This window comes from Eschrichtius robustus, chromosome 11, assembly GCF_028021215.1.
Source record: "Eschrichtius robustus isolate mEscRob2 chromosome 11, mEscRob2.pri, whole genome shotgun sequence".
NCBI lineage: Eukaryota > Metazoa > Chordata > Mammalia > Artiodactyla > Eschrichtiidae > Eschrichtius > Eschrichtius robustus.
The window spans coordinates 64326932-64469716 of NC_090834.1; the positions used below are offsets into that span (position 1 = coordinate 64326932).

General features: G+C 44.6%; 9 protein-coding genes across 15 annotated transcripts; 7 read left to right on the forward strand and 2 right to left on the reverse strand.

Annotated features, from left to right (window-relative positions):
• Positions 1–3303: 3303 nt before the first annotated feature.
• Positions 3304–4310, forward strand: LOC137772338 (olfactory receptor 52B6-like). The gene is given in 2 exon segments (XM_068556196.1): positions 3304–3601; positions 3604–4310. Coding segments are annotated over 2 exon segments (1005 nt in total).
• A 12889-nt stretch (positions 4311–17199) lies between these two features.
• Positions 17200–33547, forward strand: LOC137771425 (tripartite motif-containing protein 6-like). 2 transcript variants are annotated; one of them, XM_068554763.1, is made up of 8 exons: positions 17200–17258; positions 25262–25751; positions 26594–26689; positions 27363–27593; positions 30418–30440; positions 32153–32253; positions 32539–32565; positions 32779–33547. In XM_068554763.1, the coding sequence occupies exons 2-8, from the start codon at positions 25329–25331 to the stop codon at positions 33339–33341; spliced, it is 1464 nt and encodes a 487-aa protein (XP_068410864.1). In that variant the 5' UTR covers positions 17200–17258; positions 25262–25328; the 3' UTR covers positions 33342–33547. The 2 variants fall into 2 exon arrangements, with proteins under 2 accessions (XP_068410864.1, XP_068410863.1); XM_068554762.1 differs by lacking the exon at positions 17200–17258 and adding an exon at positions 22210–22356.
• Positions 33548–35289: 1742 nt separating this feature from the next.
• OR52E5 (olfactory receptor family 52 subfamily E member 5) lies at positions 35290–36860 on the forward strand. Its single transcript, XM_068556093.1, is given in 3 exon segments — positions 35290–35302; positions 36245–36811; positions 36814–36860. Coding segments are annotated over 3 exon segments (627 nt in total).
• Positions 36861–55994: 19134 nt separating this feature from the next.
• On the reverse strand, positions 55995–56955 carry LOC137772219 (olfactory receptor 56A1-like). Its single transcript, XM_068556094.1, is given in 2 exon segments — positions 55995–56397; positions 56399–56955. Coding segments are annotated over 2 exon segments (960 nt in total).
• A 9982-nt stretch (positions 56956–66937) lies between these two features.
• On the forward strand, positions 66938–67911 carry OR52W1 (olfactory receptor family 52 subfamily W member 1). The gene is given in 2 exon segments (XM_068556506.1): positions 66938–67618; positions 67621–67911. Coding segments are annotated over 2 exon segments (960 nt in total). The 5' UTR covers positions 66938–66949.
• Positions 67912–69596: 1685 nt separating this feature from the next.
• On the reverse strand, positions 69597–100026 carry FHIP1B (FHF complex subunit HOOK interacting protein 1B). Of its 5 annotated transcripts, none has more exons than XM_068554755.1 (13): positions 99927–100026; positions 92145–92473; positions 91377–92015; positions 90851–91009; positions 90571–90657; positions 90197–90364; positions 85570–85649; positions 85153–85358; positions 83985–84764; positions 81329–81507; positions 81007–81169; positions 78290–78478; positions 69597–71989 (listed from the first exon to the last, which is right to left on the reverse strand). In XM_068554755.1, exons 2-13 carry the CDS (start codon positions 92280–92282, stop codon positions 71925–71927), a joined length of 2853 nt encoding a protein of 950 aa, XP_068410856.1. In that variant the 5' UTR covers positions 92283–92473; positions 99927–100026; the 3' UTR covers positions 69597–71924. The 5 variants fall into 5 exon arrangements, with proteins under 5 accessions (XP_068410856.1, XP_068410854.1, XP_068410855.1 ...); XM_068554753.1 differs by lacking the exon at positions 69597–71989 and adding an exon at positions 95645–95807 and having other exon boundaries at positions 77956–78478; XM_068554754.1 differs by lacking the exon at positions 69597–71989 and having other exon boundaries at positions 77956–78478; positions 85195–85358.
• C11H11orf42 (chromosome 11 C11orf42 homolog) lies at positions 72927–77632 on the forward strand. Its single transcript, XM_068554757.1, has 3 exons — positions 72927–72998; positions 76437–77235; positions 77502–77632. Exons 1-3 carry the CDS (start codon positions 72927–72929, stop codon positions 77630–77632), a joined length of 1002 nt encoding a protein of 333 aa, XP_068410858.1.
• Positions 100027–104066: 4040 nt separating the features above from the next.
• CNGA4 (cyclic nucleotide gated channel subunit alpha 4) lies at positions 104067–108949 on the forward strand. The gene is made up of 6 exons (XM_068556479.1): positions 104067–104128; positions 104264–104365; positions 104566–104672; positions 104974–105619; positions 106396–106745; positions 108489–108949. The coding sequence occupies exons 1-6, from the start codon at positions 104067–104069 to the stop codon at positions 108947–108949; spliced, it is 1728 nt and encodes a 575-aa protein (XP_068412580.1).
• Positions 108950–123160: 14211 nt separating this feature from the next.
• CCKBR (cholecystokinin B receptor) lies at positions 123161–133606 on the forward strand. 2 transcript variants are annotated; one of them, XM_068555841.1, is made up of 5 exons: positions 123161–123311; positions 131758–132009; positions 132164–132413; positions 132722–132879; positions 133068–133606. In XM_068555841.1, the coding sequence occupies exons 1-5, from the start codon at positions 123161–123163 to the stop codon at positions 133604–133606; spliced, it is 1350 nt and encodes a 449-aa protein (XP_068411942.1). The 2 variants fall into 2 exon arrangements, with proteins under 2 accessions (XP_068411942.1, XP_068411943.1); XM_068555842.1 differs by lacking the exon at positions 131758–132009.
• The last annotated feature ends 9179 nt before the right edge of the window (positions 133607–142785 follow it).

Sequence of the window (142785 nt, forward strand, 5' to 3'; positions counted from 1 at the left end):
GGAGGTCTTTGGATAAGTAGATCTGGAGCCTGAAAAGCATTATAAATGGCAACTATAGATTTGGAAGGTCTCAGCACAAGCACGCTAAATGAAACCAAAGCAGGTGACAAGATGGGCCGGGTAGAGTGAAGAGTGAGGGCAGCATAGAGACCCCAATAGAAAATACCAACAGTAAACCTTCCTTCAGGGACAGATGAACCCTTTATGAGGCCTAAAAAGGAAGGTCAGGGACAAGAGAAGAACCAGTGGATGGTAAACAAATCAAAGCCAAAAGAAGTATCTAATGAAAGGTATGATTTTGAAGGAAGAAGTGAGACAGGCAAGGTGAATAGAATATTTGTATTGTGGTTGTTAAATTTTTGTTTTTTATTTTATTTATTTTATTTAATTTTTGGCTGCGTTCGGTCTTCGCTGCTGTGCATGGGCTTTTCTCTAGTTGTGGTGAGCGGGGGCTACTCTTCGTTGCGGTGTGCAGGCTTCTCATTGCAGTGGCTTCTCCTGTTGCAGAGCACGGGCTCAGTAGTTGTGGCGCATGGGCTTAGTTCCTCCACGACACGTGGGATCTTCCTGGACCAGGGTTTGAACCCGTATCCCCTGCACTGGCAGGCAGATTCTTAACCACTGCGCCACCAGGGAAGCCCCTTGATTGCTTTTAAGATTAAAAATATTTGAATTTTCATAAGTAAAGATTCAGGAAATTAGGAGTAACTGCTGGTAAATAAGAGGGGGGATAACTGATGGAACAAAGTCCCTGATGAGGTAGGAAAGAAAGTAAATTCAGAGAATAAGTGGTAAAATTATTCTTGAAAATATACATACATACGTATGTATATACATGTGCATGTTTATAAACATATGCATGCATGCAAGTATCTATATATGTACATTTGTGGGGTTTTTGTGGTTTTTTGTGTGTGTGTGTCTGTATATCCAGGTTGTTTTAAAAATAATTTAAGTCCACAAAAATAAAATGACAACTGTGTGAGGTAAAGGAAGTGTTAATTAACCTGATTGTGGTAATCATTTCACAATGTATACATATATTATCATGTTGTGCACTTAATTATATACAGTTTTTATTTGTCAATTATACCTCAATAAAGCTGGAAAAATTAAACTTTAAAACTACATATTTGTTTTGAGAAAATTGATATTTTAACAATCCATCAGGACTTCTGATCTGTGTACATGGTGTACTTCTCCATTTATTTACATTAAAAAAAAAATCTCTTCTGGCAATATTTTGTAATTCTTTGTGTAGAGGCTTTGACAATTTGAGTTAAATATAAAAAGAAAATGTTCAATTTAATTTTATGGTTGTTCGCTGCTAGTATAAAAAATATAATTGATTTATATTGTCTTTGTACTCTCTAAATAAATAAACAAATAAACAAATACATAAACTACTTAAGGGGGCTTTCTCGTGCCTAGGTAAAGTAAAATATATTACAGCCCTAAGGTAGGAAACATCGAAATGCAGGAGAGACATCAACACTATTTCCTCTGAGAGTGAAGGACAAGAGAAGAGGTTGCTTTCAGCGATAAGATCAATTTACAGGAGTGGAATAAAAAGACAAGGCGTTGCCTTCTGACAGTCTCGAAATCTCAGGTAAGTAGGAGGGAACGTAGGGAGGAACAAGAACCTGGGCAGTGGTAAAAGTTGTATGGTCGTTGTGAGAATAATTTAATAGGACTGAGGAGGGGTAAAGTAGCCTAACATGTAATAAAGGCTATTGGTATGATTATGTCATTTTCTTCACATCCTGACTATGTGAGCTGAGGAAAGCACTGGTTAGATTTAGCTGAAGCCTGAGCATTTTCACAGAGAATGCAGCAGAAACTAATTGGGACTGAGAAGTTATCGGTCCTGTGAGATAGACATCTAGACCAGATAGGGAAGAAAGTAAAGACGTTCTTACATCAGTGGTTCACAAACTTTCACATGAATCAGAATCACCTGGTGATCTCGCTTAAACAGAGATTGTTGCTCTGACCTCAGAGTTTCTGTTTCATTAGGCGTGTGGTAGCGTCCAAGAACTTGCAAGTTCCCTGGTGACGCTGTTGATGGTGGTCTGGGGACCGCACTTTGAAAAGCATTGTTCCACACCTTCCTTCGTGTTCTGGGTGATAGCACCACACTTCAGCGCCACATAGGTGACTCAGGAAGCACCACACAATTTAATAAGGCTTCCACAGACAAAATTTAATTTAACACACCAATAGAGAAACAATTATGTTATTTTCAAGGTCAGAAAATTGTTTCTCAGAAGAGAAAGACAAATACCATATGATATCACTTACATGTGAAATCTAAAATATGACACAAATGAACTTCTCTACAAAACAGAAACAGATTCACAAACATAGAGAACAGACTTGTGGTTGCCAAGGGGGAGGGGGTTGGACCGGGAGTTTGGTGTTAGTAGATGCAAATTATTACATATAGAATGGATAAACAACAAGGTCCTACTGTATAGCACAGGGAGCTATATTCAATATCCTGGGATAAACCATAATGGAAAAGAATATGAAAAATAACTTACATATATGTATAACTGAATCACTTTGCTGTACAGCAGAAATTAACACAACATTGTAAATCAACTATACTTCAATTAAAAAATAAATTTTAAAAATCTTTTTAAAAATTAAAAAAAAGAAAATTGTTTCTCAGAAAAGACAGCGACTTGTCCAAAATCACACAGTCTAATTGACAGAGATCTCTGAACTAGAGTTATTCACACCCTGTCCAGTGTTCTTTGTAAATGCCAGAGCAGCCTTCACTGCCTTTGTAGTTGTCAGAGCGTCTGTGACTGGGGGAAAAGAGACATAGGGTCTGCAGTGCCCACTGCCCTCAACCCTACTTTTCCACATAGTCCACCAGGCAGAGGCAATTGCTCTTTGGTGTGAGACTGTGGCCCTTTGTGGGAGAACCTGAGGCTTTTGCAGAGCTCAGTACAGTTCACATACCCATAGAGACTGTTTGATTTTCTAGCTATTCCTGCTCTTTTCCAAACTGGTGGCACTCTACTGAGTCTGGCAATGTTTTTGAGACCTGCAGGTGCCTGAAAGTCTTATAACCGTATGGGGGGGCCTCTGAATAAGGACACAGAGCCTGTCTGTGGGGGTCTAGAGCTCTGTACTTTGTGCAGATGTTGGGTGTGATTCCCTATAGAGAATATTCATGTGTGCAGAGCCCAACATGGTTGTAGGACCTGTGAGTGTGTGCAGACCTTGTGGCTGATGGCAAGCCTTTATGTGCACTCTGCTAATATATACGAAGTCTGAAGCTATTTTTCCCTTATGGCACAGGTGAGGTTTCTGCAGGAAATCATGGCTGTTCTATCTGCTAACAACACAGCTGCTGTGAACAACTCTGATACTTGCCTGGTGGGCTGCTTCCTGATTGGCATCCCTGGGCTGGAGCACCTACACATCTGGCTCTCCATCCTCTTCTGCACCATGTATGTAGATGCTGTGGCAGGCAATGGCATTTTAATTTGTGTCATCCTCACCCAGCCAAGCCTGCAGGAGCCCATGTACATATTCCTGTCCATGTTAGTCAGTGCTGATATCTTGCTCTCCACTTCCACCATGCCCAACTTCTGGTTAACTTCTGGCTAGGGAGCCACAATTCCTTTGATGGCTGCCTCACCCAGATGTTCTTCACCTACTTCCTTTTCGTGGCTGACTCTGCAGTCCTCCTGGCCATGGCCTTTGACCGCTACATGGCCATCTCTTCCCCTTTGAGATACGCCACAATCTTCACCGGCACAGTCACTGGGAAGATCGTCGCTGCCACGCTGGCCCACAGCTTCATCATCATGTTTCCACCCATCTTTCTCCTCAAGCGCCTGCACTACTGCCGGATCAACACCATTACACATACTTTTTGCGAGCACGTGGGCATCGCCCGTATGTCCTATTCTGAGATCTCCATCAACGTCTGGTTTGGGTTGGCAGCTGCTCTACTCTCCACAGACCTGGACGTCATCCTTATCACTGTTTCCTGCATTTACATCCTCCGAGCTGTCTTCCACCTCCTTTCTTGAGATGCCCGGTCCAAAGCCCTGATTACTTGCAGCTCCCACGTCTGTGTCATCCTACTCTTCTACATCCCTGCCCTCTTTTCTGTCTTTGCCTATAGGTTTGGTGGAAGCCACATCCCACACTATGTCCATATCCTCCTGGCCAACCTCTATGTGGTCATCCCACCTATGCACAATCCCATTATTTATGGAGTGAGGACCAAGCAGATTTTGCAAGGGGCTAAATAGATGTTTTCAAATCTTGCCAAGAAATATAAATAAATGCTCCCAACTTGACCTCAAATTAATCCCTTTCTATACCTATTAATTGTTCTATATTCACCCCTCCTCATCTCTACATCTTCCATTTATCCCTGTGTTATTCTCACCCATGTTCCAATTAATTAAATACATGTTCTACTCAAATCTACCTTTGATTAATTTTATTAAAAATGTATAGTAATACCCACCCCACTTTCTTCCATCTATTATTCAAATAACTTCTGATCCCCCCACTATCTCAAGAAAAACTAATTAGAGGAAATGTGATAACTTATCTGGCATCTACTACTTAAATAGTACTTTTCTCAGCATCCACTTTCATTTTCTCCTAAATGTGATACCTGATCACTCATATAATTTTGACATTTAGATTTGCCAGTTCAATATCTTCCTCACAATGGAAACCCCTGAGAACTGTCATGTCTAGAAACTCATAGTTCCCTGGGATGACACTTATCTTTATTACCAGCTACACGTGTCCATAATTACACATGTTTAAATACCCAAGTTCAGAGACACTAACACACAGTAGCACACACAGTAGGTGGACACATCCATTTATCACCAGCTAAATGTGAACATACCATTTCAAAAACTTTTCTCAAATAAGCCTGGGCCACGGTTACCTGTTCCAGACAGAGCTTTCCTCAAAATAAAGATAATAGTATAGAGATAGAGTACTCTTTTCTATCCAAATATGTTTTGTATTTAAAAATTGTGGTCATCATTAAAATGAAAAGTCAAATACCTACTCTTATCTAATAGACATCGACTTACATATTCTTTAATAACTTGTTAAAGAAATATAAACATTTACATGTAACTTAGTTGCTTGCCCACTAATCATTACTTATTGACACCAGAGATTAGTCTAGCCTTATGTCCTCGAAGTCTGAGAAGAGCAATTCAGCCTGAAATTTATCCCAAGTCCAATTCATCCTCAAAAACCTAGCTCACATCTCAACGCTGTCCACTTCCATACTCAGCCCACAGTGAAAGATCCATCTTTCAAGATTCTCCACCTCTTTTCATCTAAATCACTATTTTGTTGGGTCCTGAGACTATTTCTTCTTGTTTTATTAAAGACCTTTTTCATGTGCGTACCTTTATGCCCTGTCTAGAATGTATTCCTTGAGGAAAGAGGTTATTTTGAAAGGCTTTTTATTTCTATTGCTCCAAAGCATAAGAACCTGCTCATAGCAAATATGCAATATGTGTGTATGTGCATAAAATTCTTATTTTAAAGATTTTTTAATATCACTTTTATGCTCACATTTATTCTTTTTGAGTGAGCTCTTCTCAGCCCTGGGATTCAGTGTCAAGTAGAGGAGAGAACTGTGTTAGGTGTGAGGCCAGGCTTTGACTTAAAGCCTGCATCTACTACTTACTTATTCGATGAGTTTAGAGGTTGCATAATCCCAATGAACTTCCTTTTCTACTCATCCGTAAATAAGATGAGGATGATGTAACATCATTTATCTATTACATAGTAAGCATTCAATGATTGTTCAGTTCATTTTGCTCTTTCGTCTTTCCACATAGCTTTCTGCATAGCTTTCTTTATCCCAGAGATAGTATAATGAGAATTAGAGAGAGAAGTTATTAACATTTATTATGTGGAGGAGAAAACAGGAGTAGCGGTTAAGTTTTGGGGTTCTGGATTTTTGTTGGAATTCTGACTCTTCTGTATACTATGTGACTTTGGGCAAGTTACTTCACCTCTCTAGGTTTCAACTTTCTCACAGTTAAAAGGGAAATACTAATAGTACCTTTCTCTTAATGATTTGATGAGAAATATACATATATAAGATATGCATATATATGTATATATTCACATACATATCATATAATAGTGCTTGGCATATAATAAATGCTTTACAAATAATAGCTTTACTTGTATTGTTGTTTTAATTATTAATAGCTCATCCAACTCAATAGCTCATCACCTCATAATTAATAAAAAGTTGTCTTGAGACCTAAGCCTATTGCATGGATTATACTCCAATTTTGTTTCTCTATCAAGAAATAGGAAGAAAACAAGAATCAAAAGAAAAGTATTTTAATCTAATGTTTACAGTAACTGAATTGAACCAAATATAATTTTGAAATATCAAAATTAAATGCATTTACAAATCTTTGTAGACATTGCTTTAAATACAATTATGCCACTCAAGACACACAGGCCTTCTGGTTGTTTTGCAGATACAGCAAGTTCATTTCCTCTTCAGGGCTTGGTACTTGTTAATCTTATTCTCTGAAATGCTCACTTCCTATATCTTTAAATGACACACTACCTCCTTTTACTCAGTGTTCTGTTTATATGTCTCTTTCACTGAGACATCTCTATAATTATAATCTTCCAGTAAAACAAGCAAACAAACAAAAACCATGCCTCCCGGGCTTCCCTGGGGGCGCAGTGGTTGGGAGTCTGCCTGCCGGTGCGGGGCACACGGGTTCGAGCCCTGGTCTGGGAGGATCCCACATGCCGCGGAGCAGCTGGGCCCGTGAGCCACAATTACTGAGCCTGCGCGTCTGGAGCCTGTGCTCCGCAACAAGAGAGGCCGCGATAGTGAGAGGCCCGCGCACCGCGATGAAGAGTGGCCCCCACTTGCCGCAACTGGAGAAAGCCCTCGCACAGAAACGAAGACCCAACACGGCCATAGATAAATAAATAAATAAATAATTTAAAAACCATGCCTCCTTTTTTTTCCACAGGAAAAAAACCCCACCGTAAACAAAGTCAAAAGTCAATGGCAAACTGGGGAGAAATATTTTCAAATTATATTATAGATGAAAGGTTAATTTTTTCTTAAAATGTAGGGAAAAAATTATCAAAAGTTTGATGAAAAAGAGGACAAAACATAATTAGAGTAAGCTTAGCTGTTAACGAGAGAAAGTATAATGAAGACTACACCAAAACACCATTTCTTGTCAGATTGGCAAAAATTAAAAGGATTGGTAGCAATGTGAGAAAACAGGCCCTTTCATACATTGCTCCTGAATAAACAATGTGATAGAGTTTCTGCGGAATTAGGAAATATCTTAACAAAATTCTTATGCATTTTTCTTTTGAATCACAATTATAGGAAATTACCTTTCAAATGTACCTTCATAGGTATAAAACAACATACACACAAGGTTAGTCATTATGGCAAAGTTTTTGTAGTACTAAAGTATTCGAAACAACTTCACTGGAGTCTGAATTCCTGGATTCCAAATCCACACCCTTATGTTTACTGGTAGTGTAACTGTCCCCAAGCTACACAAAGGCTTTAGAGTCACTCAGACTTGGGTCAGAATTGCACTCACCATATTCAGTACATACTAGCTATTTGTCACTGGGAAATATATTTAACCTCTTAAAGCCTTGGCTTCCTTCTCTTTAATAAAAAAGATAATAACACCTACTTCAGAGTAGTTTTGATTATTAGTGAGATTACCTACATATAACAAAATAAATAACTGGAGTTTTAATGGACATTTTGTTGCTCTCACTGTTTCACTATTGTAAAAGAGGTGGAATATATTCAGGTATATTTGCGTGTACCTCTGGGAGGACTGTATTTCTATAGGTTAAATGTCTAAAAGTGGAACCTTTAGGTCATAGATAATGCATTCTTGAAATTTTGATAAATTATTATTTTTTTCTTTTTTTCGAGACAATTTTCTTCTATATCTTCTTTATATTTTTATTATTTTTATTTATATTTATTTATTTATTCTTGGTGGCACAGCTCGTGGGATCTTAGTTCCCGGACCAGGGATCGAACCCGGGCCCTCAGCAGTGAAAGAACAGAGTCCTAACCACTGGACCACCAGAGAATTCCCTATATTTTTAATTACAAAATTAACATGTGCTATTAGTAAAGAATTAAATTTGAAAAGCGGAACACAAAGCTTCCCTAATGTTATTTCCACAAAAGTAACATGTTCTTGTCAAGAATCAAAGGGAGAATCTTCCCTTTTTCATGTAAGAAACACCGCAAGGGAGCCTTTCCTTGTGGATTGAGGGTTAAGAATCTGAGAGGGAGATTGAATAAAGGAGGTGTAATCCACCAGGTACGACATAGTTTATATAAAAAAGTATCCAGGGGTTTGAGATAATTCTTCTCATGGAGTCCCTATCACTCTTTCAAGTCTCCATCTCATCCCTCCCCTATCATTATCTAAAGAGTTATTCTCAAGTATCTCTGAGAATGCCCAAATGAATGATGGCTTTACCTTTCAATCTGACAGATTTCCAAAGAATTGAAATTGAAAGAACAGTAAGAAGAAAAAGCTAGAACAGTTCCTTCCCCATCCCACTTGCACTTTTCAAAGCCTCACAGCCCTCCATCTCATTAATTGAAACTTTAGCCCTAGAACAAACATCAAAAGACTTCAGATAATACTTTTCTGTGTGTGAGTTTCCAGGTGTCACAGCCTACTGATGGTCACCATCCTTTATTTATGCTAGTTTTATTAATGAGAAAGTTTATTAAAAGACGTATTTGCCTATCTATGTCCATATCAATTAGGATTTGAATTAAACAAACCTAAGGTGTCTGTTCCATTTTAGCAAATTTTGGTAACTGCTTCTACCTCACCTCATATTCTTCCCTTTGGTCCTTAACCCTTCAGTCTGAATAGCCTCGAATAAGTTGAGAGACTTAAAGTGCAGCAAGTCCATGGGAGTGAGAGACTGGGGAAGGATGAAAATGAAAGACACGCTCATTTTTGGAGAAGTGGTGAATAGAACTGAAGTTCAGAATAAGCAAGGATCATCTACATCAGTATTGAAGTCATCAAGGATCATGATAAGAGAATAATTATGGAGAGGAGAGGAAAGGAAAGGAGGGGAGGGGAGAGAGAAGAGAGATAAAGACAAAGATTCAGAAGCAGAAGCAGATGCCACCTGGGAAAGAAGGAAAAAACAGGAATTAGTAGGTAACAGGAATATGGACAATTAGTGAGAAGTGTAGTATGATAAAGTGACATAAAGATGCTAGAGTTTTATATTTTAATAGAAGGGAGGGAATTAGTGATAAGGTGCAGGGGTAACCTCCAGGCCAGGAGATCTGAGAAGTGTGGGAGAGAATGAACAAGTGTACTATGGAGAGACAGGTTTCGGTTAGCTAAGAAAGTAAAGAGGACGTTCTAAGGAGAAGTTGATAATACAGGGAATTTTGCTGATGGCTGACTATGAGTCACAGGTTACTCAGTAAAGGATTTCAAAAGTTGGAGACGGATGATATATGGAATCAAAACTAGGGATATCCGGAGCCTTATGGAGATGTGGATTTGAGTGATGGACCTTGAATCATGAGCTTCTTGCATCTGACAAAACAGGGATAAGATACATAATAGCATAGTTCCCAATGGTCTCAAAGCAGTGAGTGGTGGGGAGTATTATGAGGAGGGAGGTGTGAGAATGGAGATGTGGAGGCTGGGGGAGGGGCTGGTCTTCTCTGGAGCAGGGGAGCACTCTCTTGGTTCCTGGGGCATCACCCCAACATTCCATTCCCCTTTTGGACAAGATGGACTTCACCTATTCTCCACAAGGCAGTCAAGTTTTCCCAGGCTCTTTTATGCCTTCACTACACAATATTAGACTCCATAACTTTTAAAGTGCTTATAAACATATTTGGATCCTAAAAACAATATGGACCTAATAACTCCTTAATATAGGGGGGAGAGTAAGCTACAAAACCAAAATTATCAATGCTTAACTCACTATTAACCACACTTCAATAATGCTTCAATTCAACTCTCCTAATTACTTTTAATAGGTGGGATGTAGGCATGTTTTCTTTGTTTTAAATTGTGATGGAAAAGCAAAGATCACTGAGGCTGAGACCTCAATATCACTATCTATTGGCCTCTGGTGTTATTAAAGCCTGTTGTACCTGCTGTTCTTTAAAATCCTGACACAGTTCTTTCTTGCTTAGGGCACACAGTTCTTTCTTGCTTAGGGCACACATTTCTTCCTCTTCCCACTTTCTGATTGGTGCTGCAGAGTTCTAGACTTGGAATGACTGAATGTATTTGAATTGGCTCTATAGGAGGATTTTCTGGCTGCTCCTGTTGCTTCAAGACACTTCCCCACCCCCAGAAGCTTTCCTTACTTTCTGTCCTCTTCTGCATGTGCAAGTATAGGTGAGTGAAGTCAGGCAGCCTTCATCTTCCCTTCAGAGGGTTTCACCTCACCCACCAGACTTCAGCAGTTGGCTGGGGTTGGGTAGAGAAATGTAGGGAATTTTGCAGGTTTAAAGTGTAATCCAAGCTTGGGGAGAAACATAGAAAAGCTGATTTCGGGCCATGAAGTGGCTGTGTAAAGGCCATTGTCCAGCAGACCCTGACCCAGAAAGCTGAATGAGATGGGAGGGGTAGCCCTGAAGCCTTGGATAAAGGGATTAATCCCTTGGATAAAGGAATTCAGCCATGAGATAAGAGGAGATTGAGAGGCCAGCAGCCCACATTTCTTTCTGCTACAGGAGGTAAGTCCAGTTTCTTTTCTTCCTTTTTTTAATTTTAATTAGCACTCTATTGAAATACAATTTATATACCATATAATTCACCTATTTCAAGTGTATGATTCAATATTTTTGTTATTATATTCATAGATCTGTGCCACTATCACCCCAATTCATTTTAGAACATTACCATTACTCCCCTGCCCCCAACAAAGTGTATCCCCTTAGCAATCATTCACATTTTTCTCCCATCCCACCCCCAGCCCTAGGCAACCACTAATCTACTTTCTCTCTTTATAGATTTACCAGTTCTGGACATTTGAAATAAATGGAATCATACAGTGTGTGATCTTTTGTGACTGATTTCTTTCATTTTTCATGTTTTCAAGGTTCACGCATGTTGCTGCATGTATCAGTACTTCATTCATTTTGATAGCTGAATAATATGCCACTGTAAGGATATACCACATCTTGTTTATCCATTAATAAGTAGAAGGACATTTGAATTATTTCTACTTTGCGGCTGTTATAAATAATGCTGCTATGAACGTTCATGTGCAAGTATTTGTAGAATTATGTTTTAATTTCTCTTGGGTTTATACCTAGGAGTAGAAATGCTGAGTCATATGGTAACTACGTTTACCTGTCTGAGGAACATGCCAGGCTGTTTTCCAAAGTGACTATACCAAATTACATTTCTACTTGCATGCATGAAACTCCCAATTTCTTCATATACTCTATAACATTTGTTGTTATTAACATTTTTTTTTAATTCTAGCCCTCTTAGTGGGTGTGAAATGGCATCTTATTGTGGTTTTGATTTGTATTTCCCTATGGCTAATGATGGTAAGTACAGTTTCCTGCCACGTCCCAATTAGCCCTCATTTATACCCCTGGGAATGGGACTAGAAATCTAATGTTAGGAAGATTAATTAATGAATACAAATATGTTAAAGTAAATCCAATTCATTTAGAATGGTGGATGCCTCATATTTAGACTTCTGTTTTATTTTTCTTGGAGCTCATGCTTCAGCTATCATCTCCTAAAGAAGACGATAATCTCTGCCCATTTTATTTTCCTGGGTTGTCATGAAAATTGAATAATGGCTTGAAAGTCTTTGGTGAAATTAAACATACTATACAAGCATGAAGAAAGAAAAATGGTAGAGAGTTTGTTCACAGAAATGGGCTTTCCAGCTACCTACCAAACTGGGCATTTGCACAGCAAAAAGCAGTGTCTCTGGGCTTGTTCAATGAAGTGCAGACCTGAAATTGCCATTTCCCTGTGCTTGTTCCAAGTACGTTTCCTGGCTTTTACTGGAGATATTGGGGGACTACAAGAGAGAATGTGGTTGACTGCCTAAGAGAGAAGGTAGCTCCTGATCCCAGCCTCTTTCCTACCTAAAAAGAGATATCCCTTTCTCCACTATCTTGTAGGTCTGACTCAGGAGATAACTGATATATTATAAAAACACACTATTATATCAGATGTCAGTCTGTCCTAGCTTTACTTCTTGAAGTCTTTGGATATAATAAGTGCAGAACATCTTGCTGAAGTGTAGTACAACTCTCAGTACCTAGAGTTCAATTTGTCTTGAGTCTTTCCTACAGTTCAAAGGAACAGACTCTTTGCCTCCTCAACTAAAGCCAAGGCTTCATAGAGGACATGAAGGTGAGTACAGAAAGAACTAAAAGAAGTCAGAGAAGGACAATCTAACCTGACATCAACCCCACAGGAGAGGCTTTTGAGTGACTAAGTATGGAAAAACTCTGGAAATTCCATGATCTAGGGTATGGGTATTATATGGCCTGAGGGCAAGACTTGAGTTCTTCATTCTACAGTGATGGAAAGCATGGGTCATAATGCTACAACTCCCAGAATTGATTCAGAATTTGAAGAGGCAAGTGAGTCAAAACACTCCCAGTGATGAGATCGACAGGCAGAATATGGCTCAGACTGAAATTTCTATAGCACAATAAACAAGTTTTCAGTAATAAAAGTAATGTGAGGACACAGGAAGAGAATCACCAATCCTGAGACTCTTTTTACTCCACATCCCCCACTGACTTTGAGAACTTGCCAAACTCTCTTACCGTAGACACTTGCCCATTCCTGCTGATCACGAATCCTTAATACCCAGATCAGTGACCCATATCTGCTAACTGCTCAATATCCCATCTTCCCTACCCTATGATTCCCACAAGGGCTCATACCACAGTTCACAAGACAAAGTGACTGACACTCCCCACCCCACCCCTATCCATATATTCTTTTCTGGGACACTTTTCCCCTCCTGTGGGAGAAAAGAAAAACAGGTTCAGTCCAGAAGTCATAAAACACTGCCCCCTTTCAGAAAGGCTTAGTACTGCCGTCATAAAAACAAGATCAGGGTCCAGGCAGATTATTCTAGTGAACTAACTGGGGGTCATGAGAAGATACAAAATTAAGAACTCCAGGGTCTACAGCCAGAGAGACTTGCTGGATATAAAGAGGAGTCTATATTACTTTCTTTTGGTGATCTGATCCCTGAAAAGGAAGTCATGTACTTTCTTCCTTTCTTCCTTCCACAAGCCAATTCTGAATAATTAGTACATTCTGTGTATTGTTCTACACTCTAGATATACACATATGAATACAGAAATGATCCCTGGCTTTAAAGAGTTCAGAGTGTTATTCTCCAGCCTCTTGTTTCCTATCATTCCATATATACTCCTTAGGGTTATAATTGTATCCCGTGGCTTTAACCCTCACATAGTGTGTTGACTCACAAATCTAGAGTAAAATATAGTGGCTACAGCTTACTTGGAAGCCAGAATTTATTAATCTCATATGAATGGTATCCAGAAAATTCTAACTTGGTTTAAAAAACAACAACAACAAATGTGCATTTTTTTCCCCCCAGCAAATTGCTTTATCTCCATAATTCCCCACCTTGGTTGGTGAAGAGCCTCACCATCTTTCCAATAGCTTAAGGCAAAAATCAATCTTAGAAGTTTGGGATTAAAATATACACACTACTCTATATAAAGTAGATAACCAACAAGAATTTACTGTATAGCACAGGGAACTACACTCAATATCTTGTAATAATGTATAATGGAATAGAATATAAAAAAAAGAATATATATATGTATTATATATAATACATATATTATATATAATACACATATATATATGGTTGAATCGGTTTACTGTACACCTGAAACTAACACATTGTAAATCAACTATATTTCAATAAAAAATTTTAAAAAAGAAAAAGAATCAATCTTAGATTCCTCCTTCTTCCTTCCTCCAATATGCTGCTGTCACAGCCTAATCATTCCATCTTAGCAACTTGTTTCATCAGTTCCTTCATATTCTCACTCTACTGCCTTAGTTTATTTAGTTTCATCTGGACTGTTTCAATAGTCATTGAATGGATCTCCCTGATTTCAGCATTGTGCACTGCCAAGCCTCCAACTACCCAGTCACCCAACAGATCTACCCAAAATACAAATTACTGCATTTTCCATTGCCTGTAAAAGAATAAAATCGAACGTCATGGAATAGCTATTGATTGATGGAAAGTAGATGAGCAGATACATTACAGAACAACAGCTATTCAGTACCTGATCTGCCAGTTAATTTTAGGCAAACAAATGTAAATTGAGTTTCTCAGAGTTTCTTTGTAAAGACCATGTTCCATCTTTCACAAACTTCTCTGTGATAAGCTGAATTTTAAGTGCAAAAATTGAATCTGTAAAAGCAAATGAAGATACCTTTAAGGGGTGAGGGAGGGTGGATTGGGCTTGAATAAAGTAGGGGTTCAAAAGTGTGCGGTGGGGTGAAGGAAATAAGAAAGATCAAGGAAAACTTGTTAGGAGAACTTGAAAGATAAAAAGATAGTCTAAAAACAGCAGTGTAACTTTTGACTTGGAATTTTGGAATAGCTGGTCTCTTAAGAGAAATACAAATCAGAAAAGAAATGCAAGTGGTATTGAATGGAATTGATTACCAACTCTTTGATTATTCATCCTCATGTTTAAAAAACCTTTTGATGAAATGAATTTTGAGCTAATTCTTGTGCTAGATACCAACCTTCTTTTGAATCTTTTCCTTCCCAGACCTAGATACTGGTCTTCTTTAATATCAAGGCTCCCTTGAGCTTTTGCCTTGGCTTTTTGCTCTGTTCCTTCAAGGAACTTTCCCTAGAGATAAGTTTCTTCAGTGTGCTCCCTTGAATATCAGTTCACATTTCTTTTTATTTTTTTTTTCTATTTATTTTTTATTTTTATTTTTTTAAGATTATTTTATGAATTTTTATTGGAGTATAGTTGCTTTGCTCAGCTCATTTCTCTTCTTACTTGTATTCTTCATCTCTTAACTTACATACATTTTCTTCTTAATGTCCTTCATTGAGATGTGAGAGTAAGAGACCTGGTTGTACATCTAGAGTTACTTATCCTTAATCCCCACCTACACATTGTCACCAATCTCATGAAGAGAAAACCAATTATTAACAAATTAATTCTCTTCTATCTATATTCAGTAGCATCTAGTTAAGCAACTTTTCCTCCATACTAAAAGCAATAACTAGCCATTTACTCGTCCTGGATTTAGGCGTTTTTTGTCAGCTCCAGACCTCTTCAACTTGCTGAGGGCTGCCAGGTGACCTTTTCTCACTTAACATTTAGACATTCAAAACATGTCATTCCTCATCTGCCCCCTACCATCTCTCTCTCTGCTTCACACACACAGACACACACACACACACACACACACACACACACACACAACTCCTTAATGATGGTTTCCTGACAATGTCAAGACAATTCAATGGGGAAAGAATATGGTCCTGAGACAAAGACTATCCACATGCAAAAGAATAAAATTGAAAGAATAAAATTGAACCTCTATCTCACACAGTAAAAATGAACTTAAAATAGATCCTAGATCTAAGTGTAAGAGCTAAATTATAAAACTTTTAGAAAAAAATATAGGAGTAAATCCTTATGACTTTGGATCAGGCAAGGCCTTCATAGATATGACATCAAAAGTACAATGACAAAAAGATTGGATTTCATCACAATTAAAAACTCGTTCCTCAAAGGATGCAATCAAGAAAATGAAAAGACAACCCTTAGAATGGGAGAAGATATTTTCAAATCACAGAATTCATAAAGGACTTGTATCTAGAATATAGAAAGATCTCAGAAAAAGACAAATAACGCAATTAAAAAATGGATAAAGGATCCAAATAGACCTTTCTCAAAAAAGATATGCAAATGGATAGTAAAGTGTATGAAAAGATGATAAACACCATTAGCCCTTAGGCAAATGCAAATTAAAATAACGATGAGCTATCACTTCACACCCAGTAAGATGACTATAATAGAAAAACACATATAATAACAAGTATTGGCAAAAATGTGGAGACATTGGAACCCTTCTTATACTGCTGGTGGGATTGCAAAACAGTACAATCACTTTGGAAAATAGTCTGGAAGATCCTCAAAAAAGTAAATACATGATCCAGCAATTCTATGCTTAGGTATACACCCAAGAGAAATAAAAAGCCTATGTTTAGAAAAAAACTTGTACAAGAAAATTCATAGCCACATTATTCACAATAGCCAAAAAGTAAAAACAATCCAAATGTCTAAAATACTGATGAATGGATAAACAAAATGTGGAAAATCCATGCAGTGGAGTATTATCAGCCATCAAAGGAACAAAGTACTCATACAAGATACAACATAGACGAACCCTGAAAATATTACGTTAGGTCCCCCAGCCCTCTGTCCTGACTTTTATCTGGACACCCTTGGAGGTCCAGGCCCTCCTCCCACAGCTCACCTTTCCAGACCAGGTCAGTTTCCTTGGGGCAGGAAGTTTAGCCTTCCTTTTCTTCTCAGAGTTGCTGTGCTCTTGAAACCCTATAGTTATAGTTCCCAGGGCTTTATAAGCTTTGCGTGTATGCATAAGGACCTAAGGACAAACATGTACAGTCTCTCAGTTATATAGATTAAAATCATAGATATAAACATATCTGCAATGTAAATTATATTCGTAATTTTAAATTGATAACTTTTAATGATCTTTTTGCAAAACATGCCATTATAATGCCAAGTGGTTATTTTTCCTTACTCATATAACTTTAGATGTTTTTTATTCAGACATTTTCATTGATATTTTAATATGGGGTACATACCGGTGTATTCTCAGTGTTATTAACACTGACATGAGGTCGGAAAGCTAAAGTGAAGACAATTTACAAGTGCCACCCCTGGCCTTCAAGTGTTCTCCAAGGCCTCAGAATTTTCAGCTCATCAGGTAAGCCGCGCAGCCCTCTTGCCCCTGGACGGAGCGCTGGAGAGCAGGACCTAACGCCGCGCTGGACAAATCAGCAGCATCTCCTCCCCCCTCGCCCCGCCCCTTTCCCCCTGCGCCTTTCTGCTTTGGTGGAGGCTGCGGCAGCTGTAAATCCTCGGCTCTGATCCAAGATACAGATTCCAGGTTGGTGAGCAAATCCGTTTTCTGGCCAGCCACCGCTGTCCCCACTAGTACTCAGAGGTTGACGCGCCCTACAGGTTGGTTGGGAGGTTCGCGGGTGGAGGCAGGGTGAGGGAGACCTCTGCAGTTTTGAGTTGACTCAAGTTCAGGAAGAGAGTACGGAAGAGGCACCTTTGGAGCTGGGAGTAGCCTGTGTAAAGATAGTGATAATGAAACCCTGATTCTGGAAGCTGAAGGATGTAGGGGAGGCAGCTCTGAAAGTTTTGTTAGGGAATGATGGCAGACCCGGCGGCTGGTGTGGATCCAGAGGTCAGCAGCCCTTCCCCCCATCTCCAGCCTTTCTGCTCCAGGAAGTGAGCACCGTTTATCCTACCGTCCCCCCCACCCCCACCCCCACCCCCACCCCACCCCGCCCCAGGAGGCCCTGACTCCTCCCAGAGGGAGCTGGGAGATGAGCCTTCCGCATTCAGTCTGTGCAAAGGCCGGGCTGGCCCGAGAGCCCTGCGTTTCACCTTAGGTAGCAGGGCCGTGCGCGGTTGAGTTCAAGAAAAAAGACCAAAGGAGTGAGCGCTCTCAGTTGCTCAGAATCTATGTAAAACTCCTTGGTTTGCTCAGAGGAGCTTTGACCACATGGAGCCTTACATCTGGAGCCTCCGTGTGCCGGTCACCTGGAGATGTATGCCGTCTGTGGCTGGGCCACTTACTGTCACTTGAAGTGACAGGGCGGTAAAAGAAATGGGGTCCCTTCCCTTTAGGAGCTCATGATACAGATAATTTATCTTTTCATCCTCACTGCGAATGAGCTCAGCGAGATCAGGAACAACATTTAATCTGTCAATCAATGAAGACAGAGATGTGTGGTTAGGAGCGTGGGTGCTGCGAACAGAGTGCCTGGGTTCCAACTCTGCCTCTGACACTTAGACGCTGGCTGCGTACCCCGCACCTGTTGTTTGAGCTCTTTGAGCTTCAGTTTCTTCCATCTATAAAATGGACAGAGTGATATTTATATTATAGAGTTTGGGTGAGGCTTAAGTAAGGCAGAAGTTTAAACACACAGGAGAGTGCCTGAAAAAATAGTAAATACTCAAATTATTAAGTCATTATTATGGACAAACTCAATGCCTACCTTAAAAAATGCAAAATCAAAACAATTTTTGAAAGAATAGAGTAGGGAATAAAACACATAAAAATGCACTATGATAAAGGAGACTATGACTCCTTCTGACATCTCAACAAGTTAAAATACAGCAGGGTTTAAACGATTAGGAATTACAAGTGGAATATCACAAATGCAGAAAAAAATGATTAGAATTTTATTATCTAACCTAAAAAAAGACACTCGGTTAATGGATTATCTAACACTCAGGGAGAAGAAAACCTGTGCAGGACAATATTTTAAGAATTTGGAAAGTTATTAAATCATTATAAGTTTTGAATGCATGAGGTAGTGATTTTTTGAAGTTTAAAAAAAATGTAAATTATGTTCCAAATCAAATATTTATCGAGTGCTTCCTGCAAAAGGGTAAAAAAAACTTATTTCCTCAGCACAATCTCAACTCATTTATGAGTGTAGTTGCCACGTGCTTAGATTTTTACCCTGTTTTCACTAGAACTCCCAGCTCGGGGGCAGTCCCACCCATTTTATTTCTAACTTTCAGTCTGAGCCCCAGCCTGGACTAGTGTTATTCTGAAAGCCCTTTCAATATCTAATTGTGAGCTTTCATTCTAAAAGATGCTTCAGATCTACATATCAGTCCATTCTTTGGCCTTCCCCACCCACCCTCCCCCTTTTCTATTTTGCACCCTAAATTGCATTTACCTGGGAAGAAGGCTCCTGTATTTAAGGCAATGCTTCTGAGGCCTTAATGTGCATACGAATTACCTGAGATCTTATTAAAGCGCAGATACTGAATTGGTCTCGGTGAGGCCTAGAGATTCTGCATAAAGAGCTCCACTGGATGCCATTGAGGCTAGTTAGCAGACCACACGGCCTTTTTCTGGCATCTGCTTCTGATTTAACTGGCACTAGTGGTGAATTTGGCCTCTTTCATTTGCTAATTTGATCTTCAAGGTTCTTCCCCTTAAGGTCTGGTATCTGCACTCCTCACACAGCCAGACTTATCTTTCTGCCACCCACACTGCTCTTGAGATGTGGCCTTAGTCAGGGACTCTGTTGGCTTTTCTTGTGTCCTCTAGGCTGCGATCAGGAGTAGCTAGTGGTCAAGCCCCTGCTGGCATGTGGGCAGGGCTACGCAAACCCTCTCTAACTGAATGTTAGCTGACTCTGTTCCCCGCCTTCCTTTTCCCAGCCTTACCTTTATACTCTTTAACAAGAGACATCAACTCTTACATAATCTTTTCTGTTCAAGATTCTTTCTCTGCCTTGAATATCTCAAGCAGAGCATTAGATGGAAAAGTAATAGAGAAATATAATAGAGCCACATATATAATTTAAATTTTTCTATTGGCCTTATTAAAATGTTAGAAGAAACAGATGAAATTGATTTTAATATATTTAACTCCATGCTTCCAAAATATATTTAGAACATGTAATCAATGTAAAAAATCCATTAATGAAATGTTTTAGATTATTTTTTCTTACCAAATCTTTGAAATCCGGTGTGTGTTTTATACTTAAAACATCTCATTTCCAACTAGCCACATTTCAAGTGCTCAGTAGCCATCTGTGGCTACCATATTTGACAACACAGTTATTACTTGTGCTTAGAAGATCAAAAAACCAAGCCTCAGTTATTCTCATTGCATTTCTTCTATTTTGTTTTTGTTAGCTCTAATGAGTTATCATTTACATTTAATAAGTTAGCAATTTTAAGCATACAATTCCGTGAGTTTTGACTTGTATATAGTTGTCCAAACAACACAATCATGATATATATAGGGGATTTCCGTCACCGCCCAAATTTTTTTGTGTCCCTTTGCAATTCATCCCCTTCTCACAGCCCTGGGCCCTGGTATCCACTAATCTGATCTCAAATAGTAGTGTTTTGTCTTTTTTAGTATTTCGTATAAATGGAATCATACAGCAACTTATCCTTGCTGTCTAGCTTCTTTCACTTTGCATAGTGCTTTTTAGATTTATTTTGTTGTATATATCAGTACATCCATTTTCTTGGTTGGTAATATTCATTGAGATCATGTTTTCAGCTCACTCGATCCCCAGCAATGCCCTGTACTCACCCTGCTCATCTATGCTGTATCTCACAGACTGTTTTCTTAGTCTGGGACACTTTCTCAGGCCCTTTCTCCTGTAAGGGCTTCTTGTTACTGGGAGGCAATTTGATATTTTTTATCCTACCACGCACTCAGGAGGGGAAAATTGGTGACAGTTACAGGACCTGTTACTAGACTCAATGGTCCAACACTTGGGGTGCATAGCCAATGGACACACCGAGTACTTTTGATTAAAGTAGAAGCATTTCTTACTTGTGACCAGTAAGGAGACAAGGAGATAGCTCTCAAAGTACTGTCTTTCCGAACAGCTGGATCAGGGAAGTTTTATGTCTGGGGTACATGCGTGTTCATGCTGGGGCAGGCATGATCTTCCGTGTAGTACGGGTTTCCCTAGGTTGCCAAAAACTGCAAGCAAGCAGGTGCTTGGGTGTTTGCTTATACTGTGATAGCTTGTTGATTGGAATGCACTGTAACCTTTTTGAAATATCTGGTGTTTGGAACTTTATGCAACTTAATGGTTAGTTTCTGCAAAACAAAGCACACCTTCGTTTAACCCCATCCCTTCCCTACTGCTGCCTAGCTGACAGACCTTGTGTTCTTTAATTATGCCCACACTGACCAAGCTGTACATCAGTGTACATCTGCCTTTGCAAGGGGGCCAAAGAAACACTATGGAATTATATCTGCTCTCAGTCACCCTGTGGCCCATCCTGTACACAAGGGTCACAGCTGGGATCAGGGGTAGTGAGCCTCCAACTAGACAGTGCATTTGTCAGCTGGCTCTTCTTTGGTGGCCCAAACTAGACTCCAGCTAGGCAAACGGAGCATATGGCTTCCAATGAGTAATTCAATTCTGGAATAGTAAAAATAAATAAATAAGTAATCTTAAATGTCTTTACAAAATTATGTGATTTAAGATTGACGTATATACACTAATATGTATAAAATAGATAACTAATAAGAACCTGCTGTATAAAAAGTAAATAAATAAAATAAAATTCAGAAAAAAATTATGTGATTTAAGACAACAGTAATATAATTTAATGACTGAAAACTTTCAAGAATGAGAATAAGATGTTTTTCAGTGGGGACATACATATTAATTCAGCCCAGACAAAAAATAAAGTTAGGGTTAGTTCCAGCATCTTTAGTTGTCTTGTCAGAGAAGCTACTAGCTTTCTTAACTGACCCTTATTTATGCCAGGCACACAAACTACTGGGTGAGGTCCAGCGTTCTCACATTGTCCTTAAATGCCATCTTATTAAATCTTGTTATGAATTGAGGTAGTGGATTTTTCTCCTAGGTCCAAAACAAGGAAGAAGATACGAAAGGGGGTGAGAAAGTGATGCATTCATTCTCATACAGATATTTATGTAGAGCTATTCATCCACCAGACTCTGCTCTATCCCTATTTCTGGTAAAAATACTGAAGAGGCTCTTTTCCTCATGGTAAGAGGGCAGAGCACTGAAGGATTGAAGCACAATGACAGTATAAATGTAGTGACAACTAGTTTTTATTGAGACTTTTCTACACATTGGCTCAGATAATTTATCACAAGCGTGCTATAAGGGAGGACTTGTTATCAGCAATACACAAAACATTAAACCACATCTCAGATCAGGAATTACCCCAGTGTTCCAGAACTAGAGATAGATAAATTCAGGATTCAGACCTGTGTCTGTGTTACTCCCGTGTCAGTGCCTTCTCTTCTCACCTCACCCTGCCAGGGCAAGGGAAGCAGCCTGAGTCCTGGGGATGTGCCACCAGGAATGAAGCAGAACAGGGCTGGAGAAGGAGCCTACACATAGCTTAGGAAGAGCTGTAGGATGCCTCCAAATGCCAGGAAGAAGGGGACGATCATGCTGAATCAGTGCAGCCCAAAAAATGAGACGAGCACCAGTCAGGAGGTGGGTAGAAAGAAGCTGAGCCACTTTGTGACCTGAGCACCCTTGCAGGTGGTGTTGGGGGCATAAAGGAAACATTCTCTTCCTTTAAGGACCAGACAACAATCTGAGGTTTGAATTTGCATAAAACTAGATTATAACCTTTACTTTGTCACTTATTCATTCTGAGACCTGTGGTAATTGAATACCTTTTTAAGAAGTTCACTTTTCACATTTGTAAAATAGGTGTTATTAAACGTATCTGATAGAGTTATTGTGGGATTGGATTATATCAATATACTACCTGTAAAGAGTTCAGCCATTACCTCACATAAAAAACGATCAGAAGATGGTCTCTGATTATTTTCTACCTTCCACTGTTCCTTGAAACAAATACCTGCATGCATATATACTTGCTTGCATTAATGATGATTGTCTTTGCTATGTGTTCAAAAATGGATGTGTTTCTTGCTCGAAGTCTGAATGGTACACCTCCTCGTAGAGTATATATTTCATTCACCGTTATCTCCCCATACCAACTATAGCACTGTGCTTGACTCTTAGATCCTCTCCCACAGCATGCCTTGTGTAAAAGCTGTGGGGTTGGGACAGCTCTGAACCAGAAGTCACAAGATAGCCTCTCCCTCTTATTTTCCTCTCATAAATTTTTTTTTTAATTGAGATATAGTTCACAGACCATAAAATTCATCCTTTAAAGGTATACAATTCGTTTTTTTGGAAAAATCCAATGTTTTTCAACTAGCACCACTATCTAATTCCAGAATATTTTCATCACCCCCAAAGGAGACCCCAGACTCATTAGCAGTTATTTCCCATTCCCTCTCCCACCAACTCTTGACAACCTACTTTCCACGTCTATAGGTTTGCCTACTCTAGATATTTCCTGTAAATGGAGTTATACAGTGTGTAATCTTTTGTATCTGCCTTCACTCACTTAGCATAATGTTTTCAAGGCTCACTCTTGTTATAACATGTATTGATACTTCATTCCTCTTTTTCCTCCATTTTTATACTTTTCTCCTATTAGCGATTCTGAAATACTTTCCCCAAATGCTATAAGACCTCTTTGTCCCAACCATTCCACCTGCATACCTCTGCCTCAGGTCTTTTTTCTGTGAACTCTCGCTAGAACATATGTGGCCTCGACTCTCCCACCTCTCCCCTCTGTCCCCCACACACGGGCACCTTAAGACTCCTGTCAGAGTTTTGGACAGGCCTGGTGAAATCTCTTCTCCCAAAGCACTAGGTCTGTGCCTGACTTTGACCACCTTCACCACTGTCTTTGGTTAAAGTTATGAGGTTTGAGGACAGAGCTTTGAACTAGGACTCTGGACATGATAGGTTTTGCCAACTCTACGTTTATTTATTTATTTTTTTCTGGTTTAAACTAGTTTAATGAAACAATAATGTCAAGAAACATTTATTGAGCATATACTATATTCGGAGGATTGTCCTGGGTCCTCCAGGAGATACAGTGATAACAGATACATAGTCCAGATACATAGTTCTCAGGGGCTCTCAATCCGAGGGTAGATACACATGAAAACATCTAACCATAATACCAGACAGAATGAATCAGGGGCGGTAGCTGAGGGACAACTAGTAGATATAGTAAACATCCATTGTTTCACCTGCCCCACTGTCCCTTCTCTTCTCACAAGTCTCTTGGTTTTCTTTGGGCCACCCCTTTCACAGTTCACAGTAGAGCTGATTCAACCTCCATGTCCAGGTTTCTTTACCTGTAAAATGGGTATACTGACCCTACCTCGAAGCATAATTTTTTTTTTGAATTTTTGAATTTTATTTTATTTATTTTTTTATACAGCAGGTTCTTATTAGAACACATCTACGATTTTATAAGATGTGTGATTTTATAAAGTCACTTACTGTCTCTCTTTATCAAGAGGCTAAAAATACTCTTATTTATTCAGAGTTTTCCTATGAGAGATAAAGAAAACAGGGGAATATGATTTCTAAATCACAACTGGTTACACAAGTGTTAATTGTAAAGATATAACATCACCTTATTGTGGTCATTTTTGTTTCTTTGGGTCTTTTTGGGAAGGTGACCATGAGAGATGAAAGGGCTCTGTAAAGAGCTGTTAGAAGGTAGACGTGTCGTCACAATAAATGATACTTTTGATCTTGGAGATTAGATCCTGGAGAGCAATGCCAGCACCATGTGAAAGAGAGGTGAAGGAGCTCATGAGAAAGGTCTTATCATCTATGGAGGGATGAGGAGGTTCTAGAGTTTTCTTCATCAAAAGTTGAGGACCTGTGTGTTGGACACTGAGCTAGTTCAATAATGAACAAAAGCAGTCTCTGATCTCATGGAGCTTATGTTCCAGTGGGAGGATTCAGACAATTAAAGATCCATATTAGGTGGTGATAAGAAGGAAAATCAAGCAGGTAAGTATATTGAGAGTGATGCTGTGGGTGGCCATGCCTTAGCTAGGCTTGACAGGGCAAACTCTTCTGATAAAACATGTAAGGAGAGAGTTGAATGAAGTCAGAGAGTCATGCAGATACCAGGGTGAAGGGGCTTCCTTGCAGCAGGAACAGCAAGTGCAAAAATCCTGAGGCAGCAGCATGTTCTGGTGCTTTGAACATTGAGGTTGTGTTTTGGTGGGCTGAGAAAAGGTTAAACAGACAGTGGCCTACCCAAGGCCACTTCTCTCCAGCACATCATTGTCCCTTCATCCAGTAGGAGTAAAAGGAAACCGTGATCATTGCTCGAATGAGAGTGCAAATTGCTGTCTAATGTGAGCAGGGGCAAAGAACATGTTTGAAGTTAGAATGAGAAGCTCTTGTTACCCCAGGTGCTTGACCTGTTTATCCAGAACAGTCAGCCTGCCTTTGTCTGCCTCATTTCTTACCCTGAACCCTTTCTTTTTGGCCACCTACCCAGGATTCTATACACAAGAAACACCTTAGAAGCCAGGGCTGGGCAGGCAGGAGCCAGGAGAGTGGCTACAATGACTTCAGCAGTCCTGGTGGACATCCAGGATGAAGTGACCTGCCCCATCTGCCTGGAGCTCCTGACAGAACCCCTGAGCATAGACTGTGGACACAGCTTCTGCCAAGCCTGCATCACGGGGAATAGCAAGGAGTTGGGTATTGGCCAAGAAGAAGAGAGCAGCTGTCCTGTGTGCCAGACCAGCTACCAGCCTGGGAACCTGCGGCCCAATCGGCACCTGGCCAACATAGCGGAGAGGCTCAGGGAGGTGGTGTTGGGCTTGGGGAAGCAGCTGAAGGTGATTCTTTGTGCGCACCATGGAGAGAAACTCCAGCTCTTCTGTAAGGAGGATGGGAAGCTCATTTGCTGGCTGTGCGAGAGGTCCCAGGAGCACCGTGGTCACCACACGTTCCTCATGGAGGAGGTTGCCCAGGAGTACCAGGTGGGAGCCCAGGTGGAGGGAAGGCAGGTGGGAACAGACTCCTTGGTAGATTATTAACTTTTCTTTATGCTCTAATCTAATTTCTTTGTAGTCCGCCTATTTGTTTATTTATTTATTTATTTATTTATTTATTTATTTATTTATTTATTTATTTATTTATTTATTTATTTATGGCGGTGTTGGGTCCTCGTTTCTGTGTGAGGGCTTTCTCTAGTTGCGGCGAGCGGGGGCCACTCTTCATCGCGGCGCGCGGGCCTCTCACTATCGTGGCCTCTCCTGTTGCGGAGCACAGGCTCCAGACGCGCAGGCTCAGTAGTTGTGGCTCACGGGCCTAGTTGCTCCGTGGCATGTGGGATCTTCCCAGACCAGGGCTCCAACCCATGTCCCCTGCATTGGCAGGCAGATTCTCAACCACTGCGCCACCAGGGAAGCCCGAGTCCACCTATTCATGTAGAGGTTGAACCTAGAAAAAGCCCCTCTGGCCAAGAGCAGAGACTTTAGCTCTTTCTCGCTGCTCATGATTGGCTCTGCATGAGTAGAGGACGCTGCTCGGGGCCAGTAGGGGGCGGGGCAGGTTGAGTTCAGGGGATATGTTGGCAGTGAGAGTAAAGGACTTAAAGTGGTTCATGGTCAGCTTCTTTCCCCTGGAGAAAAGAGAATCAGCCTATTCCCAGTGGTTTCTATCCCCTGTTTATAAAAGATAACTTTGACCTTCTCAGTGTTCCATTCCAGGACAGGCATCTCCTGAGGTCAGCGTAATAATCTCTCCCCCGTTCATTCCATGTCTCCACACTGAAACGATTTGACACTTGATCCTGCTTGACTTGATGTGTTTCTTCCAGGAGAAGTTCCAGGAGTCTCTGAAGAAGCTGAGGCAAGAGCAGCAGGAAGCTGAGAAACTAACAGCTGTTATCAGAGAGAAGAGGGCATCCTGGAAGGTAAGAGAGGCTCCTCTGAAGGTGTCCTGGGACGGCGATCAGGGCAGGGCATGGGAGCCGAGGGCAAAGGGGACCTAGTTCTGTCTGTTCCCTGATGTAGCTAGAAGAGCTTCCCTTTGCCTCGTCCTTCACTGCAACCCTTCCAAACAAGGGCATTGTTCTTGGTGCAGAGCCAGGGAGAGAGAAGGGGGAGTTAGAAAATGAACATATCAAAGGGACTCTAGGTTTTTGAAGACAATCATGGGAGAGGAACCATGGCCATTGGCAGCCCTTAATTACTGATTCTGGACCTTGTTCTATAGTTTCGAGCTCTGAAAGTTGGAAAAATAGGTCAGGCACAGGCCGCTGTCAATATTGAAAACTGGAAGGGGAGGCTGATGGTGAGTCCTGAGAGGCCAGAGAGGCTGCTTGGAATCTAAATCTCACCTAGGAGTCAAAGTCTCTATCTCAGAAGCCTAGATAAGACAGCCTGGGGCCAATGGTCTGAGAAGAGCTGAAGGGAGAATAGGAGAAAAGGGCAGGTTCTGCAGGACTTACTCCCCCATTTGCTCATCCCCCCCGCCCCAGTGAGACCCACCAGGAAAGCAGTGCAGAGCCTGCCTCCCCAACCCCTTATACAGGAGACCCTCAGCTCTGCAGACTAGCAGCCTCTTTCTCTTCCATGTTCCTGAAGAGTCAGATGGAACCTGAGAGACACAGGATCCAGAAGCAGTTTGATCAGTTGAGGAGCATCCTGGACAGAGAGGAGAAGCGGCAGCTGAAGAAGCTGGAGGAGGAGGAGAGGAAGGGGCTGAACATCATAGCAGAAGCCGAGGGTGAGCTGATGCAGCAGAGCCAGTCCCTGAAAGAGCTCATCTCAGACCTGGAGCGCCGGTGTCAGGGGTCAACAGCAGAGCTGCTGCAGGTAGGAATCGCAAAGGAGCCCGAGGTCTGACAGTCAAGGCAAAGAGAGACTAACTTTCCTTCCCTTCTGAGGTGGGACTCCTTACCTTGGTGGGGGAAAGAAAAAAATTTCCTTTGACCCTGTAGTGCCTCTTCCCTATTAAACAGTTCAAAGTTCATGGATAAAGCGTAGGATAATTAAAAGTACAAATGCTAGGGCTTCCCTGGTGGCGCAGTGGTTGAGAATCCGCCTGCCAAGGCAGGGGACTCGGGTTCGGGCCCTGGGCCGGGAGGATCCCACATGCCGTGGAGCAACGGAGCCTGTGCGCCACAACTACTGAGCCCATGTGCCACAACTGCTGAGGCCAATGCGCCTGGAGCCCGTGCTCCGTAACAAGAGAGGCCCGTGCACCGCGGCGAGGGGTGGCCCCCGCTCGCCGCAACCAGAGGAGAACCCGCGTGCAGCAACAAAGACCCAACACAGCCAAAAATAAAATAAATAAAAATTTAAAAAAAAAAAAAGTACAAATGCTAAAGGAATGTCTCATTTTTATTTCTTATGTATAAAGGATAGTCCAAAAGTTCATTTGATACAATGTAAAAGATCGAGTGATGTTTTACTGCAGCATTTCTCAATCTTGGTACTATTGACCTTTTGGGCTAGAAAATTGTTTGCTGTGAGGGGCTGCCCCGTGCATTGTAGGATGTTTAGCAGCACCCCTGGCCTCTACCCTCTAGATGCCAGTAGCCTCCCACTAGCTGTGACAACAGAAAAACCCTCCAGGCATTGCCAAGTGACCCTGGGGAGAACTTACCCTCCCGCCCCCTGTTGAGAATCACTGGCCATTAGGTACCTGTTGTCTCTGATGCCGTGTTGGGATTGGTCAGGTTCTTTTCACTCAGCTTAGTCACAGGCAAACACATACCAAACTCAAGTACTTAGAGATTTTTTATGTAATTACCAGCCCTTCTTTGCTTCACTTTCTCCTCTAGGGCAGAATCATTGAACATGTTGTAATAGAAGTTTGAACAGGACTTTTGAGGCACAAACAATGAGCTCTGGTCTGTGTGTGTATGTGGATTGGGAGGGTGCAAGCTGTCAAATCCCAAGAGATTTGATGGAGAGATTTGAACTGAGGTTGAAATCTGAGCAGCTGTTGGCTTCATAGAGTGAATAGTGTGACTATTAAGTTGAAGCAGGATGTACCTTGTGACATTCTGGAACCTTCAGGCTCTCCCTTATTTTCTGTTTGCTTTCTTGCTTTCCTCTTGCTCCCTTTCCTGGTGGAATAATAATTTCTTTACTTATACTTGGGCCCTAGTATTGGGGTCATGGGGTAGTTATTTTCCACCTGTTGGAGCTTTTCCTCATTCACTGCTTCTGGTTTCACATCTTCAGTTTATTCTTCTTGCTTTTTTCTTCATCTTTGATGTTGGGTTGCCCTAATGCTTGCTCCTTCCCCCACTTGTTCTAGCCCCTTTACAAGTCTCTTCAAACTGGAAAAATTGCTTCATAGGTGCAAATGGTTCATCAATTTATATAATAGCTAGTCCAGGCACCTGTCTAGACTCTTCTACCCACCAGTTAGTATGACTGCCCAATGGTCATTTTAACTAGAGTGTTATCTCACAGTCAATTTTTCCAGAACTTGCCCATCACAGACACTTCCTCCTTCTCTTTTTCATATCTGTTTGACATTGTTACCATTAAGATTTGACAGCTGGATGCAAGCCTGCAGCTTTCAAGTTTCAAAATGTGAACCCTGAGAATAAACCTAAGAGGAAGAGGCATGAAATGTCACCCTGATTTGATCATTTGAGTTCCTTATTACAAGTAGGCCTTAAGATTGCTACAATCCTGGATCCACCTCTACCGCTTTACATATGCAAGCCAGTTTGAGTTGTGTTTTTGTCAAATACAACCAAAAATAGCTCCAATACCATGAAAATAGTTATTCCTGTGTTACATAGATCAAACCATTGGCCTTTTCTTCTGCTGCATTGAGGAGTATAGAGCAGAAGTTAGGAAGACCAATTCGGAGGCCATGAGATAATTCTACTCAGTTGAGGCGGGCAGTGGCAGTGATGACGGTAAAGAACAGTAAGGGTGTGAAATGCACTGGCTTGGTCTAAGATGGGATGGCAGGTAGTTCTTAGGACAGTACTTTGTCTACATTTGGTGACTGGATGGTGGGATCATTGAGGAAGATGGAAGATAACAGAAGAGACCTCATGGTTGCAGGAAAGGGAAGTTTTCTTTCAGATATCTTGAATTTGTGGTGCCTGTGGCTTATGTGCTGGGGTATATAAAAGAGATGTAAGCAGAAGTACAGATTTAGGAATCATCAACACATGTGTGTGTTGGAATCAAGAAAAATACGCAAAGTCAGCAAAGGTAGCATAGAGGGTTAGGGGAGGTGGAATTTGAGAAACAACCACATTTATGGCCCTTGTGTCCTCAGCAACCAGAATGTGAGCATCTCGAGGACAGAAATTAGGACTTAGTCATATGAGAGCATCTAGAAGCAGGCACAGTGCCTGGCAAATAAAAGATGAGGTACATATATAACACCACACACACACACACACACACACACACATGCACACACACTCTGTTGTAAAAATAAAGGTACTAATGAATGAAGTGAATCATTTCCTGACATCCCTACATAGGGTCTCAGGGAGAGTCTGCTTTGAGTTCTTATCTCTACTTTGTGGCCTCCATATTGGATCATCTCTAGCTCTATCATCATGGGGTGGTGGGAATGGGATGAGGGACATGGATGAGGCTGTAGTAGAGGACAAGGCCTATTACCCTTGACTTAACCTGTCTCTTTCTTTCCTAGGATGTGAGTGATGTCGCAAAAAGGTATGTGTAGAACATGACGTGGTTCCCTTGGGTTGACAAAAGATTCCTGTACCCATAGAGTTATCTTGTGGTCAGTGGGAAAGGAAAACAAAAATCACAAAGCAGGGAAGATTTAGGACTGTGGTGTCTTGAGTTGCTTTTCATGAGAATTTGGGGTCCCCCAAAGTAAAGGGAATGACTTGGTTTCTGTGGTAGGAGAATTTGAGCGGCAGAAGGTCACAAATTGGGACAGTAGTGTTCTTAAGAATCAAGGATTACCATATCACTGACTCCCCACGTACCTCGTGAGGGAACTCCTTTTCCACAAACCTCTGTACCTGCTTTCCAGTCTTGATTCTAGTAGTTCATAGCTACCTCAAAATACACAGGGATTTTCTTTGCCCACATACTTCATCAGAGGGAAATTTCCCATTTGCTTTTTTTTCCAAGGTCCAGAAATCAGCTCTTGGGACAGCTGCTTAAATTTCCCTTTCCCCCTTGGCTTTGGAACAGGCCATGCCTTGCTACCTAGTTCTCCTCAGACTTCCATTTTTCTTAATTCCAGTAAAAACATAGACCTGAGGTCTTGAAAAGAGTGGCTTTGGCCCTGGAACAAAAACATGTTCTCTTCTCTATCACCTACTCTAGAATTTCATTCATCAAGGTGACCCCTAAAGTAGCCCACATACCTGGTACCTTGAAGCGCCTCACGAACACATGACCTATGGAGCCTGTTGTCCCTTCAGAAGTCTTTATTCTCAGTTTGGAGGTGAGGACGTTTCCTTTCTCCGACTGGCGTAACGTTCCCAGAGACCGAGAATCCTAAGAGGCTGTTCTGAAGGTCTTTCTCCCTAGGCCTCTGCAAGACCTTGAGACCTAAATCACAGACTCTTCTAAGGGAGCCCTTCACCTGATACTCTGAAAGCCCTAGCAGCAGGTCCTGATGTCCTGCCTGTCAACACAGATACCTGTAGACCCTCTAAGAGGGCGCTGACATTTTAAGTATTTTGTATCTTTTTTAGAGGTAGCAAAGGATTTCCCAGCCATTATTTTATTTAATATTATACAGTCTCTAGGATGCAGAGAAAGAAGGGAAAATTATTGTATTTTACAAAACAACAACAAACCAAACAAAGAAACAAAAATGAGGCTTTGAGGGATAAATCCTATTAACTTTTTTTTAAATTGATGTATATATAGTTGATTTGAAAGAGTATATTAGTTTCAGGTGTACAACACAGTGATTCAATACTTTTATAGATTATACTCCATTTAAAGTTATTATAAAATATTGGCTATATTCCCTGTTCTGTACAAAAGATATATTCACCCCAGTATTCATCGCAGCACTATTTATGATAGCCAAGATGTGGAAGTGACCTAAGTGTCCCTCAACAGATGAACAGATAAAGAAGATGTGGCATATATATATATATATATATATATATATATATATATATATATATATATATATATATACAGAGAGAGAGAGAGATACTACACGGCCAATAAAAATAGAATGAAAATCTTATCAGTGTGTACACAGATGGTGAGAAGCTAGTTTTTAGTCCAGTTCTTCTGGCTCCTATGCCAGAGGTCTTTGCAGAATGATGCTAATTTTCTTCAAGAAAGAGTGTTGAAGTTCACCAGTGGGCCTGGGAGATGAAGGAGACAGGTGCTAGAGACACCCAAGGTTAGCAGTGTTGAAGATTCATAGTGTCTGTTCTCTCTAGGAGTGAGTTCTGGACCCTGAAGAAGCCAGAAGCTCTCCCCACCAAGCTGCAGAGTATGTTTCGAGCCCCAGATCTGAAAAAGATGCTGCGAGTGTTTAGAGGTGAGGAGTTTCAGGGAACAGCGTTTGGATGAGGGATCATGGTAGTATAGGAAATAAAAAGAATGAAGGGTATGGTTGGTATTTGGGAATAGTGTCAGAGAGAGAGATCAGAGAGGGAGGGACACAATGTGCTGAAGAAGATGCAGGTCATACTGAAGGGGGAATGAAATGGCCAGTTCACATCCTTATAGAATACCCTGCCACACCTCTCAGCCAGGTAAGGGAGAGACAGCAGACCTGAGACTGATGGTTCTATATAATGTGATTGACTCTTTATCATTACAGAGCTGACAGATGTCCAGAGCTACTGGGGTGAGTAGAAACTGTGGCCTCTTTGAGCTGACATGTTCTTATCCTTGCCAGACATACCCACACACACTCTCAGGTATGAGGTATTGCTGTTTCCCACCAGCCCCCCACCACCTGCTCCAATTCCTCCCACCCATATCCTGCGCTTCCTCTTCTCAGAGTCATAAGACCCACATACCCATTCTTATCTGCTGATGCTGTACCTTTCTCCCACAGTGGACGTGACTCTGAATCCACACACGGCTAATTTAAATCTCGTCCTGTCCAAGAACCGGAGGCAGGTGAGATTTGTGGGCGCTCAGCTGTCTGGGTCTCATCTGGAAGAGCATTATGGCTGTGGTGTCCTGGGCTCTCGGCACTTCTCCTCAGGAAAGCATTACTGGGAGGTGGACGTGGCCAAGAAGACTGACTGGATCCTGGGGGTGTGCAGTGATTCAATGGGACCTACATTATCTTTCAACCAGTTTGCGAACAGTCGGAACGTTTACTCCCGATACCAGCCTCAAAGTGGATATTGGGTGATTGGGTTACATCATAAGCACGAATACAGAGCCTACGAGGAATCGTCCACCTCCTTGCTCCTCTCCATGATGGTGCCCCCTCGCCGAATTGGGGTGTTCTTAGACTACGAGGCCGGCACGGTCTCCTTTTACAATGTCACCAACCACGGCTTCCCCATCTACACCTTCTCTAAGTATTACTTTCCTACCACCCTTTGTCCGTATTTTAATCCTTGCAACTGTGCAGTCCCAATGACCCTGCGTCGCCCAAGCTCTTGAACTTCCTGCTGTTCCCACCATCTGAGCCGTACCCTCTACTCCAAGGCTCTTCTGCATCTCAGTTTCTCCTTTCTTACCTCCGATTTTCCTGTGTTCTCACTCCTTTCCTGTTGAACATTTACTCAGTGCTAGAGTTGAGTAACCCAGTGGTGACTGAACATCCTTGACAGATTAATTACAGATCTTGAGATGGGTGAGGGGTAGCTGTCAACATTTTTCCATTTTTTTTTTTTTTAAAGAAAGAATTGGAAAATTTTATTCGAGCCAAATTTGAGGATTATAACCTGGGAAGAGCATCTCAGAAAGCTCAGAACTGTTCCCTCAACATTTTACCATTAAGCATGGTATTTGGTGGAGATTTTTCATTGTTGATGTATGGAATCAAATTTAGGAAATTCTCTTCTATTAATTTGATGTCAGTTTTTGTACTGAGTGGAAAGTTGAATTTCAACATATATGGTCGCTGTAATTATTAAGATAATCACACGTCATTTTTATTGTGTTCTTGGAATACATTGGTTTATTTCCATTTTTAAACCTAACAGATTTCTGGAATAAACCACTATTATTCTTCATATGCAATACTGGATTTGTTTTTGCTCATACGTTGTTTAGGTTTTGTTTTTATCTCTGTTTATGAAAGAAATTGACCTGTAATTTTACATTCTTGTAACATCATTGTCAGGTTTTATAAAATACAATACATGGGCAAAGAAATTGCTGTTTTTTTTGTGTAAGTATATATAGGATTGAGTGCTAAAATCCATTATAATGTTAACTTGGGTGGCTTTAAATTCAATTTTAAAAAAAGATTCTAACTTCAGTTTGTACTACAAACTTCATGGATCTTAAAAATCTAAGGTAGTGATTGAAAAAAAAAAAATCTAAACACACTGAAGTAAAAACAGGGGAGAAGAGGAAAATGATCAATCCAATACAGATTTTTCTGTCAGAATGGGAGGAAAATGTAAAAAGAAAATAATCAATATGAAACACTTCTAGGAAGAGAATGATTTCTTCTAGCTTCTCCGTACCTCCTTTTCTTTATGATCAAACATGAACAGCTTGTGCATGAGCGCTTTGCCTTTGGGAGAGGGATGCTATATGCTTTTTGAGCTAACTGTAAAAGAAATTATGATGAGGGGGCTGTAAGGATGGAATGAATATCAAGGAGTTGAATATCAAGATCTGGCTGTCCACTATGATAGCCAAGGGGCTCCGGTGGCTGTTGAACACTTCAGACATGCCTAGTCTGAATTGAGATGTGCCGTACATATAAAATACACACCAAAATTTTGAAGACTTAGTTCAGTGTAGATTGCAGTGATGATACCTTGATATATTGGATTAACTAAAATATATATTTACCTGTTGCATTTGACTTTTTTGATGTAGATACTAGAAATTTAAAATTTAAATTTAAAATTTAAAATTGCATATGTGGCTCACATTACATTTCTGTTGGACAGTTCTTCCTGTAATGCAGTTTTTATCCCCAAGGGGGCCCTAGTGTAAGGCAGATATGTTTATTTCTTCAGGGACTCGTGACCCCTCCGAGGCATATTTATAGCAGAAGGTAGTGGCAGAGAGAATTGGATCTCAACCTACCTAGAAATTTACAATTTCGAAGATTGTAGGAAGGGTTCATAGCCAGAGAATATGCCATACTGCCTAATCTGGTCCCTGTTTTTGGCCCTCGGTCTGTTGGACACTTGACATTCCTTCATGGTTTGAGTTCATCCTTGGGACTCAGCTCTGGTGTCTGTGGTGAGATTAAGTAAAGGATATAGTAAAAGCCCAGTACTGGTTTGGTCTAGGATAGGGTTTCATTTGGGAGATTAGAGGCCAGATGCATACTCTTCACCTTGATTTGCATTTCAATTGGGAGAAATATGAAAGGAGATAGAACAGGCAAACCCGGGTTCATGCAGCTGGTGGATTTGGGGGGATGACAGATGATGGTAAAAGAGAATCTGTCTGAGTAATTGCTCCCTTCCCACTTATTTTCTCATATAATAAATCCCAGGCAAAAGCAGTTAGCCCAGCTGTCCCCTATCTGTGGAAGTGTCCAGTGAATGACCTTAGATAATAGGAAAGCCAAAGTACCTGCTAGTATTCTGTAGGTGGTATCTGGGGAAGGTTGCTCAGTCGTAGATTTGGCGAGAATTATTAGGATCCTTGGAATGAGTTTGCAGCCCTGACTGTCTCCTGAGGGATTAGGGGATCTGGGCAGAGGCCTACTGGCGTTGATACTTTTGGTGTGATGCAGTAGGCTAAACTGCTATGAAAAAATAAATTCAAAAACATAATGCATCAAATATTAAAGAAATTTATTTTTTCATATACAAATCTATGACGAGTGTAACTAGTGGGTGAGTGGCACTGTTCCATGTGAGATTCAGGGACCAAACTTTCTTCCATCTGTGGCTCTGCCATCCCCTAGGACAGTACTGTTCTCAGCATCAAGCCAGCAGAAGGGTAAAGAAAACTGGAGGCAATTTACTTCTTAAATCCTTAGTTCATATATGGGATTCATAATTTCTGCTCACTTTCTGTTGCTGAGAATAGCCATGAGGTCACATCTAACTGCAAGGAAGACTGTAAAAATGTCTTCCATACACAGTCATGTACAATCAAATTTCAAAGGAAGGAAAACGCAAATTTTGGTGGAGATCTAGTGTCTATTACATAGATTCCAGGAGTACCTAGAACCTTAAAGAACTCCTTTTTTCTTATCACAGAAGACCCACTTTTTTTTTTCTGGGGCTATGTTTATTCTATCCTGTAGCCTAAATTCATAAAGAGTAGTACTGTCACCAGGCAAGTGGTATAGTTATCCTAACATTTCCCAACAAGTCTGTGCTTGCTAGAGCTGGCATTTTACATTTGACTCTAACTTAAAGGGAATTTTGCCATCTGCGACCTCCTGAGATACAGCATGATCCTCACCAATAAGGTGACAGCCGTCCCGGGCATAGTCATCATAGTCCGGACTTTGGTGTTTGTGACTCCTTTTAGAGCCCTTATCCTGAGCCTTCCTTTCTGTGATGTCCAGATCATCCCCCACACCTATGGTGAACCCCTGGGTTTGGCAAAGTTGGCTTGTGCCAGTATTAAGGTCAGTGTTATCTATGGCTTGATTGCTTTTTCCATGGGATATATTGACCTTTCTGTGACTGGATTTTCCTATGTCCAAATCCTCAAAGCAGTCTTCTACCTCCCGTCCTCGGATGCCCGCCTCAAGGCACTCAGGACATTTCGCTCCCATGTCTGCTTAATGTTGGCCTTCTACCTGCCAGCACTCTTCTCCTTCATGTCACACTGCTTTGGCCACAACATCCCTCATTATATCCACATACTTCTGGCCAATCTATATGTGGTTTTTCCCCCTGCCCTTAACCCTGTAATCTATGGGGTCAGGACAAAGCAGATAAGAGAGCGGGCACTTAGGATGCTTAACCCTAAAAGCTATTGATATTTAACCCCAAGAGGATCTTCCACGATCATTCAGTGGAATGATAAGATCAAAACAGAAGTAAACACTGGAATATTTTTGCTAAAATCCTCTACGTGTAATCCTCTACTACATTTTCCTCATTAGTCATAATGTACACCACATTAGAAGGCAGAGCTCAAAGATTCCAAAATAATCACTCTATTTTTTGCCACAGGAAAAGTACAACAAAAAATTCTCACATTTAAACCCCACTGATACTACAAAATTCCTAAGGTGAGAAAAAGGTTTGAAAAAGTGCCCCCAGTAACTAACTACCTTAAATACTTTTCTTTCCCATGGGGATTCTCTTCATTCACATGTCAGAAGCTGAAGTTCATGACTATAAAAATGATGAATTTCATGAAAACCAAGCAGGATATAGTGGGAAGAGAAATGCACAATGAGTCATGAGATACAGGTTTAAATTCAGGCTCTGGCCTTGACTGGAAGATGTACGTGAGAATGTCACTTAGAGCTCTTTGAGCTTCGGTATCCTTACCAATAAAATAACTTAAAAAAAAAACAAAACTGTTGTGAAAATTTTTGCACCTTCTGAAACGTAAAAAGGTTTGACAACAAATAAACACATGTATTTCTAGTGTGGTTGTTACTTCTGGTGCATGTAGATTTAACTTACTAAATCCAATCCTACTATACCGTCACTGGTATGAAGTGAGGTCTCCAGCTCCAGATGACCCCATTGCTTGGGGGTCTTTAGGGACTCAGCCCTTACCTTGGTCAGAGCATTTCATTTAGAAAACTATAAAGCCTGAAGAGTTAAGAGGGCTTTCTCTGGGCTTGAGGACTCAGTGAAACCTCATGCCCTGCGGTTCTGGTTACGGTGAGCTTCAGTGCAGAATGAAATAGAATGACTGCTGACACAATATAAAGTCATTCTCATTTGAGTATGGAAGCTAGATAGGATAATTGATTTCTTTGGGTATTCTAGGAGCTGCAAAAACATGAAGTTGGCTTCTAATTGGAAATGGGACCCTGGCTGAAATTTAAGGTAGAATGAGGAAGGAATATACAGAGAATAGGGCTAAAGTAATAGTAAGGTAAACTAAGAGAGGAAGTGAACTGAAAAAAATGATACTTTGTATAAATTTATAAAGAAAAATGACCGAATCATCAGTTTCTAAATAGAAATTACAATATTGACACAAACAAGATTTAGAAAAAAACTAAACAGATCAAAATATGAAGGAAGATGACCAAAAAAGTCATTGCAGATTTTCTCCCAAGTAAGGTGGTAGACCATGATAACTTTTCATATGTTTCTTATACTATATTAACTGTTTTGCAATATTAAAAAATTTGCAAAGCTTTGAAAATTATTTAGAAAATTAACATTATTCTGATGACAAAATCAGAAAATAGAGAAAATACAGATTCTCTAAATCAATGCAAATGGCAACACAATTATGAGACGTTTGACTCAAAGTGGGTATACACAGGGATAGATACTACCAATTTGTTGTAGGGATTTGTAAAGGATGTAGGGACTGATACAGCAGTTGTCATTCCTCACAATAACTAGCACAATTTTGGCACATGAAGGGGCTCAGTAAACATTCCTTTACTTATGATATTGGAGTGCCTAAGTGTAGAGTTGACAAATAGTGTCTACAATGGATCTCTAGCTCCTTAGAAGTCAAACCCTAACTATAAGTAGCAGACAAGCTACACACTTAAGTGTGGCTCTCTGCTCTGGTTCTAAGGAGAGAGGTTAAAGAGGACCACAAGTTCTCACAGAATTGTCAAACCCAGTGAAGGTGGTTCAAGGAACTGGACACAATAGACCTAAGACAGGCTTTGGGGTGAGTCTACACACAGATAAAGGAGACGGGGTGCGGCGGGGGGGGCAGGATTACTCAAAGAGCCAGATCTTAAAGGGCAGATTCAACTCTGCCATGAAGTTCCAACAGTATTAAAAAATGTCCTATTAGCACAGTCTTTGTTGGCTAGATTTAGTATTAATTAATGCATTTTAAATTAGTAGACTGTAGATGTTTTGTCAATTTAACTGAGAAAATCTGTTAAGAGTCACTTTGCTATTATAGTCCGACTATGGTCCAACTGTACTGGAAGCAGGTGTATTAAGAACAAGAGAAGGGGAAGGTGGGACCTACCACCTCACTCCCTGGTTTGCCGGTTTGTTGTGTTTGCATGAGAAATTTGCATGAGCAACACAGATTCTTTTGAGAAAAAAGATCTGAAGCCATTGAACAGTATTCAGGAACAGAGCAAATTTAAATCAAGACCCAGTAGCCAGAGAGAGCAACAGGTTACCTGGGAATTAAATATCTAGAGGAAAAAGAAATCTATCCTGGTGACCAATGCTCAAAACAAAGACCTAAATATTGTTGAGGAAATAAAACTCTGTATTCCACATATCATAAAGTAGAGTTTGGGAGCCTCTTGGTACATAGTCATCTGATATGCTTCAGATATATTCTAAGCATATGGGTGTTAACGATGGGAGCTGTGACCTCAGAGGCCTAGTGTGGGACATCAAGACTGGCAGTCAGGGAGTCTAAACAGCAGGGCATTACTGCCAGGAGTAAATAAATGCTTCATTGTTGACAACTCAACAGTGCCTCCTCGTGGCTATTAACCAGAATAGCAATACTGAAGTGATTCCAGTTAACTTTTGCTTGGTGTTTGAAAGGAAACTGACAACTTTCAAATCAGAAAACTCCTGGGATCTCCAACGCTAGGGGAAGGTCAGGGGATAGCTTAAAGAAGAAAATAGTGTACTTCATGATCATAAGGCACGTGGGGATTTTAATGATTAATTTAAAAAATAAAAGGTTTTGATTTTCTTTTCTCCATTGACATTGAAGAGTCAATATCAAATCAATAACATGAGTCAAGTATTCATAAGGATAGAGTATATCTCAGTATTTTATAAGATGTTACATTAGCAATGTTTGACTAAGGACTATATATAATAGTAACACTTCTTCATTTCTTCATTTTTCAACCAAAAATTAGTTATCGAGTGCTTTATGTGTGATTAGCATGGTAGTGGTTAGCATAGGTAGTTACCAAGAAGTAAACTACTTTCAGAGAGATTATGTTCAAAATAGTGCATGAATTATCATTATTCCCAATCTTGCAGATTAGGCAATTGAACAAAAAGATAAATTACTAATGATCATTTAATTAATAGTGACCAGAGTCAAGAGTGAGACATTAGGCACATTTGCTACATAAATCTATTTTTCCTATTACATTTTCGAGGAGTGAGCTGCATAGTTAGACTTCAACTGGATAGTTTTGTCGTTTTCTGAAGTTTTTCAGGCTCCAGATTGTAAATAACAAAGACAGAGCCCTACACGACCCAGCATATGTTGAATTAGTCAATGCAAGTAAAGTTGGTTTCTACCACAAAGATATCACAGTAACAATGTAATAAAAGTTTACTTCTCATCCACATACCATTCCAATGAATGTGGGCTTTGTTTCACATCAGCATTTAGAGACCCATGTTTCTTTCATTAGTTGGATCCTTCATGTTCCTGTTCCTTACAGACTGCCACTGTTTCTTCTGAATCTGTCAGGCAGGTGAAAGGAGAGAACGTGCAAGATTTTGCAGGAGGTTGTAGGGACTCAGTCTGGGAGAGATTTACATTATCTTCTCTATCATTCCATTGGCCAGAAACTTCACGTAAATCTAGGTGGAGAGAACAGGTGACTAAATATTTATTTCTTAAGAGAAATTATATGAGAGAGCCTCACATGTAAAACATACGTAACCTCTTCCCAAATGAGACTAAGCGAACCCTCATCTAGTCACTATATGTAGCATAGAGTCCAAGATCTCCAGGAGTGTGTGCTCATCTCCATCAGGTCCTGATGTGCTTTCTCTTGGACCAGTCATCTTCCTCCTACTACCACACGTTTAATGGTGGAGCAGAAACTGAATACCAGTGAAAAAGATTCCCAGTTGAAGTGAAACATGGAATACATTTAGCAAGAACTTGTCAGTGGTAATTCTGGAATACTTTGGGGGCAGGCTTTGCAATACTTTTATCTCCTGACAGTAGAATACGTTTCCTGACTAGGTCCTGCATATGACTCTGGGAGAATCTCTCCTGGCCATTGTTTTCTATGTCCCTTTTTCTGCATATGTGGGATTGTGCCTTGTTCAATGTCCCCCGTTGCCTTATGTGAAGCAGACATTGGAGAATGTGACTTCTTTTGCAGATACTACATATGGAGACTGCTTCATGTCTGTAAAATATTAAAAATTGTTTTAATTTTTAATCAAAAGCCTTTTTAAAAGCCTAGCTCATGTTTCCTTGGCAACGAACCCTCTCGAAACTTAACAAGGATTTTCTTAGGTAAAATTTAATTTTTTTTCCTTTTTTGAATGTCTTTTTGCTTTCCCCATGCCGCTGCTTTTCTACATAATTGTGTCTACCTAAGGCTATCAGACTTTAGTAGGACAGCTATCCACATAATGTAGTCTCTTCTCAGGGCTGCTTTCTATGAGTCTTTGTTACTTAAAGGCATTCTAAATCTTTCTCTAAACCTTTGACCTCCCAAGTACTAGGAAAATTCTTCAAGGCTTTATATTTATGGCCTTTATGTATTATGATTCATTTCTGCTTGAAAACCAACTAACTTTCTGCTAACCTCATTTATTTCTCATAATAACTTGTCAAGTGAAATCAACAATCACAAACACACACTATTATTTTGAACTCTTTCAACCTTTTCCCTAGAATTGCCATTTAGTAGACATGTCAACTTGTTAGGTGATCTTTCTAGCACTGGATGTCAATTTTCTCATTGTCTGCAGCCTTAATTAGAATAACCTTCCAGCTGTCAAAAAATCAATTCCAATTTGTCAGTGGTTTAACACAAAGCAATTTTATACTTTTTAATAACATCCAGTCCAAGGCAATGTGGAAGGGGAAAGCTCTCTTCCTTGCAGTCACTCAGGGTCCTAGCCTCCTCCACTGTGTGGTTCCACCATTTTCCATGGGTTCGTGTCTTCCAGTGGATTATCTACAACTAACCAGAGGAGGAGGAGAGAGTGCAGAGGGCATCAAGGAGGTTGTAAAAGCCATTCCTGGAAGAGGTGCATGCCATTCCCTTGGACAGGCTTAGTCTTATAGCCCCACACAACTGCGGGTATGTCTGAAAATGTAAATTTATTTGTGTTTATGAGGAAAAAGAATTCTGTTTGGAAAAATTAGTCTCGACTCTATCATATATATACATTGATTGTCAAGCTACAATCCAATTTGTGGAGTGAGAATGGTGAGAAGTGGTAGGAGAACCTCTGGAGCTTTCTGTGATTCTCCTGGTCTCTCTGAGACACTGTCTGCCCTAGAGTCTGATCTACATCTTGTTTGCCTCTTACGGATGTTTTATTAAATAATTCACCGTCTTTTATTTTAGACTCATAAGAGAGAGAGGCAAAGGGACGCTTTTAGATCCCTTCCATGTTTTCCAGTCATCCCCCATCACCTGTGGTAGGAAGGAAGAGAAGGCAGTGGGTGGAACGTCGGTAAGCTGCATCTCAGGGATAGAAGTTCAATGGATGGGGTGCAGGGATTTGAATCCTTCCCCAGACCCAGTCCCCAGCCCAGGACCATCTAAATGTATTCCTGAGACCTGCCTTGCCATTCTGCCATGGTGACATCAGGAGTCCCGTGTATGATTCAAACAAGCAATGATTTTCTACTCAGCCTTTGAGCTTATGCAGTTTGTTGTCTGTCAGGAGACACTGCTGTTGGGACATAATCGGGAAGAGAGACTAGAGGAGTCAATATTCTAGGGACGAACAGACCTTGGTGGATTTCCTCAACAAAGTCACTGAATCTATTACATTTTCTTGGAGGTTTATGGTAGAATTAAGAACTGTGTCCTGCTTGAGAAATAGGCTGAGAGTTTCCTAAGACCTATGCTTACTCCTGTAAAAATAGGCTGAGAGTTTCCTAATACCTATGCTTACTCCTGTAAAAGTAAATATTGATTTGTCTGTAGATTGAGCCAAAAAGGGGATATTTATGGGTCCATGTGTCTTGCTTCCTCACGGCTGAGGTGAGAGCAGTCTCCTTGACTTCCCAGGTACACTACTGACTTAAAAGGAGTCTGAGGAGTTCTGTACTATGTTTTTCCAGCCAACTAGTATCAAGAAGATATTTCTGAGATGTTTTTTTCCTGTTGTGGGAAAATACTACCTTGCTTAGTATTATCATTTCACTTTCCTTTTGCACCGAAGTCTTTTTTTCCTAGCCAGACGGATTACTTAGTTCACCAAATAGTAAACATGTTATAATGATCACTATGCCTCATTCTTCCTACTCTCCACTGAGTGACAGATTGATCAATATGCCATATACTCTCGAGAAAGAGCCTCCTGCCACTCACTTTCAGTGTAAAGAGACTTGGATTTTAAGTGTGGAAGCCAGGTTTAGTGTCCTGGCTGAGCTATTGCCAGCTGTTATTGACCCACCTTATTGATCCACCTCCTAGAGAAATGGAAATAAAAACAAAAGTAAACAAATGGGACCTAATGAAACTTAAAAGCTTTTGCACAGCAAAGGAAAACATAAAGAAGACGAAAAGACAACCCTCAGAATGGGTGAAAATATTTGCAAATGAAGCAACTGACAAAGGATTAATCTCCAAAATTTACAAGCAGCTCATGAAGCTCAATATCAAAAAAACAACCCAATCCAAAAATGGGCAGAAGACCTAAATAAACATTTCTCCAAGGAAGATATACAGGTTGCCAACAAACATATGAAAGAATGCTCAACATCATTAATCATTAGAGAAATGAAAATCAAAACTACAGTGAGGTATCACCTCACACCAGTCAGAATGGCCATCATCAAAAAATCTACAAACAATAAATGCTGGAGAGGGTGTGGAGAAAAGGGAACCCTCTTGCACTGTTGGTGGGAATGTAAATTGATACAGTCACTGTGGAGAACAGTATGGAGGTTCCTTAAAAAACTAAAAATAGAACTACCATACAACCCAGCAATCCCACTACTGGGCCTATACCCTTAGAAAGCCGTAATTCAAGAAGAGTCATGTACCATTTTTTGCAGCTCTATTTACAATAGCCAGGACATGGAAGCAACCTGAGTGTCCATTGACAGATTAATGGATAAAGGAGACGTGGCACATATATACAATGGAATATTTTACTCAGCCATCAAAAGAAACAAAACTGAGTTATTTGTAGTGAGGTGGATGGACCTAGAGTCTGTCAGACAGAGTGAAGTAAGTCAGAAAGAGAAAAACAAATACTGTATGCTACCACATATATATGGAATCTAAAGAAAAGAAGAGGGGAAGGTTACCCTTGTAGGCGATGCTAAGAGAAGAAAGATCTGCCTAGGTGGATGTTCAGTAATGATTAATGATGTGGTTTTAGGGACGGGTAGACCCTAAGCTCTTTGGGGGAAGGAGGTAGGAGAGCAGAGTGTCAGGAGACAAGGTTTAAAGGCATACAGGAGCATATGCAGCCATACAAGGTCCACCTGGCAGTAGGCATTGCCATGTGCACTGCTGTGAGGAATCACAAAAATCTGACACAGGGAAATGTTGTGTTATGGATGGGACAAAGGAGAATCACACAGCAGCCTTTTAGAGAGCTCTGAATAGGACAAAGGAAAAGTGATCAAGATCTGAACACAGGCATGCAGGTGGAGAAGGATGTATATGAGGGGTGGGGAGGACACCTGGATTTAGTATAAGAAAGGCAGAGGACACAGAGAGACTGGAGCCAAGAAAGTCACCAAGAGTTTTTTAAATGACGCAGGAAAGAAATGTCCCTTTCAGACCTCCTATAACACTGATATATTGTAGCAATATACTTTCAACTCTGCCTTATAGTCCCTTTTAAGTTCCTTATAGCTGGGACCATTTTTTCTCTACATACATACTCTCCTCAATGAAATCATTGGCCATCTGGGGCATTGCTTTGATCTTCAATACTGCAATTCCATTAGTTTATACTCACAGACTGATATTTACAAAGGCGTGGTTGCAGTGGTTCTTTGTTCCAAGCACTAATGAACAAAACATGATCTCTGACCATGAGATACTGAGAATCTGGAAAGGTCAGACAAGTCTTAAATTACCAAAATTATAACAGAAGATCCAAGCCTAGATATGATTGCCTAGAAACAGGAGTGATCATCTTGGATCATAGATGGATTTAGACAAGAGCAGAAAGGAAGATTCTGAGCCAGCCAGGCACACAGCCTTGGCCTCCTAGCCATGATATGGGTGGGGGGCTTTGAACCTACAGTTGCTCAGGGCCCACAGAACTTGTATGGCCCAGGATCTAAGCATCTTGGCAGGTCGACATCTACACCAGGCCCTATGGAAAGAGTGCCATCTCCTTTCCATTCCAGGCTCCTGGACTCACCTCCTCTCCTCATTGTCTCCTTCCTCCCAATTTTCCTGGCCCCAACTTGAGACTTACCAGCTTCAGAAGTTCGCACTGCTGCTGTTTTTGGCTGTTGAAAAAAAGCACCTTAACTGGCCCCTCCAAAGGCTCTAAAGGCTGATTTTATAGACTCTGGCTCCACTATGCCCCTCCATCTCCATTGCTCACAGAGATTGGTGCCCTTGTTAGACACCTGAACCCTGAGGCCCTATGGTCTATTTCCCAGGAGAGAATATTATAAAAGGCTTAATTCAGCATCGTGAACAGAGTGAAGACAGAGAGATCAGAGGCTCTTGGGGAGTCTAAATAAAGAAAAAGAAACCCCAAGAAAAGAAAGGTAAGAAAACTGAGTGATGAGAATCTTCTCAGGAAAAACTGCTATGGATGTACCTGTGGAGAAGGAAATGAATAAATTATCCTAAGAACTATAAGTCTGAGGAGGGAAGTGACCAGAGGAACATCCCCAGCAATCAAAGGATCAGGGACCTCAAAGGAGCATGGACCATGGGCAACTGTGGGGGCCAGGAAGCACTTTCCATGTGGTCCCATCTCATGCAATGGGAGGATCAGTGGTCTGGACCCAAGCAAATACCTGGTAGTGACCCTGTTTACACAGTGGTCTCCTGTCCAGGGTTTTACCTTCATGGCTGTTCTTTGTCTAAACTGTCACCTAAGCATGGTTGTAGGAAATTCTACTGTTAACAATACATGTCTTATACAGAGCAACACTTAGCATTGCTTTCTTGGGAAAACAAATGGAATTGTCACTAGTATAGCCACCACTCTGAATTGAAGAAAATAGGACCTAAAAAATTAGCCTTTCCTGTGAAGGTCTTTAAATGCTTCTTAGGATAGGGACACTCAGGCTAAATGGAGGATCTTTGGAGCTTTGTGCACAGGAATCACGGAGAGCGGAGAGCAGGTGGAGTCGGGTTCTACAGCTCACACTTTCCTACCCACAACTGCCGGAGAAGGAGATATTGGGGCAGAAAAAAGGAGCAGAGAAAAAGAAGGAAGGAAGGAAGAAAAAAGGGAAGGGAGAGAGGGAAAGAAGAAGACTGCAGATAAATAAGGAAAAAGAACAAAGCTATTGAATGATTGTAGTTAATGTTGTGTACAAATGAATTTAAAAATCACACAGTTAAAAAATTGCTCTTGTCCATGTTTGTGAGAAATTGAAACTAAAATATAGAGGGCTTAAATAATCTGCCTAATTCATATAGCTAACAACAGCCTAGCCAGGATACTAAATGTGACTTCCAAATATTAAAATCCAAGTCTCTTTAGCAAAAAGTGAGTGTCAGGAGGCTCTTTCTGAAGAGTATATGGCATATTGATCAATCCGTCACTCAGCGGAGAGTAGGAAGAATGAGGCATGGCGATCATTATCACATGTTTACTATTTGGTGAACTAAGTAATCCGTCTGGCTAGGAAAAAAAGACTTCGGTGCAAAAGAAAAGTGAAGTGATGATACTAAGCAAGGTAGTATTTTCCCACAACAGGAAAAAAACGTCTCAGAAATATCTTCTTGCTGATACTAGTTGGCTGGATAAACATGGTACAGAACTCCTCAGACTCCTTTTAAGTCAGTAGTGTATCTGGGAAGTCAAGGAGACTGCTCTCACCTCAGCCGTGAGGAAGCAAGACACATGGACCCATAAATATCCCCCTGTTGGCTCAATCTACAGACAAATCAATATTTACTTTTACAGGAGTAAGCATAGGTCTTAGGAAACTCTCAGCCTATTTCTCAAGCAGGACACAGTTCTTAATTCTATTATAAACGTCCAAGTAAATGTAATAGATTCAGTGACTTTGTTGAGGAAATCCACCAAGGTCTGTTCGTCCCTAGAATATTGACTCCTCTAGTCCCCCTTCCCAATTATGTCCCAACAACAGTGTCTCCTGACAGACAACAAACTGCATAAACTCAAAGGCTGAGTAGAAAATCATTGCTTGTTTGAATCATACACGGGACTCCTGATGTCACCATGGCAGAATGGCAAGGCAGGTCTCAGGAATACATTTAGATGGTCCTGGGCTGGGGACTGGGTCTGGGGAAGGATTCAAATCCCTGCACCCCATCCACTGAACTTCTATCCCTGAGATGCAGCTTACCGACGTTCCACCCACTGCCTTCTCTTCCTTCCTACCACAGGTGATGGGGGATGACTGGAAAACATGGAAGGGATCTAAAAGCGTCCCTTTGCCTCTCTCTCTTATGAGTCTAAAATAAAAGACGGTGAATTATTTAATAAAACATCTGTAAGAGGCAAACAAGATGTAGATCAGGCTCTAGGGCAGACAGTGTCTCAGAGAGACCAGGAGAACCACAGAAAGCTCCAGAGGTTCTCCTACCACTTCTCACCATTCTCACTCCACAAATTGGATTTTAGCTTGGTAATCAATGTATATAAATGACAGAGACAAGTCTAGTTTTTCCAAACAGTGTTTGGAAAAACTCTAACACAATAAATTTACACAAGTAAATTTTCCTCCCCCTCAACACAGAGAAATTTACATTTTCCAGGCAAACCTGCAGTTGTGTGGGGCTATAAGACTAAGTCTGTCCAAGGGAATGGCATGTACCTCTTCCAGGAATGGCTTTACAACCTCCTTGATGCCCTCTGCGCTCTATCCTCCTCCTCTGGCTAGTTGCAGATAATCCACTAGAAGACATGAACCCATGGAAAATGGTGGAACCACACGGTGGAGGAGGCTAGGACCCTGAATGACAGCATGGAAGGGAGCTTTCGCTTTCTATGTGCATTGGGCTGGATGTCATCAAAAAATAAAATTGTATTGTGTTAAACCACTGACAATTTGGAATTGTTTGCTTTGACAGCTGCCAAGTTATCCTGAATAAGGCTGAAGACAATGAGAGAATTGGCATCCAATGCTAGAAAGATCACATAACAAGGAAAGCTGACATGTCTACTAAATGGTAATTCTAGGGGAAATGGTTGGAAGAATTCAGAATAACAGTGTGTGTTTGCAGTTGTTGATTTCATTTGACAAGTTATTATGAGAAACAGATGAGCTTAGCAGAAAGTTAAGCTGGTTTTCAAGCAGAAATTAATCATAATAGAGAAAGTCCATAAATATACAGTCTTGCTTGGGATGTCAAAGGTTAAGAGAAAGATTTAGAATGTCTTTAAGTAGCAAAGACTCATGGTAACCAGCCCTGAGAAGAGACTAGATTATACGGATAGCTATCCTACTCAAGACTGATAGCCTTAAATAGACACCATTATGTAGAAAAGGAGTGGCATGGGGAAAGGGGAAAGACAATAAAGAAAAGAAAGTAAAATGTTAAGTTATGCCTAAGAACATTCCTCGGGTATGTGTTTTGTGTGGGTGTCAGTCTATGGATAGTGATGCTATTGGCTAGAAACGCCTGGGGGCACTCACCTGGGCTCCTCCTCCTTGCAGGGAGCTCCCACAGACATTTTCCCACCCAGAGCCAATGCTGGACCAGCCCTTAGAGTTCTTATTATGATTACAAGACACACCTCAGCCACAACCATTAGGAAACTTTGGAAAAACAAGGTTTGTTATTCACAAGTCCTGTGGGGTAAACAGCATACCTGAGCCACACAACAAGGTCAGGGGTACAGAAGAGGGAGGGAGAATGGACCTGAGGTTCTGCCTTTACTGGGGTCAAGGGTGAGGTCCCCAGATTTTCACAGTTTCACTCTTTATTGGTGAATTTAAAACATAAGAGCAGGAATTAAAGTGCAAGAAGGGAAAACCAGGGGCATTCAAAAGGTCATTCATCTAGTGAACCAGAGCTTTCTAAAAAGGGGAAGTTCACGGGCCGGGTATCCTGATTCTTTACGTAGTTGTGTCATTGGTAATGTGTTTATTTGAGATGAATGTCTGTATTTTTTAATTAATTTTTATTGGAATATAGTTGATTTACAATGTTGTGTTAGTTTCTGCTGTACAGCAAAGTGAATCAGTTATCCACATACATATATCCACTTTTTTTTCAGATTCGTTTCCCATGTAGGTCATTACAGAGTATTGAGAAGAGTTCCCTGTGGTATACAGTAGGTCCTTATTTGTTATCTATTTTATATATAGTAGTGTGCACATGTCAATCGCAATCTCCCAATTTATTCCTCCCCCCCTTTCCCCCTTGGTAACCATAAGTTTGTTTTCTAAATCTGTGACTCTATTTCTGTTTTGAAAATAAGTTCATTTGTACCATTTTTTGATTCTACATATAAGCAATATCATATGATATTTGTCTTTCTCTGTCTGACTTACTTCACTCAATATGACAATCTCTAGGTCCATATGGCTGCAAATGGCATTATTTTGTTCTTTTTTATGGCTGAGTAATATTCCATTATATATATGTACCACATTTCTTTATCCATTCACCCATCGATGGACATTTAGGTGGCTTCCATGTCCTGGCTATTGTAAATAGTGCTGCAATGAACACTGGGGTGCATGTACCTTTTCAAATTATGGTTTTCTCCAAATATATGCCCAGTAGTGGGATGGCTGGGTTGTATGGTAGTTCTATTTGTAGTTTTTTAAGGAACCTCCATACTGTTCTCCACAGTGGCTGTATCAATTTACATTCCCACCAACAATGTAGGAGGGTTCCGTTTTCTCCACACCCTGTCCAGCATTTATTGTTTGTAAATTTTTTGATGATGGCCATTCTGACGACTGTGAGGTGATACCTCATTGTAGTTTTGATTTGCAGGAGATGAATGTCTTTAAAGTGGATGCTTCAGCAATCAAAAGCTTAACGTTAGGCACTTACATTACAATCAAAAAAGCTAATTGTCGGGTGCTTACACTACACTGTGATTCTAGCACGTGGAATTGACCTAATACTAATATATCAGAAACCTGTTAGGTATTTGAGGGGTTTCATTGCCAAAGAAACATGAGCTTGGCTTTTAAAGAAAGCTTTTGATAAAGAATTAAAATAGTTATTGATTCTAATATTTTATAAGCAGGAAACAGGCTGCAAATATGGTACCTGCAAAAGAAGTCACATGCTCCAATGCCTGCTTCATTTAATGTCACTGGGGACATTGAAGAAGGCACAACCGCCTAAAAGCAGAACAAGGGGATATAGAAAACAATGGCCAGGAGATATTGTCCCAGAGAACATAACCAGTGTCTAGTCAGGGATCTTCCCCAACTGTCAGGAGATTAAAATGTTGTGATGCCTGCCCCCAAAGTATTCCAGCATTACTATTGAAAAGTTCCTGCTAAATGTATTCTGTGCTTCATTTTCAACTGGGAATCTTAATGGCTGGTACCCAGTTTCTGCTCCACCATTAAATATGTAGTGGGAGAAGGAGGATGATTGGTCCAAGAGGAACCACATCAGGATGGAGATGACCACACACTCCTGGAGATCTTGGACTCTGTGCTGTATACAGTGACTAGATGAGAGTTTGGGTAGTCTCACTTGGGAAGAGGTTATGAACGTTTTACATGTGAGAGTCTCTCTTATGTCATTTCTCTTAAGAAATAAATATTTAGTCACCTGGCCTCTCCTCTAGGCAGCTAGATTTATGTGAGGATTCTGGTCAATGGAATGATAGAGAAAATGATGTAAATCTCTCCCAGATTGGCCCCAGAAACATCCCGCAAGATCCTGCACTTTCTCTCCCTTCGCTGTGTGACAGCCAGATTCAAAAGGACCTGTGGAGGTCTCAAAGTGTAATGTGGAATACCCACATGTGATAGAAGCATGGGTCCCTAAATATTGACATGAAGCAAAGCCCCCATGCATTGCAATCAGGATGTGGATGAGAAGTAAACTTATACTGTGCTAAGTTCCTGTGGTATCTTTATTGTAGTAACTAACTTTACGTGTATGTACTAATTCAATATATGACGGGTTTTGATGTGCACTGTCTTTGCTATCTATAATCTGGAACATGAAAAAGTTCAGAAAACTACAAATCTATCTAATTGAAGTCAAAAAGTGTAGCTCAATCCCTAGACAATATAATAGGAAAAGTAGATTTAGTAGCAAATATGCCTAATTTATCTCTCTTCATCCTTTTCCCTGTTAGTTGAATGACCATTAGAATTTTATCTTTTTACTCATTTGCCTAGCCTGCAAAATTGGGAATAATGATAATTCATGGGCTATTTTGACCATAATCTCTCTGAAAGTAGTTTACCTCTTGGTAACATCTATGCTAATCACTACTGTGCTAATCACACGTAAAGCACTCAATAACTAAATTTTGGTTGCACAGATGAAGAAATAAATAAATGTTGTTATTACATACAGTCCTTAGCAAAATACTGCTAATATAACATCTTATTAAATATAATAATACAATATACCCTTATGAATACCTGATTCACACTATTGATTTGACATTGTTTTTAAATGTCACTGAAAAAAAGGAAACCAGAAAAAAAAAGAAAAAAGGAAACCAGAGAATAAATTATATCCCTTTTATTTTTTAAATTAATCATTCAGCTCCCCACATGCTTATGAGCAGGAAGTACAGTATTTTCTTCTTGAAGCTACTCACTACCACTCCCCCTGAGTGTCGGAACGCCAGTTTTTCAGAGTTGTCAGTCCCCTTTCAGAAACAAGCAGAGGTTGAGAACTAAAGTGTTGCTATTCCTACTTATAGCCACAGGGCGGCACTATTGACATGTCAGCAACGAAGCGTTTCTCTACTCCTTCCAGTAATGCCATCCTGTTTAGGCTCCCTGGCTGCACAGCCTTGACGTTCCACAGTCCGCCTCTGAGGTCACAGCTCTCATCCTTAACACCCGTATGCTTAGAATATATCCCGAAGCACAGTAGAGTATCAGATGACTATGTACTAAGAGGCCCCCAAACTCCACTGTGGAAAACGTAGTCTTGTTCCCTCAGCAATATTTCGGTCTTTGTTATGGGCGTTGGTCACCAGCATAGACTCCCTTTTTCCTCCAGATAATTTAATTCCAGGGAAATTGTTGCTCTCTCTTGCCACTGCGTCTTGATTTAAATCTGCTCTGATCCTGAATAGCAGTGTTCAGTGGTATCAGATCTTCTTTCTCAAAAGGCTCTGTGTTCCTCATGCACATGTGACTAACCTGCAAACCGGGGAGTAAAGTAAGTGGCCTTGGTAGGTCACTTCTCCCCCCTTCTCATGTTCTTAGTGCACCCCTTCCAGGACAGTTGGACCACAGTCAGCCTATTGTAGCACCGTGATTCTTCACAGATCTCAGTTAAACTGAAAAAACATCTGTATCCCACCATTTTATTTATTTTATTTTATTTTTCAGTTTTATTGAGATATGATTGACCTACAGCACTTAAAAGTTTAAGTTATACATATGTTGTGAAATGACTGCCACAAGAGTTTCGTTAATATCCAACATCTTATATAGGTACCAAAAAGAAGAAAAAGAAAAATGCTTTTTTCCTGTGATGAGAACTTTTAGGATCTACTCTCTTAGCAACTTTCAAATATATCTTACAGCAGCGTTAACTATAGTCATCATGCTGGACATTGCATCTTTGATACTTATTTATAACTGGAAGTTTGTATATTTATACCCCACCAACTTAAAATGCCTTCAGTTTATGCTACTTCATTCTATCCACTCAAGACAGTGTTCAAAGATCTCTACTAAGTACATTTTTTAATGCTATGGGAACTTCACAGCAGAGTTGTGTCTGCCCTTCAAGGCTGGGCTCTTTGAGTTATCCTGTTCCTCCATCCTCTTTATCTACATGTAGATTCACCCCAAAGCCTATCTTAGGACCACTGTGTCCCGTTCCTTGAACCACCTGCCCTGGGCTTGACAATTCTGTGAGAACCTGTGGTCCTCTTAACTTCTCTCCTTAGAACCAGAGCAGAGAGCCACCCTTATGTAGATGGCATATCTGTTTGTGCCCTGCTTCTATGAAACTAGAGATGCACTGTAGACACTGTCAACTCTTGACTTAGTCACTTCAGTCTCGTAAGTAAGGGGATGTTCACTGAGCCCCTGGATGTGCAAGAATTGTGCTAGTTACTGTGAGGAATGACAACTGGTGTGTTGGTCCCTACATCCTTACAAATCCCTACAACAAGTTGGTAGTATCTATCCCCGTGTGCTCCCAGTTTGAGTCAAGCTTCTCATAATTATGTCAGCTGTTTGCATTGATCTAGAGAAGCCTAGCTGAGGAATTAAGACCTGAATTTTGTCCAACTAACAGACTCTTATTTGAGTTCCTTCTGGGTTTGCAGCTGGGGATGCATAACAAAGGTAGAGAAAGCACTCCTACAGACCAACAGAGTAGACCAGATGTTTGAAAATATTCTTGACAATGCATACCATATTCCTATGAATTATATTCTTTCTGTTAGATCTTTTTTTAAAACTCATTTTTATAATCATCCACAGAAGGCTCTTATGAAAATTAAATGTTATCATGCACAAACACTGGTATATTGCAAGTGTTCAAAATATTTGAGCTTTTCATTTCATGATTATTACTATAATTATTATCAATATATAAGGACATTGAGATTATTAGTATCATTAGGCAAGTGGTGTTGAAGTTGGCCCTTCTGTCCTCTGAGGGACAGTAGGAGATGGTGGTGCATAAAATTCTTCCAGCAACCGTGAGATGGAGAGAATTCCTGTTAAAGATTTCCTTTTCAAAAAAATGATAAATAGTGAATCATACCTGTGGCTCTGCCTTGAGTAAATGAGAAGCGTGTCTGAGGGCATTAAGAGCCCCTTCTTGTAGGGAAATGGATGTCATTTTTCTTTCCCGCTGTTATTGAGTGTGGCTTTAGGAGAATCTGCCCCTGGAACCCACATCAGCATTGAGTTGCAGTTACTTTAATCCCCACAGGGTGGGGCAGTTGATCTTCATTCCTGTTGCCGGCTTAATGCCAAATTCTTTCCTAACTATGAAAGCTGCCCCTGTAGCATTATGTCACATCTCTTTTTTTGTCTGCACCGGAGGACTTGATTCTGTCTCTGTCTCACTGGGAGGCATGCTGTACTGCAGGGTTCTGCTATAGCTGTCCTTCATGTGGTACTAAGTTTTCAGACTCAAGCAATTGGAGCTGTGCCAATAATTAACTCTTGTCTCTCAGCCCTAGACCCTCCCATCCAAACATCTTGTGATGCTGGGGCTTAGACTGTAGGACCCTTGGTCAGCCGGCTCCCTCTTAGTTTCCACCTACAGAGAGTAACCGAGAAAGACTGGAAGGTTGAAGCAGGGGAGGGGATATTTGGTCCCTCCTGTCTCTTCCTCTCGTCGGTTTCCCTCAGCAATGACTCTTCCTCCTGGCAGTGGAATTGGTTTTAGCCTCCAGGATTGGTTGGTTGGTTGGTTGGCTGGGTTTTGGATTTTGTTTGGGTTTGCGTTTTGTTTGGGTTTTAGAACTCCCAGGATCAAATCAGCCTCACTGAACTCCCTAAGAGATACCAGCAGCAGGATAGAGTCCTTCCTCAGGGGTCTCAGTCCAGGCTGTAAGGGCACATTCTCGGATCTCCTGTGACGCTAGTAGCATTCAGAGGCAGCCCCCCTCCTCCGAGTTGTGAGAGTAGTTCAACGAGCCCACCGCCAACCTGCTGTCTCCTAATGACCCAATGCTTCCCAAGTATAAGGTTCTATTTTTGTTTAAATGACCAGTGTTTTTTGTTTTTTGTTTGTGGCCACACCACGCAGCATGTGGGATCTTAGTTCCCCGACCAGGGATCAAATCTGTGACCCCTGCAGTGGAAGTGTGGAGTCCTAACCACTGGACCACCAAGGAATTCCAAGTATAAGGTTCTTCCTGCAGATACTGTCTCTGTGTTACCTCAGCATCCCCCCCATTTTTTTTTTTTTTTTTTTTTTTTTTTGGTTTTCAAGTCTCCAATACTTATTTAATCAAGTGCTTACCTTAAATTCTCTAAAAATACCAGCGGGATTTATCTTCTCCTGACTGGACCCACTGTTACCCAGAAACCTGACACTGTGCTGTGTCTTCCCATCTTCAACTAGAGCTCTTGGGAAGAGTCAACAAATAAGACTTGACTTTCAGTTCACTGCATGTGCAGCTTAAACACGTGGAGAAGTGGTCAACCCACTGACCTGATTTCCCAATTTTTACCCCATTGGTATCCCCCCTCCATATCCCTCTCTCAACCTGTATCCTCATTCTCTAGACTCCCTGAAGGTTGTGAGGCTGTGTAGGACATAGTAGGAGGCTGGCATTGCTTTATATTATTATGAGTGCTCTTTCCCTGTGGTCCTGCAGATGCTTTGTCAGACAGGACTCTGCCTTCTCTGAGAACCCCCTGGCTCGCAAAGTAGTAGGTACAGGCAGGAAATACCCATGGACATCCAGAAGGACAAAACACAGGCGAAGGAGAGTAGGGTAGAGGCCTGGTCTCCAGCTTCAATTGCACAAGAAGGGGCATTTCTCTAGAAAGACACCAGGCTGTAGAGCCTAGATTTTAATCTCTGCTCTATCACTTCCCAGATATATGATCTCCAGCAGTTTGTTCTCTTAAAATTATATTTTTTCTGCTATGTAAAATGGAAGTAATAGTACCTACAAGAATGTTGTGAAGATTAAATTACTTCACTATAATTGCCCAGGCTCAAAGCAGTTACTCAAGAAAAATGAGTTTCTTCCTCTTGCCTACCCCATGCTGAACCAGGCAAGAATAAAGGAAGAAACCTGGGTCAGGCTTTTCTCTAGCTCATGTCTGGGCAAAATCACTGAGAAGGAAGGGGAGAGAGAATTAGAAATCTATTTTACATATTAACATCCCTCTCTGCAGCAGTTTCTGAATTCCTTGTTTTATCTCTTTCGTTTGAACCCCGTATACAATAGGGTTCAAGGCAAGGGATATGAGGTGGTGAAGAACATTGAGCAGGATGAGGATGTCCATGGGGACGCTCTTTCTGGCCACATTTGTCAACACCACAACCAGCAGGATGGTGCTGAAGAAGAGGATGAGGATGAAGTGGGAGCCACACGTGCTCATAGCCTTGACTGCAGCCCCCTCAGCCTTGAACTTGAGCACAGCTCTTAGGATGAAGATGTAGGAGATGAAGATGAGGATGAAATCTGAGCCTAGTAAGGTCCAACCAGCTACAGATTGGTAGATTCTGTTCAGGGTGAAATTGTCACAGGAGAGCTGGACACAGGTTGGCACAGATGCAGTTCCAAATGACATTTTTCCCACAGTAGAGGAGCTGGGCAGAGAGAATGGGAATGGGTACAGTGAGAAGGGCATTTCGTGTGACAACGAAGACACTAGCCTTGGCCACAAAGTGGTTAGTGATGATGGATGGGCACCTCAGTGGATGGCAGATGGCCATGTAGCAGTCATAGGCTATGACCATGAATGTGCAGGACTCCATGGCGAGGAAACTATTCATGATGAACATCTGGAGGAAACAGGCAGAGAAGCTGATGGACCTGAGGTCAAACCAGAAGATGGCCAGGACCTTGGGGATGACAATGAGACAGAACACCATATCCAGGAGGGAGAGGAGGCTGAGCAGGTAGTACATGGGCTCCTGCAGAGAGGCCTCCAGCTGGATGGTGATCAGGAGGGTGGCGCTGGCCCCCATGGCCAGAAAGAAGAGGAGGCTGAGGGGTAGGGACAGCCAGTGCTGCCAACTCTGATATTTAGGGAAGCAGATGAGGAGGAATTCAGAGACTGGAGCAGTGGAGTAGTTGCTGGGTGATGCCATCCAATGAATCTTGAGCTGAGAAGTCTTTTCTTGACTACTTTCTTGGGCAGATACAAGAAGTAATTTTGTTTAATTGACTTCAAGAATAACAATAGGTAGTAACCTTACAATATTAAAAATGTGCAACAAATTAATTCAGTATGGTACCAGTGTAAGAAAAGCAAAACAATAGTATAACATAGAAGTTGCTTTCTCAATGAAAATTTTAAGGAGCACAGGACCAACTTGTCAGCTAAGCAGAAGTTTAATAACATGAGAATATGAATGGCCATTAAATTTTTTTTAAAGGGTATCATTAGTGATCTGAACATGACTAATTCATTGGACTAAAAACCAGAATGAAAGGAGTTGAAGATTTCGTAAGTGAGGAAGTGTAAATAGGGAGGGCTGACTATGTAGCTAAAAGGTTCGTTTCAAGCTTGTCAGTAAAGAAAAGAGCAAGACAGAAATGAAACATACTGTAGCATACCTATTTGTCTGGGGAAAGATTATGAATTCAGAAGGAAAGTAAGATAAATGAAGTAGTTAGTTCATTGAGAATGCAACTTCTATTATTATTATAGTTTCTTTGTAGCCCTTTACACATAGATTTTATACCCCTCTGTCTCCCTCCACCCCACTCAAATATCTGAGGACAAATAACATGTACTTTTCATTTATACACACCAACATTCTCTAACACCTCATAGATTCTTAGCAAAAGCCTGTTGAAAAAGGTTTTTTAGTTCCTGGACCTTGGTGTTTACACTGATGGAAAATTTCAAGGAAGGAAAGTGAAAGTAGAGAATTAACCAGAGTTGCAGTGTCGAAGGGAACCCTGAGGAAGGGAAAGGAGAAGCTCCGATCAATACTACGAATGGTGGCTATATTTAAAATGGATAACCAACAAGGACCTACTGTATAGCACAGGGAACTCTGCTCAATATTATGTAACAACCTGAATGGGAAAAGAATTTGAAAAAGAATAGATACATGTATATGCATTACTGAATCACTTTGCTGTACACCTGAAACTATCACAACATTGTTAATCAACTATACTCCAATATAAAATAAAAATTTTTTTTAATTTAAAATTTTAATTTTTTTAAATAAATATATTTTTTTAATGCTACAAATAGTGGTCACTGAGGGTCTGTGCGGTGGACTTCAGAGGATGGACTGGGCATGACACAAAATGCATGTTGGAACTTGGAGGCTTATTCATGCCACTGTCTGCAGGTGCTCCTCGAGAGCCTGCCCCTTGGTGAGTGGTAAAACCCTGGGCTAGGTCTCTGACTTAATAAATCTTTTGCCCTTGCCCTAAAACAAACACAGAACCACTCTATTGCTCCTAATATGTTAGTAAGAATTTTCTTGAATTTCCTTCGGTTTAAATTATTACCAACTTTATCCATACAAAATCTCATCTCCCTGCACCTATCTTTCCTCTCCTTCTTGACTTTATTCTCCCCATATTCTATTTTCTCATCCCTGATGAGTGCCCTTCTTAGCACTTTGTCCTTTTCTAGCATTGTTTGACATAATATTCACACCTGTTCATGCTTCTCCTCAAAGACCACTCACTGATCAGTTCTCCTATTTATCTGCTTCCGTTCATCACATGTTCACCACTTACTTGTGGAAAGACTCTATTGCCCAAAACTCATCAAGCCCAAGGTACTTGCCTTTAGCCACCCAGTGTTATCACTTAAGCTCTAAGTCTATTAAAGTCCAATTTCTTCACTATTTAACATTGGATAACAGGTGAGTGAGGGGGGAGAAAATCTGGAATGGGAAAGAAGGAACAGGCAACAGGTTCCTAGATGTTCTAACAGGTGGAAGTGCATATGTGAACATAGTCAATAATGTGGTACACAGTGTAAAACTTAATTTAAGGGCTCTAAAGCTGGACTGACAATGTTAGCTGGTATATATCAAGCATCCAGTATGTACCAGGCATTCTTCTAAGAGTATTATATGAATTTATTTCATAGAAGCACAATGTCAAGAACAAAGTGGTTGAGAATCTTTCTCAACTCTGTTCTGATTACCCCACCTGGAGTATCCTATCCAGTTCAGGGCACTATGTATTAAGAAATTCCTTGTCAAACTGAGACAAAGTCACAGAGAGTTAAAAGATGGTAAAAGGCATTGATCCCTTTTGTGGGGAGGGGAAGTCGTTGTTACAAAATATAGATGTGTGGTCTGAAAAAAACCAAGGACATCAGTGATAACTTCAAAATATATGGATGGCTTGGGGGAAAAGGCAAAACAAGGACCATCAGATAAAAATCACAGAGAAACTGAGTTTGGTTAAATATGAAAGATTTCTGTCAGTCAAAAGAAAGTAATCTATAGCCAGTTTAAACTACTCTACTGGGACAGAGTTGGGGGAAACTTCTTCATCAGTATTTTTCCTGAATCCCTATGCCAGGTGTCCAGTGACGTACTAACTCAGCATCCCTGCAGCCTTTATCGCATTGTATGATTTATAGACCTCCTTTCTCTTCTAGTCAGGCAAGATGAAGCCCAATTCTGCACTAAGTCTCCTAACCAAGAAAGGAAAAGGGACCCTCTTCTAGGAAGGCAGAGGGAAGAAAGAAAACTAGGAGACGCCTTACAGATGTGCTTAGGGTTTCTAGATGCTAATGCAGCCAGAGTTGCCATACCTCCCACCTCCTTATTGCCTTTTTCTTCCTACTTATTGGAGGTTGCCTATTAGAAAATGATCCTTGCCTGCCTTGTCATTCTTCCTATCTAGATCCAATACAGCCTGTGCTATCCGCCCTTGGCTCTGGGACTTACAGAAGATGTAAAGGGATGAGTCCTTCATGATGTATCATCTGTAGTAGTCACCATGCAGGAAATTTGCTAAATAAATCTTGAGCATTTTATGAGCCCCTATTCCTCTCCTACCCTCCTTCTTAGACCCAGATGGGAAAAGGTAGCTTGGGAAACAGAGACTCTATGGATAAAAAGCTGAGTCCTTTGGGAACTGTGTTGTATCATGTTCCTGCAGGTAGGGAGTGAGGACATGAAAGATGGAGTGGTTTGAAACTGAGGTAAGAACTTGCCGAGGAGCCAGAAGCCTGGGATCTGGTGCATAAGCCTGACTCACAGACATGGTTGAAGATGTAGGAAAGAGACAATAGTGTCTTTATTACAATAAGAACTCCAATGTTCTGAGTGCTTTCTGAGCAACCTAAACTGCTTAAGTTCTTTATCTAATTTTTCTCATTGAATCATCTCTCTTAGATATGAAAGAGCAACTCTTTGGAGTAGAAACTATTAACCCTACTGTGTGTAGGGGATAGATAGAGAGATGGAGCCTTGCCCAAAGTCACACAGTTAGTCTCTATTCATAGCCACATCGATCTGACTCCAATGTCTGTGTTCTAAATGACTCATCCCCACTGTCGCCACTATTCTGATGACTGTGACTATAGCTATTGAAATCCTAAACAAAATCCTAGCGCATAGAGTTCAGAAAACTGTTAAGATTTGTTTAATTGATAAATATATTTATCCCCTAAAAAATGCAGAGAGAGTTCAACATAAGGAAATCTGACAATCTAACTTAACACATCAAGGTTGTAGATAAGATATGGGAATAAAATCATTCAAATCACAAGCAGATTTGAATCCTAGCTCTGACATTTGCTATTTGTGTGACCCATCCATCAAACAAATACTAACTACCTACTATGCTCCACAAACTGTATTAGACACTGTATACAATGGTAAATAAGGCAAACATGGTCCCTGCCTTCACCAAGAGTTCATTCCATTTATGTGGTTGTTAAAAGAAAATAGGCATCTCTAAATGTACTTCTTTGAATAATTTCTGAGATATGTTGTTTAGCAAAGAAGCAAGTGACAAAAACAGTACATAGAATGCTACACAAAATAACTTTGTAATGCTATACCAAGAATGCAATATAAAAAAGTGTATGTATATATACACTTTCTTATATGTTCTTAGATATAATCAAATTACCTCTGGAAGGATACACAAGAAACCTGTAAGAGTAATGCCTTCTGAGAAAGACAAATGTGTCAAACTTGGCAGACAGGAGTAAAAATGGTATGGTAGAGATTGCTGGTTGTTTCCCCAATGCCCCAATTCTTCCTTAGTAACAAAAAACATTCCTTTATTTGGGTACTCATGTATACTGACAAAGTACTATACCTCTCAGATTCCAAATGTTAGTAGATGTCATTTGACAAAGTTTCCAAGAAAACTCTTTAATGTGAACTAACTCAGCTGAGACATGAAGGTCATTTACCCTCCCTCCTTCCACATGGAACAGGCACAGGATTGATGCCTGAATTTCTAGCAGCCATCTTAAACTATTATATGCAGTCAGAAATAATACTGATATAGAGAAAGAATTACTTTTACTGAATACCTTTTTTAATTTTTAAAACTTTGAACTAGAGGAATATATTTTCTATTTCTTAATTAAATATGTTTTAATTTTATTCTTTTGATCATACAAGTTAAAATGCAGAAAGCTTTGGTAATTTTACAAAAGAAAATATACAAAATCCTGTCATATGCCATCATAGAGCATTATTGCGGAAGCATTACTTTAGATAAGTGGGATCAAAAAGGCCTTAAGGAATAGAGATATGAATGGGAAGAAAGGCAAGAGTAGAAGCAGAGAAGCCAGTCAGAAGACTATTACTTGGTCCAGGCAAGAGATGGTGGCCTGGACCAGATTGGTGGCAGAGGAAATAAATTTGAGCGGAAAAATTTTGGAAGAATAGTCAAGTAAATATACAGATGAATTAGAAATGAGGTATTCAATTGTAGAAATCAAATATAATTCTTAGGATTCTCTGATAACCTGATGGATATGGACCCATTTACTGTAATGGCATCACATAGTAAGATTTCTGGGTATTGTTGAGTTTACATTTGAAGTTTGTGATGATAAATTTAATGTGAAGTCAACAAGTTTATTTATGGGATTTTTTTCTAGAAAGCTTCAACCTTCCACAGAGGAGACATATATTTAGATTTAATCAGTTTCTGTTATTTCAAGCAACTACAATGGAGGGAGAGAACAAAGGAGGTTAGATTATTTCCAAGAGCGTAATTGAATGATGGGCCATAGAATCTAAGCTTGACAGGAATAAAGTCAAGAAAAGAGAGTGATATATAATAGAATGAAGGGGATTCTCTCAGTGGCTTGGTAATCTTTAGGTCCAACAATTGTGACTGTACTAAGGATAGTTAAAAATTTTAGCCTGCAATTAGAAGGTGACAGTCAGGTAGTAGGATGTTTTGAATCTAAGTTTTAGAGGTGGGTCAACCACGAAAATGAGGTTAAGTCAAAAACTGGGAGTTTAAACAAGAAAGGTTAAGTTTTGAGTAAAAGCTGAACTGAGTATTCAAGCATTTCCAGTTTTCCCAGCCATGGGATGCCCACTGCATGCAAATGACATTCTCATGAAAAATAAATGCATATAAGTGAAGTAATTAATAATTATAGGAGGGATACATATAGTATAATTTCTTAAATTAAGGATAAATCTGAGAAAAGTTTGGGAGAAGTTTAGACTTCAGAAAAAGAATATGTTCAACAGAGAAATGATTTGAGATATGAATTTTTAGTCTGTAGCCTCCCACTGACTTTAGACAAATAATTTAATTAGGCAATAAGTAATTCATTTCCTTCTTGTCTCATCTGATGCACCTATAGACACAACTGCCTGGGAGGTACCTTGCATTAGAAAATGGACAGAAACTTATTCTGGTGCCCTTTATAAATTTGTCTGGGATTGGTGTAATTGTAGCAGTCTGCTGCTTGTATGGCACTTCCTGATGGTTTATATAGCACCGGAGGATTGAGTTCATCGGTAATAGATAGAAATGAGGAGAACAAATAGATAACAACTCTGGGCAAGCAGGGCAGGAGCTGTTTCTGCTGGGGACTTAGCACAGCTCTATTGTCTTGTGCTGGGAGGTGTGTACCTGGAACACAATAGGGCTGTGCAGAGATAGCACCAGAACAGACTAATGGCCAAACTAAAATTTCAAAAGGGATGCTACAATCAAGCCCATAAAAAGTGAAACGGCTGCTTTGTAGTTCCCTCTCCTCCTATCCTTATTTTTACTGTTTCCCATGAGTTCCTAACTGATGACCTTTAAATGTGTTCCTCGGGTTGGGGTGGGGGGGGTGGCTGGTGGGGGAGGTGGTGGTGGGATGAACTGGGAGATTGGGATTGACATGTATACACTGATGTGTATAAAATGGATAACTAATAAGAACCTGCTGTATAAAAGATAAATAAATAAAATTTTAAAAAGAAAAAATATAAGGGAAAAATTTTTTTTAATTTTAAAAATAAACGTAGAACTGCAAACTAATGTAAGTGCAATGAAGGCAAGAAATTTAGTCTTTACAGAATAAGGGTAGCTAACTTTGGAACTTATTTATCAGATACCTTATCATTTAAAAAATGTGCATTTTTTTTTTTAAGAAATGAGGATTTTTGCACTTATGTTCATCAGGGATATTGACCTGTAATTCTTTTTTTTTTTTTTTTTTAATATCTTTGTCTGGTTTTGATATCACGGTGATGCTGGCTTCATAGAATGAGTTCAGAAGCATTCATTACCTTGCAATATTTTGGAATAGTTTGAGAATAGTTTGAATTTGATTTGCCGTATTTCATTGAGAATTTTTGCATCTATATTTATCAGGGATATTGGCCTGTAGTTTTCTTTTTTAGCAGTGTCCTTTTCTGGTTTGGTTATCAGGAGAATACTGGCCTTGTAAAATGAGTTTGGGAGTGTTCCCTCCTCTTCAATTTTTTTCAAAGAAACTCAAACTCTTTGAGTTTCAAAGAAACTCAAATTCAAGCTCTTTTTTCAAAGAGCTTGAGAAGGCTGGGGGTTAACTCTTTAAATGCTTGGTAAAATTTTACCAGTGAAGCCATCCGGTCCTGGACTTTTCTTCACTGGGAGAATTTGATTACTGATTCAATCTCCTTACTAGTCATTGGTCTATTCAGATTTTCTACTTTTTTCTGATTCAGTCTTGAACTGTAAATTGTATGTTTCTAAGAATTTTTCCATTTCTTCTAGGTTGTACAGTTAGTTGGTGTATAGTTATTCACAGTAGCACCTTATGATCCTTCAAATTTCTGTGATATCCATTCTAATGTCTCCTTTTTATTTATAATTTTGTTGATTTGGTCTCTTTCTCTTTTTTCCTTGGTTAGTCTAGCTAAGGATTTATTAATTTTGTTTATCTTTTTAAAGAATCAACTCTTAGTTTGGTTAATATTTTCTATCATTTTCCTGTTCTCTATTTCATTTATTTCTGCTCTCATCTTTATAATTTCCTTTCTTCTGCTAACTTTGGGCTCAGTTTCTTCTTCTTTTTCTACATTCCTTAAGGCGTAGAGTGAGGTTGTTTATTTGGGAATCTTTCTTGCTTCTTAATGTAGGCATTTATTGCTATAACATTCCCCCTTAGAACTGCTTTTACTCATCCCACAGGTTATATTCTAACCACTTAACATGTGTAAAATGGTACTACCATTTTTTTTTTAATGCTATTCTTGTCTGCTTACATTCTTTTTATTTATGTATGTATGTATGGCTGTGTTGGGTCTTCGTTTCTGTGCCAGGGCTTTCTCTAGTTGTGGCAAGTGGGGGCCACTCTCCATCGCGGTGCACGGGCCTCTCACCATCGCGGCCTCTCGTTGCCGAGCACAGGCTCCAGACGCACAGGCCCAGCAGTTGTGGCTCACGGGCTTAGTTGCTCCGCAGCATGTGGGATCCTCCCAGACCAGGGCTCGAGCCCGCGTCCCCTGCATTGGCAGGCAGACTCTCAACCACTGTGCCACCAGGGAAGCCCGGTACTACCATTTTTATTAGGTTCCCATCCTTTTTTAAATGTGTCACTGATGGGGCTTCCCTGGTGGCGCAGTGGTTGAGAATCTGCCTGCCAATGCAGGGGACACAGGTTCGAGCCCTGGTCTGGGAAGATCCCACATGCCGCGGAGCAACTGGGCCCATGAGCCACAACTACTGAGCCTGCACATCTGGAGCCTGTGCTCCGCAACAAGAGAGGCCACGACGGTGAGAGGCCCACGCACCGCGATGAAGAGTGGCCCCCACTCGCCGCAACTAGAGAAAGCCCTCACACAGAAACGAAGACCCAACACACCCAAAAATCAATCAATAAATAAATCTATAAAAAAAAAAATGTGTCACTGATGAAGTTGTTAATGTTGTGCCCCTACTCCCATTTTTCCCATAGGCCCTGTGGTTTTGTTATATTATCTTACATAGTGTGGTGATTTTTAGAATATGTCTCATTATAGCAGAAAGAATTTTACTCAGTGGACGTGTGGAAGATGGTGAATAACTCTTTTTCACTTCCATGGATACTGAAGGCTTCTGAAACTGTAGGAGCCCCTGTTAGCAAATGCTGTTTGCGTGGCTGTTTGGGCCAGCAATTTTGTCCCACAGTTAAGAGCAATAAATATTTATTTATAGACAACAAACTACCAGGCATTGTGATAAGCAGTGGTAATATTGAGGCTAATAAGCACTGCCTGTAACTCTTTCAGTCTAGTGGGGGAGAGAGACACAAGTAATTACAACAGAGGGGAACTGATGCTGTTAAAGAATAAAGAAAGCAAGTTCTTCTCTCCAGACTTCAGGAAGTCAGCAAAGACCTCCCAGAGGAAGTGTTCCTCTAACCCAGATCTTTCCACTGCCAAAAGTCAGTCTCTTTCCTTGTTGCCCCCATCTCTGCCTCCTTACTCTACTTCCTGAATTACCCTGGCTAGCAGAGGCAGAACAGGGAAGAGTTAATGTGGCCCAGGTGGGAGGGGTAAGGGTCCTGAGGGAAGTGGGTAGAAAGGGCCCCACAGGCATTGGTCAAGGTGAAGAGAAGCCGCAAACACACGGTGTTTAGGCTCTTTCCCCAGTCAAGTCTTCTGCTGGTGCTTTCTTCCTCCTTCATTTATCCATCCAACCTTTATTAAGTTTCTGCCATGGGCTAGATTCTGGGAGGAATCGGTCCTACTCATCTTTTCTCCTTCAACGCCAGAGATGCTTCTTCCTCTTCTGGCTGCTACTCTGGGTTGAGTGCCATTTCCTCCCCTTCTGTCACCTGTTCTGCCTCTGGCACCCCAGGAATGAAACTCGAGGGTAACCCCCTTCTGGTTCGTGAAGAAGGAAAGAAGACAGAGAAGTTCTTTTTTTTTGCTGTCATCTTTCTCCATTGCTTCCCAGGCCCAGCATCAATTCTCCAGCCCATGTTCAAGTTCACTACTTCAGCATCAAGTTAAGAATAAAATAAGCATCCCACACCCCAAAAACCCACCAGGTTTTCTCCGGTCACATCAGCCTTCACCCCAGGTCCCATCTGCCTCCTCCTCCTGTTTCTGCCTTTCTCTCTACTCTCCTTCTTTCTTCTTGTGGGGTTGGTGCCCAGAACGTTAAAGCTGGGCAACACTTAAGATCATTGTGCTCACTCCCACTGGAGAGCTGAGGAAGCTGAGGCCCAGGAGTTCTGCTTAAGGATACACAGTCAGCGACAAAACCAGCCTGAGGCCTGATCCCCACCCAGCACTGGCTTTCTCCCCATCTACAAGACTGAAATTGACTCTACTTGGACCCTTAGGAAGAAAAACATTCATCTCCGCTCCACGCTCAGCTGAGCTCCAAATGGAGGGCTCCAGCTATACTAGCCACTGCAGCAGTGACACCACTGTCACTACCACTGTCTCCCATTACTCCCCCTGCAATACTCATGGACTTTCAGGCACAAGGATTCTCCCATCCTAGCTAGGGTTGTGACCTGGATTATCCATCCAAAACCCCAATCAAAGGTTATAACACTGCAATCCTCCCAGCCCTGCACCACTCCTACACATATCTGGATGGATATGTCCCACTGCGACACCCTCCCAAACCTCTCCCTTTGTCCTTCCCCTATCAGAAGTGATGCCCCCATGAGCCCTAAAGCTTTGACCCCACCGGATGGCAGAAGCTCCACAGTCCAACTCCACCTTCTCACGCCCAACCTTCTTCATACTGACTGGCATTCCAGAGTTAGGGGTTGCCCAGGCCTGGCTGACACTGGTCTTTGGGCCCATGTATCTGCTTTCTCTGCTGGGCAATGGAGCACTGCTGGCAGTGGTGGAGATAGACTCCACACTGCACGAGCCCATGTTTCTGCTCCTGGCCACCCTGGCAGCCACAGACCTGGGTTTAGCCACATCTATTGCTCCAGGGCTGTTGGCTGTGCTGTGGCTTGGGCCCCAGCCTGTGCCATACGTTGCCTGCCTGGTCCAGATGTTCTTTGTTCATGCACTGATGGCTGTGGAATCTGGTGTACTGTTGGCCATGGCCTGTGATCGTGCTGTGGCAGTAGGGCGTCCACTGCACTACCCTGTCCTAGTCACCAAAGCCCATGTGGGCTATGCAGCCCTGGCACTGGCACTGAAGGCTGTGGCAGTTGTGCCTTTCCCTCTGCTGGTTGCACGATTTGGGCACTTCCGAGCCAAGACCATAGACCACGCCTACTGTGCACACATGGCAGTGGTGGAGCTGCTCAGGGATAACACTCGGGCCAGCAACTTGTATGCGCTGGCGCTCTCATTGGCCGTGTCAGGTGTAGATAGTCTAGGCATCACGGGCTCTTATGGCTCGTCATTGCCCACGCTGTGCTGCGGCTGCCTACCCGGGAAGCCCATGCCAAGGCCTTTGGTACATGGAGTTCCCACATCTGTGTCATTCTGGCCTTCCACGTGCCTGGTCTCTTCTCATACCTCACACGCCTCTTTGGTCGTCACACCGTCCCAAAGCCCATGCACATCCTTCTTTCTAACAACTATTTGCTGCTACCATCTGCCCTCAACCCGCTCATCTACGGGGCCTGCACCAAGCAGATCAGCGACCAGCTCCTAGAAACCTTCGCATTCAGAAAAAGCCAGTTCTAATAGGCAGTGAAAACAACGGAGGCTGGGGGTGGAAGTGGGGGGACATTCAGAGGAGTCTGGGGTCTGGAGGTATGGATTATGTCATCTTTGTCCCATGGTCTGCCTATGACTGTGATAATCACTCAACAGATACTTGCTGTGAAGGCTCTACTGTGTGTACCACTGGCATATGTAGATTGGCCTAGCCATGCATTCTGCTTGGGAGGAGGCAGGAGACAGGCTACCACATGTTACCATGCAGAGAAAATAAGAAGAGGGACCAGGGAATTATCATGGGATCACAGTACACACGATTTAACTTAAAGAAGACTACCCTCCTCCTCCTCCGCCTACTCTGCCCCATCATTTTAACCTAAGTCTGCCCCTGTTCCCACACAAAAGCTCCTCTACAGATCCTGGACCCGGGAGCCTGGGAAGACTGACACTGCCTCTGGAGGCAAGTGCTTGGGTACCTGTCTGGGATCACAGCCCTCTATGCCTGGAGCCAGATGCTGTTTTCAGTCTGTCCTTAGGGAAGGAGCTAAACAGGCTTATTCCCCACCTTCTGAGAATCTGGATAATGTGCCCCGGAGTCCCAAATTTGTCTAAGACCCTGATCCTTAAGACATATTCAGTTCAGAGAATCTTCTTGGTCTCACGTGCAATCACTATTCCCCCTACCCTCACTGCGCTGCCAAAGTCTCGGGAGTTAATGGCTACAACGTCTCTCCCTGGGCCTGCAGCTTCAGGGGCCAGGGTTCCAACTGAAAGAAATTTTGATATCCCAGAAAATCGTTGTATTTAATATTTCACCTGTTTGCCTGAGGTCGAGTCATTATGGTCTCTTACCAGTCTGCCCTTTTGTGCATCCTGAGCCAGAATGTAGAATTCTCAAATAAAATCATCAAATAGAACCCCCATTTGTTCTGGCCAACATCACAAGTAGCACACGATGCTGGTGCAATATGATGAAATAGGAATATTTCACACTGCTGTGGCTTCCAGAGAACAGAGATATTAAACAGGAAGTGTCGTGGTATTGCCCAACATGGGATTCACTTTCTGCTAAAAGACTCCACACTGCAAGGACATTGCACAAAACAATCTTTCATGCCAGCATAAAATCCAGAATGAGAATATTCTCAGACAAAAGGCAGGGAGCCACTGTTATGAGGTCAGAGAAAGCTATGGGCTGCACAGGCAGACCCAAGCTCTCTGGGAAAACGATCATAACCGTGGGTATTAGAGTTAGCCATTAAGACCTGAAGCCCAGTACAATCTGGACCACTCAGACAGCTGGACCAAGCACCATGGGATATCACACAGGAGGGCTGCAGATCCAAAAAAGCAAGTGATGCCATCTCCAGAGCCACATGGGGTCTCACCAGGTCCTCATTAACAAGGAACTAAAGAGATAGCCCAGGAGCTCAGTGTGATTTTCAGAGGTGTTAATGCTGAAGCCAAGTGGATGAGGAGGAAATCTACAGTTCTCCTCAACCCAAGTGTGGGCTCAGTCATTCTCAAGGCTAATCTTTTTCATGAAGTTCTAAGTTAAAAAGCCCTCCAGGCAATGATTTTACAGATAATTGTGACAAAATTCTAATCCTAATGGGTCATGAGTCTTTAAGATGTACACATCCTTCTCTTAGTGATTCCTCCTCAATAAATCTATCCTGACAAAATAATTAGAGATGTGAACAAAGATGTATGCAGTAAGATATTTATTACAACATTATTATAAAGAAATATATAGAAATGCGTGACAGTCATGTGTCACACATACACACACACACACCATTTTTTGTCTTTCACCTCTGGTACGTGAAAAGGGAAATCATGTGCAGCTGATGTTCAAAAGCAGTGAGTTCTGTCTCCCTCCCACCACAGGAAGCCTCTCTGCTAAGGCACCTTCACTCCGTGGTTGTGCACAACTCCCAAGGCAGCTGAGTCCAAAGCAGTACATTGTCCACTGTTAAGCCAAAAGTCCACCCCCTCAGACATTTATATTTTGTTTTGGATTGAGATTGCATACATACCTAGCGTGTGGTGTGTTTAGAAGGCTTTTCCGGCACTCTTACTCCTCTCAACAACCTGAGAACAATTATAAGCCCATAATCCCTTACCTATAATTACAAAATAAAACATCTCTGAAGAAACAATAGTTCTTTCATAACTTTGACCCCAAATCTGGCCTGACCCGTCATGATCATATTTATACTATTTATCTCACTTAGTGTGAATATTCATACATTTAGTTACAGAAATATTGATGGGTTTGATGACAGGGCACTGCCCTCAATCTCACTGGGGTATTCCTTTATATATCATAAAGGCACAATATTCCCTTTCTAAAACCTGAAAAATTCTGAATTCCAAAACACATCCGTCCCAAAAGGTTTCAAATAAGCGACTAGGGACCTGTAGGATTATCCCTGTAGCCTGCGAGAAGTGAAGAGACTTGTTAGGGCTCTTGATCCCTCTGAGGTCTTTGCTATCCAAACTATTCTATACTGCCCTGGAGGCTCTTGCAGAGCGCGGCATGTTCTCTGGATAACAGCCCCTACCTGTTTGTTTCCCTCGTGCTCTCCACTCTGGTCACTCCTCAGGTATGCTGATTAAGCTGTGCCTTTTTTCCCAGGGAGACCCCAGAACGTGCTACCGTGGTGGCAAAACCCATGAACAGGATACTGCCCAAAGAGCCCAGGCCTATGGGCTCATCAGCTCCACCCAGAACTCAGCTCTCATGGGTTTTCCTTCACCAACTTTCAGTCTCAGACTCTGTGAGCTGAAAGGAAAGACAGACTTACTCAGAGTAGGGCAGGATGGAATTTAGGGAGCCTAGAGAATCATGGTACTCAGACCGCAAAAGACAGAAAACAGAGGTATGGGCTTCTGGTCGAGGAGTTCAACAGTACTCAATTTCCCCTCTGAGCTCCCTCTGTGAACAAAAGTCTGAAAGAGAGCCTCATCTGATTTCACCGACAGCTCACCATCCTTGCACCCCTACTTCAACCACCCCCTTCTCATTCTGGACCCCCTGCAGGATACAGATGTGCATCACTCTCTGCCTCTGTCTCTCAACAGCTCTCAACGTCTCCGTCCCTCTGCATCTGTCTCCTGGCACTGTTGGTCAGTTTTGCCCCACGTCTGTGTCTCTTGTCCTTGTCTCTGTCTACCTCACTCAGAATTCCTTTCTGAGGGAACAGAGGTGCCAGTTGTACTATACCAGGTGACCTCTCCTTGTCAACAATAATAAAAAATGTGCTAAAGGGGCAGTAGGAGGAAGAGACTTGGTTTCACGTAACAAGAAGCTTGGGGTTTCCGGTTTGGTCTATTGCGGCTCTCCTCTCATCCTGCCCGTTTCCTTGTCACCACATCACACTGTACTTCCACCTGGCACACACCCCTCCCACCACACTCAGGCAAGCAGAAGGAACGTGTTGATCTCTCCCTTCACCAAAGGGAACTACTGGTTAATGGTTAAACCTGGAATCAGGCAGACGCAGATTTGAATCCCAGATCCTCCATTAACTCACTGTATGCCTTGCACTAATTCATTTAACCTCTCTGAGCCCGTTAATTCACTTGTAAAATGGGGAAATGATAGTTCCTACTTCAAGACGCTACTAAAAGGATTAACTAAGATAATGCATTTCAAAGTGTTTGGAATAGCCCCTAACACATTCAATTTCAACAAATATTTGAGTATTAATTCCTCTCCTGGAGCACAGGCCCATGTTCACTTGCCAAACCTTTGCTCAAAGACCTGATACCCACACTCTCAGCTCTCTAGGAAGACCGGCCCTCTCCTGGGGCCAGTCACCTCTCCCTTAAGAAACTTTTCTTGGTAACACTCTCTCCCACCACGGTAGGACCCTTCCCACTGCTCCATACTCATGGCACCTCAGACAATGGCCCACTTTGTGGGATGACTGTACATGCTGGGCAAGGATAGGGGAGAATGCTCCCCACACACAAGGAGTCTTCGTGGGCACACAGGAGTGGAGTGGGAAAGCAGCTACTAGAAGGACTCTCTAGAGTGGTTCTTCTCCAAGGAAAAACCACTCTTCTTCTCCAGCAAAACACCAGGTTGAGATCTCTGGATGGAGACACAAGTGAAAACCACACATAGATTAGGGCCATAAAGGAGGAGTACCCACTAGATACAAAGCAGCCTTGGAAAGGAAGTAGAGGATAAAGAAAAATTTCCTTAAATTTAGCTGGGTAATTTTGGCTTCCTGAAAGTTCTCTCCAGTTTCTAAGGCAACATTATCCCAATTCGATTCTTATCCTCCACATTGTCACCACTCAGCATGGCACCCTCCTACACACACCTGGTTCTCATTGCAATTGTAACCCACTCATTAATAATGAGTTTCAACCTAGGCTGCACATGAGAATTGCCTGGGGAGCTTTTAGAAATCCTGATGCCCAGGCATACTCCAGACCAATTAAGCCAGAATTTCTGGGAGTAGGATCCAAGTACCAGTAATTTTTAAAGCTTCCAGGTAATTCCAAAGTATGGCCGAGGTTGAGCGCCACTGCTTTGTTCTCAGTTTAAGTCCTGATCTGTGCTTCTCCCATGTCCTTCAGGACCCCAATCCAACCTCACAAAGAAGTCATCTGCAACTGACAAGATAGCATAGCAAACTGCTTTAAGGAGGAAAGGCCTGATACTGTTTCCTTAAAGAACTCAGACCAAGAACTACACACACACACACACACACACACACACACACACACACACATACACACACACGCAGACATATACAAACACACCCTAATGGATACCTGCATCTACCTCCCCTAAAGCACGAGAATGAATAGGTGACTAAAGAGTATGGACTCAGGCTGTGGGTACAGTGAGGCTATGAAAGCGACTGCCCTCCCCCCACCCAAGGCCCCAACACCCGGCAGGACCTCTATGACCTCATGCTGTAGTAGGTCAGAGTCCAGGGCCTGGGGCCTCACCTCCATGGGCAGCTTGGGGTTTCTGCAGCAGCTACTGCCCTGCCTAACCCCTCCCACACCCCATCATGTTGGTTGGTACCCCTCACCTGCTGACACTGGATGAAGCTGATGCTACCTGGACCCTCATCAAAGATAAGGTAGGTAAAGAGGGCTAAAGAGGAAGTAACAAAGTGTGACCTAGATGGGTCTGAGCAGTTTATAAGTTGGAAGGAGTTGGAAGCCTAAAGACAATAATAACTAACATTTACTCAGTGCTGGCTTATACGTGAGGCACTGCACGAAGTTCTTTGCACAGAGTGTCCAATTTAATTACAATTGCAAAAACAGTAAGAAAGGTTCCTTGAAAGACAATGGATAGGGAGCTATGAGAGCAGAAAAGAGACGTGCTAAGTCAGGGGTAGACTTAGGAGGTCAGGAAGGCTTCCTGGAGTGAGTACATTCTAGCTTGGCATATAGGAGTTATTCACATGGAGGGAAGAGGAATACCTGGCATATAAAGGGTGCTTAATAAACACCTAATGAGCAAGGGGCAGGGGGTGTGTGAGAGTGAACAGTGTACTAGTTAGAGGCAGAATATATGCAAAAGCCGAGAGAAAAAAAGAAAAATGTAAATTAGTGAACTACAAATAGTCCTCTAGAACAGGGTTCAAAGAATTAGTGGTGAAAATGAGGAAGAAGAGGTATAGGGGCTGACGGTGAAAGGCCTTTTACGTTTTCTAAAGAACCGGAACTTTACCTTTGACCTCTTCACAGACACTCCCTCCAGCTTAACTTCCACAGAATGAGAAATTTGGGTTTTGAGCCAAATATACAGATTTCCAGGAGCAGGCAGATCTCAGCTCTGAGTTGCTGGTGTCCAGAAAATCCCACAAAATCTAGATGGCCACTAATTTTTGATATTAGAGAATTTAGGGATCAGGTTCTGGTCAGGCTATCTGAAGGAGAGTGAATTTAAAGCATTTGCGGAAAGCAGCCCACCAAGTTTAAAATAATCATCTTAAAGCAGTGCCTATACCAAACTCAAAGCAGCCTTAATGGCACGTAGCTCCCATTTGCAACGGAGTAGCAGCTCGCCACAAAGGTCAGCTTCCCAAGGAAGCAGAAAGAGAAGAGCCAAGGTCCTCCCAAGAATGAGGGCAACTAGTTTCAGCAGCGTTAGAGGTTGGTCCTGGACTAGCTCAATCAGAATTAGGGTGAAGTAAATGAGGTCTTTAACTATTAAAAAGCTACACCATCTCTGAGTATCAGAAAAACTCCCTGTCCTATTTAAATGGAAAATTGCCAGGAAAAGTCAGGGTAGGGACATTCAGGATAAATCACTGGTAGTATGGGACAAGTTCAAGAAATAGGACACCTTTGAGTAACCTGGTTTCCTCCTCCAGAACTGCTGATTTACTGAGCACTTTGTAGAAAAACAGAATGTGGCTCAAGGGCTCCCTATTCAGAATTCAAACCAGCCAAGGTACCTCCAGGAAGATAATCTTCCACCATCACTTTCCTGGGCTGCCCCGGGGAGAGCTGAATTTGCAGGCCTCTAAGTCCTCAGAACTTCTACCCAGAAGTGCAGTGGAAGCAGGCAGTGGTCTCAAATGGCGACTGCCAAGAACACGTTCACCCTAGCGTAGAGTTGAGTGCTTTATTTTTCCTGCTTTAGGATAACCACTGGGGCCCTCAGGGTAAGAATAAGGGCCTAATAAACTTCCATGGCAAATTCATGTCTATATTCTGAAACAGAGTTTCCAGCTTAATCACCTTTTAGCAGAAATTTAGACCATAAGAAACATCACACTCCTGTCAGAGGGACCTCTCCTGGAGACACTCCAATTCGTCTCATTTGTACAGAATCCTAGGCACCAAAGGAGCAGCTAGGCTGGGATTCTGAGGTTATATTTGATGATTATGCTTTCACTGTCATGAGGCAGAGCATTCTATACAAAAATGCTAACCCACCATTGCTCTGCTCTCACCCCTGGAAATCCAACTGTTCTTCTCAGGGTCCTGTTCTTCAGACCTATGCCCCCACCCAAAAGTTAAATGTCCCATATCTTAGTGAAACAAAGGAGAAGGAATGATAGGAAATTCTTCCATGCAGATCAACGGAGAGCACCAGTTATTTCCTTGGCTAGGTGACAAGACAGTAGTGACAAGCTATCTCAGCTTGTGTAAAGTCCAGACACAACTAGCTACGCCCCTCTTACGCTGGGGGGCAGCACTTCCAAAACAGCTTTATGTAGCAAAAAACAGATCAACCTTAAGGGACCATTGGTGAATTCTACAAGAAAGCCAGTAAAGTGGGCAATGCCATCAGCAGGGGCACAGACATATGGGATTGGGGGTCTGGCGGAGGGAAGTGGAGCACACAGCATTTTAAGAATAGGACTCTAACATGAAAGGGGCCCAAAGAGGGAACTGTGTATGCTCCTTAGCAGAACACAGAGCCAGAAGTCTCAGCCAACAACATCTTGAATGAGTCAAGATCATACCTAAGTACAATTACTAGAGAGGATCTTACAGGGCTTCCCAGTTGGTCATGAAATTAAATTTTCCAGAACTGGGTTACCAAGCACAAAAAGGCCAGAAGGACAAAACCAAGAGGAACTGTAATCTGTGAAAGCCTACTGGAACTAGCATTACAAAGATGAGGCCTCAAATCCCTAAAAGAACTATCCTCTGCAGCTCGGGCAGAAGGTGTATACTAAGATGTTATAGACACAGTGTGGACTTCCAAACCTATTTCTGTGTAACCACTCTTGGTTAATGACATCACCCATCTAACCCTAATCCTTGAGGATGCCTTTTCCCACACCCCTTAAGTGACCAAGTTCTACTAATTCTATAACCTAAATACTTTCCCCCTTTATTTTAGTTCAGGGCCTCACCATGTCTTGCCTGGAATTTTACAATACTCTTAACTGACTTTTTCTATCCCTCTTTATTTTATGCCTTCCTATTCAAAATTAACTTTCTAAAATGCCTATCTGAATTGTGCCCCTCCTAACCAGAGCCCTTCAAGTGGCTTCCCATTGTCCTCAGGATAAAAGTCCCATCACTTAGCACACACACAAGGCCTTGAATAATCAAGCTCCTGTGTGCTTGTCCCTCTCCACACCCTACACTTAAGTAATATGAAATTATACTTTCCTGACTATGCCTCTCTTAGTTAGTAAGTTAAAGTTTTTTCACTGGCTGTTCCCTCTGCCTGGATTGACCATTCTCCTATCTGGCTAATTCCTTCAGAGTTAAAGCATTACGACCTAGAAAGTATCCTTGATCCTCTTCTATCAAAGACAAAGGCTGTTAAATCACATCTCATCTGCTCCACAGCTTGCTCTCTGAGCTGTATCAGGACAAGAACAAAGTCTCATTTTTTAATGCATTCCCGGTATCTAGCAGAGTCTGGCACATAGTAGACATTCAGGTTTTGCTAGAGGGGAGAACTGGGAGACAAGCAGGAAACACAACAGTTTGAGCACATTGTGGAGTGACAGTGGGAGGGTCAAGCTAGAGTAGGCTACCAGGTAACTCCTAACTCTGACCCTAACTCAGTCCCTGACCTATAAACTGGCCACCTGCAGGTTATAGAGGAGCGCTTTGGGCCCAATGTAGTGGCAGTACCTTTCCTGTCGGATGCAGCCTGCTTTGACCTACTGGGTGTGCTAGTGAAACAGTCCCGCCCAGCCCACACCCGCCTGGCTCTGCCAGGACGGCAGGGCCGGCGGGCACTACAACCAGTGGGGCCACTACCGAACCTCCTGGAGCAGGCAGGCTCTGAAGGTGCCTTTGCCCACTGCACTAGAGAATACTCACCAAATGGCCGGGCAGAGACAGCCTATGAAGAAATGCGACTGTTGGATGGGCAGCCCTGCCGGATCCGCTTACATATGGGTGGCCTGCGCAAGAAGGTGGCCTTCCTGCTGCTGCCACCAGGGCAGGTGAGCCTACAGCAGACTCTTCCCTGGCTCCGAAGCACCCACAGCATCTACGTCATCTACCAGGTCTTCTCCTGTTCCTGGCTACAGCTGGGGCTGCTGCCTACAGCCCGTGAGCCCCAACTGCTCTGGTTACAGCGGTCACTGCCTATTGCCTTCTCCTGCCTCAAGTTTTCACTGCAGCCCAAGGGAGTGCTGGGACCACAGAAGCCCCTGATCAAAGACCCACTGCCCCATGGGGCCAGTTGGGTCAGACCCGACCTCAGCATCATGCCACCTCCGGCCCCCACGTCAGCCCCTGCTGATGTCCCCGAAGCTGCTGATGTGCCCTCACCTGGCCCAGCCCCACCTTCACCACCTCCCCAGGAAGGGCCAGAGGGCAGACCACCCAGATTCTCCTACAAGGGCCGAAACCCCTTCCGAAGGGGGCCCCAGATGCTGTCAGGTACTGCTAGGGGAAATGAAGATGAGAGGGATGGGATAAGGTGGAGGGAAAGGGCGTGGGGGTGTAGAGCCCAGGAGTGTGTGGGGCACCCATAACTCCACACTGGACCCTGGTGAGGGGGATGGAGTGAGGGAGCCAGGGGAGGGCGAGATGGAAGCGTGGTCCTGGTGAGGGGGTGGGTACAGCACAGAAGACCAGAGGGAGGGACCAGGGCGGCAGAAAGACGAGGGCATGAGTCAAGCTGTGGCTATCCCCAACCCTGGCAGAGAACTGGCTCTTCAGCCCCCGAAGCCCCGCACCAGGAGCCCAGGGTGGGGGACCCGGGGACCCCGAGCGGCACTCCATGTCCCTGCCCCTGCTGCAGGGTCTGTCCTCGGAGTTCGACAGCGACGAATAAAGCTGAGGCGAGAGATGCAGGGGGCCAGGCCCCCAAGACCTGACATAGGGACACTGGTCCCCAATAAACATCAGCTGCTGCTCCCCCACACCATCCTGGGCCCGTGGTGCTTCTTCCTGTAGGAGTCTGGAGGAGGAAAGTCCCAACCTTTTTCCCCAGGCTTCATGTCCCCTCACCCTCTAAAGGCATAAGAAGTACCTCGAAACCTTGGCATCATGTCCTCGCCAGAGAGAAAACACCCTGACCACTTCCCCATCCATGTACAACTTTCTTGGGGCCCCAGCCCTACAGAAAAAGGGTGGGAAAGAAGAATGAGCACAGAATAGAGATTTCCCTTTTATACATATTGCAACAAGTTCTCCAGAAAACATTCATCGGAAATAAATTAAAAAGTCCTCTTGCCACTGCCTCCAAACATAAAAAGGAGCCTACACCCTGGCCCCAGCACAGGCCACTCAAGGCCCTGATTGTCCATGGAAGAAAGTTAAGGATTGAGGGGCCCGAAGCCTGAGATGGGAGGGCCAGATCCCTCCTCTGAAGTATCCAACAAGAAAGGCGAGGTGACGGCGTGGGCCTGGGAGATGGCAGCCAACTCCTTGAGAAACTCAGGGAAAATGACTGCACAGTAGACAGCATTCTTGACTCGCAGAGCCTCACCTTGGCGGTCAGGGGCCCCACCCCGGGGGGGTAGGACCGGCGTTGATGCCCCAGGGGAGCCCCCACCTAGGCCAAGTCCTGTGCCGTCTCTCCCAGGCTGAAGAACCATCTGTGCTGCCTGCCGAGCCCTGGTTGGACTGTGTGCATGCCGCAGGAGCAACTCCCCCAAGGACGGCCTCCGGCTCTTCACTGGGAACAAACAGGAGTGTCGTGAAGCTGCTGGCGTCAGGCAAAGTCCCCTGGCCTGGGAGAGGAGACTCCCCTCCCCACGCACCCCCACTCCCCCAGGGGCACGGACCTCTCCACTAGAACTCTTAACACCAGAGTGCTGCCTGCCCAGCCTCCTTCCCTCTACCCAGCCTCCCCACCAGCCAACCAACACGCTCAGTCTTTAGGCAGTCAACCCTTCAGACACTTCGTTCCCAGACAAGCCCCCTCCCTTCTCCAGGCCCCTTCACCGTGAGGGGTTCTCTTACTGCGCCTCCCTTCCCAATCACTCTTCTACCATCACCAAGCTCTTTCTCCTCAGTCTGTAACATGCCCTTATTCTTGCTGCCCAGCACCCTCCTGTACTAGAGTCGAACATTTCCTCCTTCCCCCTGCCTATCTATAACACGGCACCCACATCCCCTGCTCCTTCAATACCCACAGGTGCTATATATGCACTCATAGTTCAGTGGCTTTATCAGATCTGTCACACACCACTGTCCCTCCAAGATCTGCTCTCCTGTGCCACCACTTGGCCTTCCACCAATCCCTCTCCTACATCCACCAAAGCCATCCTCCCACTGGTTGTGGCCAGACAACTTTATGTCAGCTTAGACTCAAATGAACCATTTAAAATACTGCCTTCTCTTCTCTCCTTTCCTTCCTCCTAGATTGCTGGCTCTGGATCTGTTCTTGGCCCTGTCCAAGACCTAAGGCCTAGACTCTAGGGATCTAGTCTCTAGATCGTGATACCATTCCCATTCTCGACCTCTAACAATGGCTACAGAGATATGCTAAACAGATATATTAGATTTGGCGTTCAGCTCCCTTTGCAACCAGGTTCACACACTTCCTCCCACCTCTTCTAGAAACTCTCTACACACTTCCTCACCTCTTCTAGAAACTCTCCCTGCTTTGGCATCCACACCTATGTGCTCCTCCTGGAACCCTCCAGGCTCCTTTCATGCCTCTGTAGCCCCTTCTGCCTTAATTTTGCTTTCCTCAATGTTTTCATCCTTAGCCTAATTTCCCCATGCCTACCTCTCCTCTAATTTGCCCTCCACTAACTTCCCATTTTACTGCCCTATCACACTGCATTTTAATAACTTGTTCTCATGTCTTCTACCTCATACATTAATCTGTGAGTTCAAGGGCTTGGACTCTGTCTTATTTACCTCTATATCCCCGGGCCCTCCACAGTGAACATAGTACCAGGACTGTGGAAGCAAGAAATAATTCCTGGTACTGGACCATGAGGAAATCATGCTAAGGAACTTCAGCTGGGCCTTCACAGCTATATAATAACCCTTCTGGTACCCTCTTCCCAACCTATACACTTTCCTCCTTAAGCCCCCATCTCACCTCTGCTCTCTTGCTCAGCATATTATTTTGCCTCCTACTTCAATTAGCAAATAAAGGATGACTTCAACTCCCTAAAATTTCCCTCCACACCTCAAAACTCCACTTGTACATAACACTTCCTCCTTTGATCTCTCCTCATTTGCCTCAAAGGGGGAAAAAGACTTTCCTGTGCTCTGGATCCCACTTACTTCCACCACCTTTGGGACCTTGCTCCCTCAGTTATGACAATCCTCTAGTCACTATCTAGACTATGAGCTTTTTGAAAGCAAAGATCACATCTTGTACCTCCCTGAGTCCCCTGTATCAAAGACAACACCTAGCACATACGGCAAGCACTCAGATACTTGTTGATGAAAGATCTAAATTTAGAATATCATGGTCATATTTAACTCTTCCTTCTTCCTTATACCCCACAACCACTCACCAGACTCTACCAGTACTTCCTTCCCATTTCCACCGTTTCAAATTCTTCCTTTCTATTTCCACTATTCTAATTCAAGCCTCACAGGTCACATCTGCATTATGGCAGAAGCCTCCCAATTGCTCTTCTGACTTCATTTTCTCCGAGCTCCAGTGCAACTAGCACATGAACTAACACACTTATCTCTCCATTCCCAGATCTAAGAACCTCCAATGGTTTCTCACTGCCTAGAAGTTTACAACCTCTGCCTAGCCCAACCTCTACGCTGAGAACCTTCTGCTCTGACCAAATCTTTCCAACCTTACTACCAACTGTTCCACCACCTTCCAAATCCCCTGCTCCAACTAAACAGTTCATGCTGTCCCCTGAACAAAACAATAAAGCCATCCCACGCCTTTGCCTACCCAAGTCCTACCCATCTCTCAAGGCCCATGTCAAATGCCATGTCCTTTACCAAGCTTTAACAATATCTCAACCTAGAGACTATTCTGTCCCCTTGCCCGTCCCCAACTTCTAGAGTAGTTTTTGCTGCTACTGTTGGTTTGGCTCTCAGTGGACAGAACTATGTTTTTCCTCTGCCCAGAAACCCGAGGACAAAATCAAGACTCTACTCTCTGCAACTCCCTAGTTCCCGGCACAAGGCTTCAACCTTAATAAGAAACTCAGTTAACCTGAGCTAATTAGTTGCCTAGGGAGGACAGGGAGGTGGTGGCAGGGTAGGCCTCACCTAGGGAATCAGATCGGCGGGGGGCAGAGCCTGCCGCAGGGCCCTCAGTCCAGTCCAACTTGCCACGGGCAATGAGGTACTTCTTGGCTTTGGATAGCAGTGCTGGGAAGTCCTCCTGGGAGGCTGCAAAGCTCTCAATCTTATTCTTCACAGAGCCCAGCACCTATGAAGCACAACTTCATGACATTTCTGGGTGGCTCTAGACTGACATAGTCCTTTCTAGCCCCACTGGGCCTATTCCCAGCCCCCCCAGGGCCACTCCAGCTGTGGGCCTGGCCCACCATGGAGCCTGGACGCACCCATGCATGCATGCATCGCACACCTGCAGCAGGGACTTGACACTGGGCTGGAAGACCATGTTGGTGTTGAGCAGGAAAGAGCGGAGCAGGGGCTGGGGGTGACAGGCCAGCTGGGCCACCAGCCCCGTCAGCAGGAAGTTGACATAGACGGAGTTCTGCAGCATGTTCTCGAGTTTGGCAAAGAGCACAGCCATGAAGGGGCCTGGGGGGGTGGGCACAAGGATACAAGGCCTGAACACAATGCACACCACACGCATTCCCCCCAAAATGAGGCCCCCCCACCACCACCACTAGATGAAAATTATTTGTGTCAGAAAATGATTTGCATGTTTAAATATCCTGTGACCACCTATTCTGGAGGAGATAAAATGGCAGACACCACATGGACCCGCAAGAGGTCCAGATGCCAGCTTTATACACATTCTAGCTGAAGGGCCAGACCACAGGCTCTGGAATCAGACAGACTTGGTTCAAATTTTAGCTTTACCGTTTACTAGTTAAGTTACTGGATGAATCAAAACTCTCCAGGCATAGTTTCCTACTTGGTAAAATAAGAAAATACACCCACCTCATAAGGTTATTAAGAGGATCAAAGAGATACTGATACACAACATTTAGGCCAAAATTTAGCAAATTATAAGTATTCAATAACAACCATAAGCTATATATTTCTCAGCTTTTTAAAAAGCTTCACCCAAGAGGACAACTGAAGAAAGAACAAGTGAGAAAGTGATTAGACCAAAAGAAGAAATCAGGTTACATACAAGACAGAGGCTAACACTAGACCTGAGTCAGAAATAAAGCAAGAAGCAAGCATAGTGAAGGCAAAGACGGCGACTAGATTGGTCAACTTAAAGTTAGGGGAGGAGTCTTTGGAGAACCAAAAAAGAAATCAGGTCTGTTCAGGAGCTGGGAACCAAGGTGGTGAAATAGAATCTGCAGGGAAAAAAGAGCTTAGTTCAGGGCCAGAGAAAACTGATTCAGGACAGACTCTTTGGTGGAAAAGAGGACGGCAGAAGGGATTAGAATGATCTTCTGGGAGAACTGGCCTCAACTGAGCCAGATCACCAACACTAGGACTGTAGAACCATCACAGTCTGTCTGGTCAGGGATTTGTCAGGGAGAGGGAGTGTGCCTAGGAACTGCACTAAGACTTGAGGCAGGAGAACAATGAAGGGCAAGAGACACTGAATCCTGAAAAAGATCCTAGAACATTCTTACTCCACATGCACATGACTAGCCTTAGCTCTAAAACAACTCTAGCTTAGCAGGGTCCTAAGATATCCCATAACTTTGTCCTTCTCATCTCTGGGGACTTTTTTGCAAGAGAAAAAGCTCAGATGAGTTTAAAAGAAGAAAAAGGACAGAGCTTCAATTAACGCTTCAAGAAAGTGGTAAAACCTGCACACCACCTTCTAGTGGTGTAGAGCAGAAAAGAGCAGAGCAAAGGCTAAATAAATGAAAAGATATATTTTCTGTAGTCTGGAAGAGAGAGTTGTCATTACTCCAGAGCAAAAGGCCTGATGCTGTGCAAGGCCCAGTTAGGACATGTACTGATCGATGCATGATAACTTGACTACAAACAACAGGAAGATACGTGGGTACCTTGGTCAACTTGTATCTGCCATGTACCCAAGAGATGATAATCCTAAACTACCACATGCTGAGTTCTCACAATGTACCAGCATCACAGTAAGTGATTTACATGCATCAAAGACATAGATGGAATGCTAACTCAAGGTATGTCTAGTCCAAAGCACTATACAGCTTCCCAGAAGTGCCTCCCCACTAATCCCCAGCATGGGGTGTAGAGTAGGGACAAGAGCCAGATGAGGGTTGGGCTGGGTAAAGCTGGCTCCCAAACAAAAACAAAGAGGAGTTAGCCCAGCCACTCAGGCCAGATCTAGCTCCAAGGTCTTTTGGAGAGACCAAAAGAACTTAGCTGCGGGGCTCAGGGCCACGCTTTGTCATTTGCCCTGACAGAGGTATTTCACTGATCTAATTTACCCAGATAGAGGTACTTCACTCTATCTGCTTCAGTTCTTACCACTAACCATAAACCCTTAGAAAGTCTTACTGAGTAGTCAGGGCAACCAACAGGGTGCAAGGATAGGGAACAGGAGAAACTTGAAACTGAGCCCTTCTCTAAAGAGGCTGGGAGAAAGGAGGCCAGGGCTGAAGAAGAGAAGTATACCAGAGAGCTGACCCTGGGCCACAGAAGAGCTGACAAGAGACCCAACACCCAGACAGATACACTGGTGGGAACAACATGGAACAGCATGATTTATAGGTGCCTCATATACAGGACAGCACGTATGTCTTCCACATGGTTCAGGTGTATTACTTTGATTCACCAGGAAACACCAAACACAGAATATCCTGATCACACATCCCAGAAAATGGCAGGACTGAGGAAGAGGAGGAACATGCATAAAGGACAGACATACAAGGCTTAGACAGAAGTCAATACTCAAACCAGCACAAGCATGGAAGACTACAGACAGACACTGAGACACAAGTATGACATGATATGTATCTGGAGGGGACCCAAGCAAAATGGATGAAGAGCTAAGCACGTACACAAGAATGGCATGGGCAAGAAGTCTCAGAAACCAGCACAAACATGTCGAGAACATGCAAAGAGTACACAAAGGAGAAGACCTAGGCTAAGTAGCTTACCAGTGAAGGGCTGGCTTGGCAGCTGGTTGAGAGTCCGCAAAGGGCTGCTGAGGAAGGGGCCAGGGGGCTCAGGGGGACAGGTGAAGCTTTCGTAGGCCTCCTCCTCCTCAAGAGGTAGTGAAGGCTCTAGAGGGGGCTCGGAGCCGGCGCCCCCATTGCTCAATGCCACCTCCAGCTCCCGGAGCTCCTGCCCAAAGCTCTCTAGTCCTGCCACACCCTCGGAGGTGCCCTCTAGTAGTTCCCCAGCTCCCTCCTGTGGCACCCGACGAACCTTCTTGGCTCCCTCAGGCCATGGTCCTGGCACCCCATTGAGCTGGGGAGGGGGCAGGTGGCCAGGGCCCTCCCTTGCACCCAGAGCCTGCGCCCCCCTCCCCAGCTCTTCCACCTCCCCCTCCCCTGCATTGTCCCTGTCCTCCTCAGGCAGCAGGCTGCGTTTCTTAGTCCGGGAGCCAACAGGACTGGGCTCAGGAGGGGGCCGCTCGCCATCATAGGGGGCAGACCAGGTGCGGCAGGCTTGGACACAGCGGTCCACACCAAGGCGCGCCTCACGCAGATACTCCAGGTAATTGTCTTCCAGCTCACCGGGCTCCTCCACAGGGCTGGGCCGTCGGCCAGGGCTGGAGGCTGGGGAGGCAGCAAGCCCTGGTGAGCGAGGGGCTGGGGCTGGGGACTCGGAGCCACCCAGGCTCTGCTGTCGCAGGAAGAGGGCCAGACGAGATGGCGTGGAGGCCCGGGGTACCGTCACCACAGAAGAGGAGTCAACACTTGGGCTTCCAGGGCCTGCAGAGGGGAAAAAACATAAGAGAGATCAAAGAGCCAGAGGTGCAGGAGGAGGGATGAGACACCTTGGGTAACTAAGAGAGAAGGCCATGAAGCAGAAGAAACACGGGACCGATTCAGACAGCTGACTCTCCACCCCTCAAATTAAGCTTTTCCTCATCCACCACCCCCTCCTCATTACCACCAACACCACAAAAACAATGGAAATAGAAGAGTACAACTGGAGTGAAGAAAAGGAACAGCTTTGCTCAGAAGCTAAATTTCTTTGGTGGAGTTAAGGATCCACCCTACAACACCCCTCATCAACCCCCCCAAAGACGGAATGCCACTCACGGCCACCTCCCTCCTCCCACCTTCTTGCTAGGCTCCCCCAGAAGCCAGGCCATACCCGTCGTGTCCTCCCTTCTCCCTGCCTCTCTGCTAGGCCCACCTCGTGCCCACGAGGCATGCTCTGGACGAGGTGGGCTGGAGGCACGGTGCCGACAACAGCGTGGGATTAAGGAGAGGAACTTGTCTGCTGCCCGTCCATATAGGTCCACGTCGCGCACAGCTGGCTTCTGGCTCAGCATCACATGGTTACACGGGACGAGATACCTGGGAAAGACAGCAGAAAAGGGACACAGGATAGATCAGGAAGGAAGGACAGGGCTTGAGGGAACATCAGTGGAACTATATGGCTAAGCCAGGCTTCAAGAGGACACACACAGGCAACCCCGATGCAACCCATCACCCCAGCCATGCACAAGGCCCTGAGGGCCCGGAGGGTTCAGGGTCAGCCATCCCTCAGCCCTGCCCCCGCAGGTACCTGAGAACCAGCTGCAGCAGGACATCCTCACAGCTGAGGTTCAGTAGGGTCCTGAAGAGACTCAGAGAGACCATGCAGAGCTGGGGGAAGGGGGGTGGGAGTCACCATAAGAGCTCTCTACCCTCCAATATGTTTACCAAATAGAAACCTCCCCAACCCCAGGCCCAACCAAACTCTCCTGGAGCAACGATGGCACAGGGCCTGGCACAAAACAATCATTCAAATATTAAATAAATGATCACATGATCTTTGTGGTCAAGACCTCATTATTCACAGATAGGAACGAACCACATGTCAGATTTAATGTATTTCTATAGACCATACACATGTCAGCAAACTCTGGCTATTTATACCTGGCAGCAGAGATACCAGCAATACTTAAATGGAATGAATACCCATGAAGAGACCCCAGGAAATACTAGGACTGAGTGAATGACTAACAGGAGACAACAGCAACGTGATAACTAAGGGAATGCCTGTCAACGGACTATAGCAGCATAGTAACTGAATGCCTACCAACAAAAAACCAGAGGGAACCTGGAAGAGTCCCAGCTGGGAAGTGGGTGGGGCTGTGAACATGGAGTCTGAGTCACCTCTCCAACACCAGTGTCTCTCTCAGAAGGTAGGATAAAGAAAAGTTCAAGGGCAGCTGACAGGAAAAGGAAAAAATAGGTGGGTCCAGAACAAGGGAAACCTTTTGTTTTAGAAAAGTAAAAAGGGTGGCTCACCTCTGGCTAGATGAAGAGAACAGACACATGTAAGCACTCCCTCACTCCTATGAATCCCCAAAGCACCTTCTATATACTTCCCTTACGGCAAGTATACCTTGAGCACCCTGAAGACAACTACTGGGTCTTAGTCCAGGGCACTGCCTGCACAGTCTAGGTGCTCATCATTAACTAAATGACTGTGGGGGAGTTAAAAGCCAATCATGGGACTTCCCTGGTGGTGCAGTGGTTAAGAATCTGCCAGCCTGTGCAGGGGACACGGGTTCAATCCCTGGTCCGGGAAGATCCCACATGCTGCGGAGCAACTAAGCCCATGCACCACAACTACTGAGCCTGCACTCTAGAGCCCGCGAGCCACAACTACTGAGCCCACGTGCCACAACTACCGAAACCTGCGTGCCTCGAGCCTGTGCTCCACAACAAAAGAAGCCACCGCAATGAGAAGCCCGTGCACCGCAACGAAGGGGAGCCCTCGCTCGCCCCTAGAGAAAGCCCGCGCACAGCAATGAAGACCCAACACAGCCATAAATAAATAAATAAATACATTCAAGAAAAAAACAAAACAAAACCAAAAAAAAGCCAATCACGGTGGGAAAGAGATAAGATAGCAGTTCACATTTTAGGCAGCATGGATGTTTATCCTAAATGACCATTTTAACTAGCAATGAAAACATTCAGACTCACTGAAAGATTGTGTGGTAGGTAGAAAAAGTGGCCCCTCAAAGATGTCCAGGTCCTAATCTCCAGAACCTGTAAGTTACCTTACATGGCAGAAGGGACTTTGCAGGTATGATTAAGGTTATTAAAAAATTTAAGATGGGGCTTCCCTGGTGGCGCAGTGGTTGAGAATCTGCCTGCCAACGCAGGGGACACGGGTTCGAGCCCTGGTCTGGGAAGATCCCACATGCCACGGAGCAGCTAGGCCCGTGAGCCACAATTGCTGAGCCTGCGTGTCTGGAGCCTGTGCTCCGCAACAAGGGAGACCGCGATAATGAGAGGCCCGCGCACCGCAATGAAGAGTGGCCCCCACTTGCCGCAACTAGAGAAAGCCCTCGCACAGAAACGAAGACCCAACACAGCCATAAAAAAAAAAAAAAAATTTAAGATGGGGAGAGTAGCCTGGATTATCCAAATAGACCCAATCAAATCACACGAGTCTTTAAAAGCCAAGAACCTTCTCTAGCTGGGTCAAAAAGAAGAGAGATTTGAAGCATGAGAGGGACTCGATCCACCACTGATGCCTTTGAAGATGGAAGAAGGGATCACAAGCCAAGGATTTAGTTGGTCTCTAGAAGATGCGAATGGTCCTTAGCTGACAGCCAGCAAGAAAACAGGAGTCTCAGTCCTATAACTACAATTAAGTAAATTCGACCAATGATCCTAGTGAGCAAGGAAACGGATTTTCTCCTAGGGCCTCCAGAAAGGATGCAGCCCCGCTGACACTTTTTTTTTTTTTTTTAATTTATTTATTTATGGCTGTGTTGGGTCTTTGTTTCTGTGCGAGGGCTTTCTCTAGTTTTGGCGAGCGGGGGCCACTCTTCATCGCGGTGCGTGGGCCTCTCACTGTCGCGGCCTCTCTTGTTGCGGAGCACAGGCTCCAGACGCACAGGCTCAGTAATTGTGGCACACGGGCCTAGTTGCTCCGCGGCATGTGGGATCTTCCCAGACCAGGGCTCGAACCTGTGTCCCCTGGATTGGCAGGCAGATTCTCAGCCACTGCGCCACCAAGGAAGCCCCCCCGCTGACACTTTGATTTTAGTGGTGTGAGGTCCGTGTCAGATACATGACCTACAGAACTGTAAGATAATAAATTTGCGTTGCTTTAAGCCACTACGCTTGTGGTAATTTTTTATGACAGCAATAGGAAACTAATACAGATACTCAGGCTAGCTAGCCAGCATGATTCACCTTAAGCCACAAAAGTCAGACTATAGCAGTTACAAAGTCAGGCCAACAGAATCAAGCTTAAAAGGGCCAACAGGGGAAAGGAAAGCACCTGCATGTTTAACATGGGCATCCTGAAATCAGAAGAGATTTGGTTCCTCCAAGAACTGAGAGCCAAGAATAAATACCCCAAAACCATGAAAGGCTCCTCAGACCAGGGGACCAAATGCAAGACTAACAGAAATATATGCTAAAGACTAAAGACACTGAGGGAGAATCAAAGAAGTTAGGATAAGATTAAGACAAAAACAAGATGGACAGAGCCCAATACAGGAAGAAAAATCAACCCTAGGAAGGAAATCAACATTCCCAAAACATCAACAGGACATTCCATGAGGCCAAACAGATTTAAGACCTTGGTCGAGCTTCAGCATAATGAGAAATAAAACTTTTTCAATACCTTTGTAAAATTAAAGCTTTGACATCTCTTCCCTATCGGTTTATGACAATAATTCTTAACCCAAGGCGTGTATCATAATTACATTTTGGAATATTATAAAAGTACACATGCCTTGGGCCTACTCCCAAAGATTATAACTCAAGAAATCTAAGGCCGAGCCTAGAATCTGTTGTTATGGTTATTGTCATTTTCAAATTTTAAAGTGTACACTTGGTTCAGGAACACTGGTCAAATCAGAGTCAGTCTAGAATATCTCATATACACCCTAACGTAGCTTCAGAAACCTCAACTATACAAAACATAGCTATCCAGGAACCTTACTTACCTGGAACCCTACTACCAGGTACCTCAGTTATCTAGAACAGTTTTCTAGAACCTTTAGTGATCCAAGAACTTCTATTTTTAACACAAGGACCCAGAGAACTTCAATTATTTATAATAAAAGAAGGAAACAAAAATGGCTGATGGAGCCAAAATAAATGCCATAAAGTCCATGGCTAAACTAATGCTTTACTCCCCCAGAAAGACTTCAGGTCTTTATGACTTAGAAACAATTTACTCCTATTTTATATACATTTCTATTGGTTAAAATCTAAACTTCTTACCATGGTCTACAAGGCCACACATGATCTGAACTCACCCACCTCTCCTTCCCTTCTCCCCTTTGCTCACTATACCTCCAGTCACGCTGGTCTTTCATTTCCTCAAGTACATTTCATTTCCTCTTCCCCACTTACGTACTTTGCATGCATTGCTCCCTCTGCCTAGACTGTTCTTCCACTTGCTCTTCAATAGGCTAACTCCCTCATGACCTTTAGGTCTCAACTCAATGTCATCTCCTCAGAAAGGTTTTTTTGACCACTCTACTGTTTTCTAAGCACCTTGTTGGGTTTTTTATAACAATGACCTCAATTTTCAATTATTTTGGTTATGTGTTTACCTGTCTACCTCTTCTATGAAGGAAGCTCCATGAAGTCAGCAATCACTGCTTACCATTATATCCTCAGTACCAGAGAACAGTATGACACATAGTGAACATTCAAACAAAATGTTCAGGAAGAAGGAACGTAAGGTAGGTAGGCGGGCAAATGGGTGCCCCAAGTTATAGCTGTTCAAATACAGCAAATCCAGAGGGAAGAAAAGGTAAATATACTAGTAGCAGCTGGATCACCTATCAAAGCAGACACAAAGCCTGAAGAAGTGATCTCAAGTCACCCACAGCAAGTCCCAAAGCGCTACACAGCTGAAGAGAACCTCAGGCCAATGCTACATAACAAGTGTCGCACAATGGCAAAACCTACAGCCATGACGAGCAGCCGAAGTCATCCAGAAGAGGTAACTGTGTCCTAGGTTTGTATATTACAAAAGCAGGCGGCCACATTAAAATTGTACCCAAAACAGTTAAAAGTTTAATACTAGAAAGAAAATGCCACCTAACTGTGAAGTGATTGCTGGAGACAAAGGCCAAAGAAGGGCAGGAACACCCTCCCAGAACAAAGGTCGGAGAGAGAAGATGGCTCACCCAGGTAAGCCAGGACAGAGGTAGGGGCCATACCCGGGAGTTGCTGCCAATACGGGCAACAAGGGTGTCAAGGATGGTGTGGGTGTCATGCCGGTGTAATAGCAGGAATCGCAGGAAGGTACGGAGCAAGGCAGGCTCTGAAATACTCCGTAGGAAAAGTTCCAGATAAGCGGTACTGGCAATCATCTCCTCCACAGAGGTCTGGACAAAGGAAGGGAAAGTTTGGAAATTTAGGGCTTCCCCGCACATATGCTAAGCCATTTTCCCTAAGTTCTAAGGAGGTACCAGGAGCAGACAGGGAAAAAGGGAGGAGTACCCAGCCCACTGCCACCCACATTGGTCCTGGCATTGAGGTTACCACCCCTCAACCTAATCCCTTAATCTGCCTTGCCACCCATGACTCTCACCTTGTGCAGGGCAGGGCCCATGACAGGCACCAGGAACCCATTATGGATATAATCTACCAGCTGCTTTTGCACTAGAGGGTGAGCCACCTGTAGGGGTGCAAGAGAGAGGACGGAGGATTTTGAACGGGACCATTGTCAGGAAGGGAGCAGAATAGTAGAATACAAATAGGCACCCTACCCCCAAGCTGAAAGAAAACCAGAACTCCAGGGAATGCACCCCCTCCCACCCCATCTCCCCAGAATGACCAAAGGCCAGACCTCCTGGGAACCCCAGTCCCACCTGAATGACTGCATTGCAGAACTCTAGGGAACTCATGAAGAGGGCAAGGGCTGGCACCCCCAGCCAGTCCTCCCGTCGCAGGCAGTGCCAATCATCTCCTGGAACTTCAATCTTTCGGGGCAGTGAAGAGTACAGGGCACTTAGCCCTGTGGCCAGCACCTGGGGGCCATCCCCAAGGACAGGTTACCAAAGACTCATACGATATAAAAAAGGGGAACAGGGAACTATTAACCCACAGTTTTCATGCAAGTAGGGGGTAAGAGCTATTCTCAGAGCAGATATTTAGTCACCCAAGGTGCCAAGACATCACCTGGGAACACTGGCCCATGAAGAGCATTCATACTTGCTTTATCCACCTAAGCCCATGTTTCATCCCCACCCCAACTCCAGGTGCTGCTCTCAAGCCCGGGGGGGCTACTTCCTGAAGGAGAGGGCCCTGGTACACAGTCCCTCCACATCTCCTGGACAGAAAGGTGCTCTCCAGTGCCTACACCATACCCTACCCCCCATCCCAGGAGGTGCTGACCGGGCAGAAGTAAGAGTGATCTGCGATGTAGCAGCCCACAGTGGGACTTCCAGCTGACAGAGCCATGAGCAGGAGTAGGGCATCACGGGCCTGCTGGCCCAGGGTGCCCTCTCGATGCACAAAAGGTACAAGGCGAGAAAAGAGGAGAAGACGGGGAGCAGCTCCGGGCTCAGGAGGTGGCTGCAGGAAGAACTCGAGCAATGAAGGCTCCCGGGCCAGACACACGCACAGCTGGCTGAGAAGTAGCACCAGGCCTTCATCCAGTGCTGGGCTACTGGGCACAGGGCGGCCACAGGCATCCAGCAAGATCAGCAGAGCCTCACGAACTGGACTGTGCCGCAACAGGGGCTGGCGAGCTTCGCTCACTAGCATCTCAAATAGTTTCAGTTGCTCAGCCCGCCGTTCCTCAACCCCATCCCCAAGCTCATCCCACTGAAGCTGCCACGTCAACACACGGGTTAGCAGATCCTCGCGCAGAGCAAACTCCAGCAGGGGCCCAGGAGCTGTGGGAGCCGAGGGCACCACACGATCCTCCGCCAGCAGTGTCAGCATCTGGTAAGTGTGGTTGCACACAGCACTGAGATCGTCGGCTCCCCCAGGAGCTGCCCTAGGGCCTTGCCGCTCCAGAATTCGCACCACCTGGGGAATCAGGACAGATAAGAGAAAAAATTTAAGATGATGAGGTGACTAGATGGCAAGGTGAGAGAACAAAGAATGTTAGGACTCGGGCAGCCAGTAGACTGGGACCTTCAGCATATAGTCTCCTACCTGGGACCAGTGATTCTTGAAGACCATGAGGCAGGTCTCAGGGTCAGCCATGACAGGGGTCTGCAGACTGGCCCCTTGTGGTACACGATGCCCAGGGCCCCGGGAGGCCAGTCTGCTCAGCCAGTTCATCCTCTCCATGAGGTAGGCCGGGCAGGGCCGGTGGCCAGAGGGCCACACTCTGAGAATTTGCCAGCCGGAGGCTTTCTCTACTTGTGTCTCTAGTCTGCTTCATCCGGTCTGTAGGAGCCAGTAACTGTCCATGGAGCCAGAAGATATACCAGGCTGGAGTAGTGAGCTCAGAGGTCACTGCCTGATCCAGACCTACAAATCTAATTCAAAGAGAAAGGATGGAAGAGGTTAACAGAAGTTTGCCTCTCTCTACCGCCCAGCAGGAAGAACTCAGAAGCACCACTCCACTGAAAACTCCACACACACAGTCAGCACCTTAAATTCAACATGTCTAAAACAGAACTCATTCCAACACTAAACCTGTGTTACTCCCCCAGCCTTCTCCACCTTAGTAAATGATACCAATATTCACCTACTTGTTCAGGCCAAAAACCTAGGCATCATCCTGCTTTCTTCTTGTCCTTACTTCTAATATCCAGTTCATCAGCCTATCATCTGTACCCTCCAGACATGTCTCACTATTGCAATAGCTTCCAATCTGGTCTTCATACTTCCAGTCTTGCCCCTCTGAGAATCTATTCCCCACACGGCAACCAGAGTTTTAAAACATAAATTATACTACATCTCTCCTCTGCTGAATACCCTCCAATGACTCCCTATCACACTGATAATAATCCAAATCCTCTATCTTGGTCTCTAGGGCACTACATAATCCAACCTGTATAACCTCCTACCATACCCTTCCTCACTCGTACTTTACTCATACAAGGCTTCTTGAATACTTGCTCTTCCCTCTGTCTGGAGTGTACTTTTCCTGATCTTCACATTGCTCACATCACTCAGTTCTTTCCAAATGCCATCTCCTCAGAGAGGACTTACTTAACAATTCTATCTAAATAGCACATCTTCCCACCTTCACTCTCTAGCTTCCTAATCCTACTTTCTTCTTAGCAGTTTTTTTACTTTCTAAAAATATTTATTTGCTTATTTATTTGTCTATCTTCCCCACTACGATGTAAGCTCATTGAGGGCGTTTCTCTGTTGTATCCCCAGCACCTAGAGCAGTGCCTAGGGACTCAATAAATATTTGATGAATGTATATGCTTAAGTGAATGAGTGAATGAACAAACAAAGAACAATCAGGATATCCAGTCTTGATCTGACTCCGGCCCTCTGGGACTGCTGAGGAAGAAATTTTTTTCTAACTATTACAGGTCCCTCCCTAGAAGCCCACCCAGGAGGAAATACACTAATAGACCTTTAACTGGCTGAATAATCTTAAGAGGTAAAAATTCAGAGCCAACCAAAAGAGCAAAAGAAGTTTCTTTCTAGCAAAGAACACAAGGATACACTCCCAAAAACACACATATACCCACTCCTGTCAGATGCATCCAACACTCACTCCTGGGGACATGACGTGACACCCTCACTAGAGAATGGGGAAAAGTACCAAAACAGCTGTTGGCCTCAGCCATGGCTCACAGTTCCTTCTTCATCACATCTACCACCCCCTCAGCAATACTGTCTCTCAACAATATCTCACAAGTATAAAAACTTCAGAGGAAAAAAAAAAAAAACTTCAGAGGAAAGGTGTGGTTCAGTTGTCCTTCCTCTTTATACTCAATAAGGCTAAAGGAACCCAGAGACCTGGCAACAGGCCCACACTTGGCCTCCAGTTATATTAACCACCACCCCTTCTACCCAGATACACTCCCTCTCACCATTATCAGCTCACACTAAAGGAAGATAGCAACTATGCTTAAGAAAACCTTCTGGAGAACAAAAGACAGTCTTTCTTTTTTTTCAAAAGACAGTCTTATAAAGGGTGGGAGCAGTCCTAAACAGCAGGCAGGGCTCACTCATTGACTAAGTCGGTGTACATCATACTGATAAGTACTGGGACACTGTGCTAATAATAGGTAAGCACTGGAAATACAAAAATGGATAAAAACAGTTGGGGGAGCATAAACCAAAACTCCAATAGATCTTATAAACAGAGGTACTTACAAAAATGTCATGGGGGTGCTAAGGAAAGCAACTAAATCTTCCTGGGAAACTATAAGAGGATTCCAGAAAAGAGGTGATATCTGACTTAAATCTTTAACAACGAGATACTGGCCACAAAGAAAGCAGACGGAAAGGCCTTCTTCATATTAAAAACAGTATATTCAAAAATATGGCACTGTGAAAGAACACAGCAAATTTGAAGAACAGTCGCAAGTTTGGTGTGGCTTAATCTCAGACTATTTAGAGAAGAGAGATACAATATTAAGTTGAAGGGTAAACATGGGTGAAGGTTATAAATATCACTGAATATCATGCTAAGGAGTTTGGGTTTTATCTATCAACACCCTGGAATAAAGGAGGTTTTTAAACAAGGAAATGACAAGATCAAATTTGCCTTTAAAAATATGTCAGGGGGGCTTCCCTGGTGGCGCAGTGGTTGAGAGCCTGCCAGTGCAGGGGACACGGGTTCGAGCCCTGGTCTGGGAAGATCCCACATGCCGTGGAGCAACTGGGCCCGTGAGCCACAACTACTGAGCCTGCGCGTCTGGAGCCTGTGCTCCGCAACAAGAGAGGCTGCGACAGTGAGAAGCCCGCGCACCGCTTGCCACAACTAGAGAAAGCCCTCGCACAGAAACGAAGACCCAACACGGCCAAAAATAAATTAATTAATTAATTTTTTTAAAAAAAGGCAGATGCTTGCTTTAAAAAAAAAAAAAAAAAATGTCAGATAGCAGCATAAGGTGGAGCAGAGAGACCTAGCGTCACACTCACACCCCAGGGGAGCTGAAGAAGGGCCAAGCATCCAGTCTCAGCAAAGTAAGGCCTTAACATGTCCAAAACTAAACTGCTTCCAGCTTCTAGAACTCAATTCCAAAGACTAACAAACAGCTTCTACCTTGTGATGTACCTGGGGCGCCCACTTCTGCTCTACTCCTTGACTAACATAGAGCACTGCTCACAGACCCAAGGGGAACTGGCCTCCAGGACTTTCCCTCCCCACCCCACCCCCATTTCTTTTCAAAGACCTCAAAGAGAAAAGCCACACTGAAATCACTGTCTCAAAACCCAAAAGCTAACACTTAACCTGGACCCTCTTCACATACTTCAGAAACCTAAAAGAAAGCCACAGCTTGGTGTTCCTGTCACCTACCTAAGACTCCCTCACTCCCTGTTAATCTTGAGAAGTTCAGAACAAGACAGAAGAGAATGGGATCACCACCCTATTACTGTGCCCTTTCCTCCCACAGCAAAGTCTAGAGAAAAGTAGATCCCTCTTCCCAAATTTACCTACAGGCTCAGCCACAGGGAAAAAAGAAGGAGATGATCTTTCAGACCCCCCAAAATGGCCAAGGTCAAGCACTCACCGTAGGGCCCAAAATACAGCCTTATAGGAACACTCAGCAAGGGTGTCCACCAACCTCGGAATAGCAGGCACAAGGCAGGAAATGGCTCAGTCTCACTTATGAACCTTTGCCCTGGGAGAGGCAAAGAGGGAGGAAGGTGGGGGCAGGGATACACCTGCAACACCTACAGCAGACAGAGAGAGACCAAAACAACCTTCTAAGAACAGGTCAGTGAAGTTCTGTGGCTTCTCTCCCACTACAATGGCTCTTCCTAGGCTCTTCCTCTTACTGACATAAGGGGCAGCAATGGGCTCTAACCCTAGATTCTGGAAGTAGAAAGATCTGATTAAAACTTCATAGTAACACAAAAGGGAAAAACAAATAAACAAACCCCACCTCATAAGAGCCTACGATCTAGAGCTCAACTCACACATATCCTCTCTGCCTGTCTATCCCTCAGCCTATATGTATGAGACAAATGGGGTATCAGTGTATGGTCCTAACTCACTCCCTCCCCTCTCCCCAGTACCACCTCTGCTTCTTGCAGGGATCTCCCCACCTCACTCCAGCAGAGCCCTCATAACTCACAGCGTGAACTCTATTGCACAGTGACTCCCCTTTACAACAGTAAATCCCCATGTCACACATGGCTTTCTCCACCCCTTCTGCGGAAGGGCGACAAAGAAGTCAAAGAGGAGGTGAAACTGAACTAGATCCTAATGGATGAGGAAAGTTCACTGCGCAGAGAAGAAAAGGCATTCCTAGTAGAAGAAGCAGCTATTACAAAGATTTCAAGGCTCAAAAAAGTAACATGTTTGTCAGGGAACTGTGAACAATTTACTCAAGCTAGAACACAGAGTAGAGAGAGAGTGGCCCGAGATGAGGCTGGAGAGGTGAGCTGAGGCCAAATGATGCCATATTAAGGAATTTGGATGTTATCCTACAGAACACAAAGAGTCAAAAGTTTTTAGCAGAGGAGCTCCATGATCAAACTTGCATTTTTAGAAAGACCATTCCAGGGACGGATTAGAAAAGAGCAAGTCTGAAGGCAGGAGACTGTCTGGGGAAAAAAATCCAGATGAGAGATGAGGAGGTAGTAAACTAAAGCCTTAACTGTGAAGATGTAGCTGTGGAGATGAAGAAAACAGATAATATAAAGGGAAATGTATTAAGATTTTAGTGACTGACTACATACAGGGGGTGAAGGAGCAGAAAGATGGAAGATGACACTGAAGTCCTCGCCTGGACTGCGATATGACACGTGGTGCAAAAGCAGACTTTCAAAGCAAAGACAATGAGTTCTGTTTTGGACACGTTAACTGCGATACCTGTGGAGATATACCATAGATCACTGAGTAAATATGACTGGAACATAGAGAGAGACTGAGACTAGATACAGACAAGTAATCACCTCGTTATGATATACTTTCATATTTCACATTCTCTCTCTCAACTGAAATTATCTTTCCATGTGTCCATCTTTCCCAACCAGATTGAAAATTCCTTGAGACTTCACAGGACCACATCTTATCTATCTTGTTATCTCATAAAATGTGAGCATCACAAGGGCAGACTATATGCTGAAGTATTTGCTGATTGAATAAATGAATTACTATATGAATGAATGAATTTGTCCTCCCAGCACTTAGCAGAGTGCCTGGCACATAGCAGATGTGGAATAAATGGTTACACACAGCGCCCCAAGCATGTTTCTATCTCTACATCATCATCCTCATCTATGTTACATCTCCTCAGATCTACCACTCAGCTATATATATCGTAAAGCAAGATCCATTATACTTAACGCACTATTATTCAACAAAGAGTTCAGTATAGCAAATAGGAAGCTTACGAAACCCAGTGCTTTCTCCAGAACAACCAAGAACTTGGACAGTCCCTAAGAACCCTCGGACATGTGACTTGACTCACCTATCACTATCACAATGTGATCCAGGTATTATGTACACCTGTTCCTATGTTTTTGCCCCATTATTAAACAAAACCTTCAAACCCATGTCACCCTCAAAGTCTCTTTAACCTCTTTTGGAAACAGAACAATTACAAATCATAGAAAAGACTTTTTTGCCAGGATAATGTCCTCCATGTCATCACAACCCTTCCTGCACATCACATGCTTTTTACTCCACATCACCTTCACTCTCTGTTACAAATTTTTTTTTCCCAAGTCACTGTCACTCTCTTGAGACCGAATTTTGGGTCCAGCTTTGCCACTTTATCACTATGTGGTCTCTGGCTCTTCGATTTGATTCTCTATCTATAAAATCAGAATTCCTGCCCTTGCATTACTTCACAAGGAATCTATGTAATTCCAGTAAAATCTGACTTCGCTATGTAACGCATGAATGCAATTTAGATGTCAGACAGTAATTCTACTGTATAAATGCATGCTTCCTCAACATAATTCAGCAGCCACACTATCATCACCCTGAATTCCTGGATTTCATGAACCAGTAGAAATAGATTTTAAAACTTTTGAAATAGGATTGTTACTTTTTATTTTGGCAAATAGATCAGTTTTTTAAAACCCATCATCCGCTGCCACCATTACTTTACCAGTGAGAGAGCACTTTAATACCAAAAGAATAGGAAAGATAATTTAAGAATAAATTTATCTTTATGGAAAACTCATGTTCCATATGTTGTCTTTCTCTCCTTCCACCTTGAATAGATAAAAACTTTATCACGGACTGGCACTGTCCTTGGCCCAGTGTTCAGGAATCATTGTTCTGAACTCTTTCATTATACATGTAAGTTCTGTAGGGTTCTGACCATCTGGGCAGATTGCCGAGGGTTCCACCAGCATGAAAACCTGTTCAGCCTCCAGAGAGAAGCAATGAAAACATACCACAGGACAGAACAGTTGGTTCTGAGGCTCAGACTCTAGAACAGAATGGGGACTTGGGCTGCCCCTAATTCCCAAAGAATGATCTGGATAGGGAAGGTCTACCTCTTCCTGAGGTTGGGGGAGGTATCTGCGCTGTGGCAGACTGTCACTAGAGAGGAAACTTTAGTGGTGTGAAAGGAGCCATTATCTGAGTGCCAACCCAGCTTTCTAGAATACTCAAAATTTCCATGTGCATATGGGTTGGCAGGGAAAAGGGGACCTGCAAAATGCTAATAAAGTGAACCCAATAACATGTCGTGGGGCGAGGAATGAACTGCAAAGGGACAGGAGAAAACTTTTGGGGGTGGGAGAAATGTTCAGTATCTTGAAAGTGGTGATGGTTTCACAGATGTAAACATATGTCAGAACTCATCAAACATGTACATTTTAAATATGAGTAGTTTATTGCACATAAATTCGCTTTTTTTTTTTTTTTAATTTAACTGTAAGAAAATGAAAGCAAAGCCATCCTGTTTGGGAGTCTAAATACAGCGTTGTATGTAACAAACCATATGATTTCCATGAAAATAGAATTAGCAGCTGTAAGTGGTTAGTCCGATACAGATGGCAACGGTCAAAGCCCCACAGCTCAGCACAGGTTAAGGAGCAGCGGTGGAGTACGGTTGCCCAGAAGCAGGTGGAGAGACAACAAACACAGGCGGTCATAGCCAAAAAATCTCCATGAGAGGGACCATCTTCAAGTCTGCAGTCCCAAGGAGGAACTTGAGGGAGCGAGGGATTCCAATGATGACTCTGTTGAAGAGTAAGCCTAAAAAATGATTTCCATTATCATTGTTACTACTGCCCACGACGCTTTCATCTTTTGATCCTCCAAAATATGTAGAGCCCATGAAGCAGAAGAGCCAAGAGCACAACACTTCCACCCAAGCTGTCCTACTCAGTCTAAAACTACTGCTCTCACTGGGCAGGACACTCCATTCAGAACCGACCTCTCACCTTTATCCAAGTCTCACAACCCTCATTCCTTCCCCCATGCCCTGCGCTCAACTCCCTCCCGATTCACCACCAGCCCGCATGCTCCCGCCTTCGCCCTGTCCATTCCCGCTCCCCGCACAGGCCTCAGCCCCTCACTCTGGTCCCAGGGTTGTCCCTCACGCCTGCCCACAGGAGCCCCAGCTGCTCAGTAAATCGTGTTCACAAGTCCCTTCCACTTGGCCCCTCAGAAGGCATCCCGGCCCCTCATACAACCCAGCTCCTTACTTGCCCACTCACCCCGAGGCTCTCGCCCTGCTCCCCTACCTTAGACACTCACACCTGGCCCCTCACCACATGCCAGCCCCTCACCCTGTCCCCTCACAACCAGGACAGTCACCAAACCCAGTGCCGTCATTCCCCAGCCCCTCATCCCCTCTCACACGCCCTCCGGCCCTCACTTACTGTTCAGTCACAGAACTCCGACCCTGACCAGGCCCGATCGCCACCGCGGTGCTAGGTGAGTTCAGGCCGCCATCGCTCCTCAGGCGCACCAGCCGCGCCCCGCCCCGCGCCACACGCAACCCGCGCCCCCGCGCACCACACGTAACCGCCCAGCGACGCACCGCTGGGCAGCGGCGTGCCAGCTCATTGGCTGGACCCGGCCAGAGCCAGAGCGCCGATGCTTGTTTCCTGGCAACGGCAGAGCGCAGGGGCGGGGTCGCCGACGGCATTCCAAGCAAGGAGTACCGCCTCTTCCCCCAGGTTCCGCCCCCTCGCATTGCAAACCCCGCCCTTCTGAAGGACTCTGGCGTGTCATAGGGGAAGACCTCTGGGGAGGCGGAGGCCCGCGGGGCGGGGGCGGAGCCTGAGGAAGAAAGGTCGAACCGGAGGGCAGAAGGAGGGACCTAAAGAGCGACGCGACTTAAAGAGGCAGGGAAAGACCGGAGGGCGGGGCTTAGGACAGAGATCCGGCTGAAAGAGAGACTAACGTGATAGGGGCGGGGTCACGGATCTTGGCGGTGCTGACAGTGGAAGAGGGGGCGTGGAAAGGGCGGAGATAACAAGAGGGTAGGCCTGAGGGGAGGAGTCGGTAGGTGGGCGGGGCCTGTGGAAAAGCGGAGCCCTAGAGAGGGCTGACCGCGAGAGGTCTAGTTCCTTTCTTGCACCATCTGCACGAACGGCTTGGATAGTACCCGGGCGATGACCGCCCCTCGTTGGCTCGCCAACACCTGCTGCCTCGTGATCCCTTGGGCACTATCGTTTTCAGTCAACCCAAGGAACATGGAGTAAGGTCCTCTTTGTCAGGCAGGATTCCAGATCAATTAAAACCAGCCTCAGCCCTCCAGGACCTCAGCCCTTATTGGTAGACAATTGCAACGTAGTGTAATTGCCATCGAGGAGCAGCACTTAGCGTGTTATGTGTGTTTAGAAGATGAGGGGAAAGAAGAGCGAAGGGGCCTAGGGAAGCGGTCCAGGAGGAGATGATGTCTGAGCAGTCTTGAGAAACAAGCAAGAGTACGATTGAGAAATGGAAGTTTCAGATAAGGTCTGCAGTTTAGTTGCAAGTATTGTATCGATGTTAATTCCCCGGTTTTTATCACTGTGCTCTAGTTATATAGATGATAACAAGGGAACATGGGTAAGGAGTTTACAAGGACTTTTATACTATTTCTGCAACTTTTCTGTAAGCCTAAAATTAGTTCAAAAGGAAAAGTATTTAAAAAGAAAAAGAAATGGAAGTTTCAGCCCAAAGGATCAGCACATAACAAGGTGAGAAAGAATGGACAACATGTGGGAGGTACTCTGGAAACTATAATCAGTACAGCTTGTCTGGAGCCTAGGGAACATGCAGAGGAAACACTGTGAGATGAGGCTGAAGACACAAACAGAGGTCAGGTACCAGAGAGCTTTGCAGGCCGTGTTAAGGAGTTTAGATGTTTATCCTTGGGATAATAGAGAACTATAAAGAATTTTATGATCGGATTGATAAGGCCCAAATTAGAATAGGAAGGATGTAGAGAAATGGATATGTGGTTATTAGGTCACCAGGGCTTGATGACTGGATGAATATGAAAGGAAAATAAGAGGAAGGATTAAAAACTGATGCTTAGTTTATAGAAGTCAAACACAGGCAAAACTAAACTACAGGATTGAGAGCCAGGATAGTGATTACCCTTGGAAAAGCGTTGACTGGAAGAGGAGAGAGTGGGGCTCTTGAAGTGAGTGCTGGTTCATGACTGTGTTCACTTTGTGAAATTCATCAAGCTGTGTACTTAGGAAATATGTACTTTTCTATATGTGGGTTCTGGTTACTATGCTGTGTAACAAATCATCCCAAATTTAATAGTGTAAAAAAACGGCCATTTTTTTTATGCTCACAGATTCTGGGAATTTGAACAAGACGTGGCAGGAATGGCTTGTCTCTGTTCCCTGATGTCTGGGACCTCATCTAGAAAGTTCAAACGTGTGGGGGGTGACTTGAGGCTGGTGGCTGGAATCATCTGGAGGCTTCTTCACTCACATGTCTGATGCTTGAGCTGGGACTGTCAAAGTACAGACACCTGACTGCTTCTGTGGCTTGGGCTTCTCACAACGTGGCAGCTAGGTTCCAAGAGGGAGCATCCTGAGAGGGAGCTTTCAGACAGTGAGTGTTCAAAGAAAACCAGAAGGAAGCTGCATGGACTTTTATGATCTGGTCTCAGAAGTCACACAACATCATTCCTGCTATACTCTATTGACTGAACAGCCACAAGGAAGGAGCATCAAAGAATTTGTGACTATTTTTTTAAACTGCCACAATGTTATACAATAGTAATAATAATAAATACTGGGGCTAGGTATTTTGGCTGATAGGCCAGAGATAGGGATTATAAGAGAAAGAGCAGATGGGGGACGAAAATGAGCTCAATTATGGAGCCAATGGGCTGAAGGTAACTGTGGAATATCTGAGTGGGGACATCCAGACTGCAATTAGTGGTATAGATAGGTCTGGAGCTCAAAGAGAGTACTTGGGAGACATTAGATGCGAAAGGAGATCCTGTGGGTGACCAAGATTGACCAGAGAGAGTTGGGAGGATGGAAAGAGAGGAGGCCTAGGACAGAGTCCGAAAAAACACCAGAACAGGAGAGGTGGACACAGGGGCTTATGAAAGAGACTAAGAAGAAATAAGCAGAAAACCAAGACATTATGATATCAATAGAAGCCATGGGAAAAGAGGATTTCAAAAAAATAAAATAAAATGTTGGAAACTATAGATGTTCCTTCCAAGAAACTCTCTGAAAACACAAATCTAGCCATATCACTTAACTGTGCAAAACATTTCATGAGTTCTTCATTGCCTTTAGATAAAATCCTAGCTGTATAACATGACTGACAAAGCTCTCCCTGAGCTGTCCTCTGTCCACCATTCAGCCTCATCTTTTACCACTAGTCTCCCAGGTTCACTACAAAAACCGAGTGATGTTTCCCCCAGTCACCCATGCTTTTTGAAATCTCTATGCCTTTGCGTACTCTATACACTTTGCCTGAGTGCTCTTCACTCTTCCGTCTTATACTTGACTAACTCCTACTCATCCTACAGAACGCAGTCTCAATCAGTACCCTTTCTGTGTACTGTAATAACCCTCTGTGTACCCACCTAACAGAGTACCCATCAGACTGATGTGTAATTGCCTATCTACCTGATTCTTCCCCCCTACCAGACTGTGAGTTTCTGGAGGGCAAGGAATGTGTTTCATTCATCTTTTATCCCCAATACTTAGCACAATATTGGCCTGGCACATAGCAGGTGTTCTGGTTATGACTTGTTGACTGAGAAAGATGATAGTAGTGAAAGGGACATCAAGTTGAGGGAGAATTTTTAGGATTTTTTTGTTTGTTCTGGTATGGGAGGTTTAAGCATGTTCACAGAAAGGGAAAACTGAAAGAGGTTGAGGATCTAGAAAACACATGAAATAACGGGTGAGATCAGGCATGAGAGGTAACAAGAAGGGAATGAGGGCAAAAATGCCACAGGATGGCCCCCATCACACTCATCCAGCAGGAAGGAAGTAGATAGGGTGCAGGTAATGGAAACAGAGCTCATATGTGATGTGACAGGCATTCTTTGTCCCTGGAGACTAGTTCAGCACCTGACACAAATGAGCCATTCAGTGAATAGTTGTTCAATGAATAAAAAATGAGGTGCGAGCAGGGAACTTGCACAGGGTAAAACAGAATGAACTTCTGAGCCTACACTGGCACGCAGGTCTCCTGACTAGAGGGCCCCTGTGTAGTTCAACCTTGAGGAAGGCGGAGGGAGACGAGGCGTAGCCTTAACGTCTGAGGCATGCACCTCCACCATCTCCAGGGACCCCATTAGAGATGTTTAGTTGGGCAGGTGTAAGCCCAGGCCCTAGGAGACGGGGCGGAGCGCTGGAGCCACACTGCCTCCACCCCTTCAGTAGCAGCTGGCCCTGGTTGTGTTGCTAAGAGCTTCAGAAGCCAAAGACGGAGGAATCGCAGCTGGAGACCAAGGGCGGCTTGGCACTACCCCCCCTCCTGAAGCCACCTGCAGGCAGAGGCCCTGGATATCTTACACCCAGGCACCAGGCCACAGAACCATGAGCCAGGACAGCAAAGTGAAGACGACAGAGTCCAGCAGTTCTGCCCCACCCAAGGCCAGGTGAGAGATCCTGGTCCCCTGTGTAAGATCTGTCTGCCTCACTAGATGGAGCCTGGTCCTTCTTTGCTGCTCCCAGTCACAACCGCAGCACTGAACGGTGAATAAGTGAAGCACAACTTCCCCTCTTGCCCACAGGAAGTGGCTGCCGGTCCTGGACCCATCTGGGGATTACTACTACTGGTGGTTGAACACTATGGCCTTCCCAGTAATGTATAACCTCATCATCATCGTGTGCAGGTTTGGCGCTATGGGAAGGGCCTTAAGCAGAGACCAGGGCTAAAGAGTGAGGCCCAGGAGAGGGGCGGGTCCCTTGCACGGGGCTGGTGTAGGGGCGGCGTCCATACAGGAGCCCAGCGCTTAATGCTCAGCGGCTGCGGGAGAACACCTAGCACACAGAGGGCGCCCTGAAGCCACTCCTTTCTGTCCCTGCCACGCAGAGCCTGCTTCCCCGACTTGCAGCGCTATTATCTGGCGGCCTGGTTAGTACTGGACTGCACGAGTGACCTGCTCTACCTACTGGACATCGTGGTGCGCTTCCACACGGGTCAGTGAGTCTCAGGACTGACGTTTCTTTCCGTGTTCCCTTCCTAAAGAGAGCCTCTCAGTAACAAGAAAGTGAGCCCCTCCCTGACAGCACTTTCACATGCCTCTATGTTTACGGTATCCCTGTGCTCACCCCAGAAACCCTGGAGCATGGTTAAGCCGGGCCCCACCCTGTCCCCGGTAACTGTCTCCCTGGCCTGCCCTGGCCTGCCCACCCTCAACCTCATTTCTGGAGCAGGCGGGTGCCCTGACTCCACCCCATATCTGACACCACCCACGGCGGCCCCCACTCCCCCCACCAGGATTCTTGGAACAGGGCATACTGGTGGTGGACAAGGGTAGGATCTCGAGTCGCTACGTTCGCACCTGGAGCTTCTTCTTGGACCTGGTTTCCCTGTTACCCACGGAAGTGGCCTACGTGAGTCTGGGTCCGCACACACCCACGCTGAGGCTGAACCGCTTTCTGCGGGTGCCCCGCCTCTTTGAGGCCTTTGACCGCATGGAGACCCGCACAGTTTACCCGAATGCCTTCCGCATCGCCAAGCTGATGCTTTACGTTTTTGTTGTCATCCACTGGAACAGCTGCCTATACTTTGCCCTGTCCCGGTACCTGGGCTTCGGGCGTGACGCCTGGGTGTACCCCGACCCCGCGCAGCCTGGCTTTGAGCAGCTGCGGCGCCAGTACCTCTATAGCTTTTACTTCTCCACGCTGATCCTGACCACCGTGGGCGATACGCCGCTGCCAGACCGGGAGGAGGAGTACCTCTTCATGGTGGGAGACTTCCTACTGGCCGTCATGGGTTTCGCCACCATCATGGGTAGCATGAGCTCTGTCATCTACAACATGAACACTGCAGATGCAGCCTTCTACCCAGACCACGCCCTGGTGAAGAAATACATGAAGCTGCATCACGTCAACCGCAGGCTGGAGCGGCGAGTCATTGACTGGTGAGGATGCTGGGGTTCCAGACCAGGACAGCGAGAGGTGTACTGGATAGAATCTGAGGAGGGTGGCTGGGTTCTTATCGCCTGGTGGGTCAGGCAGGGCATTCAGGACGTGGCTCATTGGAGGGTTCACTGCGTGGGACTTGGAAAAGGATTTCCTCCACTAATTGGATATGGACTTAGAGCGAGGGGTTGGGTAAAAGATTGACAGGGAGAGGAATTCATACACAAGGAAGGATAACCCAGAACCCAGGGAATGGGAACTGCCACCACCTGGTAGGACTCAGAAGGTCCTGGAAGAGGTAAGAGGGAAAAGCAATACTCCTCAGGGCATGGCCACCAACAAGATGGTTGACTATGTCGTGGAGTCCATACTGTAGGCTGAACAAAGGGAAGTGTCACCAAGTTGGGGACCTAGAGCAGAGGATCGCTAAAGAAGATGGGGCTTGGTGACTGAAGTAGATATCGGTGATACGGTACAAGACATCACTGAATGGTGGGTGAGTAGAGCCTGACAAGAGCTAAAGGGTATCCTAGTCACTCTTCACTGGTGGAGGCTTCCAGGCCCTGGGTGAGGGAGAAGCTGTCAAAACATATCTCTGACCAGCAGATAGTGCATTAAAGATGTTTATCAACCAACTGTCAAGTATTCGCATTACCCCTGTGAGAACTCAGTGTGGTTGGGTTCTTGGCTGAGGCTGAGCTGAGAGCCCTGATGGAAGACGTAGAGGGAGGCATGTAGCGGGCTGGTGAGGACTGATGATGTACCTTGCCCCCAGGTACCAGCACCTGCAGATCAACAAGAAGATGACCAATGAGGTAGCCATCTTACAGCACTTGCCCGAGCAGTTGCGGGCAGAAGTGGCCGTGTCTGTACACCTGCCTACTCTGAGCCGGGTGCAGATCTTCCAGAACTGTGAGGCCAGCCTGCTGGAGGAGCTGGTGCTGAAGCTGCAGCCCCAGACCTACTCACCAGGCGAATATGTCTGCCGCAAGGGGGACATCGGCCGAGAGATGTACATCATCCGAGAGGGTCAGCTGGCTGTGGTAGCCGATGATGGTGTCACTCAGTATGCTGTGCTTGGTGCAGGGCTCTACTTTGGGGAGATCAGCATCATCAACATCAAAGGTGGGCACGCCATCATTCTTTCCGGAGACAGGGCTAGGGGAGGGGAATGGGGACAGCAGAACCCCGTGCTGAGACCAGGTGGTACTTCAGAGCCTACAGATTAAGGACGCCTGGCCCTTGCCTGAGTCACTAGAGGGCTCAAGAGAGAAGCAGGACAAGGAGGGTCTGTTCCCTGAGAAGAGGCTGAGCCAAGGTCAATGAGCAGGGTGGGTCCTTGGAAGAGAGAGTAGACCTGCTCTGTGGATAACCACCCAAGGCACCAACAGATCAGTGGAAAGTGCAGAGATAATAACAATCAATAATAATAATAATAATAATAATAATAATGGCTAATATTTATTGCATGTTTACTGCATGCCTTGTTCAAAGTTCTCCACATGTACCAACTCATCAAATTCTCACAGCAGCTCTATAAAGTAGCTACTATTATCCCCATTTTAAAGGTAAGGAAATTAGAGCACAGAGAGTTTGGGGAACTTGTCTAAGGTCACACAGGTAATAAGTATACACTCCTGGGATCAGTACAAGAAACAAACTTCTTATAGCCAACTGGAAAGGAAGGTAGAAGGAAGGAATTCCTATTTACTGCATCAACTCCAGTCCAGGCCAGGTACTGCACACTGGCTCATTTGTTCCTCTTATCAGCCCGTGCAGTAGGAGTTGTTATACCTAATCACAGGTAAAGACACTGAGGCCACAGGAGATGGGAAAGACTGAAAAGGGGGTGAGAGCACTGGATGTGCTCTCAGTCTGGGGATCCCACTCTCCAGTTGTCCTAAATGCCTCACATCTTCCTCCAAGGACCCCCTCAAGACCCACATCTTGTATGTCGTTGGCCACTGTTTACCTGACTTTGGACAAGTCACTTCCCTCTTTTAGGCCGGAGTTTCCTCACCTACCCAATAGGGATGATATTAAAAACCCAGAGAGTTATTTGGGAGGATTAAATTAGCTATGAGTGAGGCAACCAGTGCAATGCCTGGCACATAGCAAGAGTTCAACAAACGGTAGTTCCCTTGCCCCTAATAAGGTCCTTCTACCTCTGAGACGTTGCAGCATTCAGACGAACCTACCTTCCCACCCACCACCCACCAATATCTTTCTAAAATGCAGATGACACCATACAGTTCTCCTGCTTAAAATATTTCAATAGTTTCTCACTGTCCTCAACATAAGGTCTGGACTCCTTGCCAGGGCTACGAGACCAGCATGACCTGGCTCTCTCCATCTCCCCTACTCTCCTCACACCCTGACCTTCAGCCTCCCTGGACGGCTTACTGTATTCTGTAACCACCTAACCCTTTCCTAAGTCCATCCCTCCGCTCACATTCCTCCCTCTGCCTAGCTGCCCTCCCCACCCCCTCCCCTAGTTTCCTCCTACTCAGTCCAGGCATCAGTTCCTCCGGGCCTCCCTAAATTCTCTGCCTTACAGCTTGTCAGGGGCTCTTTGCCTGTCTTCCCACAGTACCAGATGCACATCTACGCTGCATTGGCTGTACTGTTACATAACTATCCCCTTAAACATCTAAGTCCTTTAGACTGTGAACTCTTGGAGGCAGGTCACTGATACCCACCCAGCACAGGGCCCAGTCCCTACCCAGTACTTTACTGGATGAAAGAATTAATGAGGCAGGAAGAGAGGCTCAGAAGCACAAATGTGGAGGTGGGGGTCCTGGTTCAGGAGGGAAATGCCCCCTCATGCCCACCCTGACTATCCTCCCACATGTCTGCCCGTGGCCACAGGGAACATGTCTGGGAACCGCCGTACAGCCAACATCAAGAGTCTAGGTTATTCGGATCTGTTCCGCTTGAGCAAGGAGGACCTGCAGGAAGTGCTGAGCGAGTATCCACAGGCCCAGGCCGTCATGGAGGAAAAGGGCCGTGAGATCCTGCTCAAAATGAACAAGTTGGACGTAAATGCCGAGGCAGCTGAGATCGCCCTACAGGAGGCCACAGAGGCCCGGCTGCGAGGCCTCGACCAGCAACTCGATGATCTGCAGACCAAGTTCGCGCGACTCCTGGCTGAGCTGGAGTCCAGTGCACTCAAGATCGCCTATCGCGTCGAGCGGCTGGAGTGGCAGACTCGGGAGTGGCCAATGCCTGAGGAACTGGCCGAGGCCGACGATGAGGGCGAACCTGGGGAGGGAACATCCAAGGATGCAGAGGGCAGAGCTGGCCAGGAGGGACCCCCAAGCCCAGAGTGACCCCATGGCTATTCCCCAGACCCCCACCACCAAGTGCATCCAGAGTTGCAGGAAAGCCTGCCTGCAGAAACTCTGCCATCCTGTCTGCTAGGTTACAGAGATGGGAGTGAATTGGGTATGTAGATGCACCACCCAGAGATGCAGGAGTATAGCACACATTTATCCCCTGCTCACCCAGCACACACACACACACGCACACACACACACCTATTTGCATATATCTACACTGGCCGTGAGACTGTGAAATCCATATAAAATGCTCTGGAGTTCCCCTTCTCAGAGCACACATGCTTTCTCACATACATATGTCTTATACCCACATCGTATATGCACATTCAGTCACGTACCTCATAAACACACATATACTGAGAATCACACATCAGTACACACAGATGCCTTCCACAGGTTTGCACACACTTGTAAACACACAAAAGTACTCCCATAACCCTCTTGTTCCAAGATATCTTTTAAATGCCCCTCCATATGGGAGGTTCACAAGTGTACCCTGCAAGTAGCACTTCAATAAATATTTGCTTCCTCACTAAGCATTTATGGGGCTGATGGGAAAAAGCAAAGCCAATATGGTCCAGGATGAATTCTGTCTGAATTCTCGGTTACAGGGGCAAGGGGCACAGGCTGTGTAGAGTTGGTGGGTTGGATTCAAAGAGGCGGGAGTACCTGAAGAATCAAGAAGCACTGAGCCAAGGCAAAGCAGGCTTATGTGTCACACTGCTGTAAGTGTGCACATGTTTTCATAGACACATTCACATATACACACTGACCATTGCATCTCACAGCAGAGTTTGTGTCCTCAACCTCGTGAGCTCCGAAGGGTTTGATCTAGCTTAGTAAGCCAGAGGAAATACCTCTGCTCCTTTTTCCTTCCTTTGGTTCAGCCCTGGAACCTGAGGCCAGGGCTACCTTGCTCTCGGGACTGATTCCAAGGGGAGAATAGTTCCCAGGACTACTCAGCTGGCCCTGTCCTACCATGCTGGTTCTCAGAGCTGGCCTTTGTCCTGTCAGAAACCAAGTCCTCCTTCTCTATACATTCCAAGATATAGGGTGGAGAATAGAGACTAGGTGGGGTGGAATATCATGACTGGGGACAACTGGAGATGAGTGTTTGGGGAGTTTTGGAGAAACTTTTACATACTTAGAAGAAAGTCTGCACGTTTGGGGCAGAAGAGGTGTTATAGGGTCTGTGGAGCAGAGTCAGGTGTCATCTCTGAGTCAGATTCACCCTTGCCACAACTCTAGCTCTTCCAAGGCCTGGCAAGTCTTTGGGTGTGGGCTGTGCCAGGTGGTATTTTAAAATGTGCCTGGAATTTAATTTATCAACATCAAACTGATAAATTTATATTACACTGACTGAGTGATGACACACTCAGAGATCAATGCCATTGAAAGAAGAATTTATCACTTACAGTCCTCAACAGGAGGTGGCACACTGTGTCATGCAGGGCCACATGGGGAAGCACCAGCGTTGGTCAGGAGGCAGAAGGAACAAGAAGAAAACATGGGTAAAAGAGCCTTTATTTCTATAGTGGTAGCAAGTTTTTAGGTGGGGACATCCCCTATTAGGTAGGAAGCGAAACACAGTTTGGGGTCTTGTGGTTGAAGTGTTTGTAATATGATTTTCAAGCATCCATGAAAGTCAGATCACAGGGGAGATGTAAACAACTTTGGTCATTAATTTTCTCGTGATTTCAAGATGTTGAATCATCAGTTACAGAATATCAAGAATGATTATTACAGGTAGTACAAAAGAATGTAGGGTAGGGCCCCCAGTGCTGTGAGGGCAGGATGTGTAGGGAGCATCTGCTAATGTGTTGTCATGGAGACATTCCCCCGAGCTGCTGGGGTCCTCTAAGCTGATCAACCTTTTAGATATGATGCAGGACTCAGACATGAAGGACTTGAAACAAAACTTTTTCAAATAGCCATAGAAACTGAGGCTGTGGCTGGAGCCAGGGTGTCAAGAGAGATTATGAGGGCCATTGCACATTAAGTCATTTTAAAATGTGTGGTTATTTTTTGATAGCCTCCTCACAAATTATGAGATCCATTGGATTGTCACTGTCTGTCTTGATTATCACTGTATCCTCAGAGCCAAAACTGTGCCTGGCATATGGTAGGTACCTAAATATATATTTGGCAACCAAAGAGATGGGAGTCGAAGCAGGTAAAGGCCCAACATTGGAGGAAGACGTGTGTCAATTTCTCAAGAGGTTTTCCTACCATCTCTACCTTCAAATCATGTTGAGCTAGAATGGGTGGGTATGTAATGAAGGCCTTTTTAGTGGTTCCTGATGGATTTGGGGTGCTGAGAATAAGCTTTTCATTGATAAGGTGTACACCTGTCCCAAGAGAAGACTCTCTTAGAACAGGTGGCCCTGCCACCCCATAGAATCCTGGTCTACAGCACCAGGAGGGTAATAACTGGCCATCTTGCCTATCTTGGATGCAGAAACAAAATTCTTCTGGAGTCAGCTGTGCATCTTGCTCTGCCTCTGCTTTTCCAGGATGAGGAGATCAAATTCCTCCTGGTAGAGCCACCACACCACAAGACATCTTGAATATCAGCAATACCATACTGGGGTCCTCTAGTTGTGGAGTGACTTCTGTGTGGAAGACAATGTTTTGACAACTTGGGATCAAGCTGCATAGAGTTGAGTCAGGATGGGCAGAAGGGAACACAATTTTAAGTTCCTGGAATCACAACAACAAAACAACAACAAAAATAATCTTTTAGCCCAAAGAATATTATTTACTGTGTGTCAATTGCTAGGCTAAGTACTTATATATGTGGCAAGAAACTTCACTGAGATATTCATTTGGGTTTTGTTCATTTTATCCCTCCTCTCATCATAAGAAAGTACCTAAATCTTTGTATCCCCTTGACTTAAAGCTTTTTGAATTGCAGCATCAAAACTAGAAATTTCCAAAATGGGAAAAGAATTTGAAAAAGAATAGATACATGAATATGTATAACTGAATCACTTTTCTGTACACCTGAAACTAATACAGCATTGTTAATCTACTATACCCCAATATAAAATAAAAAGTTAAAAGCATATATAAATTTTCAGAAACTCTCTGCCCTAGCTTTTGTTTGTGAAAATCAGAGCTCCGAGGTTTTCACAAAAAATTCACCTAGGGGTGAATTGTGCCCGATGGTCTGCGAGGACTGAGAATTGGGGAAGCAGAAGCTTATGGACTTCTGAGGAAGGAGATTCCCCAAGACTAAGAAAAGGAATGGGTTTCTTCAGCATTTTATTAGTTGTCTTATGCTGCTGTGACATATTGCCCCAAATTTAACAGCTTTAAACAGCACCCATTTATTATCTCACAGTTCTGGAGAAGTAACACCAGAGGGCAAAGACAATGGAAGTCAAAATTCTACCTATCACAGGGTTTCTGGGAAGGAAAGCAGCCTGGACCCCACTTTCACCCCAGGCCCAGAATAGGGAACACTAAGAATTGAGTCTTTGGAAACTGGAGAAAGATCACCTTGCCCCAGCTCACACTGGAGCCTCAGATCAGCACCCTTAGGGGGAGACAGGCTTGAGCGAGGTGCATACCTTCATAACCAACATGGTCTGACTGCCAGAGACCCTCCCCCTCTCCAGCTATTCTGTCCAACATAAAACTCCCAGGGACTTTTATAAGACCCTAAATTTGGAGGAAGAGAGAATGGAAAGAAAGTCACAAAACACAAGTGAGATTAAATCTTCTGTAAGGTAGGTGGTTAAACACTTAGATGAGAATTGTCTGATTTAGAGAATCAAGGAAATGTCCAATTTTTTAACACACTGTTATGGAATCACTTATAACTGCTCTATATAAATTATCTCATTTGGAAATTTAAATTAGCAATATTAGGAAATTTAACTGATTTTATGCTCATTTTTCCAAATCAGGAAACAAGCCCATGGAGCAACTAAAAATATTACATATGATTTATTGTAAAGCTATTTTATGCCAGGTCCTGGGCTAAGTGCATTGTCTCAGTTAATCTTTACAACTATGAGAAAGATGCTCTTATTTCCCCATTTTGAGATGAGGAAACCAAGGCTCTGGGAGATTAGATAACTTGCCCAGTATCACAGGGCCCCTAAGTCACATGGAAAGAAACCGAGGTCTGTCTTACTGTTTCTTTTAGGGAGATAAGAAAAGGGACTACCTCAGCTTGAGGTCAAGGCCAGGCAAGCTCCTTCTTTTCTTGAGAATGACTGTTGCAAGCTGTAATGGTGGTAACAAGTAGTACCCAGAGGAGAAGGAGCCAGTGGTGCAGAGCAAAACCTGTGAATCACCAGCAAGCCTGCCCAGTGTGCTGAAGTGTGATCTCAGGGCTACTGCCAAAGACAACGGACCACCCACTGCTCTGGAGAAGAGCTGCCAATTCCAGCTCTCTGCCCGCACACATGCAGCTGTGGGAGGAGGGCAGGTGTTGGGGAGTCACCGCCAGATTTCTACAGGGGTGTCAAAACTGTTCAAGGCCCCTCCTGCTGAGAGCCCAGCTGCTTCTGGCTTACCTCTTCTCCCTCCCGCAGGATCTAGGGTCTCACCCACTTCCCTCCTTGGGTCACTAACCTCAGGACACCTTGGCCTGGCTAAGATTTGAGATATACACTCCTCCTCAGTGTTCCCAGTTAGCTATTCCCCCCACAGAAGCTTCTTTGGCCCACCGTACTTCACCTTTTCCTTTCTGACAGTTTGGTTGCTAGCCCCAAAGAGAGATAGAAATAAAGTATCAAGCTTGGGAGGAAATCCCATTCATAGCGAGACAGGCCATCCAGCCCAGGGAAGATCTGGTGAAGACACTAGGAGCCAGGAGCAGGAGGCAAGGTCGGTGGATTCTAGCTTGGGGCTGAAGCTAGGGTTTGGCTTGACGCTTGGATCAGAAATGGATGGGCAAGCTGGACTGGAGATGGGGTCAGGGCATGGCCCAAGTCAGGGCAGGTATTAGGTTGGCCTAAAAGCACAACAGATAAGAAAGAGTTTGGAGCCAATCATGTGCTTGTAGGCCAGTCAGAGTCAGATTTTAGTTCTGAAACATTGCTTACTGGCTGGGGGACTCTTCACCTCCTACAAAATCATTCAAGGTTGTTGAAAGCAGTGCTTGGGGAATTAATATGTAAATGAGATAAGAAATGTAAACTGTCTACCAGTGCCTGACAGATAACAAATGCTTAATAATGAGTAATAGCTATGACCATTACTCCTATCCCTCTAGCAGCTTATGCCTTTGAGGACCCTGAGGAGCACGGGTTGTGCAGCCCTGCTTGGCCCTGGGCCTTGGGGCTGTGCTGGCAATGCCAGGTCTGGCCAGCAGAGGGCGCAGGGCTCTCCTTTCCTCCCTTCCTTCCAGCTCCCTCCCAGGCCTTAGGATTGCATTGCCTTGCAAAGCTGGGAGAATTCCCCAGGGAGAAATGGAATCTTAGAGACAGAATCGGGGTCTCGACTGCTTTATGAAAAAACTTATTCAGATGTTTTAACAAACACTAAAATGCAGCAGTGGTGATGCTGAGAGACATTAGCTGTGCCAAATCAGAGCCCAAGGCACCTGGTGGGGTCTACACTATGGAATGGCTGGGATCATTCAAGACTCCCCTACCCGAGAGCTTGAAAACTCCTGTGCTTTTTACGCAGAATGCATGGGCCCTCTCTGTGTCTGGCATTGCCTTTCTGGTTTCGGTACCTTGGCCTGTTACCCTCAGCCTTGCCCTTCACCAGTAGGTTTCACAGGGCCCCAGAGGCTCAAATGTATTCCTGGAAGCCCTCTATCCATTTGACTTCCTGGGTGAGCCTTCCTATGGCCATTTTAGCCCTCAAGTGAGGCCCTGACCTGGGGGATCCAGGCCTGTCTTGGCCTACCTGTGAGAGCCACATCTGAAGCCAAATGTATCCCTCCAGCGGGAGCCAGCCCCCAATGCTCTCCCCAGCATAAGGCCAGCCTCTGGAGGGCTGCCCCTGCCCCTGGTTTCTTTCCTCTGGCCAACATCCCTGCCTGCTCTGGCTCCAGGCGTGTGTCTTCTCAGCCTATTCCCTCTGTGTTGAATTATGCCAAGAGAAGGGGCTTCTGTGTGGGCAGGGAGTGCATGGGCAGGAGCTCAGCACAGAAGAATAGTGGCAAGGTGGGAATAAAGACACAGACCTACTAGAGAATGGACTTGAGGATATGGGGAGGGGGAAGGGTAAGATGTGACAAAGTGAGTGAGTGGCATGGACATATATACACTACCAAACGTAAAATAGATAGCTAGTGGGAAGTAACCGCATAGCACAGGGAGATCAGCTCCGTGCTTTGTGACCACCTAGAGGGGGGGGATAGGGAGGGCAGGAGGGAGGGAGATGCAAGAGGGAAGAGATATGGGAACATATGTATATGTATAACTGATTCACTTTGTTATAAAGCAGAAACTAACACACCATTGTAAAGCAATTATACTCCAATAAAGATGTTAAAAAAAAAAAAAGAATTTCTGCACATCACAGAAATGCCGAGAAAAGAAGGCCTTGAACGGGGAGGGGAAGAGGCAACCTGATCAGCCACAGGGGGAGGGGCTGAGCCAGTGGGCAAGCTGGCACCCCAAGGACTAAATGACTGGTTCCCCTCCTAGCCCTGGATCCCAGCTGCATGTGTGTCAGGGCCAGGGGTGTGGAGGCAGAGCGTGTTCGTGACCCTCACACCGCCGTGTGTGAGCACTGGGCTTCCCAAGGAAAGTGCTGATGTTTTGTGGACCTGCAAGCTAGCTGGAAATCGGTCCTACCTTATAAAGCGGGTTATGTGGCTGTGCATTCGGCACTGTGTGCGCCTCTCTTTCGTTCTTTCCCTTGCACGTTTACTGACATGTTGTTTAAACATTCCCCTCTTATCTCAATTGTGATATGGAATATTGAAAGAAGGATCATGTGCCCACCTCAGGCAGTAGCGCGGGTGACTGAGACTTCCCCGAGGCAAAGGGAGATTGTTCTAAGCCACAAGAGTCTAGCGAGGTGGGCCAGCACCCCCTGCAAGACACACACCACACACACACAGAGGCACCAAACACCAAAAAACTGACAACACTGACAGGTCAAGGCCTGAGTCAGAAAGGCAGCTTCCCTGAGGACTGAACCTGGCCCTACTTCAGGACCTCATGCACTTGCTTCCTTGACCTCTTAGGTTTCTGACTTGTTCTGGAACAAGGGTCCAAGTCTCTGTCCTCTGGCATTGACTTTGCATTTCCCTCCTTGCTCTCATCTAAAATTCCCCTGTTTCCTGGCCCTAAGCAATCCCATTCTCTCCAAATGTTGGCTTAACTCTGGCATGGATGGAATTTCTTGATTTTGAGAAACGAGCTTTGACCCTCTTAGCAGTGCGTTTTCATCCCTCCTCCTCCGTCCTCTGATCATGGTATGTCCCCTTTCCCCACTGTATCTATGACTTGGTTTTTTTTCCTCTTTACAAACCATCTTCTTGAAACAGTTTATACCCACCGTCTCCTGGTCCTCACCTCCCATCACCCAACTGCACTTAGTTAGAGGGGAGAATATGAGCAAGGTACGCGGATGATGAACAATATGGAAAGCACCATGAAATAATAAACAACTCAAGGTTCCTTGAGCATAAAGAAAAGATAGAAATGAGAGTAGTGTGGGGAGTGGTTTGAGAAAATGTTGGAGAAAAGGACAGACACCAGGCCCTTGAAATATAGACAAGCAAAATGGCAATTACAAGACACGTAATTGTAAGAATTACTGTAATGAGAGATACAGGTGTTACAGAAGTACATGGGTTAAGAGGCACCTAACCCAGATGTGTGGGGCTAAGGAAAGCTTCTCAGAGGAGTTTCGTCCTCTGTAACTCCTTTCCCAACATCAGCAAACTGCTATATCCTCAACTTTGAACACCCTCTCAACTCCCATGTTAACTAAAACCAGCCATCCCCTAAAGATAGCATATCCTTCACAGAAAGGGGTGGCTTCTCATCGTCTCATAATCCATGTACACAGATTTGGGAATCCTCTGCCCTCACCAATGCTGCTTCTTTACTCTCAATAGACCTCTGCTCTTTGACACTTGTATGTTCATTGTGCTACCCTCTTCCCTTCCTTATTGCTGATGACCCCCAACCTTCTAAAGCCTACTTATTACTCATTTAAACTTTGTCACCTACCTCATAGTTCTGTCTTCTCCATGTCCAGCTGAGATTTTGTGGCCCATCATTTCACGCTTGTCCCTTTGTTGATCATCCCACCCATCTGGTAAAATCTCAACTTAGGAGGAACTGAACCATCAACATTCTCCATGCTTGCATCCAACTGTCTGGGCTCTGCTGGAGAAACTGATACCACTAGAAATTCACAGTCACCAACTCTTAAGTGGGTCCTCAAAACTTTCCTGATTATCTTACTACATTCCTCAGATGTCCACTTTCCCTTTCCCATTATATACAGTTTTCTTAAACCATCTTGACTCCTAAAATTTCAGTCCTATACACACACACACATACATATACACACCACTCACTGTAAACAGACCTCCAATTTCATAGAGAAACCAGAAACTATCAGAAAACATCTCTCCACCAAATCTAACACCTACTGTCTTAAGCTACAGATCAAGGTGCTATGATAAAAGAGAGAAAAAATTGTAGAGCCTTAAGATTGTAGTTTCTTTCTTTTTCGTACAAGAGAACCAGAGGTGGCAAAATGACTTGAGCATGTAGGAGACCCAGGCCCCTTCCATCTTGTCACCCTGCCATCCCTAATGTGTGAGGGATGCACACTTCACTGCATGACTGAAAGTGGCTTATCCACATCCACAGTCAACCTGCAAGAAAAGTCAACGAGGAAGAGAGAGTTCACTCTTTTCCTTTAAGGACTTGATCTGGAAGCTGCACTTATGACTTCCATCCACAGCCACTGTCTAGAATGTAGTCATTAAGCCACACTTAGCTGCAAAAAAAAAGTCTAGGAAATATACTTGTTATCTGGTTGCCATGACATTTTCATCTATATACTTGTTATCTGGTTGCCATGACATTTTCATCTGTAATTATTCTCTTCTACTAACTTCTTACAATTGAATCTGTACTCCCATCAAAAGCTAGAACCCTCCACACATGCACTGGGTTCCATACTTCCCTACCTTTTCTCAGGAACCTTGCATTAGTGTCTCCGTCTCTGTCTCTGTCTCTCTCTTGTATCTTCAGTCTTTTCTACACATTGCAGTAATTCCATCTGCCCCTAAAAATGTTCTAGTTCTTCCATCTTAAAATCTTTCATTCCACATCCCCCTCTAGTTACTACCCTCTTTCCTTTCCTTAATAACTATTCTTTAAAAAGACTTGTCTAACCAAGGGGGGAAAGTGGGGGGGGGGGGTTTGCTGTGATGAATTGGGAGATTGTGATTGACATGTATACACTAATATGTATAAAATGGATAACTAATAAGAACCTGCTGTATAAAAAAATAAATAAAACAAAATTCAAAAAAAAACCCTTGTCTAAAGTCACTTGCTCCACTTTCTCCCGTGACATTCAGTGTTCAGTACATCTGACCTGTCTTCTGTCTCTAGGACCTCACCAAAATGGCTCTTTCTGTGGCTAAGGACCTCCAAGTCCCTGAATTCTCAGAACATTTCTCATCCTTGTTTTCTTGGTCCAGGAGCAGTATTCGATTCCATTCAGCATGTCTCTTTTTACTTTCATGATGCCTTGCTCCCCTTGTTCTCCTTTCACCCCTCTATATGCTCCTTCTTGGTCTCTTTTGCAGACTGGTCTTTCTCTAGCCAGCCTTTAAATAATGGTCTTTTCCAGACTTCTGACCTGGTTCCTCATTTCTCCTTATTCAACATACTCTCATTAATTCTATGGTTGATTTTACTTCCTATACAACCTGGTTATTCAGCTTCCTACTGGAATTCCTGCTTAGATGTCTAATAGGCATCTGAAACTTTACTTATCCAAAATGGACCAGATTCCCTGGTGGGAGCTGCTGTCTGATAGCTACTATTTTCTCTATGAAGTGGGAGGCCGTGTTACTTGTTGTGACTGAAGGATGGTATGTGTGTGTGTGTGTGTGTGTGTGTGTGTGTGTGCTTGTACATATGGGCTGTCATCAGGGTAAGAGATGAAATAAGAGATTTTGTAAGTCAAGAAAATTTGAAAAAAATATTTTGTAAAATGAGAAAAAGAAGGTGACCAGAGAAACAATAAAACTTATACTGGGAAGCAGCGTACTAGGAGCACCTGAATTCTGACTTCCCAAATCCCTGGCTTTGAATTGTGGCTTTTTTCAACTAGTAGCTTTGTGGCTTTGGGCAAGTTACTAATACTCTCTCTGAGCCAGTTTGTTTATTTAAAATAGTGATCAATAATATTGTGCCCAAATTTGTAGTTCTTTGTGAGGATTAAAGATAATATGCTAGGAACCTAGTAGGTGATTATCAAACAGTTCCTATGCAGTTCCCAGTTGGTCCCGTTCCTTAAGTTGCTCTCCACACCAGCTGCCACTACAATATTTCCAAGTCTTTCTAAATTTTAACAAATTTCCAATGCCCTCACTTCTTCCTTGCACGGCTTGCAAGGGTCTGCATTTGCTACCTCCTGAGATGAGAGGTGTGTTATTGTCTATTGCTATGGTAACAAATTATCATGAATTTGGTAGCTTAAAAACATCCATTTATTAGCTCACAGGCAGTATGGCTGGGTTCTTTGCTCAGGGAGGATATCACCAAGCAGAAGTCAGGATGCCAGCCAGACTAAGTTCTCTTCTGGAAGCTCTGGGGGAAAATCTGCTTTCAGGCTCATTCTTGTCATTAGGAGGATCCAATTCCTGTGGTTGTAGGACTGTGGTCCCTAGTTTCTTGCTGGCTGTCAGCCAGAGATGGCTCTCAGCTAGAGGCCACTCTCAGGTACTTGTTCTATGCCCTCCTCCATCCTCAAGCCAACCACAGCCACCCCCATTCCTTGCCTCATGGCCCCCTCCATCTTCAAGCCAGCTACAGTGTATCAAATCTTGTTCCTCAAATCTCTTTGACTTCCCCTTCTGCTGCCAACCAGAGAAAATTCGTGGCTTTTAAAGGATTCATATTATTTAGTTAGGACTAGATGGATAATCTCTCTATCTTGAGGTCAACTGATTAGCATCATTAATTACATCCACAAAATCCCTTTTGCCATGTACCATAATCTTAGGAGTAGAGTCTCATCACATTCACAGGTTCCACCCACACCTGAGGGAAGGAGATCATACAAGAGTGAGAATCATTAGGGATTATCTTGTGATTCTGCCTACCCAGGAGGGAAAGCCAGGAGAAACACCCCTGAGAAATGCTGAGACCTTGAGCTGAGATCAGAAGGATGAGTAGGAGTTAATTAAATAAGGAAGGAAAACTTCCAGAGAGAATGCACAGAAACCATGTAACTAGAGGACATACATCCAAAAACTGGACTAAAGGAAGGCCAGTGTCTTCAGTGGAGAGAACAAGAACAACAGTGACTCAAAACAAGGTGGTTAGAGAGATCAGTAGGAGTCAGGACATGCAGGCTTCATAGACTCTGTTAAAAAGCTTTCTCTATCCCCAAAGCAAAGGTCAGAATAGTGGCATAATCAGATTTGCATTCTAAACATATCACTCTGGCTATATGGTGGAGGGTGGATGTAAGGAGGCATCAGTAAAACGTGGACCACTTAGGAGGCTGGGAGAGGAGTACAAGAAACAGTGGGGCAACGTCAGTGGAGATACAAGCAGGCTGATTCAAGGAACACTCAGTAGCTAAAATCAACAGCACTTCATGATGGATTGAACATGGGAGGGAGGCTGTTATTTTCCCCAGGAAGCAAACTCTAAGACAGAGATTACTGTGGAGGATGTTTACTAAGGAGTGCTCTCAGAGTCAACACCTGTGTAAGACAGAGGATGAAAGTGGGATGGGGCAAAGGGAGAAGCTGAGCAGCCCAACAACGACCTCAGTCAACCCCACAAGGAGCTGTGAACATGTTTCAGAGTTGTCCTCTGTCAGGGTGAGGGAGCTGAACCTTTATACCTCTCTGCTGATCAGTCATTGTATGCAGGATGCCCCAGAAAGGGAACATGACCTTAAATGAGCCAGCTTTCTTCAGCTTAGGCAACTCCCAAAGGGGCTGACAGTTGTGGGCTATCTTCCAGCAGCATTCTCAGTGAAGAAAGAGAGTAAATCCTTCATTTTTCGGCAGGAGTCTGGGCTTTTCGTCACAGCCTCCACCACAGGGGTGCAGGAGCATAAGGGAGTAAGGCATTCAGGATGATTTGTAAATTTCCGATTTGTGCATCTTGATGGATGCACTTATGACCGTATGTTGTCATCATTGGCTTACCTGTCATTTTCCCCCACTCGCTTGGGAGCTACTCAGGCACAGACTGTATCGGACAGCTAGTGTACAGCCCTATACCTGGCACATACTTTGCTGAATAAGTGAATGCCCGTCTACTTCTATTTCCACTCCCCTTTCCCCTACATTTCCTTTGCTTCCCTGCTCCCACACCTTACCCTCATCCAGTGTGGGAAAAGTCCAGCAGGTTATCTGAGGCCTCACCTGTGCTGGAGCTGAACAAACAGCAAATCAGGCTGCTATGGTGGGGAAGGCAGGTAGTGCCAGGAGAAGGGGGGAGGGGGGCGGTTGACAACATTCCCACTGACCTCAGGCTTAAATCCTCCTTCAATGTCTCATCCCTTATAAACTCAGTGCTAGCTGGACCAGGTTCTCTCCAAAAGACCGATTGGCTAAGAGTCTCTGAATTCCCCATAAACTCAGACCTCATCCCCAGTCTAATGTTCTCTTTGACCGATAACTCCCACCTCTGACAGCTACTGCTGGAGGCCAGAGAATGGAATTCCAGGTCATATCAGAGTTTCTTTGGAATGGAGAAGAATGACATCAAGCAGGGCTGAACCATTAGAGGAGGCAAGTCCTGCCCAAGGAACCCAGCGCAAGCCTGCGCATGCCCCCTTCGGTTTTGTTCCCGCTGCACGCGGGTGCTCCAGCCCCCTTCCAGCCCCCTCCCGTGGGAACCTGACGCCCTACACAGGCTGCTCCACCTGCGCTGAGAACAAACAGGGAGCGTCAGTGTGTCGAGTGAGAGTGGGCGCTGCCTGGAGACCGCAGAGAAAGCCAGCCGCCTCCTCCCGGGTTATGCCTGTGCTGGTCTGGGAACAGAACCATACCCACTCCTGTTTATCCCAGGCAGTTCTCACCGCTACCCCGACCGCCCCTCAACCCCCAAGTCACTCTTCGTCCAGGCAGCCCTTTTCCCCTGCCAGGGTTCCCCGGGGGAAAATGCTGCCCCTTCCCCATCCTTGCCCGCTGAGGAGGGTTCCTTGAGCGCTTCGGGTGGAAGCGTGGGTGCTGGGCCTGAGGTAAGAGGTGAGGATGCGGGAACTACCCCAGCCCCGAGGCGAGGAGCTGCAGGGAACTACCAGCGATGGTGTCGCGGTCACTGAGGCCACTGCGGCAAAGTAGGGAACCCGTGGCGCTCCGCGCGGGCTAAGGCATCTGCGCTGCAGCCAGGGATCCCAGCATGCGGCCCCGTCTCGGCTGCCACCTCCACGTTCCCCGACCCACCAGGGAAAGATGCTAGACCCCGCGGCAGCCGGGCTCTACCCCGTCCCTCTTACGCTCCCTCCTTGCCCAACCTCCCTCCTCACAACCTCTCCATCCACTCCTAACCTCTCCCCAACCCTCGCCAACACACACACACACACACACACACACACACACACACACACACACACACAAACACACAGGCTCCCGAGAATTCTCCGGAACCGGGACGCTGGCGAAGGGGAGTGGGCGGGAAGGAAATCTCTAAGAGAAGACCAGAGAGATCTAGGGAGGGGGCGAGGACAGTCACGGGGGTCGGGGGTGGGAGGACGAGTAAGTCCGGAGCAGGAGAGGGGGGCGGAGAGTCACCTGGCAGGACAGAGGCGGACCCGAGCCTGGGAGGGAGGCGAGCCGAGGCGGGGCGAGGAGAGGAGGAGAGAAGGAGAGGAGGAGAGGAGGAGAGGAGGAGAGGAGGAGAGGAGGAGAGGAGGAGAGGAGGGGCGGAGGGGCGGGGGCCGGGGGTGGGGGCGGGAACCAGGCGGGGCGGGAGCCTCAGCCGGAATCTCCGCTGGAGCAGGTGGAGCCGCTGCGGGAGCCGGCCCGGCTGAGCGCAGGGAGGCGGCGGATGGGCCGGGGCCATGGAGCTGCTGAAGCCGAACCGGAGCGTGCCGGGATACGGACCCGGGCCGGCGGCTTCCCTGTGCCGCCCGGGGGGCCCCCTCCTCAACGGCAGCGGCACCGGCAACCTCAGCTGTGAGCCCCCGCGCATCCGCGGAGCCGGGACACGAGGTGGGTGCCTCCCTGAGCCCCGTCCACGAGCTCCTTCTCAGTGCACCCCGCAACACTCAGAGGCCCCCCACTGCTTCCCCAAACGCCCACACTGTCCCTTCATAGTACTCCGTCTGTCCCCAAACAGCTCCCCTGACACGTTTGTCCCCCACAGCCCATAAAACTCCATTGCAGCTTCACACTACCTGGTCAGAGCCCCTTCACACCCTGGTCCCCTGACCACCCCCAGAGCTCCTGGTCACCCCCAACACACAGCCCCCTCCTAGACAGAGACGGTGGGAAGACAAGGCCCTCCTCTGGCCAACCCTCCCAGGTCTCTCCTTTCCTTTTGCAGCCAGTTCACGGAGCCACAATGGGGAAGGAAAGAAAGGAAGGAAAGCAAGATTGGGGGAAAGAAGGGGGCTGGTTGGGGAAGGGGCACTCTGGAAGACCTGAATGGGAAGTTAGCGTTATAATCTCCTGTGTCCCCCACCCAACCCCCTGCCTTCCCAAAAGAGATCCTCTAACCTGAATTAGGCTGGACATTGGACTGAGGGGCTGCTCTCTAGAGCTGCCTGTGTCCATTTCCTCAGATCCCCTTGCCTCCCAAGTTGGAGTTTTTCTCAAGGGTCTATACCCTCTCTCTTTCGCTGTCTCCAAGTAATGTCTCCAGGTCCCTTCCAAGCCCCTTCTCCAACCTGCCTCTCCTTAGGTTTCAGCCTCCTAGAGCCTGGCTGCCCCACTCATCATCCCATCCCTTTGTGCCACCTTCCCCCCCCCCCCCACCAGGCTGCTTCCACTCACCCAGTCCCCAAAGTGACTTTCATTCCTCCCATCAGCCAACATCCACATTTTCTCAATGACCCAGCTCAAGTCTTATTTTTCCCCTTCCTATACCTTTTCTTTCCTTAGATGGTTACTGGACACCTGCTATTATAGTCTCTGGGCTAGGTGCCGGGTACACTGGGCTGAACTAGACCCAGTCTGCACTGTCATCTCCAGTGCAAGCGGGAGACAAAAACCAATGGGAAAATCACAGTCAGCATTGGAATTCCCACAAGAGGGACCAAACTCTGGGCACCCAAAGGAGATAGGGTCTGAAAACTTCACAGAGGGAACCTTGAAGTTGGAGTTCATTAGGCAGAAAAGGAAGAAGAGGGATTCCAGGAGAGGGAACAGTGTTAAGCAGAAGGAAATTATTCCAAGCTCTAGAAGGGAAAATGGGAATAAATTGCAATTCAAGTATTTATTTACCCCCATAAAATATTGCATGCATTCTCAGACCAGTTGTCACGCACTCTCTCGTTGTTACACCCAGATTCTTTCACTCAACAAATATTTATGGAGCCAGAGATTGTGCTAAGCACTAAGGACAGGAGTAGCACAAAACTGACACAGCTCCTACTTCATGGAGCTCACAGTTCAGTGGGGGAGAAGGACAAGTAAGCAGAGAATTGCCGTACAGAGTGGGAAGTGCCTTGAGAGGGATGTGGGAACACAGAAGCGGAGCACCTCTATCTAGCCTAGCCTAGGCTTGGGAATCAGAGTTGGCCTCCTGAGGAGGTGAAGGCTAAATTGAAATAAAAATTAAAAAGCTGAGGGAAAACCAGCCAAGTGAAGGGGCAGAAAAAGCAAAAAGCATCTCAAGCGGAGGAACAGTATGTGTAAACAGCCAGAGTTTAAGTCCATGGCCCTTTCGTTCAGTGTGTCATAGTTTCTGTGTGCCTGAGACATGTACCATAAGAGAGGAATAATGAACACTCAAGATGAAGACCAGCCGAAAGGGTTTCCAGAGAGCCTTATGGACCTTGTCTAAGGAGTATGGATTTTATCCTGCGGGTAATGGGAACTACTGAAAGTTTCAGTAGTACTGCCAGGATTAGCTCTGTATTAAAGAGGATGGATTGGAGGACAATCCAATGGAGAGAGGAGCATCCTTTAGAAGGCTATTATATTACATTGGTCCTGATGAAAGATGATGCTGGCATAGACCAAGCTACTGGCAATGGGGATGGAGAGAATTGGGTGGATTTGACAGGCACTTCTGGAAGTGAAATCAACAGAACTTGATGATTTATTGGAAACGGAGAGGGAGGAAGAGGTCAAGGGATGACATATAGGTTTCTGGCTTAGACAATTGGATGGATGTTGGTGCTGTATAATGAGAAGGATAAAAAAGGAACAGAAACAGGTTTGAAGGAGATTATACATTCAATCTGGAACCCACTGAGTTTAAATGCTGGTAAAATATCCAGGTGGAGTTACCCAGTAAGCTGTTGAATCCAAGGGTCTGGAACATAGGGGAGAGGTATGAGTTAGAAATACAAATTTGAAAGGTGTTTGTCTAAAGGTGGTAACGGAAGCCACGAGACTAGATTAAATCATACAGAGATTGTGTCAGATGGAAAAAAAAAAAAGAAAGAGGTCCTGAGACAGGACCCTGAGGAAGACCAGTTTTTTAAAAAATTTTATTTATCTATTTATTTTTATACAGCAGGTTCTTATTAGTTATCTATTTTATACATATTAGCATATATATGTCAATCCCAATCTCCCAGTTCATCCCACCACCACCCGCCCCGCTTTCCCCCTTTTGTGTCCATACATTTGTTCTCTACATCTGTGTCTCTATTTCTGCCTTGCAAACTGGTTCATCTGTACCATTTTTCTAGATTCCACGTTGATATATGATACTTGTTTTTCTCTTTCTGACTTACTTCACTCTGTATGACAGTCTCTATGTCCATCCACGTCTCTACAAATGACCCAATTTTGTTCCTTTTTATGGCTGAGTAATATTCCATTGTATATATATACCACATGTTCTTTATCCATTCATCTGTCAATGGGCATTTAGGTTGCTTCCATGTCCTGACTATTGTAAATAGTGCTGCTATGAACATTGTGGTACATGACTCTTTTTGAATTATGGTTTTCTCAGGGTATATGCCCAGTAGTGGGATTGCTGGGTCATATGGTTAGTTCTATTTTTAGTTTTTTAAGGAACCTCTATACTGTTCTCCATAGTGGCTGTATCAATTTACATTCCCACCAACAGTGCAAGAGGGTTCCCTTTTCTCCACACCCTCTCCAGCATTTGTTGTTTGTAGATTCTCTGATGATGCCCATTCTAATCGGTGTGAGGTGATACCTCATTGTAGTTTTGATTTGCATTTCTCTGATAATTAGTGATGTTGAGCATATTTTCATGTGTCTCTTGGCCATCTGTATGGGAAGACCAATTTTTAAAAGCCAAGCAGAGGAAGGAGAGTCCATGAAGTAGATCTAGATGAGACCATCAGAGAGACAAGAAGGCAAGGAAAAAAGAAAGTTTCAAGCAGCGTGGGAGAAGTGATGTCAAATGCTGCCCATATAAGTCAGATAAGGTCATAGCAGCATCCTTCCGATTCAATAACAAGGAAGTCTTAGGAGAAGCTGTGGGTGTTAGGGGGTGGCCACAGTTGGTAGAAGTTTGGGCCACAGGGGAGGGGTTATAAGAAGTGAACCAAGGTGTGCAGATAAAACTTGCCAGAAGTTTGGTAGGGAGAGAGAGAGAGACAAAGGGAAAACAGGATAGTGCTAGAAATAACATGGGGCTGAGGAGGATAACATGGGATTGAGGAAGGGTGTGTGTGTGTGTGAGCGCACGCTCATGCATGGTTTGTCTTTTGAGTGTGTATGTGTTGTAGAGATAAGGCCATTTTAAAAATGTTGATGGGGATTGGGCCGAGAGAGGAAGGTTGAAGTGCAGAAGATAGCAGGGCTAGCTAATAGAGTAAGGGACCTTGAGAAAGCAGAATGTGAAGTGATTCAGAGCACAAGTCATCTAAACGTTGCTGCTCACACACATTTGGATGTGACAGCTGGCAGTCAGAAGCTACCCACAGAGACTCTGTTAGCCACACTCACTCAGCTGTTACCCCGAAAGACGCATCTTACCCAGGCTCACTCCAGTGTTACCGATAGACATATGGATGTTACTCACATTATTCTGATATAATCCACATAGACTTGAATGTTACCCATGTTCACTCAGACGCTACCCACAGGAAAGCAGATGTCACCCACACTCACTTTAATATTGCCCGCTGTCATTCAGATATTACTCGTCCATTAAACACACTCGCTTTTGTTTTATTATTATCCACGTACAATCAAAGAGTACCCATGCTCACTTAAGTAACCCTCCTCCAGATATTACCCATAAAGTCATAGATATTACTCTTACATATTCAGATATTACCCGCAAAGACTCAAATACTACCTATGTTCGCTCAGGCGCTCAGTTATTTTACTCAATAAGATTAACATCTTAATCTGTTAATATCTCATATTCACACTCACTTAAATATTGCCCACATATACTTGCATATTACTTCTGCTCAGTCAGCTATGATCACCATCAGCTGGATATTCCCCCATTCACATACAGACCTCTGAATGTAACCCATGCTTCCTGAAGATGTTACTTACAAAATGAGATGTTATCTGCAGACCCTGGCTCATTCAAATGTTACAACACTTACTCAGATATTACCTAAGCTTACAGGCAACCCACACTCAATCAGATATTACCTATAGACACGTAGCTGTTACCCTTCTCCAGATATTGCCTACAGGAATATGTGTTACTCTCACCCACCCAGATATCAGCTCCAAGACTAAAGTATTACCCAATGCTCACTCTGATCTTACCTACATACACACCCTGCATATTATTTCTGCCCCCTCAGTTAGAATCCATTAACATGTGGATGTCCCCATCACCCAGCTGTTACCTACAATCAGCTCGATGCTATCCATGCTCACCACAGAGGCATGGGTACTACTTTGATGCCTGAGTGATGGGTGACCAGATCCAACACACCCCGTGAATGGCAGGATTTAAAGCATCAGCAGCTTCAGTGTTCTGTGGAATCCTTTCTTAGAAAAGCCTGTTTTTGTTTCATGTCACGTCATCTGGATTTTTCTACCCACACCTCTCTGCCATCATCTGGACAGAAGAAATGCAGATCCTCTAGACCCCAGAAGCAGAACTGAACTGTCCCAGTCTTCTGAGTCCCCTGGTCTGATTTCTGCTCTCCTCTCATCCCCAGCAGAATGAAGCCCACAGATAGACTGTCAAGGCACTAGTGGCTGTACCCCAGGAGGTGCATCTCCCATTCTGCCACCCCTGAAGCCACTGTGGTCATTCATATGCCACCACACAAACATACATGGATGCATACACACACACACACACACAGAGTTTCCCCTGTTCTTAACATCCTGCATTAGTGTAGTACATTTGTTATAATTGATGAGCCAATATTGATACATTATTAACTAAGTTCCATAGTTTACATTAGGGTTCACTCTTTGTGTTGTATGTTCTGTGGGTTTTCAGAAATGTATAATGACAGTTATGCACCATTACAGTACCATATAGAATAGTCTCACTGCCCTAAAAGTCCCCTGTGCTCCACCTATTTATCCTTCCCTGCCTTTCCCAAGATACCTAGCTCTAAGATTGCTTTTACTTAGCCTTTTCACACCTCCTAACTGTTCAACAGCAAAGACTTAGAGAGATGGTGATGGCTGGAAATAAAGTAACAGCTGGAAGTGCCCAGTTAAACAGCAAAGCATTGTACAGTTGTTGGTCATTTTTACTGGGACTTTGTCCTCTAGTTTTCAGAGGTCCCCACACAGATTGGGAACTTCATAATAGAGGGCCTAGCCCCATCTTTCACCTGCACCACAATTAGCCAAGTTCAGGGATACACACGGGATCCATTAGCCAGATGAATGAATGAGAAATGTGCTTTTCACAGATTAGAATGCCGTACAAACTTGAGGTGTGTTTGTTGAATCAAGAACTAGTTGAAGAGAGGGACTTCCCTCGTGGTCCAGTGGTTAGGACTCAGCGCCATCACTGCCAGGGCCCGGGTTCGATCCCTGGTCGGGAACTAAGATCCTTCAAGCCCCGTGGTGCGGCCAAAAAAAAAAAAAAAACACACACACACAAACTAGTTGAAGAGAAACATTCAGAGGACAGAGGAGAAAGTGATAGAGAAGATAGAACTAGAGACATTAAGAGGTAGGGGGAGAGAGGCGGAGAGGGGCAATGGACTGGGAGGAGACATAGAGTGCAAGATAGACCACCTGCTCTATTTTTCTGGGTCCAAGGACCTCTCTGACAGAGATCCCCCTCCCAAAGTTCTTTATTTCCCCCTACACACACACACGCACACACACACACACACATACACCTCAAATTGTCACACATAAACCTGCCATAAGCCTTCCCTGCAGAGAGGGGCCCAGCTTCTACATGAGACACAGGTGGTTTGTATATAATAGTAAAAGTAACACATCCAAAATCACAGCCTGTCATTTGCCCCCTCCCTTCCACCAACAAAATCCTCCAACATGGGTCTCTAAAGAGACAGAGGCAGCAAGGAGAGTGCATGCTGGAGCTTTAGAAGCACAGAGGTGAAAGATGGATGAGGAGGGACAGAGCAGGTGCATTTATGTGGAGAGTGACCAAGATCCATTTAAGATTCATCAGCAAGCAGGTGTTAACAGCTCCTGTGCAGAGGACATTATGCCAAATGCTAGGGACATGCTGGAGAACGTGACGGGCATTGCCCTTGTGCTCAAGAGCTCATAGTCTAGTGGTGGAGATAGAAAATGAACAGAATAATACAGTGAGAAATGCCATGGTAGAGTATAGAGGGGGACAGCATCATGAATGACAGAGAAGGGAGGAAGCGGTAGAAGGCAAAGCATTTTAGAGATCTAGAGACTGGCTTCTATTCTGAATCGACTCCTAACTTACTGGGTGCTCTGAACAAGTAATATCACTGCTGAGTTCAGTTAAGGGATCTCTTGTAAGTAGCACTTACTCGAAGTCTACAACAACTTCTGAATAAGTACGAACTATTGTTATGAGAAAACAGTTTAATTTGGGAGCTCAGGCCAAAGTCAGGCAATGTATGGGGCTATGAAAAAGGGCCCTGCAGCTCTGGGCCCTTCCCTCCCCCCAACTTGGCAGGCTCTGTCCCTGCCCTCTCTCCCTCCAAGCTCCAGTCTCCCTCATGCTGAGGCCATGGGTATGGGTGACTAGGTCCAGTTTAATTTAATTCAATTCAATTTTGTCTGGGTTTGCTTGGCTGTGATATGGAAGCCCAATGATGAATCCTTCTCCCAATAGACAATGACAAAAATGAATGGGGTCAGCCCTTTGTCTAGCCCAGCAACACTACATGTCCCTCCTGTGAGCTCCCAGAGCACTCTGTGTATTCCTCAACCTCACTCCTTATCACACCATGTGACAATTATCTGTTTATACATCTGAGTTTCCCTCTAGACTGTGAGCTCTCAGATGAGAGCTCACAGAGCATTTGCCATGTCCTCTTTGTCCCCAGGGCCTGGTATAAACGGAGTCCTCTGTAAATGCTTGTGGAGTGAGAATGAATGTTTATAGATAATTAAAATATAAGGCAGAAAGTAAACGGTTCTAACAGATGTGTAGGGAACATGCATGGTCAGAGGAAGGGGAGATTAGCTCCAAATAAGGTGTCCAGAAAGGCCTAACAGAGGAGGGGGCAGTCTGTCTGAGCCTTGAAAGACAATGGTGAATAGAAATTTACCAGATAACAGAAAACAAGTTTGTTATTGAAAGTCATTAATGGGGGGGAGGTATTAATAGTCGGGGGGCGGGGGCAGCGAAAGCATTTTAGGCTGAGAAACTGACATGAGCAAAGGAGAGAATCATGAATGCACATGATGCCTTCCAGAAACTGAGTCATCCGGTGACTTAAGTTGGGTGCATTGCAGGGAGGAAGTGGGGGGAGGAAGAGGGCAGTTCTGGGAGAATCTGGATGACAAGCTAAAGGGTTGCAGACAGGTGAGAGTAGGTGAAGGGTCTTTTTGTTTGTTTGTTTTGTTGTCATTGTTGTTTTTTAAGACAATAAAGACGTGTTCGGACCTGCGTTTCAAAAGATAGTGGGTGGTCAACTGGGTCAAATGCTGCCGGGAGGTCAAGTAGAATAAGCTGAGAAGAGACCTGTGGATTTAGCAGTTAAAGCTCAGTAACCTTGAGAAGTGTCCAAACAGTAATGGGGGAACAGGTCACTGGATTGTAACAGTTTGAGGGGTGAATTGAAAAGATGGAAATAATCTTTTCAAGAAGTTTGGCTGCAAAGAGAAGGAAGGATTTGGAACAAAGCTTGAGAAGTGACAGGCTTTCTTAAGGAAAGGTAGAGTTAGACCACTTTAACTAGGCCTCCAGGGGTTAGAAAGGTAAAGGATTCAAGTTCACCATTTACTGAGTGGGTCCTAGGGGTTGGGGGCGGGGGCGGGGATTTGGAAAGCAGGGGATCTGGCTGGGTAGTGGCGGTTGGAGGACTGGGGATAAGTGAAATTGGAGAGCTGGGCTGAGTGGGGGCCAGGACCCCTACTGCCACCTCCCCTTTTTCCTACCCAGAATTGGAGCTGGCCATTAGGGTCACCCTCTACGCTGTGATCTTTCTGATGAGTGTTGGAGGAAATGTGCTCATCATCGTGGTCCTGGGACTCAGCCGCCGTCTGAGGACCGTCACCAACGCCTTCCTGCTCTCACTGGCAGTCAGCGACCTCCTGCTGGCCGTGGCTTGCATGCCCTTCACCCTCCTGCCCAATCTCATGGGCACATTTATCTTTGGCACAGTCGTCTGCAAGGCGGTTTCCTACTTCATGGGTAGGTGAACAACTGACCTGCCTCCCTTGCCCCTCTCCTCTTCTAAAGTCCTTGCCGGATGTAGGGGGTCTTTCTCCGTCAGCGGGTATGGAAGTCACACTGGTGAGTGTGTCGTACAAGTTTCCTAGGTGACCCCTTCCTCTTCCCTTGCTAGGCGTGTCTGTGAGCGTGTCCACGCTAAGCCTCGTGGCCATCGCCCTGGAGCGGTACAGCGCCATCTGCCGACCACTGCAGGCGCGTGTGTGGCAGACGCGCTCACACGCGGCTCGAGTGATCGTAGCCACGTGGATGCTGTCCGGACTGCTCATGGTGCCCTACCCGGTGTACACTGCCGTGCAGCCAGCGGGACCTCGTGTGCTGCAATGCATGCATCGGTGGCCCAGCGCGCGAGTTCGCCAAACCTGGTGAGGGTCCCTAGTACCCATTCCTGGGAATTCCCTTCTCCATCTCCATCAGATACTCACGAGTATTACCCAGAATCTCCCTCCAGCTGCTCTAACAATTACCACTACAATTCCCTTTCCCACCACCCTGGGATTCCCATTCGGGGCTTCTCCCCAGGTCTCTAACCCTTCCCGGCCGCATACCCAAATCCTACTTCCACCTCTGGGGCCTGGTCACCAGCCCTAGAAACATCAACCCTTGGGTCTTCCTGCATCTGTGATTAGAGCTGGACGGAGACCCGCGTGATTGGTCTGTGCTCTGTCTCTAGGTCGGTACTGCTGCTCCTGCTGTTGTTTTTCGTGCCCGGGGTGGTTATGGCGGTGGCCTACGGGCTTATCTCCCGCGAGCTCTACTTAGGGCTTCGCTTTGACGGTGACAGTGACAGCGAGAGCCAGAGCCGGGTCGGAAGTCAAGGAGGACTGCCCGGTGGGACCGGACGAGGTGGGTGAAATCCAGGAGGGGCTGGACTTTGGGAAGAGGCGGGACATAAAGTGGGTGGGGCGGAAAGGTGTGTGAGTAGGAAGAGAGACTGGAAATGGGGCGGGTTGGGGGGAGACCGCTGGAGATTTGGAGAGCTCAGCCTTCTGTTCTGACCGCCCACTGCCTGTGCTCAGGTCCTGCCCACCCGAACGGGCGTTGCGGGTCGGAGACCCGGCTGGCTGGTGAGGACGGCGATGGCTGTTACGTGCAGCTTCCGCGCTCCCGGCCTGTACTGGAGCTGTCCGCGCTGACCGGACCCACGCCTGGGCCAGGATCCGGCACCCGGCCGGCCCAAGCCAAGCTGTTAGCTAAGAAGCGCGTGGTGCGGATGTTACTGGTGATCGTTGTGCTTTTTTTCCTGTGTTGGTTGCCAGTGTACAGCGCCAACACGTGGCGCGCCTTCGACGGCCCTGGTGCACATCGCGCCCTTTCGGGTGCGCCCATCTCCTTCATCCACTTGCTAAGCTACGCCTCTGCCTGTGTCAACCCCCTGGTCTACTGCTTCATGCACCGTCGCTTTCGCCAGGCCTGCCTCGACACCTGCGCCCGCTGCTGTCCTCGGCCTCCGCGAGCTCGCCCCAGACCTCTACCGGACGAGGATCCTCCCACCCCCTCCATCGCCTCACTCTCCAGGCTGAGCTACACCACCATCAGCACGCTGGGACCTGGCTGAGGGGTGGAGCGGGAGTGGGAGCCGAGGCAGGACAGACGGACTGGCCCCATCCAGACGCACAAGAGACACAGACCAACTGACACAAGAGACTGACTAACCCCAACGCACAGGAAAAGGTGGCTTACCCCACACAGGAAAGAAGGCACTTGATGTGGGACTGAGCCTGGTACACACAGAGACATGGCACTGACCTTGGACATACAGACACAGCGTCCCTAGCTGTGGGCTATCTCTACACTGTGGAAACTCTGACAGGGGCTGACTTGCCTCTCACACATATAGTAATGGCATTGAATCTTTTAGGGCTCTGGAGCCTGGCACAGGAATGACTCCTGAGATGATCCAGGCTGCCCCCAGTTTGACCTCACCGTGCCCTTCCCCAATCAGCGCTGCAAACACCAACCTGCCTAATCTCACACTTCCCAGACCAACAAGCTGCTTTGCACTGAAAAGTCCTTTCATTCCTTTCCAGTTAAATACTATAGGCCTGCCCCTCCTCCCTTACCCAACTTTTTCAAGAAATAATAAATGACTTGGCTTCCCCCTTAATTTCCTTTTTGGACTTTTTTGGGGCACGCGTGGAGGCGCAGGATTTTGTAGAGTCCTCTCCGTCAGGTCCCCCCCCCCCCCGCCTGCTGCTCACTCCTGTGCGTGACCCCCTGCCAAAAAGCCCATGGTCTGAGTCTAGATGAGGCTGTGTGAATTCTCTCCGAGCGGTCACCCTGGACCCACCTCACACCACAGTCGTATGCAGTAGCTGGGAATGGGGGTGGGACTGGGAGGTGGGACATCCATGACCCATAATGATTCCTGAGCACATTGTCCTAAAGTGGTACCATTGTTAAGGTACTGTATTAATAGATGCTTATTAAAATTTTAATGAAAAGAGGAAGCAGTGTATGACAAGACTCAGTTTATTCCATGTGTATTTGAAACACCATGGGTCAGAACATGACAGGCATACAGAATTAATTAAAGAGTAGGGCCTTTTTAATGCACTCTTCCCCATGGAAACACCCTTACTGGCCAGCAGCAAGGAGGAGAGGTAGCGTGGGGAGACAGGGGCCTGGACCTGAATAGGAGTCCCAGAGCCCAGCCTCCCTCTTGACTATAAGACTGATCCAGCCCCAGAGAGGGGCAGAGACAGCAACGCCAGCCCTCCACACACATAATGACAAACAGGAAGAACAGATGACCTGACCAAGGGGACATACATAAATAAACAGAGGCATGGTATGCTGGGAGAGGGCTCCTTGACACTTCATCTTGTAATAGATGGGGAAACTGAGACCCAGAGCAAGAAAGAAAGCTGCTCAAGGTAATACAATAAATTGGACCAAGACAGAAATAATCCTATTGAAGTAGGCACTGAGCTGGAGGTTGGAGAGACGCCATACCCATCAAGGGGCAGACCCAAGTTCTGTGGGGCCTGGAGCTTATAAAACTGGGTGCCCTTTTTTAAGAAAAAATTAAAAAATGAAATTACAGATACAAAATTGCTAGGACACTGACCAGGGCCTTTGGAAGAGACCTGTGCAATGAGGAGCCCTGAAATTTAAGCCTCATTAGCTTCTCAGCCAATAATATCTCTAAAATCCCCCCACTATGCTGGACAAAGGCTGGATGGAGTGAAGGGCAGTGAGAAAGGAGAGTGGTCTTCTCTTTACCAATGCTAAGCTGCCCCCATCCATCCTTTCTACAGGGCTCTGGGCTGCAAGAGGCAGGAGGAAGGAAGAAAAGGGTGGAGAAGGCGTTCCAAGCTGTCAACTAAGACAGCACTGGTTAAAAATAGAATCCCAGCTGGTCGGAGTTGTGGAAAGTAAGATATTGGACCTTCTTCTCTCATGCCAGCTTTCCAGGGGGTGGAAATAAGGTTGCCCATTGCCCTTGCAGCATTCCCCAGCCCCCATCCCCACTATCCCTTCTGAAGGAGAGACCGCCTTGTTGAGGCTGCCCCACTGTCAGCCCCTCCAGCTGGGGCCTGGGCTCCTGCTGACCATCAGATGGAGGTGGGGAGCTCAGTGGGGGAGCGATCAGTCCAGCCTCTCAGCCTGGAGTATGAACTCAAGTACAGTGGCCCAGGGCTAGCCTAGAACCTAGTGCATAGGCACGGCCTATATAACGCCATTTCACACCCTGTGCAGCCCTTTCATCGACAGAATACTTACACATCCATCACTCCACTCCCTATCTAGTTACCAGATGTGGAATCTTGGGATCCTCCCATCTTCTTACCATCTCTTGAAATCTGACAAAACATTTCAGGTCCAGATGTAATACCACTGTCTCCATGAAGTCCTGCTTGGTCATCCTCGCAAAGCTTGTCTGCTTGTAGAGTACTTACTGCTTTCTCTCTTCTGTCATACTTATTTGTATTCCTGCCTGATTTCCCATCCTGGGCAGGGAACAGCATGATGTCATGGGAAGATGACTGAGCCTGGGCCTAGAAGGTGGGGTGATGGAGGGGGTGGGGGTGAAATCTAATGCTTCTTGGTGCTGTGTGACAGGAGTTTGTATATACCAGTTCATTTCATTCTCAAAACTCTTCTCCAGAACAATTTCATTTGACAGAAGAGGAAAGTGAAGCTGAGAAAGCTTAGGGAAGTTACACAAGCACTACAGCTAGAATGGAGGCAGGAACTGAGCTCAAGTATCTGCCTCCAAAGCTTTATTTCTTTCCATTATGCTGTTTTGCCTTCTTTCAAGCCTTGAAGATCTGGGTACCAGTGGTCTTGCCTTTTAAAAGTTGTGTGATTCTGCACAAGTTATCTTAGTGAGTTCTCAGTCTCACCTGTAAAATGGGAATAATTACATTAACTTCTGTGATGTTGTGATTCATAATAAGCAAAATCAATCTTGAGGGGAAAAATGGAGCTGGAGGAATCAGACTCCTTGACTTCAGACTATACTACAGGGCTACAGTAATCAAGACAATATGGTACTGGCACAAAAACAGAGATATAGATCAATGGAACAGGATTGAAAGTCCAGAGATAAACCCATGCACCTATGGTCACCTAATCTATGACAAAGGAGGCCAGAATATACAATGGAGCAAAGACAGCCTCTTCTATAAGTGGTACTGGGAAAACTGGACAGCTACATGTAAAAGAATGAAATTAGAACACTCCCTAACACCATACACAAAAATAAACTCACAAAGGATTAAAGACCTAAAAAGGCCAGACACTATAAAACTTTTAGAGGAAAACATAGGCAGAACATTCTTTGACATAAATTGCAGGAAGATCTGTTTTGACCCACCTCCTAGAGTAATGAGAATAAAACAAAAATAACCAAATGGGACCTAGTTAAACTTAAAAGTGTTTGCACAGCAAAGGAAACCATAAATAAGACGAAAAACAACCCTCAAAAGGGGAGAAAATATTTGCAAAAAAAGCAACTGACAAAGGATTAATCTCCAAAATATACAAACAGCTCATGCAGCTTAATATCAAAAAAACAAACAACCCAATCAAAAAATAGGTGCAAGACCTAAACAGACATTTCTCCAAAGAGGACATACAGATGGCCAACAAACACATGAAAAGATGCTCAACATCACTAATTATCAGAGAAATGCAAATCAAAACTACAATGAGATATCACCTCACACCAGTCAGAATGGCCATCACCACAAAAATCTACAAACAATAAATGCTGGAGAGGGTGTGGAGAAAAGGGAACCCTCTTGCACTGTTGGTGGGAATGTAAATTGATACAGCCACTATGGAGAACAGGAAGGAGGTTCCTTAAAAAACTAAAAATAGAACTACCATGTGACCCAGCAATCCCACTACTGGGTATGTACCCAGAGAAAACCATAATTCAAAAAGACACATGCACCCCATTGTTCATTGCAGCACCATTTACAATAGCCAGGATATGGAAGCAATCTAAATGTCTATCAACAGAGGAATGGATAAAGAAGATGTGGCACATATATACAATGGAATATTACTCAGCCATAAAAAGGAATGGAATAGTGCCATTTGTAGAGATGTGGATGGACCAAGAGACTGTCATACAGAGTGAAGTAAGTCAAAAAGAGAAAAACAAGTATCATATATCAACGCATATATGTGGAACCTGAAAAAAACTGGTATAGACAATCTTATTTACAAAGCAGAAATAGAGACACAGACTTAGAGAACAAACGTATGGATACCAAAGGGGAAGGGGGTGTGGGTAGTGGGATGAATTGGGAGATTAGGATTGACATATATACCCTATTGATACCATGTATAAAATGGATAATTTATGAGAACTTACTGTATAGCACAGGGAACTCTCCTCAATGCTGGTGACTAAATGGGAAGGAAATCCAAAAAAGAGGAGACATATGTATATGTATAGCTAATTCACTTTGCCGTACAGTAGAAAGTAACACAACATTGTAAAGCAACTCTACTCCAATAAAGATTTAAAAACAAAAAAGAAAGAAATATACATTCAGTCTTTGTCCTGTTCCTGGCACAGAGCTCTTTGGAATTTCCTAAGTGATGAGAGCCATAAAGGTATCTTTTGTTATATTAATGAGGTGACTTTTGGACCGCCCCTAGGTCACCTAAGGATGGGGGAGCTGGTTTGTCAGAGGAACCAACCAAGTGATTAGAGGGTTGTCAATTTCAGCCCCACTCCCTGACCTCCAAGGAGGGGAGGAGGGGAGAGGGCCTGGAGATTGAGATCAATCACTAATGGCCAATGATTTAATCAATTGTGCCTATGTAATGAAGCCTCCATAAAACCTCAGAAGGACAGGGGCTGACAGGTTGGTTAACGCATGAAGATTTGGGGAGAGTGTCTCGCTTGGAGAGGACATGGAAGCTCTGCGCCCCTACGCACATATCTTGCCCTCTGCATCTCTTCCATCTGGCTGTTCCTGAGTTATATCATTTTATAATAAACCAGCAACTAGTAAGTAAAATGTTTCTCTGAGTTCTGGGAACTGCTCTAGCAAATGAATCAAACCAAAGGCAGGGGTTGTGGGAATTTATAACTGGCTGGTGAGAAGCACAAGTGGCAACCTGGACTCCCAACAGCATCTGGGGCAGGGGCGTGGGGAGGGGGGGCCAGTCTTGTAGGACTGAGCTCTTAATCTGTGGGATCCGACACTATCTCCAGATAGATAATGTCTGAACTGGGTTGAATTATAAGACACCCAGCTGGTGTCAGCGCACTGCTTGGTGGTGTAGGAAAAAATATTGTAATTGGTATTGTAATTGGTATCAGAATCATAATTCACACTGCCATTTTGAGAATTAGGTAAAACAATGCTCAAAAATGCTTATTTGGGAACTCCCTGCTGGTCCAGTGTTTAGGACTCCGTGCTTTCACTGCCGAGGGCCCAGTTTCAATCCCCCTGGTCGGGGAACTAAGATCCTACAAGCCGCGCAGCACAGCCAAAAAAAAAAAAAGTGCTTATCATTGTACCATTGTACAAGCACATATCATAAGAAGGGTTAGATTTGAGATTGCTTTAAGACCAGGATGAAGGAACCGCACCAGGAAACAAAGCCCTCTGCAGAGAGAAGTCCACCCCTAACTGAGGGGGACAGAGCCCTGAGTCCAAGGGGAGGCTCAGAGTCTGCTAGGAGATGATGTTAGAAAGTGGTGGAGTCAGAATTTGAACCCAGGTCTACCTGACTCCAAAGCCCATGCTCTTTTCACTATGCATCCTGACTTTGACCTCCAAGAGGGGACATTCAGGGCTGGGGAGTTGGGAGCAAATGGAACCACTCAGGACACTTCTCAGGGCTCAAAGTAGAAGCACAGGTAAGTCTATCTCTACAGACCTGGATCCTTCAGCAAGCCCCAGTTCTAGTATCTCCATGCCTGGAGGGAAGCCCCTGGAGAAAGGGAAGCCAGGTCCGCAAAAAATGAGGATGGCAGTTGTCCTGGAAATCTAACCCCCCTCAAACCTTCCAAGAAAGCAGGTTTCTAGCTAAGTCCCAGATATGGGGACAAACCAGAGAAGGGGCGGTATCACAGTGAACATGCATGGGGGTATGGGGGCCCTTCTGCCAGAAGCTGGCCCCTCTCCTAGACAACTCAATCCAGACCTTTGGAGGACTATACACTCTGATTACTCAGGTATGACTAGTGGGGAGCAAGGGGTGTTTTATGGACAGACTTTGTTCCTTCAGGTTATCTCTGGGAAGAAAAGCAAATGGAAAGGGTGGGGAAGAAAGCAGGCCCCATCTGAGGTAAAAGCTTTGTTGCTGGGATATAATGCCTGGAGGTGGGGCCATCCTGGAAGTGACAGTCCTTGTCACAGATTCTAACCATGGTTCACTGGTTGCTTCCTATTCTCTGAGCCACATTAACTGTCCCCCAACTTTAGGGGCCACTTGGTCAGCCAGATGCTTAGTCCATCACAAAGATTAGCCCCTCCCTTTTGGTAGGACCCAGTCTTTTCAAAACAGAATTCTAACCCAGCCATGTATCCACATCTTGAGAAAGGAAATAGTTAAGCAATTAGGCTCATTGTCTTAGGCGCTTTTTCTTAATCAAACAGGCACATTGTCTTAATCAAATTAGGCACTTTGTCTTAATCAAACAGTCTGGGGCTCCAGAATACTAACCTGGCATGTAAGTAGTGAGAGATAAGACATGAAAGGGCTCTTGAGGAATGTATATTTATTTGAACAATAAGGCTGGTTTGAGTGAATTTCCCAGGGTGAAACAAACGGGCTTTGAGCAACAAGGGAAAGGCAGAACACAAGACATTCCCAGCCAAGATACAAGATCCCATCTATGTGTCAAGAAACAGAGCTACCACACTGCACGTGGACAAGGAAAGGCGGGTGCAAAGGCCCCACCTGGACAGGGGCAGAGCCTTCCAGGTAGAACTCAGTTTGTGGGCAGGGGAAAAAAATCCCTTTTTTGCCTCAAATCAGACAATCCCTTGATCCTTCTAAATTTAGCTGTATTAGCCCTCCACGAAGTAATGAGCACTTCAGGGAACTTAAAGGGCAGCCCCCAGGCTGCCTAGATGTGGGGATCTGTAGTTCAGCCCAGAAAAGGCAAGAGCAAGAGCGTAGCGTAGTTGAGGCAGGAAGTCTGGCTTTAAGTGCAGCCAGAGAGATGGAGGACCCTCACATTGTCAGGGAGCAGCTGCCTCCACGAACTTGGAATGGTGACGCAAATCAAACCAGAACTAGGCAGCAAAAGTGGGGATCTGGCCAGAGGAGACCAATATGCAGCTACAGGGTAAAGAGCTAACACCAGTTTCCTGGTCAGGGACCTCCCCTGGCGGTCCAGTGGTTAAGACCCTGTGCTCCCAATGGCCAAAGAAAAAAAAAAAACTGGTCTCACTGAAAAGATCTGGTACCCAGTCTACCCAAATGCCATTAACTATGGAGTGATTAGCTCTGACTGGTTACTTTCTCTTTCTGAGCCTCAGTTCCCCTCATCTGTCAGTATCCCTCACCTGGGGATATTGTATGTCTTGCTATGTAGTTGTGAGGGTTACATGAGATAGAGCAGCTATCTCCCCTGTGAAATACAAGCTAAGGAAAATTATTAGACGCCCTAGCATTGAGACAACGCTGGCCGCCACCTCTATATGTAATCCAAAGTAAAACTAATACTGAATCATGACATCATGTAATGAAGTCCAATAGACTTCTGCCTTTCCCATGATGAGCACTTTATTTTTTTAAATTTATTTATTTTTGGCTGCATTGGGTCTTCATTGCTGCGCATGGGCTTTCTCTAGTTGCAGTGAGCGGGGGCTGCTCTTCGTTGCAGTGCGTGGGCTTCTCATTGCGGTGGCTTCTCTTGTTGTGGAGCACGGGCTCTAGGCATGTGGGCTTCAGTAGTTGCAGTGCATGGGCTCAGCAGTTGTGGCTCACGGGATCTAGAGCGCAGGCTCAGTAGTTGTGGCGCCTGGGCTTAGTTGCTCCACGGCATGTGGGATCTTCCTGGACCAGGGCTCGAACCCATGTCCCCTGCATTAGCAGGCAGATTCTTAACCACTGTGCCACCAGGGAAGTCCCCCATGATGAGTACTGTGGAGTCTATTTTTTTTGAAATCTCGAACACTGATTTACTTATTTTAATATTTTTATTAGTCATATATGCACATAAAGAGTCAACTATTCTACAACATTAAGACAAATAGCAGTCCCCGGGCCCCTCCCTGCCTTGCTCTCATTTCCCCTTCCCCAGAAGGAATGATTTTCAAATCTTTTAACCATTTTCTCCAGTATTTAACACCATGTCTTTTAATAACATGCTAATATTACTTCTGGGTTCTTCTGTTTGGCAGTATTACCTGTTGACTACCCTCCAAGGAAGATGAGGGTTTAACTCTCATTTCCACCAACCAGACACACACAATCCTATACCCCCTTTTCACCTAATAAAATAATAGCATAATTCTTGTTATTGTGATATCCAGGCTCCAAGGTGATCCCCAATGATATTCACCTCCTTGTATTCATGACCCTATGTAGTCCTGTCTCACTTTAAGTAGGGCTGATGTATATAACCAACGAAATATCAAAATGTTTAATGAAGATGGGCTCCCATCCTGCACTTGCATGACTTGGCCTCACTCACCTCATCTTAATCCCAGCCCTGCTGGATTCTGTCTTTATTCAACATTTTGATGTTTTTGTTCATCATGGATTTTTTTTGCATTAATTTTATTTTTTTTAATATTGCACTAAAATATTTTTTATCTTGATGACTACATTTTTTGATGCTCTTTTAAATTTTGCAACCAAAGCAAGAAAGCACCTCACTTTACCTTAGTCTTGGCCTTAACATATCCCAATAGCTTCTTGAGAAAGGATGAATGGAAAGTAAACTTTTGATATCTTTATGTCTATATATGTGTAATTCTACCCTCACACTGGATTCCTAGTTTGGCCAGATATAGAATTCTAGGTTGGGAATTTTTTAATCAATATTTTGAAGATGTTCTTTTGAAGACGAAAGTCATTTGACTTCTGATCCTTTACTTTATGTAGTGGCTGTCGATTTTGGAATTTGGTTGGTTGTACAGGTCAGTCCTATTCACAGTAGGACAGGACTTAGTTTAACAGCAGACTAACAGGTCCACTGTTAAAGGACTAACAGCTGATCAGAAGTTCTGAGCAGTGGATAGAGCTTGGCAGCTGGGAGCTTTATTGTAGGTTGATCTCGTTAGGCTGTTTGTTGGGAACTCCAGA

Bases quoted from the DNA above. Each gene is read 5' to 3' on its own strand.
- LOC137771425 (XM_068554762.1), top strand. From the start codon at position 22,334: ATGAGACGAGCACCAGTCAGGAG. The intron at 22,357-25,261 runs GTGGGTAGAAAG...CCACCTACCCAG, and splicing joins AGACGAGCACCAGTCAGGAG to GATTCTATACACAAGAAACA. The intron at 26,690-27,362 runs GTAAGAGAGGCT...ATGTTCCTGAAG, and splicing joins AGAAGAGGGCATCCTGGAAG to AGTCAGATGGAACCTGAGAG.
- C11H11orf42 (XM_068554757.1), top strand. From the start codon at position 72,927: ATGTTGGTTGGTACCCCTCACCTGCTGACACTGGATGAAGCTGATGCT. The intron at 72,999-76,436 runs GTAGGTAAAGAG...GGCCACCTGCAG, and splicing joins GGACCCTCATCAAAGATAAG to GTTATAGAGGAGCGCTTTGG. The intron at 77,236-77,501 runs GTACTGCTAGGG...CAACCCTGGCAG, and splicing joins GGGGCCCCAGATGCTGTCAG to AGAACTGGCTCTTCAGCCCC.
- CNGA4 (XM_068556479.1), top strand. From the start codon at position 104,067: ATGAGCCAGGACAGCAAAGTGAAGACGACAGAGTCCAGCAGTTCTGCC. The intron at 104,129-104,263 runs GTGAGAGATCCT...TCTTGCCCACAG, and splicing joins TCTGCCCCACCCAAGGCCAG to GAAGTGGCTGCCGGTCCTGG. The intron at 104,673-104,973 runs GTCAGTGAGTCT...TCCCCCCACCAG, and splicing joins CGTGGTGCGCTTCCACACGG to GATTCTTGGAACAGGGCATA.
- FHIP1B (XM_068554752.1), bottom strand. From the start codon at position 92,282: ATGGAGAGGATGAACTGGCTGAGCAGACTGGCCTCCCGGGGCCCTGGG. The intron at 85,650-90,196 runs GTATGGCCCCTA...CCCTTCCCCCAG, and splicing joins GTATTGGCAGCAACTCCCGG to CTCTGCATGGTCTCTCTGAG. The intron at 84,765-85,152 runs GTATGGCCTGGC...TCCCCTCTGCAG, and splicing joins GAGAAGGGAGGACACGACGG to GCCCTGGAAGCCCAAGTGTT.
- CCKBR (XM_068555841.1), top strand. From the start codon at position 123,161: ATGGAGCTGCTGAAGCCGAACCGGAGCGTGCCGGGATACGGACCCGGG. The intron at 132,010-132,163 runs GTAGGTGAACAA...TTCCCTTGCTAG, and splicing joins GGCGGTTTCCTACTTCATGG to GCGTGTCTGTGAGCGTGTCC. The intron at 132,880-133,067 runs GTGGGACCGGAC...GCCTGTGCTCAG, and splicing joins AAGTCAAGGAGGACTGCCCG to GTCCTGCCCACCCGAACGGG.